Here is a 144,179-nt window from a genome sequence, read left to right on the forward strand (position 1 = left end):
TACTCTAAGATTCGATGAAAACTAAAATTTAGAGATAATGTTCTACCTGCACCCCTAAAATAACAAGGTATGTTAACAGAATATTTTTATCTTTATTAACTCTTGAAGGGAGATCTACAAATGCGATAAAAGGGTCTTAAGACCCTGAATAACGGTGGAGTTCCCATCACTGTAAATTATAAGCATCTCGAAGCAGCAATAGCAAAAAAGGAAATTCAATTCAGAGTTTACTACCAAAGTCTGATCCAGGTCAGCTGACAAGAACACTCACAATTACAATAAATCATCCTCCCAAATCCATTCTACCATTCCTGAATCCAAACAACCTCACACATCTTGTCCAATCCTCGCAAATTCACTCTCTTTTCTTCCCACAAATCCTCTTCTCAATCCAAACACATCATTAGAAAATCAAAGAGATTTCTTAAAGGGGAAGAGATAATGAAATATGTGAAAGAACTATTGAGAAAACAAACCAAATAGAAAGGTATATTTCCTTTAGTGGTATTAAAGGAAAGAGGACACACAATCTCTCAATGCCTAAATTAATAAACATCACTAAATGACCTAAAAGAGTTAAAAAGATAAAGATTCGAAAGAAAAAGATAAAACAAAAGTATAATACTCTTATTCTACTCTAACTCGTTATTTAAGTGTGATGATTTTCTTTTGAAGGAAATCAAAGTAGTTGTTCCTAAATAGGAATGCAAAATTATATATTTTTTAACCCTATATGTTCATAAGTGATTATTTTTTTATGAAGAGAATCGAAGAAGTGATTCCAAAGATTGAATGCAAATCATCAAATGAATTTGAATTTTCAAAGACACTTGATATTGTAACGAAGAAGCCTTTGCTTTTCCAAGTTGTTGAAAAGACTAGTGATAATGAGTATAAACTTTAGTTGATCAATGTTACATTTATTATGGTTGACTTAAACTTATTTTATACAAATAATTATCCAAAATGAGGACATTTATTTAACAGTGAAGTAATGAGATCTTGTCAATATCCAATTATTTTCAGTATCTTTTGTAATGGATAAAATATCCAATGATTAAAGCAAGATATGAATTAAAAAGGCTTTTTAAAGCTTAATCATATGATCAAACTAAGAACTATGTCATATTACATTGTGAAGAAATAATTTTGGGAGCAAAATGAGAGTCTAATGCTTTATACCTAAGATGCATGTGTGGCCTAGAGTTTATTTAATTTGGAGGGTATTTCTTTTTTCACACTACCCCACAAATATGAAAATTTCCACTTTAATTTTTTATTTATGAAAAAATGGTTTTTTAATTATATAATCAGAAAATTATTTTTATCATGAAAAAACTTTTAATTTGGAGTCTTTTAGATTGTGCAATCTCAACTTTTTTACTTATGGTTTTTTACTTATGGATTCACTTTCGAATTTCATAATCTAAAATAATTTTTTGCATTGAAAAAAAGATTTTAGATTATTCAATCTAAAAATTCTTTTTAAAAAAAAACTTTTGAGTTGTATAATCCTAAATTACACAATTTTGATAAAAAAACAATTTTTTTCTTGAATTCATTCATGACACAACTCGTATATAAGGGTAATGATAAAGACGACAATGGCGAGGAGGTGACAACAACAAAGGATGAGTGACGGTAACAAGGTGTAGTTTTGCCTTTTAACCATCCTATAGAAGTGCACATGGAAACTATCGGGTACAAAACGAAATGGCCTTGGGTGGATTGCTTAGTTTTAGGATGTAAAGAACCAACCGAAACTCATTTTCTATTTTTCATGAATTTTCATATTTAATTTTGATATAATAAGTTCATTTAACTCTACATAGTTTTAGATTAATTTTTTTATGTTTACTAATCTTCCCAAGTCATTATAATAGTTCGTGGAGTTTTAATTCTAGTGGAGATTTAATGCTTTCAAGAATTAACTCCTTGGTGGAATAGAATAAGCCTAGATTATTAGGAATAAAAGTATGTTGAATGAAATGAGTTTTTCTCCTCTTTGAAAGCTTCACGTATTTATTGGGAAAACACTTACCTGTTCGTGTAAACATTTGTATAATGAAAAGGAAAAACTACAAAAAGAAAGATAAGTTTTTGGTCAATAAAATTGTTTCAGCATGCCTACAAATTTTATATTTACTTAGAAATCTTGACTTGAGAGCAAATTATTTAATCCTCCCTTTTAACTTACTTAAACATCTCTCTTAACTTACTAAAACACCTTCTGAGGACAAAATTGTATGGAAATAATCATGCTTCAAAGGAAATGATACCTCAAATATAACAATTGAACATAGAAATAAGAGTTTATTTCAATTCGTTCAGAAATCTCATCACTTAGAAGTGGAGGTCCTTCAATGGAATGGGGGAGTTAAAAATGTGTATTGAAGAACAAAAACAAATGAGTCTTTTTTTCTGCAAGTAACCTCAGATAGATCTTTGAACACACAACAGGCAAAGGAAAGCCAGGCAGGCACCAACAACAAAATTGAAGCTGTAAATTGGCATAAAGAGAAAAATTATGTAAGAACAGATTTACATATGAAACTTGAGATAGAATCAGCCCCTTTCATTGAAAAGACAGGCTTTTTGGTGAAAGGGGGAGGGGTGAAACAATTTAAGGTACAAAATAAAACGCTTAAAAGCTGATCAACAAAGAACTTTACAAAAACCACTAAGACCCCAAACTAATCACCCGGTTGACATAAGCATAGTAAAAGGTTAACAGAATTGGGTCCATCCTCCTCTCATTTCTTGCACGATCCAATGACAAAACTCAGATATGGAATTTCCAGGTTGTTGGCTTCTTCTGCAGCTGTTGCAGAAGGCTGGTGAGATAAGGCCCAATTGATAAACCAATATACAGGACTAGTCTGCATGCATATCCATGGCAGAATCATTGGAGCTCACTACTACTGATTCCCTGCCTTCCTGGGGAAGAAAGCCAAGTTCAGTGTTCCGGTTTCCATTGCCCCCCATGGAGGGACCATTGCTGTAGCATCCTCCCTCACTGATTTGATAATGTTGAAGGCTTCGGCGTATTGGACTTGACAAGGCATTCGAAAACACAGAATTCTTTGGTTGATTTTCACCAGGTTCAGCACGGAGTCCTTGTGCAGCTATAGTTTGGACAAAAGATGCTGAAGTGACTGGAAAGCCCAAGCTGGGGACATGCATTGTTGGTTGTGACTGGTGGTGTTGCAGTGGTGCTCTAGGTGACATAGATGGCTCTTCACAATAATCCAGCTCACTCTGCAAGAGGAATGGACTTTCATTTACTTCACAACCAAAACCAATAAAATCAATAATTTTGAAAAAGTGAGCATCACAAATGGCAAAATCGACACTACATGTCTTTTACAATGTTATTATTACCCACTACAATTTTCAACGAAGCATCCCAGGTTCAAATCCTGTAAACAGCCTCTCTGATTGCAGATTGGGTACATCTACCCTCCCCCAAAATCAAGATATCTAAATTGCAACATGAACAAAAAGGTTGCATAATCTGACCATTTTATTGCCATGTGTGGCAAGTATAATCCTACAAATGTTCAATCAGGCAAAACAATAAAGGAACTTAACAATCATCAATCCCAAGGAAATTTGTATTTGCATAAAGCCTAGAATAACTACAAAAGTTTTATCCCAATAAGTGAGATCAGCTGTATAGATTGCATGACATCACCAGACTCAGTTAAAGGATAAAATACTAAAGGATATTGTTGACCATAAGATCAATCTTAACTCTTTTCTAGTGTCCTTATTGGTCAATATTCACAACCACGGAGTATATCTAGATGTATAGCACTATGATAAAACTCTCCTTTGAGTTTATAGGGTACTTTGTAATCACAAACATTGGAAAGCCCAAAGATGGATTAAAAGAATTCATACAATTGTGCTTGCATTGAAATAACACATGTATACTAATACAATTCACCTGTTATATAAGTACAGAAAGTGAAACATGGAGGGAGCAAAACAGCTTTTATCCATCGGAGAAATCAAGATGGGTTTTCCCACTTGGAATTTTAAACAAACTTTTACACAATTAACTGACCAGAACTTTCCTAGATGAGTTATGATCCTGCCGGCAACTCGAACGTGGAGGAATCGCTTCGTAGCACTCTCTGCCCTGTCCACGCGACTGCGTCTCCTGCAGAATCACCCTCAGAACCTTCTCTTGGATCTCCAAATGTGACCTGCAAAATACACAGACGGCGCCTCTAGCGGCCGTTTGCACTCCGACGATCAAGTTAGTTCAACAGAACCACCAGAAACTGGAAACTTAGTAAAAATGTGTATCTGAGAAAAACTTGCACTCTGTTTTTCTTCTCCTCCCCCTCACTCTCCCTCTGGTTCCTCCTTTTATCTCTCTTTCCCTGTTTCTGGGCATAACAGAATTCTGTTATGCTTTTCTGGCATGTGTCAGAACCCTGTCGTGCTTTTCAGAGACAGCGTACCTTCAGAATCAGCAATGGGGAGCGTGAGAGTCTGCGCATGCCTGTGCTTGGCTGCGCCTGTCTGTACCTTTAGCGGTACGGAGTGCTCTTTTATCTGGACCGCGCCCCTCTCAGATGGTGACATGTGGAGGCCTGCAACTCACATCTAACCACACACGCGTCACTTACTGGAAGGGCTCTAGCGCCTCTCTTTGTCTGCCTAAGTTACGCCCTTGCGGAGTAACTTAGGATGCTTCTCTTATCTGGGTAAATTGCATACTCTTAGCAGAGCGTCGGGTGTGGCTGGTCTAGGCGCACTCACCAAACGTCACTCTCTGCGTAGGCGACTTACCCTTCGGGATGACACGCACGTAATGGGTTGAGGGAATCACCAATCACCGACTGGCTTACTAGTTCCCTCAGGCCACTCTCGTGCATGATTCCTTGAGGGGTGCTCATGCGAGGTCCATGCGTAACGCTCTCGCTGGGAACCTTAGTTCCAGTTTAACTGCGTGTAACACGAGACCCCGATGACAATACACCCGATGACTGATCAGTGTTTATTCGCTACTCGCGCTCTGCCCTCAGGCGCGAGTCTGGGAACTGGTCTGCTGGTGGTCACTTGGCTACTGACCACCGATCACCATTCTGGGTGATCTATCCCCCGACCCCTCTGCCGTCTGATCTGTCGTTCGTAACTTGGCTACTAACCACCGATCACCTCTCTTGGCGATCGTCCCCCTACCTCTCTGCCACCTGGTCCACGTGTCACCCTGCGAGTGGTCCACGTGGTTCTCTGATGCTGACGTCATCGACTACCGATGACCGATCGGATCACAAGCCCCCCAGTCTCGAGTCGAGAACTCGTTCTCAGCGAAGAGACTAAGTGGTCGTGCCCTCAGTCCACGTGGCAAGTGGGGCCGCCTCACGTGCCACCTCACGTGCTGCTTCTTTAACGTTTGGGCTTCCTTCCTTAATCTCGCGACACGTGGCACCATCAACGGCCAGCGTTGTGCGTCGCTAGCGCTTCTCTTATTCAAAATGGCGCGCCCTCCCACTGTTCCTCCATCTTCTTCATTTGACTCCCAAACTCTCCGCGAACTTTTCTTCTGCGCACCCATCTTTCTTCGAATTCTCTGTGATCCTATACTCCTACGATCATTCAAAGGTATGGTTTTTCTTTTCCCTGGCCCCCTTTTGGTCATCTTTACTGATTGCATTTACCATTCTAGTTATCATGCATTCACCGTCCCTGTTTTTCTTCTTCTCAACCCGCGCTAGGGTTTTTCTCATGTTTCCGTTTTGACTTCTGCCTCCCCTTCTTTCTCCTTTACCTGGGCATTTCTTCCTCATTCCCCCTCTATGTTTTTCACCGAACCATCCATCACTCTCTCCCTTTCTATTTCTGACCCTTCGTTTTCCTCCATTGCAGCTATCTCTCGATGGCTCGCTTGAAGCAGACCGCTCGCGTCCTTGCCTCTTCTTCTGGTGCACAGCCCTCCGCGAGTGCACCAGCTTCGCCACCGCCTGTTGTCACCTCATTCCATGACAACGCCAAAGTCTATGACTGGGCCCCTCTGGCGTTGCTATCTGAAACGTCCATCTTGCTACCTGAGGACCATCTTAACTCGCTTCTGAGCCAAGACCCGGATGAACCCTCGTGTTCCATAGACAGGGAAAACGACTTCCACATCCGAGTCCGCATCCCTCCCCGAGGGATGCCCATTTGCGCCGACGACAGGGCCACCAATGGGGTGCCCTTCGTTTTTGTTTACTCCGCAATCTTCAAAAGGTTGAGGCTGCGACTCCCCTTCACCTTCTTCGAGAAAGAGCTGATGATGGAGTTGAACGTCGCGCCCTGCCAACTCCACCCCAATGCCTGGGCCTTCATCCGGGCGTTTCAGATTCTGTGCAACCACTTTGGGCACAACGCCTCGGTGGAGGTGTTCCTCTACTTCTTTGAGGCGAAGAAACCAGGGGACAGGTTCTGGGTCAGCCTGAACGGGGTTGCTGGACGGGTGCTTCTGGGCCTGTACCAACAGTCCTTCAAAGACTGGAAGGGCAGATTTTATATGATATCCGCCACCCCACAAAGCCCTCATCTGCTCGAGGGGTACCCCCTCTACTGGGTTCCCCAGGTTCAATTTAAAAAACCCAAGGACCTCGAGACCATGGCCCCTTACGAGCGCGAGCTGTGTGGGCTGCTCCTGGGGGCTAAGTATGACTCCGCTCGCCTCATCAAGGATGAGTTTGATGTGGTTTCCCTGAAGAAATATATAGGTAGTTCCTTCTCTGCCGCCCCTTAGGACATTTATACCTCCTCATGCATGCTCTCATACTTTTCACCTTGCTTGCGTCTTTTAGCTGTCTAAATTTCCTCTTTCTTGCCTATGCAGATTCAATGTCAGGGAAAGATAGGAGGTTGGCGGTGTTGGAGCTCGCTAAACGCCGAGTGGCCAAAGGGACTGGCTCTTCCTCTTCCACCACCGAGCCAATCGAAGCCCCTCCGCTCTCGGTCGCGCCAGCCGAAGGCCCCGAGCAAGGGAAGAAAAGGAAAAGGCTGGTGAAGGCTTCTTCGCTGGTACCTGCTGCTGCCGCTGCCTCAGTGGAAGAGGAAAGCTCAGGCTCCCCCCTCATTCACCGCCAGAGAAAGAAAGCAGTGGCTGAGGGGGTCTCGTCTCTCCAGCCTGGAGGGATAGAGGTGGTAGAGGTAGAGGAAGGTTCACCACCTCACTCTCCCCCTACCCGACCGACCCCAGAGCCCGCATGCCCACCTTCTCCTGGCCAAAAATCGCCCCCAACCTCTCAACCGCCAACTTCCTCCCCAGCAGGCCAATCACCTGGTCCATCCGCTCACCCTGCTGGGGGTGTTTCTGCTCAAAAAGAGTGTGCCCCGCCTCCAACGACAATCTCCACCGCCAATGCTGAACATGGTGGGTCTGGCTCGCGCCCAAGCAACACTGGAGCCAACCATGAGAACTTCAGTAGAGTTATCTCCATGGTGCGACAGCACATCAGCAATGGGGAGCTCGTCGACTGGAGCGGGGAGGAGATAGACGCACACCTTGCCAAGCAGGTGGTGCTCTCGCTGGAGTTCTCCACCCAGCATCGCAAGCAGAAAGCCCTGGAGAAAAGGGTGAAGGAACTTGAGCACGACAACGAGTCGCTGCACAGTGACCTTGAAGCCGCTCAGGGGTCTGTCGAGCTGTTGCGAGGCATGGTGGAGAAGGCCAGGAGGGAGTACTTGCTGCAGGTCCAGGAGACCATCAAGATGGAGATCTTGATGGGGCAGACTGTTGGTCCTCTGGACTGGAAGGTGGCAGAGTTACAGGCTGAGAATTCCTCTTTGCTCGAACGGAGTCAGATGGTGGAGGAGTTACAGGCTGAGAACTCCTCCCTACGCCAACAGGATTCTCAGCGGGTGGAGATGCTCAAGGCCGCCAAGGAGGCAATTGCTGCCGCCGAAAAGAAGCTTGAGGAGGCAGTGGGCAAGCTGTCTGAAGCTGCCTCCTCCCTTGCTACCCTTACCACGCAGAGGGATGCTGCAGAGGCTTCGAGGCGAAGTCTGGAGGCGGAGAAAGAGGACTTGATGAACGTGGGCGTCGATTCCCTCATTGATGGATTCGAGCTGGCGCTCGAGCAAGTCCGCTGCGTCCTTCCAGAACTGGACCTTGCGCAATTCAGCATTCATCACTCGGTAGTAGATGGGAAACTTAGGCCTCCTACTCCCTGAATCTCTTCCTTTTGTAATTTTGACTTCTTCTTGGTTTCAATTGCTCGATTTTCCTTTGTACTTTCTTTGGACTCCACTTACCTTTATGTGCGCGACTAACTGTTAGCTAGTTTAGGTTCAGCGCGATCTTGGGCTTTACCTTTCCTTTCGCACACGACTAAGTGTCAACAACTCAGGCTTAGCGCGATCTGCTTCTCTTACTCTTTGCGCGCGACTAAGTGTTAACCAACTCAGGCTTAGCGCGATCTGCTTCTCTTACTCTTTGCGCGCGACTAAGTGTTAACCAACTCAGGCTTAGCGCGATCTGCTTGATCTCGAATGGCTGTTCCCTCAGCTTGGTGTTTGACAGTTCTCGTGCGCTGCTTTGTACTACTAGCCAATTACTGACGACTCATCGGTGATCGCTCTTTAGTCCTTACTTAGCTTTCTCTGTCGCTCTAGCGCTAAGTGCATAAAGGACCTTGACATCGATTGCTCAAAGTGAGGCCTCATCTTGGGGAAGAGGAAGTGTTTCTCGCTAACCCCTTTCCCTTTCCCCGAGGTCATCACCCTTTGGCGGGTTGAGTCGCTCACTCCCTGTCTCACTCCTGGGGTGAGAAAGGTTTTCTGACTGAGAGTTTTACTGGGCCAATATTGGTGCATGCCAAGTGGGTAAAGGACGTTTTGTCAAAACCTTTCCTTTCCTTCTCTTGGTCTTACTAGCATCCCTGGCCTTTCAAACCTTTCTGCTTGCGCTCACACCTGGGGTGAGGAAGACTCAGATCGGTGCCAGCAGTTGCGCCTAGGGCAAGTAGGGCCTAACCAATCACCTGCACTTGCACCTGGGGCAAGGAGGATTTTAACCTTAATACTTGAGAACACTTTATATGCTGGAAATTTTTCTCTAATTGGGTGGCCTCGTTAAAAACCCTCTTTAGGGAAAAGAGTGCCACCCTTGTCTGTTCAACTGTTTCCACCACAAACAAAGCATGTGCTTTTTAGCGTGAGAACGCCATTACCGTACAATTTTAACTGAAATAAAATTTTAAATGGGTGGCGTTCCACGTTCTGGGGATTGCTCCTCCCTCCAAAGTCTCTAGGCGATAGGCTCCGTTCTCTAATGTCTCCACCACTCTGTACGGGCCTGTCCACTTCGGGGATAACTTATTCTGCATGTCATTCTGATGCGCCTTTCTCATCACCAGATCACCTTCCCAGAAGCGCCTGGGCCTCACTTTAGAGTTGTGCCTCCGCTCTACTCTTCTCTTCATGGCTTCAGCACTGACTCTGGCCTCCTCTCGCACTTCGTCTAGCAAATCCAGATTCACCTTACGCTCTTCATTGGACTTTTCAGCAATGAAGTTCAAAAATCTGGGGGAGCTCTCCTGTATCTCTACAGGAATCATGGCGTCTGTCCCATAGACAAGGCTGAAGGGTGTCTCATGGGTGCTGGACTGTGGGGTGGTGTGGTAAGACCACACAATTCTGGGGACCTCCTCTGCCCAGCCTCCTTTGGCCTTGTCTAGCCTCCGCTTCAGCCCCCTGAGCAGCACTCGATTTGCTGACTCCACCTGCCCATTTGTTTGTGGGTGCTCCACTGATGCGAAAACCTGTTGTATCTTTAGCTCTTCACACATCTTTCTCAACTGATGACTGGTGAACTGGGTGCCATTGTCAGAAACCAGCCTCTTGGGTATTCCGAAGCGGCAGACAATGTTCTTCCAGACGAAGTGTTCGACTTTCTGTGCAGTGATGTGTGCAACTGGCTCTGCCTCCACCCACTTAGTGAAATATTCGATGGCCACAATGAGGAACTTCATCTGCCTTGTCGCCAGGGGAAAAGGTCCTAGGATGTCAATCCCCCATGTATGGAATGGCCACGGGCTATGGATGGACCTCAACTCCTCAGGGGGCGCCTTGTGCCAATCTGCATGCAGCTGACATTGTTTGCATCGCTGAGCAAACCTTATGCAATCCTCCTTCAGCTTCGGCCAGTAGTACCCCGCGCGGAGTACTCTACTTGCCAAAGCGCGACCACCCACATGGCTTCCGCACACCCCCTCGTGCAGCTCAGACATGAGTCTGGTGCACTGCTCGCCGTGTACACAGATCTGCGCAGGGTGAGAAAATCCGAATCTAAATAGGCTTCCATCTATGAGAGTAAACTTACTTGAACCCCTCTTTATTCTTTTGGCCTCTGCCAGATCGAGCGGGAGCACACCATCTTCTAAGTATAGCCGGTATGGCGTCATCCAGGTATGGGGTTCCTTCTCCGCGTGGACCTCCATCAACTCACCGATCTTTGAGGGTCGCGATCTCACCCTCGGCGCTCTCAGCGTCTCTTGAGTCAACGACCGATGACCGATCGTTAGACGCTCCATTGACTTGTATACATGAAGCACCTGGTTGTCTGATACGAACGCGCGCGGCACCTTCAGGGTCTCCTGAATGACAGTCCTCTGCTTCCCCCCTTTGCCTGAGCTGGCCAGCTTGGCAAGCAGGTCTGCTCGGGCGTTCTGCTCTCTAGGTACATGCACTAACTCAAACTCGGCGAAAGACGTCTTCAGGAGCTGCACATACTCCAGGTAGGCTGCCATCTGGGGGTCCTTTGCTTGGAACTCCCCGGTAACCTGCCCGGTGACCAGTAACGAATCGCTCTTGGCCAGCAGATTTCTTGCTCCCATTTCCCTTGCTAGCAACATTCCCGCGATCAGGGCCTCGTACTCCGCCTGATTGTTGCTAGCTTTGAAGGCGAAACGGAGGGACTGCTCAATCAGTACCCCGTTTGGCCCTTCCAGGATGACCCCAGCACCGCTTCCCTGCTGATTAGAGGAGCCATCCACCGATAACACCCATCGAAAATCTAGCCCTTCTGCAGGTGTCGCGATGGATGATAGCTCGACTACGAAGTCCGCGAACACCTGCCCTTTGATCGGTCCTCGGGGCTCGTACTGAATATCGAATTCCGATAATTCCACTGCCCACTTGACCATCCTTCCTGCCACATCAGGTTTCTTCAATACATTCTGGATAGGCAGATCAGTCATAACCACCACTGTGAAGCTGTGGAAATAATGCCTGAGTCTTCTGGCTGAGAATACCACCGCTAGAGCAGCCTTCTCGAGGGCCTGGTACCTGGTTTCAGGGCCTTGCAGCACCTTGCTGACGAAATAAACAGGCCTCTGGGCCTGGTCCAGCTCTTGCACCAGGACTGAACTGACTGCCCTCTCCGTAACAGCAAAGTATAGACGGAGAGGGATGCCTACCTGGGGCTTTCGCAAGACTGGTGGGCTTGCCAGATATCCCTTCAACTTAATGAAGGCCTCCTCGCACTCCTGCGTCCAGAGAAATCTGCTGTTGCGCTTGAGACACTGGAAGTATGGGTGACCTTTCTCCCCACCAGCAGACATAAACCGGGACAGTGCTGCCAAGCGGCCGGTGAGCTGCTGCACCTCCTTCACCGTCGTTGGGCTCCTCATCGCCACGATCGCCGCACACTTCTCCGGGTTAGCTTCGATTCCTCGCTCTGTTAAGAGGGTGCCCAAAAACTTCCCAGCCTCTACACCGAATATGCATTTCTCAGGGTTGAGCTTCAGCCCATACTTGGCAATGGTGGTGAATAGCTCTTCCAGATCAGCTGCATGATGCTTCTTCTCTTGGGACGTAACCACCATGTCATCTACATAGGCGTGCACGTTCCTTCCCAGCATGGGCGAGAGCACCCTATCCATGAGCCGCTGGTAGGTAGCCCCCGCATTCTTCAACCCGAATGGCATGACCTTGTAGCAGTAGCAAGACCGTTCCGTCATATACGCGGTCTTGCATTCGTCCATTGGGTGCATCCTGATCTGATTATACCCTGAGAAAGCGTCCAAGAAGCTGAGTAGCTTTCCCCCCGAGGCGCTATCGACTAGAGCATCTATACTGGGTAAGGGGTAAGAATCCTTGGGGCAGGCCTTATTGAGGTCAGTGAAGTCCACGCACATTCTCCATTTGCCGCTTGCCTTCCGCACCAGTACCACATTCGCTAGCCACTCGGGGTACTGGATTTCTCTGATATGCCCTGCGACAAGGAGCTTCTGCGCTTCGTCGTGGATCACCTTCCTCTTCTCCTCGTTGAATTTCCTTCTTCTCTGCCGTACCGGTCGAACCATGGGGTCCATTGATAGACGATGGCAGAGGAAATCGGGGTCGATTCCTGGCATGTCGGATGATGACCATGCAAAGGCATTCATGTGCTCCCCGATCACACCCATGATCAGCCTTCGGTCTTCTTCAACGAGGGATCCCCCCAGCTTGAATTTTCTTCCCCTGATGTCCACCTCGACCCATCCTTCAACTGGGTGGGGCCTCCTCTCACTGGCAATGACCGCTCTCGCGATCCCTGACTCGCGAGGAGTGATCGTGCCTTGTGTCTCCCTGTCCGCCAATCGCTCTCCGCGCACGCCTGGTGGTGGTTTTGTGGTGACGTGGCACACACTTCTTTTTTGCTTCAAACTGTTCTCATAACAGCGTCTTGCCTCAGCCTGATCCGATTTGATGGTTATCACGGCCCCTTCCATCGACGGCAGCTTCAACTTCATATGCCTTGTCGATGGTATTGCGCCCAGTCTATTGAGCGTTGGCCTCCCCAACAGGACATTGTACGCGGAAGGGGCGTTCACCACCAGGTACTTTATCCTTTCCGTGCGGGCTGCCGTTCCGTCGGTGAACGTTGTCCTCAGCTCGATGTATCCCCGCACTTCTACCTGGTCCCCTGCGAAACCGTAGAGACAACCAGTATACGGTCTCAACTGATCAGGGGACAACTGTAGCTTGTTGAACGTTGGCCAGAACATGACATCCGCCGAGCTTCCTTGATCCACGAGTACTCTATGCACTCGTCTTCCTGCTGTGATGAGAGAAATGACCACAGGGTCGTTGTCGTGTGGGACAACGTCTCGTAGGTCAGCCTTCCTGAAGACGATGTCCACCTCAGGGTAATGACTCTCATCCACTGCATCTACCGCCATCACAGATCGAGTGTATCTCCTTCTTTGTGAAGCTGTGCATCCCCCACCAGAGAAGCCTCCAGCGATCGTCTGCACTTCCCCATGCACAGGGACTTCATGCTGTTGCTCTCCAGTTTGGGATCCTGACGCGCGATCACCCTGTGGCTCACGCAGGTAATCTGCTAGAAACCCAGACTTCACCAACTCTGCCAGTTGGTGTCCCAGCGCCAAACAGGAATGAAGTGTATGTCCAAAGGCCTGATGAAACTCACACCATTCATTCTTTTTCCTTCCGAGTACCTTGTCTGTCTTCTCTGGTACTCGTAGTCTTGCTGCTACGGCAGGAAGGGCGATGAGGTCCGCCAACCCCACCATGAAGTTGTATCTTGGGGGCGCGTTATTCTCCCTTGCACGCCCCTTACTCTGGTCTTTGCCTGGTGCGTAGGGACGAGGTTTTTCCCGCACCTTCTTCCCCTCTTTGGCCTCATGCACCCTCGCTTGCTGCGGTTTTCCTTGCCCTCCACGCGGTCTGGGTGGTGCAGCACTTCCCCTCTTCTCAGAAACTTCTGTTTCTGCCGCTATGTGCGCCACCGCACGCCGTCGGATCTCTGCAAAGGTGCTGGGATGGCTCCTGATGAGAGACTCACTGAAAGGGCCTGGCAGCACTCCCTTCTTAAACGCGTGCACAAGCATGTCTTCATCTTTGCTGGGTAGTCTAACCACTTGAGCTCCAAAACGGTTGAGGTAGTCTTTCAGCGACTCCCCCTGGTATTGGCGTACGTCGAACAGGTCGTAGGACACCACTGCAGGCGCCTTGTTGACGATGTATTGTTCAATGAAGAGCTTCGAGAACTGAGAGAACGACGTGATATGCCCTTCCGGTAAACTCACGAACCACTCCATGGCGATTCCGCTCAGTGTGCTCATGAACATCTTGCAGTATACAGCGTCTGAGCCCCCAGACAACATCATCTGGGTGTGGAATGCCGTCAGATGCGCCTCCGGGTCTTCTACCCCTTTGAACGACGCTTTTACCCCCACCAGGTTGGAAGGCACCATGGTTCCCATAATCTCAGGGGAGAATGGCATGGGAAATGCCCTTGGAGGTGAAGGATGCCCAGACACCCTTTCGTCAACAACGTGCTCCCTCCGCGCCTGCAGCGTTCTTCTCAACTCTTCGTTGACACGATTCAGTTCGTCGTTCCTGCTTTGCGACGCGGCCAACTCCGTCTGCATCCTTTCTTGTTCGACTTTCGACGCTGCTGCGTTATCCTGCAGCGTGCGCACCATTTCCAGGACCTGCGCCATTGTCACAGCTCCTTCATCAGCGGATGGCGCGGGTGATGGTTGTCTGTTTCTAGGCATCTTCTCTATCAGAGGAACTGATAAAACTCTGGTGAGCTTTAAAACTGTGGTATATATGGGACAACGATTCACTCGTGCCCCACGGTGGGCGCCAAATGATCCTGCCGGCAACTCGAACGTGGAGGAATCGCTTCGTAGCACTCTCTGCCCTGTCCACGCGACTGCGTCTCCTGCAGAATCACCCTCAGAACCTTCTCTTGGATCTCCAAATGTGACCTGCAAAATACACAGACGGCGCCTCTAGCGGCCGTTTGCACTCCGACGATCAAGTTAGTTCAACAGAACCACCAGAAACTGGAAACTTAGTAAAAATGTGTATCTGAGAAAAACTTGCACTCTGTTTTTCTTCTCCTCCCCCCTCACTCTCCCTCTGGTTCCTCCTTTTATCTCTCTTTCCCTGTTTCTGGGCATAACAGAATTCTGTTATGCTTTTCTGGCATGTGTCAGAACCCTGTCGTGCTTTTCAGAGACAGCGTACCTTCAGAATCAGCAATGGGGAGCGTGAGAGTCTGCGCATGCCTGTGCTTGGCTGCGCCTGTCTGTACCTTTAGCGGTACGGAGTGCTCTTTTATCTGGACCGCGCCCCTCTCAGATGGTGACATGTGGAGGCCTGCAACTCACATCTAACCACACACGCGTCACTTACTGGAAGGGCTCTAGCGCCTCTCTTTGTCTGCCTAAGTTACGCCCTTGCGGAGTAACTTAGGATGCTTCTCTTATCTGGGTAAATTGCATACTCTTAGCAGAGCGTCGGGTGTGGCTGGTCTAGGCGCACTCACCAAACGTCACTCTCTGCGTAGGCGACTTACCCTTCGGGATGACACGCACGTAATGGGTTGAGGGAATCACCAATCACCGACTGGCTTACTAGTTCCCTCAGGCCACTCTCGTGCATGATTCCTTGAGGGGTGCTCATGCGAGGTCCATGCGTAACGCTCTCGCTGGGAACCTTAGTTCCAGTTTAACTGCGTGTAACACGAGACCCCGATGACAATACACCCGATGACTGATCAGTGTTTATTCGCTACTCGCGCTCTGCCCTCAGGCGCGAGTCTGGGAACTGGTCTGCTGGTGGTCACTTGGCTACTGACCACCGATCACCATTCTGGGTGATCTATCCCCCGACCCCTCTGCCGTCTGATCTGTCGTTCGTAACTTGGCTACTAACCACCGATCACCTCTCTTGGCGATCGTCCCCCTACCTCTCTGCCACCTGGTCCACGTGTCACCCTGCGAGTGGTCCACGTGGTTCTCTGATGCTGACGTCATCGACTACCGATGACCGATCGGATCAAGTTATTTTTCATAGAAAATAATAATAATTATAACTATTAATAGTGAGTTTATGCCAATTTCAACCTCATAAAACCAGTTTGTAAGATGAGGTTTACAGCTCACTTATATATTATAATATGGTCTTATTTCTAGCCAATGTGGAATTTCCAACATAACCCCCTTACGCTAACTCAAGTATGTAAATATCTTTAGATAGTCTACTAGGAGACTAATATCAATAGCATAATAGCTCCAAAGAACTTGGCTAGAGTAGGACCTAAATAACTCAGATACCATCTTAGTGAGTTTGTCTAACTCAACCTCACAAAAGCAGTTTATAAGATGAGAATTGCATCCCATGTATATATTATAATATGACTTTATTCTTAGACAGTGTGGGATATCCAACAATAATATACATCATAATAAGTAACATTTTAAACAATGCATAAACTACACTATTTCATATTATGAAAAACATTAATGATTAAATTAATCTCAATAATTTAACAAAATAACTATTAACATTCATTCAACGGTCAAACTTGACATCTCAAACCAGAGAGAGAAATAATTGCAACACCAAAAGAAATAAAGGACAACAAATGAAAAAGGCAAAAGGCTTGTTTGTTAGACCAAAGAAAGTGGCCAAAGAGAGGTCAACGATGTTGACCTTGGTTATGGAGACTAAATTGAATAATTAAGCAAGCATCCCTACAAGTTTCTTTGTTATGTAACTCTTTTAAAAAAAAAGAGTTGGTAGTTAGGTTTGGTTCTGTTTTCAAACAGAACAATCGTGTTGTAATTGAAAGTGTGTTTATAAGCCCTTCAAGGGTGCGCCAAAGTTGAGCAATTCTTCGAATTAGAAGACACCTCAATACGACAAAGAGCAAGATTACTGTTGTTTTCAATGGAGGGCAAGGCTTTTGTGTGGCAGCGTCATTACATTAAGACTTTTGATTTCCAACGACAATCTTGGACACAAATCTTGAAGGATGCGGCTCAAAGATTTGATGATGGCGCATTTGATGACTGATCCTGCCTGTTGACCGAAACGCTGGAGCCTTGCCTCGTCAAACCTGGATCGACTTCTACGCCGTGTTAGCCTCCGTCCTTCACCGCGATCCACCTCAAGAACCTGCAAAAGAAAGAACGGCGCCGCTGCGGCCGATCACGCTCCAACGCCCAAGTCAGCGACTGAACCACCAAATACTAAGAGAAAACTCAAGAACTCTAAGGAACCGTGCACAAATTCTCTCTCAGCGTACTCTCATTCTCGCAGTTGTAAAGAAGTAATCTAAACGCGTGCATACCTCAGAAGTTCATTAGAAACTCTTATATACCTGGGCACTTTCTCTCTCCTGGCAGTTACACATCTGGACACGTGGCTCGCATCCAGCTGTACACGTGCCATCATCTGGAGCATCCTTGACTTAGGCGCTACTTCTTACTCTTCAGGTTTTTTGGCTAAGTTACTTATGCATGATACAACTCAGTGCATAGCTGCCTTTGAGCGTGATCTCTTCTGGGTGGCGAGTTCGGGTGCCTTCGTACACACCTTCCCTGTGGTCTCGCCGGCCGCCTTCATGATCTGCCCTACCTGCTTCACCGTATATGTTCAAGTAAGCTGTCTCCCGACCTCATCCTCTGGCCAGCTAGGAAATGACTATCTGCCTTTACCTTCGGCGGTGTCCTTATTTAGGCAATCTCTAATCACTTGGTCGCCCGGGTTCACATCTGGCGACTTCATCTTCAACCCGGTGACCGCCGGTTTAGGTATGCTGGAGATCGGAGCACGCCAACTTAATAACTGGCGACTACACGAACCCCCCGACTTCCTTCCCTTCTGCCAGCCAGGTGTCCCATCCAACACGTCTATATAATAGCTCGATGCCACGTCATCACTTCCGACTACCAGGGCGGTACACAAGCCCCCCAGTCTTAAGCGAAGACTTGTCCAGCGAAAAGACTAAAGAAGTCACATCACTACCGATCTACGTGGCGCTGGCGCAGAATTCCAAACGTTCGTACTTTCTGCTTTCCTGACGCTCCACCAAACATTCTCCCAATCGCTCGACACGTGGCTTCATCAACGGTCATCTTTAGTTGTCGTTTACGGTTCCAAAAACCATTTGAAAAACCCTTAAACCCATTTCACTTCTACTGTTCCATCACCTCTTTGCCTTCTCAAACGCTCTGAGTTTCTTCTGCAAAAACCCACGACGCTTCTCAACCTTCTGAATCCTCAACTTCCTTCAGCGTTCTTCTGATTATCGAAAGGTACTCCCTTTGCTTCTTCTGTTGAGTTTTCCTGCATTTTAACCGATTCACATCATCCATTAACTGCCTGGTGCATACGCTGTGGGTTGTTTCTTCTGCTTCTCCCTACTCGTAACTTAGGGCTTCGTCTCCACTACAACGAACTTTCGTTCGTTCGTTTTTCACCCTTCCTTCACAATCGAGTCAACCTCTGCAACCTTCGCTCACCTTTCCCTTTCTTTTTCCTTTGCAGTTTCCGCGATGGCTCGTTCAAAGATCACCCCGAATCCTCCTCCCTCGTCACGAAACCCTCCATCTCAAGCTCATAACCCACCGCGAGCACCTGGTGCTTCCTCCTCCCAGGCTGAGAGGCCTGCAACCTCTCATCCCAACCTTGCTCAGGCAACTCCACCCATCGCCGGAGGTGCCTCCATTCCTTCCCCCGACTACAAGAAGCTATACCCATGGGCCACCTTGACTTTGCTGAAGGAGACTTCTTCAGTAAACTCTCCCCTGGCGGTGCTTCGATTGAAGAAAGGGGACGAGCCCAACCTTTCATTCCACAAAGAGCATGACGACAAGCTGATGGTGCTACCTTGCCCCCCCGACGTGCCAGTTTGTGCAGACGACAAAGGGAACAACGACGAGTTGTTCTGCTTTGTGTACACCACTTTATTCAAGAAGGTGAAACTTAGGTTTCCCTTTACTCGTTTCGAAAGGGAGCTACTAACCGAGCTCGACATCGCCGCCGCCCAGCTCCATCCCAACAGCTGGGCATTCGTGCGGGCGTTTCAGATCATATGCGCGCACTTGGGACTACCGGCCTCGGTAGACGTGTACCTTTTTCTCTGTTCGAGGCCAAGAACCCTGGGGATCGCATTTGGGTGAGCCTGAACGGGATTGCTGGGAGGTCGATCCTCTCTATCTTCCAGCAATCCTACAAGGATTGGAAAGGCAAATTTGTCCAAGTGCGCCAAAACGACCAGGACGCTTCGCTGCTCGACGGCTTTCCCTTGTACTGGGTGAACAAGGGAAACAAAGACTCCAAGGGAAGCTTCAGGAAGCCAAGAAGCCCTGACCACATGGGCGCCTTGGACAAGGACCTGTGCCTCTTCTAGAAGAGCGTGGCAGCCGCGAACATTACCTTTCTTACCTCCGCAATCATCTCCTTTGAGTTCTTCGAGGGCCAACTCGAGGCTCGCATAGGTTAGAGCTTACCTTAACATCTAAGTCATTGCCCTGTGCTGTACCTCTGTTAACTGTTGCTGGGCGTCTTGTCTGTTGTGCACAAGACTTGGTTTTTATTTTCTGCATCACTTGTTTTCCTCATTTGCATATCTACTCATGTGTTTATCTTTCTCTTTGAGCTGACCTGTATACCTTTGTATTATGCAGATCTCATGTTGGGCAAAGGAAAACTGTCTGAATTGAGGGCGCTCGCCCGAGCCCATGGGTTGGCGTCGGGCTCCCAGACTGTGCCCAACTCGGTGGTGGAGATCGCCGCTGCCCAGGGCAGATCGCCCCCTAAAGGCCCAGCTCCTTCAGAGGCCCTGCCCGCCCCACAACGTAAAAAACTCATCCTTAGGAAGCCAAAGAGGAAAACCCCTCAGGTGGTCCATGAGGATGAAGAAGAAGACGATGAGGCGACTGAGGACGGCCTCATTACCAAGAGAAGAAGGGTGGCGCCTTCTTCACCACCTGCTCCACCTCCTCCTCCAACATCAACACCGTCCCCACCACCAGCTCCCACTCCGATACCGACTTCTCCCCCAGCTGCAACACCGCCGGTTCAAGCAGTTCCCTTGGCGGCTGCACTCCCCGTGATTGAGGCTACTGAGCCTAACTTCATGGAGAACCCCCCAAGCACCTCCACGCCATTTGTATCTACTGGAGGGGGTCCTCCTTCAACAGCCTCAACTGCGGAAGCTGCACCAGGCGGGGATGAAGGGGCTCACAACTCACCCATCATCATCACCGAGTCCCCCTCGTCACCACCACGCCAAGAAGCTCCAACTCACCAACCAATTCAAGAAGGTGGTGGCGAGAACCAGCAACAAGCTCCCCAGTGCTTCCACGAGCAAACCTTTCCCTCGCGGTCAAAAGGGTGTGGGAACCCTTCTCAGCAAAACTCAAGATGATGGCAGAGGATTTCCCCTCCATCATATCAAAAGCTGTGGAGAGTTCCAGCAAGAAACCCCAAGAGGAGAATCGCCTAATAAGGATCGAGGCGGAGAAGTTGTCCTGCAACCTTATGCTGGCGGAGATCGATCATTCGCGAGTGGAGGATGCTATGAGCACCGAGCTGCGGGTGGCACGCAAGGAAGCCACCGATCTACGCCATAGGGTGCACCTCTTAGCTCAAGAGAAGATCGAGCTGGAGGGCAAGTTGGTCCCCTATCGTCTCAAGGTGGCTGGCCTGGAGGCGTCGATTAAAGCAGATGCCGCCAAGGTAGAAAACCTTGAGAAGAGGTTTGTAGATCGGGAGGTCCTCTTGGGGAAAACTGAAAAAGAGAGAGATGACACCATGGCTAAGCTCGCCGAGGCCAAAAAGGAAAACGAAGGGATCGCCGCAGAGCTGGCCCAAGCGCAGGTGGAGAACAAGAGGGTTACTGAAGACCTTCTTCAAGCTCGGGAGAGGGCTGAAGAACTAAAACAGCAGAACGAGGGGCTCAAGAAGCAGATTGAAGAACTCGAGCTGAGCTCTGGCCAAATCCTCGCTGCTGGGTTTGACGCCGCGCTGGAGCAGTTCGCCTGCCAATACCCTGATCTGGACCTCTCCATGGTGTCTTTAAACAACGAAGTGGTGGATGGGAAGATCGTTCCTTCTGAAGACTAGCTGATTCCCTCCATTCACTTATTCATCTGTTTTCTCTTTGCGCAAACTTCTTGTAATAACTTTCCTCTTTTGTATATGTATTTTGAACTGATACCACTTTATTATAGTTTTTTTATGCCTCTTCCTACAATTTCTCCGTTTGCCTTATCTCTCCTTGTACAATTCGCTTCAAACGAAATTAACTTAGCAATTCTGCGGGCACAACTTGTTTACTTGCTGCTCAAACTATCAACTTTCGAATAACAGCATTCTAATAACTCATAAACTTTTAAAAGCAGCGAACTTCGTCGTAAAAGTACTCACTAAACAGCAAGTTTCACTTCAACTGACGGCTTAAGGCATAGCTTACCTCATCTGCTCCATCAAATGGGCCTTTGCTCGTGCCACCGCCCGAATCCGAGCGCCAGAGGGTCTTGGCAATGTAGGCTTCCTCTTGCCCTCACAACTTGGCCATTGTTCCCTCATCTGGGGGTAGAGGCGCCTTTTGGATCCTTCTCTACCTCCCTGAGCTTCAGAACAAAGAACCGGGTGGCTGGGCGTTCTCTTCGAACCTACCTTAGCCACCCTCTGAACTTCTTCCACCCTTTACACCATACCTGAACTCGTTCAAGACGAAAAGGATTTTATCTTGCCTGAACTCGCTCATCGGCGAGAAGGTCTTTAACTCGCCTGAACTCGCTCATCAACGAGAAGGTCTTTAACTCGCCTGAACTCGCTCATCGGCGAGAAGGTCTTTAACTCGTGCCTCTACATTGCCCCAGGGGCTACATCTTCTCTCCCCTAGAAACACTGAGGACTTTTCACTGATGCCTCTACATTGCCCCAGAGGTTACATCTTCTCTCCCCTGGAAGCACTGAGGACTTTTTGCTGGTGCCTCTACATTGCCCCAGAGGTTACATCTTCTCTCCCCTGGAAGCACTGAGGACTTTTTACTCTAACTCGCCTACACTCGCTCGGCGGCGAGGAGGTCTTTATCTCTTTCTCGCCTCAAGACGCACGAGGGCGTTGAGGTCTTTTAACTGGTGCCTCCGATCGCCTAAAGACGATGAGGACTTTAAACTTTAACTGATGCCGCCAATCGCCGAAAAACGATGGGGACTTAGAAACTTTTTAGAAAGCATGCAACATAACTTCAAAACTTGCCCTAAATCACGTTCGAGTGACAAGGTTTTTTTTCTCTTCAAAACTTTCGCAATAACAACAAGCATGCAATCTAAGCAACTTTAAACTTCGAAAACTCTTCTTTTATTGGGTGGCCTCATTAAAAACCCTCCTTAGGGAAAAAAGAGTGCCCCCTTCAAACTGTTTTAACAGAAAGCTTGCAAACTCTACGTGTTTGTTTTTACTTACAAAGCTTTTAACTGTAATATAACTTGAGGTGCGTGGCGTTCCAAGTGCGAGGAATCGCCCCTCCTCCCAACGTTTCTAAGCGGTAGGCGCCGTTCCCGAGCGCCTCGGTTATCCTGAACGGTCCCGTCCAGTTAGGCGACAGCTTGTTCTCCATTTCGTACTGGTGGGCCTTCCTCATCACCAGGTCGCCTTCTCTGAACTGCCTTGGCATCACCTTCGAGTTATACCTTCGTTCAATCCTTCTCTTCACCGCCTCAGCCTTCACTCTCGCCTCCTCCCTGACTTCATCCAGCAAATCCAGATTCAGCCTTCTTTCCTCATTCGAGTCTTCCGCTACAAAGTTCTGGAATCTCGGCGAGCTCTCCTGGATTTCTACTGGAATCATTGCGTCGCATCCATAGACCAGGCTGAATGGGGTCTCATGGGTTCCTGACTGCTCGGTGGTGTGGTACGCCCAGACTATACGGGGTACCTCCTCAGCCCAACTTCCTTTGGCTTTCTCTAGCCTTTTCTTCAAACCTCTCAGCAATACCCGATTGGCCAACTCTACTTGGCCATTCGTTTGAGGGTGCTCGACAGATGCAAATACTTATTGAATTCCCACCCCTTCGCACAGCTTCTTCAACCGGTGACTTGCAAACTGAGTCCCATTATCTGACACCAGGCGCTTGGGCACACCAAACCGGCACAAGATGTTCTTCCACACAAAGCTTTCGATCTTGTGCGCGGTGATCTGGGCCACTGGTTCTGCTTCGATCCACTTGGTAAAATATTCAATCGCCACTTCCAAGTACTTCATCTGCCTGGTCGCCAGTGGAAAGGGTCCCAGAATGTCGATCCCCCATGTATGAAACGGCCAAGGGCTGTAAATCGACTTCAACTCCTCGGGAGGTGCCTTGTGCCAATCAGCGTGCTGCTGACATTGCTTGCAACACTATGCGTACTTCTTGCAGTCTTCCCTCATTGTTGACCAGTAGTAACCTGCACGGAGAGTCCTTGCAGCCAGAGCTCGACCCCCGACGTGGCTTCCGCAAATCCCTTCATGGAGCTCGGCCATGATTCTTGTACATTTTTCTCCGTGCACACATTCCAGGAGTGGGTGTGTGAACCCAAACCTATACAGCTCGCCATCAATCATCGTGAACTTGCTGGAGTTCTCCTTTATCTTCCTGGCCTCCGTCGGATCCAGCGGGAGAAGGCCATCCGCCAGGCATCGCTTGTACTGTGTTACCCAGGTGTCTGGCTCATGGGTCGTGCAGACCTGCGTCATGTTCACCTTCTCTCCCCGACATGCTCTTATTCTTGGCGACCTCAAGGTCTCTTGAGTCAAAGACCGGTGACTCCTCGCCGCTTTCTCCGTCGATTTGCTTACCTGAAGAACCAGGTGATCTGCCGCAAATGCTCTGGGTGTCTTCAGAGTTTCTTGGATCACCGTCCTCTGCCTACCCCCCTTGCCTGAACTGGCGAGCTTGGCTAGCAAGTCAGCTCGGGCATTCTGTTCTCGGGGTACATGCACCACTTCAAAGGAGACAAAGGAACTCTTCAACTCCTGGACATACTCTAGGTAAGCCGCCATTTGTGGATCTTTAGCCTGGAACTCGCCTGTTACTTGTCCCGTGACCAACAGCGAGTCACTCTTAGCCATCAACACCCTAGCTCCCATCTCCTTGGCCAGCAAGATTCCGGCGATCAGCGCCTCATACTCTGCTTGGTTGTTGTTGGCTTTGAAGGCAAACCTTAGGGACTGTTCAATCAGCACTCCGTTGGGCCCTTCCAAGATGACTCCAGCACTGCTACCCTGCTGGTTCGATGATCCGTCCACTGAAAGCACCCAACGAAAGTCATCCCCTTCAACTCGTGTTGCTTCTGACGAGAGCTCGACCACGAAATCTGCGAAAATCTGCCCTTTAATCGGACCTCGGGGCTCGTACTTAATATCGAACTCCGACAGCTCCACCGCCCACTTCACCATCCTCCCAGCGACGTCGGGCTTCTTCAAGACCTTCTGGATGGGAAAGTCGGTCATCACCAGTATTGTGAAGCTGTGGAAATAGTGGCGTAACCTTCTCGCCGAAAAAACCACTGCCAGTGCAGCTTTCTCCAAGGCCTGATATCTTACTTCGGGGCCTTGCAGCACCTTGCTGACAAAATAAATAGGCTTTTGAGCCTGATCTTGGTCTTGGGCGAGCACCGCACTCACCGCCCTATCAGTCACAGCGAAATACAACCTGAGAGGGGTCCCCATCAGCGGTTTGCACAAAACCGGCGGGCTCGCCAGGTACTCCTTAAGCTTGATGAAGGCTTCTTCACACTCCTTCGTCCAGGCAAATTTGTTATTCCGCCTTAAACACTGAAAATACGGATGGCCCTTCTCTCTGCTGGCCGACACGAAACGAGACAGGGCGGCCATCCGACCTGTAAGCTGTTGCACTTCCTTCACGGTAGTCGGGCTTCTCATCGCCAAGATGGCAGCACACTTATCAAGATTGGCTTCTATTCCTCTCTCAGTTAAGAGGAACCCCAAGAACTTCCCAGCCTCCACGCCAAAGATGCACTTCTCGGGATTCAGCTTTAACCTGAACTTGGCGATCGTAGTAAACAATTCCTCCAAGTCCGCAACGTGCTTGCTCTTCTCTGGCGAGGTCATGACCATGTCATCTACGTAGGCTTGCACATTCCTTCCCAGCATTGGTGCAAGTACCCGATCCATCAACCTTTGGTACATGGCCCCCGCGTTCTTCAGCCCAAATGGCATCACCTTGTAGCAGTAGCACGATCTCTCGGTCATGAAGGCGGTCTTCTCTTCATCCCTGGGATGCATCTTTATCTGGTTGTACCCCGAGAAGGCATCCAGGAAGCTCAACAACTTACACCCCGCAGCATTGTCGACCAGGGCATCTATACTTGGCAAAGGATATGAATCCTTTGGGCAGGCCTTGTTCAGATCAGTGAAGTCGACGCACATGCGCCACTTCCCATTGCTCTTCTTTACCAGCACGACGTTGGCCAGCGACTCAGGGTACTGCACCTCCCTGATATGGCCTGTAGCGAGGAGCTTCTGGGTTTCGTCTCTAATCGCCTGCCTCCTCTCCTCGTTGAACTTCCTTCTCCTCTGTCGTACCGGTCTGACCTGGTTGTCCATCGCCAAACGATGGCACAAGAAGTCGGGATCGATCCCGGGCATGTCCGAAGTGGACCATGCGAACGCATCCAGATGCCGCTCTATCACCTTGGCGATCTGGTCCTGGAGCTCAGCCTCTAGAGATCTTCCCAGCTTGAAGATTTTTCCCCCGATCTCCCTTTCGAGCCACTGCTCGACGGGTTTTGGTCTGGTTTCTCTGACGATTACCGCTCTGGCGATTCCCAGCTCCCTCGCTTCCTCAGGGCGATTCCTCACCTCTTCTTCCTCTAGACCGGCGTTCTCCTTCCCCAACTCAGCATCCACCATCACCACGTCGCTTCCGGCGGTCTCCTCGATTACCGTCGGCCTGGGCTTCACACCGGGAGGCGGGGTGGTTGTCACGTAACTCACGGACCTCTTGTTCTTCAGGCTATTCTCATAGCACTTCTTTGCTTCTTTCTGGTCGAATTTGATGGTGATCACCACCCCCTCCATAGATGGCAGCTTCACCTTCATGTGCCGGGTCGAAGGTATAGCGCCTATTCTGTTGAGCGTGGGTCTTCCCAACAGAATGTTGTATGCTGAAGGAGCGTTTACGACAAGGTACTTGATTTTCTCTGTTCTCGAGCCCGCCTCATCCGTAAACGTAGTCCTCAACTCAATGTACCCCCTGACCTCCACCTGGTCGCCAGCGAAACCATACAAACACCCTCCATAGGGCCTCAGCTGGTCAAGGGGTAGCTCCAACTGCGTGAAAGTCGGCCAGAACATCACGTCTGCTGAGCTTCCTTGGTCCACCAGAACCCTGTGGACCTTCCTTCCTGCCGTGATCAGCGAGATGACTATGGGGTCGTTGTCATGAGGCACAACGTCCCGAAGATCTTGCTTAGTGAACGTAATGTCCACATCCGGCGAGTGGTCTTCGAACATGTCCACCGTCATCACAGACCTCGCATACTTCTTCCTCTGTGACGCGGTGCATCCACCACCTGAGAAACCTCCTGCAATGGTGTGGATCTCCCCGTGAGTGGGCATCTCGTGCTGCTGAGCCTCACCACCTGTGGGCTGGGAGCTCGACGCGTTTAGGAACCCGCTCTTGACCAGGTCGTCGAGCTGGTATCCTAAAGCCAAACACGAGTCCACAGTGTGGCCAAAGCCCTGGTGGAACTCATACCAGGCGTCTGGCTTTGGTCCCAACACCTTGTCGCCCACCTTCTCGGGCGCCTTCAGCCTAGCTGATATATTGGGAATGGCGATCAGATCTGCCAACCCCATGACAAACTTATGCTTTGGTGGGCGATTATACTCCCGACGTGCTGGCTGAGGGCGCCCTAGGCCCCTGCCCTTATTCTTCCTTGGATCATAAGGATGGCGAGTCCTCTGATCCCTCTTGGCCGCCGCTGTCTCCAGCACCCTCTGTGGCTGGATCCTGGTCTGGGCACGTGGCCTAGCGGGAGCCACACTTCCCCTCTTCTCAGCGACCTCACTTTCATCGGCGATGTGGGCCACCGCAAGTCGCCGAACCTCTGCAAACGTGGCGGGGTGAGCCCTAATCAACGCCTCACAGAAGGGTCCCGGCAGCACGCCCTTCTTGAACGCATAGACCAGCATCTCTTCGTCTTTGGCCGGCGAGCAGACCATCTGCGCCCCAAAACGATTCAAGTAGTCCCTGAGGGACTCTCCCTGGTACTGCCTTATGTCGAACAGATCATAAGACACCCTAGGCGGCGCCTTGTTCACTATATACTGCTCGACGAAGATCTTCGAAAACTGTTGGAAGTTGGTTATGTGACCTGTAGGCAGGCTCACAAACCATTCCAGCGCCGTTCCCTGGAGTGTGCTCACAAACATCTTGCAGTACACGGCATCCGATCCCCCTGATAGCATCATCTGTGTGTGGAACGTGGTGAGATGTGCCTCAGGATCCTCCACACCGGTAAAAACAGCCTTCACGGGTGCCACACTCGTAGGGATTGGCGTGTCTGTAATCGCCTGAGCGAAAGGCATAGGGAAAACGCGGGGCGACGTTGACGGCGCAACCTCTTCAGCGACTGGACGCCCTCGCTGCTCCTGAAGAGCTTGACGCAATTCCTCAGTCACTCTGCTAAGCTCTTCATTCCTGGCCCAAGAGGCGACCAGGTCCTCGTGCATTCTTGCCTGCTCTATACGCGAGGCTTCCACATTCGCCTGTAGCGAACGCATGATTTCCACCATCTGTGCCATAGTCATGGCGCCTTCAGCAGCAACGGGCGCAACTGGACTTGAACGGTTGCTTCTCATCTTTCTCATGAAAACTTGACAAATCACAAAGAGCGACGAACAACACCTTTCTCAGCGACGATCGATTCAACGAACAATCGGTCAGAACTTCGCTGAACTCCGAAGAACTTCAAGAACACAACTTCGACAGCAAAACCTTCATAGAAACTCGCGACTCCACCACAAACCACCGCTTCCTCCGCGAAAATCGAAACAAGCGGCGAAACTCAGATCTTCACCGATTGAAATTCGCGTAAGCAGCGAAAAACCTCACCTCACCGAACAAGAAGTCACACGAACGGTGGAAAACGCGAAGCTACCGAACAAAACAAAACTTAGATGAACAGCGGAAAATGGTTGCACCAGCACACAACCATACAGAAACCGCAGAAACATCCAAGAACTCACGTTGTGGATGGGAACAGGTTTTACACGGCCTCACGGTGGGCGCCTGATGATCCTGCCTGTTGACCGAAACGCTGGAGCCTTGCCTCGTCAAACCTGGATCGACTTCTGCGCCGTGTTAGCCTCCGTCCTTCACCGCGATCCACCTCAAGAACCTGCAAAAGACAGAACGGCGCCGCTGCGGCCGATCACACTCCAACGCCCAAGTCAGCGACTGAACCACCAAATACTAAGAGAAAACTCAAGAACTCTAAGGAACCGTGCACAAATTCTCTCTCAGCGTACTCTCGTTCTCGCAGTTGTAAAGAAGTAATCTAAACGCATGCGTACCTCAGAAGTTCCTTAGAAACTCTTATATACCTGGGCACTTTCTCTCTCCTGGCAGTTACACATCTGGACACGTGGCTCGCATCCGCTACTTCTTACTCTTCAGGTTTTTTGGCTAAGTTACTTATGCATGATACAACTCAGTGCATAGCTGCCTTGGAGCGTGATCTCTTCTGGGTGGCGAGTTCGGGTGCCTTCGTACACACCTTCCCTGTGGTCTCGCCGGCCGCCTTCATGATCTGCCCTACCTGCTTCACCGTATATGTTCAAGTAAGCTGTCTCCCGACCTCATCCTCTGGCCAGCTGGGAAATGACTATCTGCCTTTATCTTCGGCGGTGTCCTTGTTTCGGCGATCTCTAATCACTTGGTCGCCCGGGTTCACATCTGGCGACTTCATCTTCAACCCGGTGACCGCCGGTTTAGGTATGCTGGAGATCGGAGCACGCCAACTTAATAACTGGCGACTACACGAACCCCCGACTTCCTTCCCTTCTGCCAGCCAGGTGTCCCATCCAACACGCCTATATAATAGCTCGATGCCACGTCATCACTTCCGACTACCAGGGCGGTACAATGATCTAGTGGCTGAATTGGCTCGTTTAAAATAGGGAAGTTATTTAGTTGATTATTTGGAAAATTTTGATACTCTTGTTGGTCAGAGTTATGGTTTTTGAAGAAATTGCTTTGAGTGTTTTCTTGTCAGGTTTAGCCGTGAGATTGGAGAAATCAGTTTGTTTACACAAACCTTCTACACTTCAAGAAGCGATGCAATTAGCCAGTCTCTAGGAAGATGTATTACACAAATTGACCATGGGGTTTCAATGGGCAGTTCAAATGAGCAACATTGGAATTTTAAGATAGGGAACCAGTCCCAATTTTACAATAAATCTGCACCTATTATTACTTTGCAATCTCATTCTGTACCAAGTTCCTTTAAGTCGGTGTTAAGATTGGAGAGCAAGACTAATACTACAGGTTCTATTTCAATGAAAGAGGTTAACGAACGTTCTAAGGGGATATTCAAGTTTTGTGGTGAAGAATGGGATAAGAACCATCTAACTAAATGTAAGGTTTGGGGCAAATTAAATGCTATTTTTGTTTCCCAAGATCAGATGGGGGAGGAGGATGAATCAAATAAAGATGTTGAGATGGATTTAATAACACAAGTCTGGATTTGCCGCCGGATTCGCAAGTACATGTTTCTTTACATGCAATTCAAAGAGTGGTTGGTGGAAGTACGTACAGTTAACTGGTATGATTAAAAAACAAAGGGTTCCATCTTTGATGGATACAGGTAGCACCCATAACTTTACTAGTCAGAAGTGGATGAAATCATTGGTTTAAAGACAGTTTTCATCAATGATTTTTCAGTAATTATGCGTCGGATAGACAACTCAAAATCACTAAACAGTGTCTTGGTGTTGAATGGCAGTTTCATAATCAGACTTTTTAGGCTGTTTTTTGGTATTACCTAGCATGGTAGTAAGTATCATGCGATACAAGATATGATTCATACGGAACGATACGTTTTTGCTCTTCCACGATACAAATCGTGTAAATAATCATTTTTGCTCCCGTATCGCACGATACAAGTGTGAATCGTTCCAAAAAATCGCATAATCGCTTATGTATCGTTCCTTGAATCGTTCGATGTATTTGGGTTTGCTAAAAACCTTAACTTTTTTAACCACGAACTTGCTTCTCCTTCAACTATGATTTCCCTCTTCTCTTCCAACGGCCCAAACATAGTGACGCATGGAGAACGACAACGAGAGCAAATGACGAGGAAGCAAACTGCAGGAGGAGCGGGAGGTGCGGTAGGAGCTGGCGGCGTCTGAGGCACGGGAGACGCATACCAACTTGTGCTCTTCCTTATTCCGATTGTCAAGCAACACCATACGAAAAGGAAGAGACAACTGCAGCAGCAGTAACAAGCCCATGGAAAATGAAGAGGCACTTGTGCAGCAGACAACCCTAATGTTGTCTCTCCTTGGGCCACCAACCCAAATATATTTTTTTCATTTAACAAAGGAGTTGGGCCATATAATCCAGCCCAATTCAACCATTATAATATTAATCTAAAATGGTACAACCACTCTTTTTAAATTTGGTTGTGAGTATTAATTATATTTTTACATATTTATATGTTTTATGTTATATTTTTTAAATGTTTATGAATCATACAATTCGCAGTACGAAACAATTCACGATTCGAAATATAAGCTCTCCGATTCACAATTCAACTACCATGTTACCTAGTACTAATTTTGGAGTTATTTTGGTCATGCAATGGTTTCAAACATTAGGGGAGATTGTATGGAATTGTACGCAGCTAACTATGACCTTCAATCATAATGAAGATAAGGTGTCTTTAGTAGGAGAAAAAGAGCAAAATGATAATGTTCAGATTTCCATTAAACTTAAGCCTGCCGAGGGTCAACCAATTTTATTGGCCATACAAGGTGTAGCTACTCTTCAGATTGCATCACATTCTCATATTTGGAGTTTGAGTGCAGAGCAACAACAAACATCAACTGGACAATTTATTAAATCAGTTTGAAGATGCTTTTCAAGAACCTACCCAACTTCCACCACCTAGAAGGTATGACCATAGAATCATTTTAAATAGTTATCGACTGAAACTGAAAGACAAAACAATTGTTATCGACTGGATTTATTAGGGAGAGTTCTAGTTATGAGAGCAATGAGAGTTAGAGTGGTCCAGAAGAGAGGTGAGATTAGGGTTGGAATCAACTTTAACATTTTTCCCCACGTGCAAAAGTAACACTTTCCTAATCCTAACTGGTTTATAGACCGACTATAAGAAGCCTTTTGTAAGGCTTGGTTCAGAAAGCTTATATATTGACAACCTCAAGCGAAAAATTTAGCCCATGATCCGATCAATAGTCCACTACAAGGTTTTAAGACGCAGTCTATCCACAATCCCAGATGTAATTGCATTAGCCATATATTCCTGCAATTTTCTATTATTGTACATGTAATTGCAATGCCACCAGAACCACAACTTTAAAAACATTGATATAAGAAATAATATCTCAACTAAACCAGTTTTGCTAATCTTTTGACCTTTTGTGAGTCAGTAATACGTAACTCATTTGCAAGAACCTATAGTCCAAGACAATACTCCATACTTGTGTGTTATATCTCTGTTTGCTACAGAACAATCCCCCAATTCCAACAGTCCAAACATGCAAAATGACACTATATTATATGCTAGAGGAAGAAATGCCAAACCAACCTGAATGTAGTTGAGCACATCAACTGTTCCAACCCTTGATCCTCCTTCTTGTTGTCTCCAAATCCACTGATAAACTTTTTCCTAAATAAGAACATCCCGCAACAAAAATATAAACACATGGTCAAGACCCCAAACACAAGAGCAAAGCACGTGAATAATTATGCTGCAGATACAACTCGAAAAGTGGAACCTGCAAAAGTTTTGATTCACAACACCAAAGAAAATACGTATATATAACGATACCTACTTGCAACTACACAACCAATAAGCATACATGAAAGATGAAAGAAACAGCACGATGAATACCACTAAAAATGAGGTCAATAAGGAAGTCAAAACAAATCCAACAATCAATAAGAAAACATTAGTTAAAAAAAAAAGAGAAGCAGCTACAACTTGTTCAAATAATGTAGACTCAAACTGTCTAGCAAATGTAGACTCAAAATGAATAAACTCTGATTCAAGCAAGACAGAACAGGAAAAAACAAAACATTCCACATTTTCAAATTCCCCACAATAGCACAGACAATATACAAACAAACAACAAAAAGCATAGATTTTTCATCCAAATCTAATCTACCCGAATTCAAAATTAAACACAAAAGCACATTTCAATTTTAAAAAACTTCAAAAAAATATCATGTTCTCTATTTAACCAACCAAAACAACAACACAACAATCCAAACTCCCAAAAACCGATCAAAAGAAAACCCAAATAAAAGAAAAAGAATCAAATCCAAATTACACTTTTCCAAAAAAAAAAAAAAACTCTTTTTCTTAGCAAAATGGATAACGACAAGAAACAGCGAAAAAGGGGCGAGCTTTATTACGAGAGATTGGCGTTCGCCGGCGTTGAAAGAGAACTTCTGGTGGTTCATGGTGTGCGTGTAGAGCTGGGAGAGGGAATTGGCGGCGGTGCAGAAGGAGGCATAGAGGGTCCGATCGACCTCGTCGAGGCTGGTGGTGATGGACTTGCGCTTCTTGGCCATGGCAGAATCGTGGAGAGAGGGTTCGAGGTGGTTCCTTGAGATTTGGATCACAAGGGTAGGTGTTAGCGGTGGCAGAGGAATGGGGTGTTTGGGTGCACTTTTACAGAGGAAGAAAATAAAAGGTTATGAAGAGACAGAATAAAAGCTACATGCATTGCTCCCATTGTTGGAAAATGTTTATAAACTTGTTTATCTCATCTTTTTCATTTCTATATTATAGTAAATACTTATATTTTAATTTCTTAAAAATTAAATTAAAGATAAAACATATAAATAATAGAAAATATTTCTTAAATTTTAAAATAAAAATTGAATTGAATGATGGTACATTTTGAATTTGGTTTGAAACATGTATCGGTCGGTACCGAAGGACTAGTTTTGGTTTTGGTGACCAATTGAATAAAAAGAAATACCTCTAAGTCAGGTAATAAATGACGATATTGAGTTACAATAACATTTAATATTTTGAAATGTGCGGAAAATATCTCGACAAATTCGTTAAAGGATGGTACAAATATTCTTCAAATACTCTAGTATACCAATATATCTTCTTATAAATAAAGGATAGTGTTATAAATCAGTTAGCAATTGATATTTGATTGATTCATCCCATCACAACAAGGGCCTGTAACTAAACACTTTAAATAAACTCTTTACAGAGGTGTAAGATACGCATTAATCAACTTAACAATATACATTCTTTACATAGAGTACTTACTTGAGCGTTGGAGTGCCTTTTTTAGGTCCACCCCGATCGAGCACCATTAATAAGAGGAAGAGACCTAAAGGAAGGAGAAAAAAGACTACCGACACATCAACAATTGTACAACCAGATTCAGGTACTATCTAGGACCTTATTTGTCTATACAGGTACAATTGTCGCCTACCGTACGACTGAGATAGTTGTCAATTTCAACATCAAGCCCAGATTAGCAACGATGGTGTCAACAAGGAACAATACCAACAATGATCAAGTCGCAGATGAGCAGATCACACTAATCTAAACCCTCCAAGCACAAATGGAGGAGATACGACTAAAAGGCATTGAAGATCAACAACGGAATGAAGAGGATTGACATCAGAATGAAGAGGAGGTACGCCTTCTTAAGGAGCAGAATAATCACTTCAAACAACAACTTGATGGGACCGAACGAGAAAAGCAATCTCGAACATAGACTCATTAGAGTTCCACGCATACCACTCAGTATGCAACGAGTCGACCGCATCATACGTCATTTATGGCCCTCCTTAACGTAAAGCAGGAAAAGGGGGAATCCCTACGGGCATTCATGGAAAGTTTACGCAAGGTTTGCTTGAGCATCCAAAGTCTCATGCCCAAAATAGTCATGCATCACTTGGTTTCGGCAATCCGATTAGGTCGGTTCACCGAAAGTTTGATCAGGAGGCTCGCTAAGGATCTTGACGAATTGAGGAATCAAACAACCAAATTCATGCAGATAGAGAAATTGACCGTTTATCATATAAGCACCCGATTAGAGAATGGGGGACATAAGGGAAGGGAGAAAGATGGAGGAAACCAACCCATCTCTGGTCGGTCGAGTAGGAACAGAGATCGAAGGCCTCAGTTTTTTAATTACACCCCATTAAATGTTTCACGGGGTAAAATTCTTAAAAAAACACTACAAGATTATCTAATCTCGGTACCAAAGCAGTCGCATTAGCCAAGGATTGTTGACATGACTAAACAATGCCAATACCACTACAACTTCGACCATTCGACCGAATCATGTCAGGTGTTGAGGGATAGAATAAAAGAACTCATTCAAGCTGACCATCTACACAAGTTTGTACGGACCGATACTAAGTCATACCGATCCCCACAAAGGGAGAGGAACCTACCAAGGAATCGAGAAGGGCAATATGATCGACGTGGACGGAAGGGCTCACGACGCTTTGACGATAACTCCCACTCGGCTAAACACAAACGAAGAAGTGAAAGTCCAGTGTGAAAGACTCGGCCACAAAGCAAGAGGCCGCATAAACAGGCAAAACACGACGTTCGGGAGGTCATTAACTCCATAGCCCTCTCTAGAAGGTCGAGGCCTAAAACATATACCAGCACAAGTAAACACGATCGCTAGGGGATTTGCTGGAGGTGGATGTTCAAGTTCCGCTTGGAAATAGCATCTTCAGGCTATTACGTCAGTTCATTCAATATCTATCAGGAATCGATCGAGGATACCGTCAATCACCTTCACAGATGACGACTTCACTATTATCGACCCATCCCAGGATGACCCTATGGTGATCACCGTGGAAATAGATAAATTCGTCATCACTGAGGTTCTAGTGGATCAGGGAAGCCCGATCGATATCCTATACTGAAAGACTTTCAAGAAAATGAGAATTTCAGACTCAGAAATCCAACCCTATGACAAACAAATTGTCAAATTACTTGGCGAGTGGTGGATACATGGGGTCTCATCAATCTGTACACCATATTTGGGGAAAAGTGGTATCTTTGCAAGACAATAAAAATCAGGTATCTTTTGCTAAATGCAAATAAATCGGCTACAGGCAATAGTATCCGCCCTGCATCTTGCAATGAAATTCCCATTGGCCGTCGGTGACATCGTAACGGTCCATGTCGATCAGAAGACAGCTCGTGAATGCTATGTTGCAAGTTTAAAGATAGAACCGACCAGTCGACTATATAAAACCTCACCATGCTAACGGTCAATGGGAAGAAGAGGACGTTCTCCAAGGCATAGAGAGACCATTAGGGAACGAGCCTGAGACAGCAAAACCAAAGAGCATATGGTCATTTTTGTCGATCTTGACCCTCGGCTCGATGAAGCACGCATTGGGCCTAGCGAAGACCTTCCCTCTCTTTCCCTCCGATAGATGATCACATAACACATATCGAAACATCCTTAAAGTCGGACGACAAGGAATTGGTAAGTCAAACTTTGATTAATAACGCTGATTTGTTTGCTTGGACAACTACTGACATGCTCGGGATTGGCCCGGATATTATTACACACCGCCTTTCCATTTACAAAGAAACCAAACTAGTAGCCTAGAAAAAATGAAAGATGGGTGAAGAAAAGCGTGAGGCTGTGGGACATGTAGTCGAGATGTTGGTAACGTCCGACTTCATAAAAAAGGCACACTACACTACATGGTTGGCCAATGTGGCCATGGTCCAAAAACAAATGGTAAGTGGAGAATATGTACTGATTATACTGACCTAAAGAAAGCTTGTCCCAAAGATTCTTATCCCCAACCAAGAATTGATCGCCTCGTTGATGGAGCGACTGGTTGATAAGTGCCAAATTTAAGTAATATTTCATATTAAAATATAGACACTTATGAGTATTAATTGATAAAATAAGTAAAAAATGAAATTATACATTTTTACATATTTTATTATTTTAATTTAAATAAGAACAATTTATTCCTAAATTTGTGTTAATTTCAGGTTTCTATGGAAGAATGGAGATAATTGAACGAAAGGAAAATATACAAAGCTAAAAAGAGAAAGTAGGAACACATAAACACTCACCAAAGCTGGCCAAACTCACAAAAAGTCAAGATGCCGCAGTGGATCTTGCTCAAGAGAGCTCAATCTAGGAATGTTGGACCTTTTTACGTTTTACTCGCCCAATAGCGCCCAAACGAGAAGTCACTTAAGCCTAAGCAAAATAGGTTAAATAGAAGGGTTGAGGTAAACCCTAGTATGCAAGATTGAGAGGAAAAAACCATTGAGTGAATTGTAACCCAATTGGGAGAATAAGAGGTGTGAGAAACATTAGAAGAGGCATTCGTCAAGGAGAAATATCTTGGATCTTCTTTTCATGCTTTCCCTGCATGTAATAGTCATCATGTGTGGCTAATTCAACCCTTTGGGATTGGGAGTAATCTGTTCAAACTCTTATGTATTGAGGTGATATCTAAACATAATATTTTGTTCTTGATTGATGATTGGTATTATTGTTTTGCTTCTAAATGATTGGTTTACATAATCTAGAATCTTAAATTTGACTGAAAAGTATTTTTAGGGTTCTGACCTAAATGATAATACTTAACATATTTGAGTGTTAGGTATAGACTTGAAATGTTAATTGCTATAAATGTATAACCTTAATGAGAAGTTATTTTTATAAATATGCGAGAAATCTATATTTAGGAAACATCTTAATAATTTTATATGCGAGAAATCAATATAAATGATTTTTATACGGGCATCAATATCAATCAAAGGACACAATATTGTCATGCTAATCAAAATACAAAAAAGTGAGAAAGATGAAACCCAATCCCTATTTTTCCAACTGAAACAACAAACTCTTTGACTTGTTTTCATATTAACCATTGCCGTCATAACAACTTTCAACAAAATTTTATTATTTTGTTTTATATTTAGTGAATCTTTTACTTGATTATTCAACTGTTCTTTGTGGGTTCAATATTCGTCCTTAGGGACACATTATTGCTTCTGACAACGCGGTGCACTTGCCTTAAAAAGTCATCACCGATCACACCATCTAGAGTTTCTTAGATGTATATTCCGGATACAACCAAATTCAGATGCATTTAAGAGACAAAGAAAAGACAACATTCGTGACTGACTGCAACAACTTCTATTATGAAGTCATGTCATTCGACCTAAAAAATGCAGGTGCCACCTACCAACGATTATTGGACTGCATTTTCAAGGGGATGCTTGGCCGAAATGTTGAAGTCTACGTGGATGATATTGTCGTTAAGTTTGACTCATGCCAACAGCTTACAGGAAGTGTTTCAAGCCCTTCGCGACCACGACATGAGACTTAACCCCAACAAGTGCGCATTCAGAGTGTAAGGAGGAAAGTTCTTGGGTTTTATGCTCACTCATCGTGGCATATAAGCAATCCTCGAGAAATGTCAGGCGATCATCGAGATGCGCAACCTCAAGAATGTCAAGGAAATTCAAAGACTGATCGGGTGGTTTACAACGCTCTTCAGGTTCGTTCCAAAACTAGTGGAAAAAACCAAGCCTATTGTGCACCTACCCACTCTGTGCCACTCTTAACCAAGAATAATGGCTATATAAAGCAATGCAATTAGGTGTTGTTTTCACACAAACAACCTGTTGTTTTTTCCTCTCCTTCGTTCTAAACTTTTCTACAATGTGTCAAAGATACTCTTTGATTTGAGCTATGGCTGGAACTCCTCCATCTACTAAAAGGATGAAGTCCAAGGCTGTTAGAAGTGGTGGAAAGCTTGAAGGGTGGTTCTCAGGAGATGAATAACTCATAAACAAATACCTACATGAAACTAGTAGGAAAAGTGTGAATACACCAAAGCTTGTGTCCTTCACATGGATGAAGCAGCAAAATCTATTCATAGTGAAAAGCCTCCTCAAGGAACAAAGATTGAAGAGATTTCTTGAGCTAACTAGAAACACATATCTAGATTTAGTAAAGGTATTCTACACTAACCTCGAGTTTGATGGTAACTCACTTGTTTCTCATGTGAAAGGTGTATACATGGAGATTACAAATGTTGTGTGGTATGCTGTGACCGGATTAAAGTACTCTAGGCTAAGGATCAACAGAGGAAACCTAGGAATTGTTGAAGAATTCAACAAAATGTAGTTCTACAAAGGTTTTCTCAAGAATCCTCTCTCCAAAGTGAAAAACTTTTCAGTAAAGTTAAAGCTTGAAGAAAGGTTTATAGCCTTCATAGTGTCATGTATCATCACACCAAGGGGGAGCAATCACTCCACTCTCTCTGAGGAAGATCTCCTTCTGATCTATTGCATCATGAATAAAGTGAAAATCAATTGGATTCACACCATCAAAGAGCATATGCAAAAGTCCATGAGGTTATGTGATTTCCACTATCCCTATGCTATTTTAATCTCTAAGTTTCTTCATTATTTTGAAGTGGATATAGAAGGGGAGCTAGCTGAAGTAATCAAGCCCTCTAGTGAGATTAATAGTGGATCCCTAAGTAAAATGGGATTTACTAAAATTGGTGGAAGATGGGTGAGCAAGGATCATGATCAAGCTGGCCCAAGTGGAACAAATGAGGGAGATGAATCTGAAGATGCAGCAACACAAGATGGACCTACTACTGAGGCTCAAGAGGTTGATCATAATGATGCTTACATGGGAGAAAGGATGACCACAATGTCACCTTTTGAAAGATTGATGATGAACCGCATGGACACCATTGCTGAGAATCAAGATTCAATAATATGGAGTCACGTTTCTCAACTCTGGATGAACAAATTGAAGAAGTTTAGAATCAGATTATGGAACTCCAATTTGAAAGGAAGGACAATCCTTCTTTTTAGTTTATTGCTTTAATATTCGGGTTTATTTTTTTTCCTTCATGCTGTTTTTAATCCTTCCTCTTGTTTATTTGAGAAGACAAATAGGGGGAGAGATATGTTGGGATTTGTAAGGATTTGTAATGTTCTTTTGTGTGCTTTTACTGCTTTTGAACATTGCTTAGTCACTGAAATTTTAAAACTGTTAAAAACTCTTATACAAAATTTCAACCGGTTATTCCTGCGAAATAACCTATCTGTTTTTGCACCTTGTATGTTTGTTAGTTTCACATCTGATTTGGCTGATGTTCCTTATAGAAATCACCTAGTGAGGACTGGTTTCTGGTGCTTATTTGATTGGAGTAGATTACCCTGTGTTTGTATGTTTGCTCATGAATGCAAGTTGAACAAATTCTAAACAAAGAACATTCGTAAAAGCATCCCAAGGATTTGTCTCCATCAAATAAGGGGAGATTGTTAAACATAAGAGCTTTGATGTGTCAAATCCACATGAAGCTTGAAGTTGTGCTGCTTTTGGTTTGGGTTTAGATTAGATTGTTTAGAATCTTTGTAAAAGATCAGTTCTTAATCCTTGCACAAAGCTTGACCAATCACTTTTAAAGAAACAAAGTGTTTTTCCATGCAAAGGGAAAACAACCGATTGAATTATCGATATAATCGGTTGTTTGTCACTTAACTGGCTTAAAGGTTTTGAAATTGTTTTTTGAATTGGCTATGCAACTTCCTGATCCATTCAACCGGTTAAATCGTGGTTTCAACCAGTTAAATGTGTGTTTTCATAACAATTTTTTGAAAACCTGTTTTAACTGTTTTAGCTGATTAAAACTGCCTTAAACAACTAGATTTCAAGTGCTATAAATAAAGCCCTTCTTTCAAAGCAAAAAACAACAAAAAAATACAACAAGTTTTGATACAAATTTGAGATCAAAGAGAGATATTAGTCTTTTGAAAGAAGTTTTTCAAAGTTGCAAGATTACTGTTTAAGCTTTGCTCTGGTAATAAGATATGATCATAGGGCTTCCTGTTTTGTGCAAATTCAGGTGTTTTCTATTCTTGTCTAGATACTTGTAATAGTACTTCCTTTATCTGTAATTGTGTTTAAAATCCTGTAAAGACAGCGAGTGTTCTGTCTTGAAGTGTTTGGTGTTGCAAAGAGGGTGAGTGGATCTTGTAGGTTTTCAAGGTCACCTCTTCGTGGTGTGGTGTTGTAATCTGGATTTGATTACTAGTGGAACTCAAAGGTTGTTCTGAGAACTGGATGTAGCTCAAGAGTGAGTGAACCAGTATAAACCTTGTTGTGTAAATCTCTCTATCTCTATCACCTAACAACTGTTTGATTTTATTCTATTTCTGTTGCTGATATAAACAACCGGTTAAATCGTGATTTTAACCGATTAAAATTCTGAAAACAATTTCTGTATCATTTATTTTATTGCTTTCCTGAATTTCTTATCTGTGTTTGTTTGCTAAAGGTTCATTCTTAATCAAATCTTTGCGAAAATCTTTCATAAACAACTCACCCCCTCTTGTTTAAGCCATCAATTCTTACAAAAATGGTTTGGAAAAGTTTTGTCTTTGCCTTTGTTGTCAAACAAATTTTAACAGGTTGAAATTTCGAAACAACAGGTTGTTTGACACTTAGTGGATTTTAAAATGATTTGGGAAAACTTTGTCTCTGCCTTTGCTGTCAAACAAATTTCAACAAGTTAAAATTTCGAACCAACAGGGTTTTTGAAACTTAGTGGATTTTAATGCTGTCAAATAAAAATCATCCGATTGTTTTGCTGAAAACCTTAACCAAATTCTGTTAAGTGGTTTTTCTATTTTAAATGATTCCAACAACTTTTGGGCTTTTGTTGTAACTGTTTTAACCATTTGATTGAAAGATAAAAATGTGGTTTTACGCTCCTATGCATTAACTAAGTAAGAGAGATGAATAAAAAATAGTTTTCAAGTTTTCAAAGAGCTTTTGGATAATCTTAAATGTGGAATAGGATTGGGTCTTGTATTCTGAACTTTGATCTTGTGATTTACCCAGGTGTATTCTATTCCCTTCCTTCTTAATAATTGTATTTTTGTGCTGGTGTTGCCAAGAAGTGCTGTGTGTTCTTGAGGGGATCAAGATCAACGTTCTTGGAGTAGTGTGGTGTTTGCCAAGGAGATGTGTGTGTTCTTGAGTGGTTCAAGATCATCACCCTTGGTGTGTGAGAAATCCTGTAAAGTCAGAAGGTGTTCTGACTAGAGGTGTGTGTTTGGCAAAAAGGGTGAGTGTGTCTTGTGGTTTCAAGATCACCTATTTGTGGTTGTGTTGTTGTAATCAGTGATTGATTACATAGTGAATTCTCAGTGGTTTTTGAAGACTGGATGTAGCCTAGGTGTTAAGTGAACCAGTATAAAATTTTTGTGTGAATCTCTCTACCCTTACACTCTTTAAATTGATTTAAATTTTCTTTTACAAACTGCTGATAAAAACAACCGATAGTTTCGTAAAAACAACCGGTTGATTTTCTCCATCAAGCTTAAAACCAGTTTTGTATTTGGCTGGACAGATTTTCCATTGATTAATTATTCATAGCCTTTCACTTAACCTTCAATTTGGCAAAAATCATTCAAAAAGAATTCACCCCTCTCTTGTTTTAGCCTTTTAATTCTAACAAAGTTCTCCATCCCAATTAACTAAAAACTACTTAGTTTTCTCATGGTTGCCTGCCTTCTTAATTGTTTGAGATAACTCGTCGACTCAAGATCTACGTGCGACATGATGGTTGTAAAACACAAACGAATTAAGCACCTCATCAAAGTGATGAATACAACCGTTTACAAGAAGTTCACTTACCAGTAAAGTTCGTCCACCTCTTGACGTCTCGTACAAAGTTACCAACTCCTGAGTAGGTAACTTCTTCACACTCTTCTTCACGATTTTCTTCACACTCTTCTTCACATTCTTCTTCCAATTTTTATTCACATTCTCTTTTCACACTCTTGTTCAAATTCTTCTTCACATTTTTCTTCACATTTCTCTTCACATTCTTCTTCACATTCTTCTTCACATTCTTCTTCACAATCTTCTTCACATTCTTCTTCACATTTTTCTAAACATTTTTTTTCACACTTGTACCGCCCTGGTAGTCGGAAGTGATGACGTGGCATCAAGCTACAGTGTAGGCGTGTTGACAAGACGCCAGATTTACAGAAGGCAAAGAAGTCGGGGGGCTCGTGTAGTCGCCAGTTATTAAGTTGGCGTGCTCCGATCTCCAGTATACCAGAACCGGCGATCACCCAGTTGAAGATGAAGTCGCCAGATGTAAACCAGGCGACCAAGTAATCAGAGATCGCCGGAGCAAGCACATCGCCGAAGATGAAGGTGGTGCAGATTATGAAGGCGGCCGGCGAGACCACAGGGAAGGTGTACGAAGGCACCCTAACTCGCCAATTCCAGTAGAGATCGCGCTCCCAAGTTAGCTATGCACTGGGCAGCACTATGCATAAGTAACTTAGCCAAAAGAGAGTCAGAAGCAGCGCCCAAGTCAAGGAGGCTCCAGATGATGGCACGTGTACGACTGGATGCGAGCCACGTGTCCAGGTCTGTAACTGCCAGGAGAGAGAAAGTGACCAGGTATTTAAGGGTTCCCCAACGAACTTTTGAGGTACGCACGTTCAGATTGTATTCTTTACGCTTGCGAGTTCTTGAGCATACTGTGAGAGAGAACATTGCACGGTTCCTTGAGAGTTCTTGAGTGTTTGCTCTTGAAGTATTTGGTGGTTCAGTCACTGACTTGGGCGTTGGAGTGCGATCGGCCGCAGCGGCGCCGCTCTGTTCTTTTGCAGGTTCTTGAGGTGGATCGTGACGAAGGACGGAGGTTGAAGCGGTGCGCACGTCGATCCAAGTTTGACGAGGCAAGTTCCAACGTTCTGGTCAACAGGCAGGATCATCACTCTTATTCACATTCTTCTTCACATTTTTCTTCACATTTTTCTTCACATTTATATTCACATTCTTCATTACATTGTTCTTCACACCCTTCTTCACATTCTTCTTCACATTCTTCTTCACATTTTTCTTCACATTCTTTTTCACACTCTTATTCACATTTTTCTTCACATTCGTTTTCAGACTCTTCAACACATTCTTCATCATATTCTTCTTCACACTATTCTTCACATTCTTCTTCACATTCCTTTTCAAATTCGTCTTCACATTCTTCTGCACATTCTTCTTTACACTTCTCTTCACATTCTTCTTCACCCTCTTCTTTACACTTTTCTTCACATTTTTCTGCACACTCTTCTTCACATTTGTCTTCACATTCTTCTTCACATTCTTCTCCACACTCTTCTTCACATTCTTCATCACATTCTTCTTCACATTTTTCTTCCCATTCTTCTTCACACTCGTCTTCACATTCTTCTTCATATTCTTCTTCACAATCATCTTCACATTCTTTTTTACATTCCTCTTGACACTCCTCTTCACATTCTTCTTCACACTCTTCTTTACACTCTTCTTCACGTTATTCTTCACACTCTTATTCACATTCTTCTTCACATTCTTCATCACCTTCTTCTTCATATTCTTTTTCACATTTTTCTTCACATTTCTCTTCACATTATTCTTCACATTCTTCTTCACATTCTTTTTCACACTCTTCTTTATATTATTTTCACATTCACTACAAAAAAAGTGTATATTGTGGCGCTTATTTTTGTATAAAGTGACGTTTATAACCGCCACAATATACGCTTGTGGCGGTTTCTCAAACCGCCATAGAACTGGCTGCCACAAAGTTTAATGTGACGGTTTTACGCTACCCGCCGCAACACCCGCCACTTTAAACATAGTGTAAGTAGTTACAGTTTTTATATGTAAGTAGTGTCAGTTATAACTGTCACAATTTACATTCATTGAAGAAGATTTTGGCGCCATAATATACGTAAGTAGTGGCGTTTTTAACTGACATAAATTTAATTCTAAACAAATAAAATTTAACCACCACTTTTTTATAATTTTTTTTATAATCTGTTTTATACGATTAACCTAAACATAATATATTTTCATAATAAAATAAAATAATGTATAAGGTTATAATCATTCATTCATTTCATTGAAAATTAAAGTACACATAATAATGCTCAAAATTTTATATGTAATTGAAAATTAAAACACATAAAAAGTTCATATATCCCTAATCAAGTTTAAAATTACAACACATAATTGTTCAAAAGTTCATACATCCCTAATCAAGTTTAAAATTAAAACACACATCCCTAATTAGTTTTGCTTCCAGCACTTGATCCTATTATTTGATTAGGTGATGGAACACCACTTCCATTATTTGATACCTGAAATAAATAATTTTAAGTTAATGAATTTGTATGTTTATAATTATAAAATAAAAGACACCAATAAATATTTAAATATATTAATATTTCATTGGTGAATGCATGAATGAAATGAAAGATTCCCTTTTAAGGACAAAACTCATCTTTATCCTTACCTTTATATTTATTATTTAATAGGTATAAAACTTTTATCAAATCCTGTATTCATAGAAGATATCTATTCTCCTATGGTTACAAAAATATTAATTAAATAAAATTTTATAAAACTAAAAATTATATAAAAAAATAATATTATAAAGGATTCAATATTAAAAAAATAATAAAGACAACCTTTTGTTTCAATCCTTTATTTTTCAGTTTTGGCTTTTATAAATGATTAAGACCAGTCTCTAACATTACCTAACAATAGCGTGACACGGGTGTTAATGCATAACTTGTAATACAGTATGTCATCAGAAATCATTTTTCAAATTTAAAAACATCAAAATCATCAACTTATTTTTTATACATTAATTATATTATTGAAGTTAAAAAATAATTAATCAAAGTGGAAATTTGGCCTTCCCTTGATTGCAATCAAGGTGTTTGTTCCTGATCGAGGGGATGGACTTAAACGATTCAGACTTGTACTGCCCCTACTGCTTCTGTGACTCTTATCCATCTAAAACAGGAAGGCATTGAACATATGATGGATGATCAGTATAAGCACAATTACATTTTTTTATACGAAAAAAAAATCAAAGAACTTTTCCCTATAAAGATATAACAATGCACGAATATAACAATATAAATGCATTCAAGCTCACCGTAGAAGATCTCGATATGGCAATGGGTTTACTTTGAGGCCTTCCTCTGCTTCCAAAACTAGTCATTGATGGCTCATCATCTAACGAAGGAAACATTGGTGTGTCTCGGGGCGCTAATAACCTTTAAAACGAATGGTACATACATCAGTGAGGTAATCAGTGATGAGCATAAATAAATTGATTCATATCAAAGTCTCAAGCTTTGCGAGCAAGAAACTTGAATAACTATCAGCATGAAATACAGATAATTGGATACACGAATTTTATATTTTGAACACATTAAACAATGTAATCTAATAGGAAACTCAAAACATGAAAAATAACTCACCAGTCGTAATCACTCTTGTCACCATCATTAAGCAACTCACTACTTTCTCCTTGACCAGGAATGGAGATTCCAGGGTTTACATCAGAAATATGTTTCAACTTTGTAGCTGTATAATAACACCCCATGCAAAAGAAATGCAAGAATGTTAACCAAAAACAACAACCAAAAAAAGAAACATTCTCTTCGTATGATGTAAGTAAAGAGAATTACAGAATGAGTCTTCCAAATCATCTGTCAACTAAAGCAAAAAGCTCTCCTTCTCTCAGGATTGCATTTCATTGAACAAAGAGAGATCATCGTTGATGGAGATCAAGCCCAAGAGAACATGGAGGCCACTCATCAAGCTCAAGAAGAGGTGGAGGCACAAATGGAGGATGCCCATGGAGGTCAAAGTCCACCTCAAAGGATTACAAGAAGCATGTTCAAAGCCTTGGGAGCAAGAGGACATTTATTTTCTCTTTTTGTAGTGTCTTTAGTTGAAGGTGCTTAGAGGGAAACCTTAGAAACCTCTTTTGTTATAGCATCTTTTAGGTTTTAAATAGGACCTTTAGGGGGGTGTATTAGTAGATAGGTGTAGGTGTAGTTTTTGGGAGGTGTCATAGTAGAAAAAGGTCACACCTCCCATGTGACTTGTTTTTGGTGGGAATTTCAAATGAGTTTATTTGAAATTTCCCACCTATTTTTCAGCACCTTAGGCTATAAATAGAGGTGCTTCCTTTGTAAAATGGAGATTTGAATTCATCTAAAGAAACTATACTCAAAATTGGAGTGAGCATTTGGAGAGCTTTTGAGCTTCTACTCTAGTCTTATCTTGAAGGACCATGGTTTCCTCAAGTGGCGGCTTCCACACTCATCTAGGAGCATCCATACTTCTAGTGGCGTGATCATCCAACCTATCTTCCATCTTCATGAGCATTCTCTTCTCCTTCCTTTCTTCTCTTTCAATTACTCTTGTTGTCTTGTGTTCTTGAGCATTTTTTGGTTCGGCTGTCCTTAATTTTCCAGCACCTATGTTTTGGTTTTCTAAATTCTGTTCGGTACATTTGTTTGTGTTTTAATTCTGTTCGGTCTTCTCTTTTATATAATTCCTTTGTTGATTCAATTTGACAATATTTGGTTCATCCAAATGAGTTTGGGAATTGGTACTTGTTTTGGTGAGTTCTTGACTTAGAACCATGATCCAACTTCTAAGAAAGTGCCTCTTTATTTTCCAGCTCAAGGTGATTCCTCAAAGTGTCAAGAATCTTGTTCTATGTGGCTATTGGAATCACATCATGTGGTATCAGATGGACTTGGGGTGGAGGTCTCCTTCTCCTATGCTCATCTTCACGACCAACATCATTTGAAGAAGCTCTTGAAGATGGTCTATGAGAATGATGTCCATCATGGATAGAAGGAGATGGTCTAGTTTGTTTGACCTCCATCTTTTGCAATTTCTCTTCCAACCTTCTAATTGTTCTTTGAGCTTCATGTAATTCACCAAGAATTGAAGCTTTGGAAGGAGAATTCTGCTTGGAGGATGCATCACTTGAAGATCCAGCCATTTGTAATTAAAAAACAGCAAACACACAAAACAGCAAACAAGTTAAAAATTAGCAAAAACAGTGAGCTTTCCAATTGAAACTGCCGAAGTGAATTTAAGGCTGAAAAGATATCACTCTCAAAGAAATAATGTTCTTGCACCAATCTGATCTTGAGGCCTTGGAATCCTCAAATGAAATATGTCAAAGCAAGCACACCAATCTTAAGAGCAAACCACCACAAAACCAATGAAACAATAAAGACAAACAAGAAAAGGTATAAGCAAGGAAAGGTAATTGCAAAAGGAAAACTATGTGTAAGACAAACTCAAAGAGTAAGAATGAAAGACAATCAAGAAAATAAAGAACTCAATGAGAAAAGTAGGCACACAAAAGAATACCTAAGGAAAAGCACTAGAGTAGATGAAGAAAACAAAAAAAAATTTAGCTACTGGAAATTTTTTTTTAATGCAAACTGTGTTTGATATTCACTGATTTAACTGGAACGTTGTAGAGCGAACTGGATTATGAAATTTATACCACAGAAACTTCAAGATGTTAACTCAAAAATGGCACTGGAATCAATTAAAAACAGTAAGCCAATTGAGAGAAATAAATTTTTTAAAATCACTGCCAGAATACCGTATTTTTTTCGGCAGGAATGTACACTTTTTTTATTTTATTTATCATTTTTTGTGTACTTCATATTTTTGAATGATTCTTTTTTCTATTCTTTTCTAACACTTTCAATATCTCAAATCCAGAATTTCAGAATTTTACAGTACGTAAATCAATTGCAATAAGGAAAAACAGTAAGCACTTTTTTCAGAAACAGAGGAATCCTAATAGGAATAAAAAAACAGGATGATGAACTAGCAAAGACATAATAGAAAATGATGTATTGGAACTTGTATAGGTCTAGAATACAAGTATGAACTCAATGCTAAAAAGAAAATGCTCAAAGGATCAACATCAATTCAGAAAAAATATATGACACCAAAGCAAGAAACAATCAAAACAATAAAAGTACTACTAGAAGTAATGACATATATGGAATAACATGACTAAGACAAAACTTAACAAGATTCAAAAATTAAAAGACACAACACAAATTGTAACAAGTGGAAGGAAGCTTAAGGTAAACTCTAGGAAGGATAATGCCATTCCAAAAGAGCAACCATACTCATAAGAATTATGAGTGCCATAAACCTTTCCACAAACACTTGGAGCAAAAGAAAAACAGCAAGAATACTCAATTAAAATTCTAAAACAGAAACTTAAATTGCAAGAAAAATTAAAGAGCTCTTGAAATAAAGTGCACACAACTCAACAATTAAACAAGAATGAACCTAAGACTCATGATACCACATGATGTGATTCCAATAGCCACATAGAACAAGATTCTTGACACTTTGAGGAATCACCTTGAGCTGGAAAATAAAGAGGCACTTTCTTAGAAGTTGGATCATGGTTCTAAGTCAAGAACTCACCAAAACAAGTACCAATTCCCAAACTCATTTGGATGAACCAAATATTGTCAAATTGAATCAACAAAGGAATTATATAAAAGAGAAGACCGAACAGAATTAAAACACAAACAAATGTACCGAACAGAATTTAGAAAACCAAAACATAGGTGCTGGAAAATTAAGGACAGCCGAACCAAAAAATGCTCAAGAACACAAGACAACAAGAGTAATTGAAAGAGAAGAAAGGAAGGAGAAGAGAATGCTCATGAAGATGGAAGATAGGTTGGATGATCACGCCACTAGAAGTATGGATGCTCCTAGATGAGTGTGGAAGCCGCCACTTGAGGAAACCATGGTCCTTCAAGATAAGACTAGAGTAGAAGCTCAAAAGCTCTCCAAATGCTCACTCCAAGTTTGAGTATAGTTTCTTTAGATAAAATTCAAATCTCAATTTTACAAAGGAAGCACCTCTATTTATAGCCTAAGGTGCTGAAAAATAGGTGGGAAATTTCAAATAAACTCATTTGAAATTCCCACCAAAAACAAGTCACATGGGAGGTGTGACCTTTTTCTACTATGACACCTCCCAAAAACTACACCTACACCTATCTACTAATACACCCCCCTAAAGGTCTTATTTAAAACCTAAAAGATGCTATAACAAAAGAGGTTTCTAAGGTTTCCCTCTAAGCACCTTCAACTAAAGACACTACAAAAAGAGAAAATAAATGTCCTCTTGCTCCCAAGGCTTTGAACATGCTTCTTGCAATCCTTTGAGGTGGACTTTGACCTCCATGGGCATCCTCCATTTGTGCCTCCACCTCTTCTTGAGCTTGATGAGTGGCCTCCATGTTCTCTTGGGCTTGATCTCCATCAATCGTCCTTCTCCCGGATGATGAATCCACTCTCAAGACTGTGCCCACGCTTGTGACTATCAGCTCTAGGCTTTTTCCCAGGAGAGAATCTCAATGCCGGGGAAGGTGGCATCTCCACTACCAAATACAGTGTCACACAACTGTCACCCCAAGCTCTCCACACAAGCCAAAACAATAAACCTAATAAACCTTCTACACCCCCAACGAGCCACCCATAATTAAGCTCAAGCCTAAAACAAATTTAAGCACCAACAATCAATTCAGTGAGAAAAGAATTACCCACTTGTTATATTCTCTTGGTTCATTAGATTAGATTAACAACACCCCTGAATGAAGACAAATTCAACATATTAAAATAATGACTCGTGGCAACAATTGTTCCATTAAAATGCAATGCAACCTCGACATTCATTCAAATCATATGCAACAAATATCCAAAATCAATTTGACTCAGAAACCCCAAAACATTTCCCAGTTACAGATCCCAATTGTAAGGTTGACAGTTAAATGAGAACCTAATTCAAACCCATAATTTAAGCTTGGGACCCACCAAACCGTCGTTGAAGTTGAAAGCAATGTAGTAAAATTGAGCACTGGGAATAAGTAACAGTAGTTGTAGCAGTTGGGCTTGACTTACCAAATTTCCAAGTCAAAATTGCTTGCAAAAGAGTGTGGAATGTGGAAGAGTGCGCTTAAGATCCCAAGTTCGAAGATAAAACAGAGCTTAAATACCAATTACAATGCCACAAATTTTTTATTAAACACTCGGATCTATAGCATTCATGGCTCTGTCCGAGCAACCAAAGTACATATCGAAAACTAGAATGATCCAAAGTAATTTCCATTCTCAAAATTTGCACTTTATTAATAGTGAAAAAAATGCTTTGCACAATAATTCCAGATTTAAGAACTCACTAATTTTAACAGAAAATTATTAGACCTCTCTTTCAAACAATTTACCGCATCCTCCCTGTGCACGAGCTTATCTACATCGTGAATGTCCTACAAATTTTAGCATCCTTGGAGTATAGCATCGCAATGTTCTTGCTCAACAACCTTGCATTCTCTCGCACCTCTGTCATCAAGAACACCGCCTTCTCCTTGGAGTCCAGATCTCACCGCTTTATCGTCGTCACGAACTCTGACACGAAATCCTCTACCACAACGATGCACGAGGCGACGCAAGCCACCGCACTGGAGATCATGAGTCGCTTCTCCTTGCGATTATTCTTCACGCTCCTTGCGAAAAATTGCACAACTATGTTAATCGAGACATAGCATGAAGAAAAATGGGGGTTAGGAATGAATTTTCAACACAAATATATATTAGGGTTGAACGGAAAAACGTTGATTGTTAGAAAGAGAAAGGGAAATGCAGAAGAAGGAAACTATAGGTTAGAAGTGAAAAAAAGACAAGTGACAGTTGCTACCGAAAATGTGAAAAGGAGTAATACTCGTGCGAATGGAAAAGAACGGAGGGAAACAATGTGAATGAGAAAGAGACCCTTAAAGATTTACTATGACAATTTTAATTACAATTGACATAATAACTATTTTTTATCTAATTTAAAATAATTACAGTCATATAAGTCAAATCAGATTTTTAAAAATAATTAGGAATAAATTAATTTCGGTAACCAAAAATATTTTAAAAAATAATTGGAAATAATGAGGGAAGGAAAACTTGTTTTTATTCTAAAGGATAATTATGACAGTTGAAAATGACGTATTTTGAAAGATAATTGTGACAGTTAATCAAATGACGTATTATACTATAATTTGTGGTGGTTATTAATAACCGCCATATTAAAACTGTCACTTTTTACACGATTTTTTGTAGAGATTCCTCTTCACAATCTTCTTCACACTCTTCTACTCGTTCTTCTTCACATTCTTCATCACAATCTTCTTCACACTCTTCTTCACATTCTTCTTCACATTCTTGTTCAAATTTTCTTCACATTCTTTTTCACACTCTTCTTCGGATTCTTCTTCACATTTTTCTTCACATTCTTCTTCACATTCTTCTTCACACTCTGGTTCACATTCTCCTTCACACTCTTCTTCACATTCTTTTTCACATTCTTCTTCACATTTTTCTTAACATTCTTTTTCACACTCTTCTTCACATTCTTTTTCACCTTTTTCTTCACATTTCTATTCACATTCTGGTTCACATTCTTCTTCACACTCTTTTTGACATACTTCTTCACATTCTTTTTCACATGTTTCTTCACATTTATATTCACATTCTTCTTCACACTCTTCTTCACATTTTTCTTCACATTCTTCTTCACATTTTTCTTTACTTTATTTTTCACACTCTTCTTCACATTTTTCTTCACATTTGTTTTCATACTCTTCTTCACATTATTCTTCACACTATTCTTCACATTCTTCTTCACATTCCTCTTCACATTCGTCTTCACAATCTTCTATACATTATTCTTTACATTATTCTTCACATTCTTCTTTACATTTTTCTTTACATTCTTTTTCACACTCTTCTTCACATTCTTCCTCACATTTTTCTTCACATTTCTATTCACATTCTTGTTCACACTCTTCTTCACACTCTTCTTTAAAGTCTTCTTCACATCTTCTTCACATTCTTTTTCACACTCTTATTCATATTTTTCTTCACATTTTTCTTCACAATTTATGTTCACATTCTTCTTCACATCCCTAATCAAGTTTAAAATTAAAACACACATCCCTAATCAGTTTTGCATCCAACACTTTTCTTCACATTTATATTCACATTCTTTTTCACATTCTTCTTCACACGCTTCTTCACATTTTTCTTCACATTCTTCTTCACAATTTTCTTTATTTTATTTTTCACACTCTTCTTCACATTTTTCTTCACATTCGTTTTCATACTCTTCTTCACATTCTTCTTCACACTATTCTTCACATTCTTCTTAACATTCCTTTTCACATTCGTCTTCACATTTTTCTTTACATTTTTATTCACATTTTTCTTTACATTTTTCTTTACATTCTTTTCCACACTCTTCTTCACATTCTTGCTCACATTTTTCTTCACATTTCTATTCACATTCTTGTTCACACTCTTCTTCAAAGTCTTCTTCACATTCTTCTTCCCAATTTTTCTTCACATTCTTTTTCACACTCTTATTCATAATTTTCTTCACATTTATATTCACATTCTTCTTCACAATTTATACACATTCTTCTTCACATCCCTAATCAAGTTTAAAATTAAAACATACATCCCTAATTAGTTTTGCTTCCAGCACTTGATCCTATTACTTGATTAGGTGATGGAGCACCACTTCCATAATCTGATGCCTGATATAAATAATTTTAATTTAATGAATTTGTATGTTTATAATTATAAAATAAAAGACACCAATAAATATTTAAATATATTAATACCTCATTGGTGGATGCATGAACTAAATTAGCTGCCACTGCAACAAAATGTTCTGGAACATCTTTTCTTGAAGCAATATATGCAAGCAAAGTGTTCATTTGATTTTTCACAGTTGCAAGGTTTTTTTCCATTTGAGTTACCTTGTCTTCCACATTTGACGAAGTTGAACTAGAGGAAGCACGGTTCATACCACTTAGCCTTGTTGTGGATCCTTTGAAAGCAAGGCTGGGACAAGCTCCATATGATAGCCCTCTAACTCGACCCGAATGCTCCTTACCAAATATGACACCAATTAGATCTTCTGGAGATATATCTGAACCACCTTTTGGATTTGTCAACATTAGTTCATCATTTTTTTCTTGGATAAAATTTAAAATAATCAAAAGAACAACATATACTTGTTAGAATATATTATGCAAGTAGTCTAGTATATCATCATGATCAATACATCATCATCAAAGCAGTCCAATATATCATCATGATCAATACATCATCATCAAAGCAGTCCAATATATTTCTGTGATCAATACATCATTGATCCTGCCTGTTGATCAGGACGCTGGAGCCTTGCCTCGTCAAACCTGGATCGACTTCTGCGCCGTGTTAGCCTCCGTCCTTCACCGCGATCCACCTCAAGAACCTGCAAAAGACGGAACGGCGCCGCTGCGGCCGATCACGCTCCGACGCCCAAGTCAGCGACTGAACCACCAATTACTAAGAGAAAAACTCAAGAACTCTAGGGAACCGTGCCAAGTTCTCTCTCAACGTACTCTCGTTCTCACAGTTGTAAAGAAGTAATCTAAACGCGTGCGTACCTCAAAGTTCGTTGGAAACTCTTATATACCTGGGCACTTTCTCTCTCCTAACAGTTATACATTTGGACACGTGGCTCGCATCCAGCTGTACACATGTCACCATCTGGAGCATCCTTGACTTGGGCGCCACTTCTTACTCTTCAGGCTTTTGGCTAAGTTACTTACGCATGGAGCGCAAAGCTGCCTTGGAGCGTGATCTCTTCTGCATGGCGAGATCGGGTGCCTTTCTATACGCCTTCCCTGTGGTCTCGCCGGCCGCCTTCATGATCTACTCTACCTGCCTCACCGTGTATGTTCAAGTAAGCTGCCTCCCGACCTCATCCTCTGGCTAGCTAGGAAATGACTATCTGACTTCATCTTCGGCGATGTCCTTGTTTCGGCGATCTCTAACCACGAGGTCGTCTGGGTTCGCATCCGGCGAGCTCATCTCAATACGAGCCCGGAGCACGCCAACTCAATACCTGGCGACCACTCGAGCCCCCCCGACTTCCTTCCCTTCTGCCAGCCATGGGTCCCGCTCAACACGCCTTCATAATAGCTTACTGCCACGTCATCACTCCCGACTACCAGGACGGTACAAGGATAAAACCCCAAACCAGATTTTCCAAAAACACATTTTTGGGATGCAAAGACAATTTCAAAGTTGGATTTACCCTTTGAAAGTTTATCCACAGTTCTTATAAGATAGTGGATCTTACTCTCAAGAGTTTTACAATTTTTACAAATCTTGGACTCACTCAAGTGAGAAGAATTTTTGCAATGCATTTCAAGTTTTTCAAAATCAATTTTTGACTTTGAAAGTATAATTGTTAGAATTGAAATCTCTAGTTTTCTTGTTTCCATACCTTTCTTTGTTGGATTCTTTGTTGTGATTTCTCTTCAAGAATTTGCTGAACTTTTTGGACAGCAAGCTAAGGTTTTCTTCCTAATTTTCATCACTTGAATCTTGCTTATTCTTGTGCTTGGCAGCTTTCAAGGCAATGTTCCTTACATGCTTGTCCTCACTTTCTTGAACATTGAGTCTATTCATCTCCAACTCATGTTCTCTAAGCTTTCCAAACAAGGAGGCCATAGTCAAGGATGTCAAGTCCTTTGATTCAGAAATTGTCGTGACTTTAGGTTTCCAAGATCTATCAAGACACTTGAGAATCTTGATGTTTATCTCCTCTTTGTCAAAGGTATTTCCAAGACTCATTAGATGGTTGATGATATGAGTGAATCTCTTTTGTACTTCAACAATTGGTTCTCCCTTGAGCATTCTAAACATCTCATACTCTTGTATTAGAGTATGTTTCCTAGCTCTCTTCACATCATTTGTTCCTTCATGGGTGACTTCTAGAGTATCCCACATTTCCTTAGCCGATGCACATTGTGAGACCTAAAAAATTCATCCGAATTCAAAGCAGAGGTTATGATATTCTTGGTAATACAATCAAACTTGGCCTTTTTATTTTCAGCATCAGTCCATTGGGACCAAGATTTTTCAATAGAAGATCCATCCTTTTCAAATTTAGGAATAAAAGGGCCATTTTCAATTGCATCCCAAATTCCTTTATCAAGAGATTCAACAAAGATTTTCATTCTAACTTTGCAAAACTGATAATTCAAACTACAAAACAAAGGTGGCCTGCTTTTCAGCCTCCCCAAAAGGTAGTTTTTCAGCCATAGAAAAAGATTTTAGGATCAAACTTGAATATATTTCAAGTACCAAGCTCTTGATGCCAATTGTTAGAATATATGGCCTTAAACAAGAGAGGGGGGTGAATTGTTTAAGAGAGGTTTTTGAAAAAATTTCAATGTTTAACAAAATTCTTTGTGTGAATCCAGAACAGAAATCAGGTTAGCCAAGAATATAAGCACTAAAGCAGCAAAGAAATAGAAAAACAATCGGTTGTTTCTTCGAAACAATCGGTTGTTTATACCATAAAAGCTTAAAGAAGAATTTAAATAAGTTTAGGGTAAGAAAGAGATACACCAACAGTTTATACTGGTTCATTCTTAAACTAAGAGCTACATCCAATCCCTAGAAAACCACTAGGTAAAACACTAAGTAATCAAACAAGATTACAACACACAAACCACCAAAGTAGTGACCTTGAACCCTTCATGAAACACACTCCCTTTCGCAAAACACACCAAGAGTATTGATCTTGACCACCTCAAGAGCACACAACACTCCTTGGCAACACAACACCAGAAATACAGTAGGTTGATAAGGGATTACACTTGTTTACAGTACAAACTGAAATCAATACAATTGCAGTCCTATTCCACTCTCTTTGAAAACCCAAAGCTTGATGTGAATGTGCAAATCTTGAAATCAACTTTGTCACAGCTGAAAAACTCAAATCTGTTTCTCTTTCTTGTTTGAAAACATAAACAAACCATTTATATTTTCCAAAGATTGGTCAAAGTAATTAATGAAGGAGTGTATTCAGTTTGGAATCATTTAAAGCACATTCAACAACCAAAACAGAATTCTCTTAGGATTTTCAAAGAAACAATCGGTTGAAACCACGAAACAACTGATTGTTTGGTTTGGCAGTTAAGTCAACCAAACTAAAACAGTTTTCAACCTTTTCAAAAACTCCTAAGAGTAAAACAACAGGTTGATTGGACAAAACAACAGGTTGTTTTTCACTTAGTTGGAAAAACACTTTATTTTCTAAAAGGTTTTAAATCACATCAGTTTTAGATTCAACAAAGGAGTGAATCACATTCTATTCTACCCAGATCCCTCCCAAAACACAACAACAACACCAGTCTTGCATCAAACACATAGGATTTGGATTCTCCAAAGCACTTGATCACTCTTGATCAACAATGTTCCAACTGGATTAAACATGGAACAATGGGCTGTTTATGTTGATTATCGTTTGAGGCCTTCTACAGTGGTATGGTAAACTCTGTTTTTTTATATTATTTATAAGCTTACTTTAAGTTTACACAAAACTGATTTCATTTTCACTTTGTAGAACATGTGTAATAGAAATAGAGATATAAGGAAGAAACAAATTATTTCGCACACTGGTGGTGCTATGTGTTTGTCAAGAAGAAGATATAATTTGGTATTTGTTTGCTTATATTGTGCTCTCTATTTAATATATTACAATTTCCACCACATTATACTTATATTATTATTGTTGAACATATAGAAAATTAAGACTGGTAAAAATATTGGACGAGCTTAAATGTGGAAGATCACACATAAGAGGAAAAATGGCACATATGTGAATGATGAGGCGCTGGAAATTGGGGTAAGTGTTTGGACTGCTTTGATGATGATGTATTAATAATGATGATATATTTGACTGCTTTGATGATGATGTTTTGATCAGCATGATATACTGGACTGCTTTGATGATGATGTGTTGATCAAGATGATATATTGGACTACTTTGATGATGATGTATTGATCATAGAAATATATTGGATTGCTTTGATGATGATGTATTGATCATGATGATATATTGGACTGCTTTGATGATGATGTATTGATTACAGAAATATATTGGACTGCTTTGATGATGATGTATTGATCATGATGATATATTGGACTACTTTGATGATGATGATATACTGGACTGCTTTGATGATGATGTATTGATCATGATGATATATTGGACTGCTTTAATGATGATGTATTGATCATGATGATATATTGGACTGCTTTGATGATGATTGTACCGTCCTGGTAGTCGGGAGTGATGACGTGGCAGTAAGCTATTATGAAGGCGTGTTGAGCGGGACCCATGGCTGGCAGAAGGGAAGGAAGTCGGGGGGCTCGAGTGGTCGCCAGGTATTGAGTTGGCGTGCTCCGGGCTCGTATTGAGATGAGCTCGCCAGATGCGAACCCAGACGACCTCGTGGTTAGAGATCGCCGAAACAAGGACATCGCCGAAGATGAAGTCAGATAGTCATTTCCTAGCTAGCCAGAGGATGAGGTCGGGAGGCAGCTTACTTGAACATACACGGTGAGGCAGGTAGAGTAGATCATGAAGGCGGCCGGCGAGACCACAGGGAAGGCGTATAGAAAGGCACCCGATCTCGCCATGCAGAAGAGATCACGCTCCAAGGCAGCTTTGCGCTCCATGCGTAAGTAACTTAGCCAAAAGCCTGAAGAGTAAGAAGTGGCGCCCAAGTCAAGGATGCTCCAGATGGTGACACGTGTACAGCTGGATGCGAGCCACGTGTCCAGATGTATAACTGTTAGGAGAGAGAAAGTGCCCAGGTATATAAGAGTTTCCAACGAACTTTGAGGTACGCACGCGTTTAGATTACTTCTTTACAACTGTGAGAACGAGAGTACGTTGAGAGAGAACTTGGCACGGTTCCCTAGAGTTCTTGAGTTTTTCTCTTAGTAATTGGTGGTTCAGTCGCTGACTTGGGCGTCGGAGCGTGATCGGCCGCAGCGGCGCCGTTCCGTCTTTTGCAGGTTCTTGAGGTGGATCGCGGTGAAGGACGGAGGCTAACACGGCGCAGAAGTCGATCCAGGTTTGACGAGGCAAGGCTTCAGCGTCTTGGTCAACAGACAGGATCATCAGGCGCCCACCGTAGGGCCGTGTAAAACCTGTTCCCATCCACAGCGTGAGTTCTTGGAAATTTCTGCAGTTTCTGTGTGGTTGTGTGCTGGTGCAACCATTCTCCGCTGTTCGTTCGAGTTTTGTTTGGCGTTTTCGAAGTTTCTACCGTTCGTTTGGGTTTGTTCAGTGCCGGGAGGTTTTCCACTGTTCGTTTGAGCTTTCGGTCGGTTTTCTTGGAGTTTCTTGCTGTTCGCGCGGTTTATAATCGGTTGTTCGGTGCTTTTCCTGTTCGTTTGCATTTCTGGCTAGTGCATCGGGAGCTTGTTGAGAAGCGGTGGTTTTGTGGTGAAGTCGCGAGTTTCTGTGGAGGTTTTCTGCTGTTTGAGTCCACGTTCTTGAAGTTCTTCGGAGTCCACGAGGTTCTGACCGATTGATTGCTGCATCAGTCGTTCCTGAAGGTGTTGTTCATCGCTCTTTGTGATCTGTTAAGTTTTCATGAGAAAAATGAGAAGGAACCGTTCAAGTCCAGTTGCGCCTGTTGCTGCTGAAGGCACCATGATTATGGCGCAAATGGTGGAAATCATGCGTTCGCTATAGGCGAATGTGGAAGCCTCGCGTATAGAGCAGGCAAGAATGCACGAGGACCTGGTCGCCTCTCGGGCCAGGAATGAAGAGCTTAGCAGAGTGACAGAGGAACTGCGTCAGGCTCTTCAGGAGCAGCGAGGGCGTCCAGTCGCTGAAGAGGTCGCGCCGTCAACGCCGCCTCGCGTTTTCCCTATGCCTTTCGCTCAGGCGATTACGGACACGCCTATCCCTGCGAGTGTAGTACCCGTGAAAGCTGTTTTTACCGGCGTGGAGGATCCTGAGGCACATCTCACCACCTTCCACACGCAGATGATGCTGTCAGGAGGATCGGATGCTGTGTACTGCAAGATGTTCATAAGCACACTCCAAGGAACAACACTGGAATGGTTTGTGAGCCTGCCTACAGGCCACATAACCAACTTCCAACAGTTTTCGAAGATCTTCGTCGAGCAGTACATAGTGAACAAGGCACCGCCTAGGGTGTCTTATGATCTGTTCGACATCAGGCAGTACCATGGAGAGTCCCTCAGGGACTACTTGAATCGTTTTGGGGCGCAGATGGTCCGCTCGCCGGCCAAGGACGAAGAGATGTTGGTCTACGCGTTCAAGAAGGGCGTGCTGCCGGGACCCTTGTGCGAGGCGTTGATTAGAGCCCACCCCGCCACGTTTGCTGAGGTTCGGCGACTTGCGGTGGCCCACATCGCCGATGAAAGTGAGGTCGCCGAGAAGAGGGGAAGCGTGGCCCCCGCTAGGCCACGTGCCCAGACCAGGATCCAGCCACAGAGGGTGCTGGAGACAGCGGTGGCTAAGAGGGATCAGAGGACTCGCCATCCTTATGACCCAAGGAAGAATAAGGGCAGGGGCCCAGGGCGCCCTCAACTAGCACGACGGGAGTACAATCGCCCACCAAAACATAAGTTTGTGATGGGATTGGCAGATCTGATTGCCATCCCCAATATAGCAGCCAGGCTGAAGGCGCCGGAGAAGGTGGGCGACAAGGTGTTGGGACCAAAGCCAGACGCCTGGTGCGAATTCCACCAGGGCTTTGGTCACACCGTTGACTCATGTTTGGCTTTAGGATACCAGCTCGACGACCTGGTCAAGAGCGGGTTCCTAAATGATTACTTGCTAGACAGAAGGACAGGGGGCGCGTCGAGCTCCCAGCCCGCAAGTGGCGAGGCTCAGCAGCACGAGATGCCCACTCACGGAGAGATCCACACCATTGCAGGAGGTTTCTCGGGTGGTGCATGCACCGCGTCACAGAGGAAGAAGTATGCGAGGTCTGTGATGACGGTGGACATGTTCGAGGACCACTCGCCGGATGTGGACATTACGTTCACAAAGCGAGATCTTCGGGACGTTGTGCCTCATGACAACGACCCTATAGTCATCTCGCTGATTACGGCGGGAAGGAAGGTCCATAGGGTTCTGGTGGACCAAGGAAGCTCGGCAGACGTGATGTTCTGGCCGACTTTCACACAGTTGGAGTTTCCCCTTGACTAGTTGAGGCCCTATGGAGGGTGCTTGTATGGTTTCGCTGGCGACCAGGTGGAGGTCAGGGGGTACATTGAGCTGAGAACTACGTTCGCGGATGAGGCGGGCTCGAGAACAGAGAGAATCAAGTACCTCGTCGTGAACGCTCCTTCGGCATACAACATTCTGTTGGGAAAACCCACGCTCAACAGAATAGGCGCTATACCCTCGACCCAGCACATGAAGGTGAAGCTGCCATCTATGGAGGGGGTGGTGATCACCATCAAATCCGACCAGAAAGAAGCAAAGAAGTGCTATGAGAATAGCCTGAAGAACAAGAGGTCCGTGAGTTACGTGACAACCACCCCGCCTCCCGGTGTGAAGCCCAGGCCGACGGTAATAGAGGAGACCGCCGGAAACGACGTGGTGATGGTGGATGCTGAGTTGGGGGAGAAGAACGCCGGTCGAGAGGAAGAGCTGAGGAACCGCCCCGAGGAAGCAAGGGAGCTGGGGATCGCCAGGGCGGTGATCGCCAGAGAAACCAAACCAAAACCCGTCGAGTAGTGGCTCGAAAGGGAGATCGGGGGAAAGATCTTCAAGCTGGGAAGATCTCTGGAGGCTGAGTTCTAGGACCAGATCACCAAGGTGATAGAGCGGCATCTGGATGCGTTCGCATGGTCCGCTTCGGACATGCCCGGGATCGACCCCGACTTCTTGTGCCATCATTTGGCGATGGACAACCAGGTCAGACCGGTACGACAGAGGAGAAGGAAGTTCAACGAGGAGAGGAGGCAGGCGATTAGAGACGAAACCCAGAAGCTCCTCGCTGCAGGCCATATCAAGGAGGTGCAGTACCCTGAGTGGATGGCCAACGTCGTGCTAGTAAAGAAGAGCAATGGGAAGTGGCGCATGTGCGTCGACTTCACTGATCTGAACAAGGCCTGCCCAAAGGATTCATATCCTTTGCCAAGTATAGATGCCCTGGTCGACAATGCTGCAGGGTGTAAGTTGCTGAGCTTCCTGGATGCCTTCTCGGGGTACAACCTGATAAAGATGCATCCGAGGGACGAAGAGAAGACCGCCTTCATGACCGAGAGGTCGTGCTACTGCTATAAGGTGATGCCCTTCGGGCTGAAGAACGCGGGGGCCACATACCAGAGGTTGATGGATCGGGTACTTGCACCAATGCTGGGAAGGAATGTGCAAGCATACGTAGATGACATGGTCGTGACCTCGCCGGAGAAGAGCTAGCACGTGGCGGACCTGGAGGAATTGTTCGCCACAATCGCCAAATTCAGGTTAAAGCTGAACCCCGAGAAATGCATCTTTGGTGTGGAAGCTGGGAAGTTCTTGGGATTCCTCTTAACTGAGAGAGGAATAGAAGCCAACCCTGATAAGTGTGTTGCAATCTTGGCGATGAGGAGCCCGGCTACCGTGAAGGAGGTGCAGCAGCTTACAGGTCGGATGGCCGCTCTGTCTCGTTTCGTGTCGGCTAGTGGAGAGAAGGGCCATCCGTACTTTCAGTGCTTAAGGCGGAACAACAAGTTTGCCTGGACGAAGGAGTGCGAAGAGGCTTTCGTCAAGCTTAAAGAATACCTGGCGAGCCCACCGGTTCTGTGCAAACCGTTGGTGGGAACCCCTCTCAGGTTGTATTTTGCTGTAACTGAGAGGGCGGTGAGTGCGGTGCTCGCCCAAGACCAAGATCAGGCTCAAAAGCCTATTTATTTTGTCAGCAAGGTGCTGCAGGGTCCGGAGGTGAGATATCAGGCCCTGGAGAAAGCTGCACTGGCAGTGGTTTTCTCGGCGAGAAGGTTACGCCACTATTTCCACAGTTTCACGATCCTGGTGATGACCGACTTGCCCATCCAGAAGGTTCTGAAGAAGCCCGATGTAGCTGGGAGGATGGTGAAGTGGGCTGTAGAGCTGTCAGAGTTCGACATCAAGTATGAGCCCCGAGGTCCGATTAAGGGACAGATTTTCGCAGATTTCGTGGTCGAGCTCTCGTCAGAGGCCACGCGAGTTGAGGGGGATGACTTTCGTTGGGTGCTTTCGATGGATGGATCGTCGAACCAGTAGGGCAGTGGTGCTGGAGTCATCTTGGAAGGGCCCAACGGCGTGCTGATTGAGCAATCCCTGAGGTTCGCCTTCAATGCCAGCAACAACCAAGCAGAATATGAGGCGCTGATCGCCGGAATCTTGCTGGCTAAGGAAATGGGAGCTAGGGTGCTAATGCCTAAGAGTGATTCGCTGTTGGTCACAGGACAAGTAACGGGCGAGTTCCAGGCCAAAGATCCACAAATGGCGGCTTACCTGGAGTATGTGCAGGAGTTGAGGAGTTCCTTTGTCTCCTTTGAAGTGGTGCATGTGCCCAGAGAGCAGAATGCCCGAGCAGACTTGCTAGCTAAGCTCGCCAGTTCGGGCAAGGGGAGTAGGTAGAGGACGGTGATCCAAGAAACTCTGAAGACGCCCAGAGCATTTGTGGCAGATCACCTGGTTCTTCAAATAAGCAAGTCGACGGAGAGAGCGGCGAGGAGTCACAGGTCTTTGACTCAGGAGACCTTGAGATCGCCAAGAATAAGGGCACGTCGGGGAGAGAAGGTGAACGTGGCACAGGTCTGCGCTACCCATGAGCCAGACACCTGGGTGACCCAGTACAAGCGATGCCTGGCGGATGGCCTTCTCCCGCTGGATCCGACGGAGGCCAGGAAGATAAAGAAGAACTCCAGCAAGTTCACGATGATTGATGGCGAGTTGTACAGGTTTGGGTTCACTCACCCACTCCTGGAATGTGTGCACGGAGAGAAATGTACAAGAATTATGGCAGAGCTCCATGAAGGGATATGCGGGAGTCACGTCGGGGGTCGAGCTCTCGCTACAAGAACCCTCCGTGCAGGTTATTATTGGCCTACAATGAGAGAAGACTGCAAGAAGTATGCGCAGTGTTGCAAGCAATGTCAGCAGCACGCCGATTGGCACAAGGCGCCTCCCGAGGAGTTGAGGTCGATTTACAACCCTTGGCCGTTTCATACATGGGGAATCGACATCCTGGGACCATTCCCGCTGGCGATCAGGCAGATGAAGTACTTGGTGGTGGCGATTGAATATTTCACCAAGTGGATCGAAGCAGAACCAGTGGCTCAGATCACCGCACACAAGATCGAGAGTTTTGTGTGGAAGAACATCGTGTGCCGGTTTGGTGTGCCCAAGCGCCCGGTGTCAGATACGGAACTGGTGTGCCCATCCTCTGCCATCATCTTGAGTTTTGCTGAGAAGGGTTCCCACACCCCTTTGACCACAAGGGAAAGGTTTGCTCGTGGAAGCACTGGGGGAGCCTGGTGCTGGTTCTCGCCACCACCTTCTTGAATTGGTTGGGGAGTTGGAGCTTCTTGGCGTGGTGGTGACGAGGGGGACTCGGTGATGATGATGGGGGAGTTGTGAGCACCTTCATCCCCACCTGCTGCAGTTTCGGCGATTGAAGGAGGATCCCCTCCAGCAGATACAAATGGCGTGGAGGTGCTCGGGGGGTTCTCCATGAAGTTAGGCTCAGTAGCCTCAACCACGGGAAGTGCAGCTGCCAAGGGAACTGCTTGAACCGGCGGTGTTGCAGCTGGGGGAGAAGGCGGTGTTGGAGTGGGAGCTGGTGGTGAGGACGGTGTTGATGTTGGAAGAGGAGGTGGAGCAGGTGGTGAAGAAGGCGCCACCCTTCTTCTTTTGGTGATGAGACCGTCCTCAGTCGCCTCATCGTCTTCTTTTTCATCCTCATGGACCACCTGAGGAGTTTTCCTCTTTGGCTTCCTGAGGATGAGCTTCTTGCGCTGTTGGGCGGGCAAGGCTTCTGAAGGAGCTGGGCCTTTAGGGGGCGATCTGCCCTGAGCAGCGGCGATCTCTGCCGCCGAGTTGGGCACAATTTGGGAGCCCGACGCCAACCCATGGGCTCGGACGAGCGCCCTCAACTCGGCTAGTTTGCCTTTACCCAACATGAGATCTGCATAATGAGAGGGCATACAGGTCAACTCAAGGACAAAGATAAACACATGGGTAAGTATGCAAGTTAGACAGACAAGTGGTGCAGAAAATAAAGACCAAGTCCAGTGAGCAACAGACAAGACGCCCAGGGATGGATAACAAAGGTGCAACACGGGGCAAAGACTTAAGCATTGAGATAAGCACTAACCTATGCGGGCCTCGAGTTGGTCTTCGAAGAACTCGAAGGAGATGAGCGCAGTGGTGAGGAAGGTGATGTTAGCGTCTGCCACGCTTTTCCAGAAGAGGCACAAGTCCTTATCCAAATCATCCATGTTGTCGGGGCTTCTTGGCTTTCTAAAGCTTCCTTTGGAGTCTTTAGTTCCCTTGTCTACCCAGTACAAGGGAAAGCCGTCGAGCAGCGAAGTGTCCCGATCGTTCTGGCGCCCTTGGACGATTTTGCCTTTCCAGTCCTTGTAAGATTGCTGGAAGATAGAGAAGATCGACCTCCCAGCAATTCCGTTCAGGCTCACCCAAAGGTGATCTCCAGGGTTCTTGGCCTCGAACAAGAAGAGGAACACGTCTACTGAGGCCGGTAGTCCCAGATGTGCGCACACAATTTGAAACGCCCGCACGAAGTCCCAGCTGTTGGGATGGAGCTGGGCGGCGGCGATGTCGAGCTCGGTTAGTAGTTCCCGCTCGAAACGAGTGAGGGGGAACCTGAGTTTCACCTTCTTGAATAAGGTGGTGTAGACAAAGCAGAACAACTCGCCGTTGTTCCCTTTGTCATCTGCGCAGACCGGCACATCGGGGTGACAAGGCAGCACAGTCAGTTTATCATCGTGCTCCTTGTGGAACGACAGGTTGGGCTCGTCCCCTTTCTTCAATCGAAGCACTGCCCCGACAGAATTTACTGAGGAAGTTTCCCTCAGCAAAGTTGAGGTGGCCCAGGGGTACAGTTTCTTGTAGTCTGGAGAAGCGTTGGAGGCTCCTCCAGCGTCTGGTGGAGCAGCCTGAGCGGGGTTGGGGCGAGAGGTTGCAGGCCTCTCAGCCTGGGAAGAGAGAGCACCAGGTGCTCGTGGTGGGTTATGAGTCTGAGATGGAGGGTCTCGCGACGAGGGAGGGGGATTTGCGGTTATCTTTGTACGAACCATCGTGGGAACTGCAAAGGAAAAAGTAAAAGAGAGGTGAGCGAAGGTTGCAGAGGTTGATCTGATTGTGAATGAAGGACGAAAAACGAACGAAAGTTCGTTGTGACGAAAGAAGTGGAAGGTGAAGCCCTAAGTTGCGAAAAAGGGGAAGAAGAAGGAACAACCCACAGTGATGGCATTTCATGTGTTCTTCTTGAATCAAAGTAGTGAAAAATGATGCGGAAGCAATGGGTGAGTGAAACAAAGCCCTCCTAGGAGTTGTGTTGGCTTTGAAGGTGCATGATGAGTATGGGTTTGAGAGGTTTGGCCAGCTCAAGGGAGAAAGGTGAAGGATTGAAGTTTATAGCCTAGATTTCTAGGAGAAGTAAAGCTAGTGCACAAAATTGGCAGCATAACAATACTCAATTAAACTTGAAAAATACAATGAGATAGCCTTCCTATTTATAGGCCATCTTGGACGTAAAAGGTAAGCTACTTTCTAATGAAAAGAAAACAAAAATTAAATGTAAAACCTAAGCCATGTGCCATGTGCAATGACCGGCCACACTAACCTAGTTTCTAGAATGTTTCCTTCACAAAGTGCTTTCTACACTATCCTATCTACTAAGTACCCCTAATGGGCCTTTATGCAACAAAGCCTTCTTTTCCCAAACCGTAGCTTGGCTCATGTGTGTGTGAAGCTAGACGGTCTAGGACTCTTCATAGATGCTCCTTATGTAGCCATGGCTAGACGCTCCCTTGTGAAGCTAGACGCTCCATTTGGAAGACTAGACGCTCCTTTGAGAGGCTAGACGCTCCTTTGTGAAGCTAGTCTTAGTCTTTTGGCTTTCATAGTGTGGTGAGCTTGGGCCCTCTTCCATCATCCCCTCCCTCTTGAAAAGGATTTGTCCTCAAATCCAATGCTTTTGCTTAGGGGAATGGTTGTGGCTGGATGGTGTCCATCATCTCCTCCTTCTTTTGAGAATATCTATCCTTAGATCTTCAGGCTTGATCTCGGATAGCAGCATCTTGTTTCTTCAAAGCTTGTCCTCCTGGATCAAACGTCCACCTATAGAAATAATCAAATAAAGCATAGGTGTTAGTTTGCAAATTAATTTTACTAGGTTGCCATTGTTGTTTGTCTTTTGGTGTTGGCAACCTTGGACAAGATTTCTCTTTTAAGGGTTGTGTGTGGCCTCTAATCATCTTTTGTATTTTAAAATGGTCATTTGTGGTTACCTTCTCTTGAGGCATAAATCCTATAGGAGATGGTAACAACTTAAAAGAAGAAAGATGATTGAGCACACACATAACTTTAAAAGTAGAAGTAGTTTTGTGAACTACTTGATGGTATGTTTGCTCATCTCTAAAATTGTGTGTGCACTTCATGATTATTCTAGGCATAATAGAAAGAGCTATATTTTCAAAAGTATTTTGACCATGCGTTTGAGGATGTTAAGCATTTAAAGTGTGCAACTTAGTTGCAAGTTTTCCAAAGGAAATCCTCAAATCATGGTTTGCGAAAGTTGGAGCTCTATTCAATACTATGCTTGAAAATAAACCATGAAGATGTATCACTTCTCTAGAGAAGAGTTTATCCATAACCATGAAGATTGAATTAAAACCTTTTGTTGTCCTAAGGAGTTTTAAAATGAAATTTGTATCTTCCCAAGGATCATTTGCAAAAGGTGAAGGAGTATAGAGTTCATGAGACTTTACTTTAGGTGTAGTTTGAAAACATGAGTTGTACTTAAAGTAATGTCTTTGAACCTCTTTTCTCATGGGTGACAAAAGTTTTCCTCTTAAAAGCTCTAGCGTGCGATCAACTTTCTTTTGTCCCATGAGTTCTCCTTCTTGATCTATGCAAGCTTCTTGTAAGGACTTTTCTTTTGTGCTCATGCTTGCAAGTGTTCCTTTACAAAAGGAAAGGCTAGGTTGTTCAACAAGAAGCATGTTTGTAAAGGTATTTTCAATACGCTTGACTTGTTGAATGACCTTGTGGGAAGGAACACTATTCTCCCACGCCTTTTGTTTCCCAAAATTTTTTTCTTTTTCTATTTTTTCTTCATCCCTTTTGTGTTTCATTTGTATTTGGTCTTTTACCACTTGGGCATGTGGTAAAGGGCTAAGTACAAACCTTTTATGCTTGTGGATAAAAGAAATCTCGTTAGTTAGACCATTATGTGAGGTTTTCTTATCAAATTGCCATGGTCTACCTAATAAGATGTGGCAAGCTTCCATAGGTACTACATCACATAAAACATTGTCTTTGTAGTTGCCTATAGAAAACTCGATTTCCACTTGTTTGTCTACATGTAGTTCTCCATCCTCATTGATCCATTGTAAATTGTAAGGTTGTGGATGAGGAACTACTTGTAGTTGTAATTTTTCAATCAATCTAGTGCTACAACAATTGCAGCATGACCCACCATCCACAATAAGAGAGCATATATTTTCTAAAACATTGCATCTAGTATGAAAAATGTTCTCTCGTTGTGTCTCAATGGGTGCACTAGGTTGATTGTGGAGGAGTCTTTGAATCATCAATAAGTCCCCCTCCAAAGGATCAATCCTTTCTCCTTCCCCTTTTTCTTGGGTACTAGGTTCATCTTCACCACTTGTGTATTCATCTTTTCCTTTTAAAAACAAAATTCTTTGGTTTGGACATTGTGCTTGCACATGCCCTCTTCCAAAACATTTAAAACATTTGGTGTCCCTAGCATGGATGTATGGGGTGGAGGCATCTTTCACTAAGGGTTTGGTAGTCTCTTTGGGTTCGTCTCTAGGTGTACTACCCTCCCTTTTAAAGTCTTTCTTGGGATAAGAGTTGGAGTAAGAACCTACCCTTTGACTTGAAGTTTTGCGCAAATTTTGTTGTTCGACTTTAATGCAAAGTTGAACCAAATCATTCAAGTCTTGATAGGGTAATAGTTCTACTCTATCCCTTATCTCAAGGTTGAGCCCACTTAGAAACCTAGATATGGTGGTGGTTTCTTCCTCTCTAATGGATGCTCTCATCATGTAGAGCTCCATTTTCTGCCTATACTCTTCCACACTTAAGTTCTTTTGTTGGAGTCTTTGGAGCTTGTCCATCAACTCCCTATGGTAGTAGGAAGGTATGTGGCGACGTCTTAGGGCTCCCCTAAGGTCATTCCAATATTCTATGGAAGGCTCCCTATGAAGACGTCGGTCTCTCTCTAAAGAGGTCCACCAATACATGGCATTGCTTTGGAAACTAAGGGTTGCTAAGGGTACCTTCCTTTCTTCACTCACCCTATGGCAAGCAAAGAGTTGCTCTACTTTCATCTCCCAATCTAGGTAGGCCTCTACATCTTCCTTACCATAGAAATGGGGTAGGTCTACCCTTACTTCCTTTGGGCTTTCTTGTTCCCTTTGTCTAGTTCTTCTAGGGGGTGGTTGGTAATAATCATTGATTCTACGGCTGCCCTCCCCTAGAGACTCAATACTTTGAGATGCATGAGTAAGCGTTTTTTTGGATTTTTGAGATTTTTGGGATTTCTCTTATTGAGCTTTAGCCAACTCATTGATTTTGTTTTCATTCTCCAATTGTCTAAAAGAGATTAATTGTACCGCTTGGGATACCTCTTTTAAAAGGGTTTTCAAAGATTTTACTTCACTTTCCATAGACTTTGGAGAATGAGAAGAAGAAGACATGGCTAAAACTTTGTGTATATAGGTGTTTTACTTGGAGAAAGTTTAGGAAAGTTAGAGAAGGGAGTTTTCCAGGTAAGGGAGGTGAGTCACAATGGACTACTTAAGTACCAAGCCTTTTCCTTGCCAAAAACTTTCCTCCAATGACTTCACACAAAATTTTCTCTTAGTAGAACACTTAGAACACAAGAAGTTGAGAAATCAAAAAGCAAGAAAAACTATGTAAGCTAGATATGCGGCAAAACTAGTCGGTATAGCACAAAATTAAACAATACTAAACATGCAAAACGTTTCTACCAAAACAAAAGAAATACAAGTTCAAACAAGCAACAATTTACTAAGCAAAATTACTATGCTATTCGGCCCTAGGTGAGGCTTTTTGGACACTTTGAGCCCTTGAAGACACACTCACCGTCTAAAACGTAATTTAAAAGAGGTAATTAACAATAAACCAAGTTGTAAAGGAGATAAGAAAACCCCCTTTGTTGTTCCTTTTTTTGGTTAGTGCACTTTCTTTGTTGTCTTGATTGTTGATCTTCTAGGTGTTTGTAGTGTTTGTTTCAAGAAGCTTGTTTCGGCCTTAGCTTGACTCCTCCTTAGAAAGTTGGCTTTAATTCTCCAATTTCCAGCACCTATTCACAAGGTTTTAACCTTAAACCAAGTCAATTTCCATGCACATAAGCACCAAGAGAGAATTAAATTCCAGCACCCAAAATGAGAGGTCAAGAAACAAAAGCAAGAAACAAATTTAGTTGAAAGAAAACAGTACCACCAAAAGGATTTATAATATGACAACTTAGAAAGAGATTGAAGAAATTAAAGCAAACAATTAAAGGTACTCAATAAAAGTTGGCACACAAAAGGAATTCCTAAAGAAAAGCACTAGATTAGATGACCAAATAAAAAAACAGCACCACTGGAAAAATGTTGTGGGCCAGAAAACGTGTTTGTTCCCCGATTTATGCTGAGCTGTAATTGTAAAATTTGTTTCTGAAATTTGGATGCAAGAAAATTCAGGATCTTATCTAAATTTTGGCTTTGGAATCACCTAAAACGCATGCACCATTTTTTTTAATAATTTTTGCAAATTTGGTGTGCAGTTAGGCCAGCTGGAGCGCTCAAGATTTGCACTCTGATTTTGTAAGATTTATCATTTTTTTTCTGTTGCTTCTTTTGACCTCATTCTTCTTTTGTCTTTTCTATAACACCTTAAACTTGCATTTTCCAGAAAATTAGAATTTTCCTATGGGTGGAAAATTTTTTTTTAAACAAAACAGCCCAGAACAGAGAGATGATACAGGGGAAATCTGGAAAACTGGAAGAAAACAGCAAGATAACCAAAATTAACACAATGGAAATGTAAGAATGGAAATTGTGTAAGAACTAAGACACAATTATGAACTCAAACTAAAAATAAAAGGCACCAAAGGATCAAAATAACAGCAGATTAAAGCAATATAAAGAGACCCAAAAACAAGAAACAATCAAGCCAATAATAGGACTACTAAGAATTGATGACAATTATGGATTCACATGACTTGACACAACATTTATAGATTCAGAAAAATAAAGACTCAAAGCATAAAATGAAGCAATTATAAGAAAGCAATAAGGACTCAATTTCCTAAAAGAAAAACAGCCACACAATGGTGTAAGGAATCCTATCACAAGCTGCACAGAATTTGATGTGATTCCAATAGCCACATAGAACAAGATTCTTGACACTTTGAGGAATCACCTTGAGCTGGAAAATGTAGAGGCACTTTCTTAGAAGTTGGATCATAGTTCTAAGATCAAGAACTCACCAAAACAAGTACCAAATCCCAAACTCATTTGGATGAACCAAATATTGTCAAATTGAATCAACAAAGGAGAAGGAAAAGAACAAACCGAACAGAATTGAACTTCAAAACAAAAGAACCGAACAGAATTTAAAAACTAAACAGAAAATAGGTGCTGGAAAATTAAAGGAACCGAAACAAAAACAACTCAAAACTCAAGGCAATAAGAACAAATTGAAGAAGAAGAAAGGAAGGAGAAGAGAATGCTCATGAAGATGGAAGGAGGATGGATGATCTCGCCACTAGAAGTGTGGAATGCTCCTAGATGAGAGTGATGCCGCCACTTGAGGACTCCATTGATCCATCAAGATAAGACTAGAGAAGAAGGCTCCAAAAGCTCTCCAAAAGGTCACTCAAAATTTGAGTAGAGTTTTCTTAGATTAATTCCAATCTGAATTTTACAAAGAGAGCACCTCTATTTATAGCCTAAGGTGCTGAAATGTAAGCTACACAAATTCAAAAAAACTCCCTCCCAAAAAGCTTCTAGAATTTGCGCCTAAAACAAGGCATGAGGAAGGTGTGATCCTTTCTCTCACTTTGGCACCTCCTTATTTACTCCTACACCTATCTACTAACACACCCCCCCTAAGACTCTTAACTAAAGACTAAAAGATGCTTTAACAATAGAGGTTTCTAATGTTTCCCTCTAAGCACCTTTCTAAACAATATTTATTTAAAACTTGGCCTTGCCCTTCATGGGATGGTCTTTGGGCTTTTGTGGGCTTTGGCCTTCTTGGGCTTGGGCTTGGGCTTGGGCTTTATCTTTTGCAAAGATTAACAAGAAAAACATTAAATGTGAAGGCGAATGATCTTGTTCTTCATTATAAAAAGCCACCTTTAGTTGATTCTCATCAGAATTTGTTCAAGATCAATTGAACAATTGTGCTTTGGTTGGATCTTCCATAAGCACACCAAGAACAATTTAAAATATAAAAACAACAAGACAAGTAAGGAATTGAAATGACAAAGATGAAATAAAGAAGAACTGAAATTAAAAGACCAAGCTACTCATCTTGAAGAACCAAAAGCTCTGATACCAAATGATGGCATTTCATGTGTTCTTCTTGAATCAAAGTAGTGAAAAATGATGCGGAAGCAATGGGTGAGTGAAACAAAGCCCTCCTAGGAGTTGTGTTGGCTTTGAAGGTGCATGATGAGTATGGGTTTGAGAGGTTTGGCCAGCTCAAGGGAGAAAGGTGAAGGATTGAAGTTTATAGCCTAGATTTCTAGGAGAAGTAAAGCTAGTGCACAAAATTGGCAGCATAACAATACTCAATTAAACTTGAAAAATACAATGAGATAGCCTTCCTATTTATAGGCCATCTTGGACGTAAAAGGTAAGCTACTTTCTAATGAAAAGAAAACAAAAATTAAATGTAAAACCTAAGCCATGTGCCATGTGCAATGACCGGCCACACTAACCTAGTTTCTAGAATGTTTCCTTCACAAAGTGCTTTCTACACTATCCTATCTACTAAGTACCCCTAATGGGCCTTTATGCAACAAAGCCTTCTTTTCCCAAACCGTAGCTTGGCTCATGTGTGTGTGAAGCTAGACGGTCTAGGACTCTTCATAGATGCTCCTTATGTAGCCATGGCTAGACGCTCCCTTGTGAAGCTAGACGCTCCATTTGGAAGACTAGACGCTCCTTTGAGAGGCTAGACGCTCCTTTGTGAAGCTAGTCTTAGTCTTTTGGCTTTCATAGTGTGGTGAGCTTGGGTCCTCTTCCATCACACAGCATATGCACCAGACAGTTAATGGATGATGCGAATCGGTTAAAATGCAGCAAACATCAACAGAGGAAGTAAAGGAGGTACCTTTCGATGATCAGACGAACGTTGTAGGAAGTTGGGGATTGAGAGGAGTTGAAGAGCGTCGAAGGTTGCAGAGGGAGTTCAGAACGTTTGAGAAGACAAAGAGGTGATGGAACAGTAGAAAGGAAATGGGTTTAAGGGTTTTTCAAATGATTTTTGGAAGCGTAAACGACAACTGAAGATAACCGTTGATGAGGCCACTTGTCGGGCGATGGGAAGGTGTTTTGTGGAGCGTCAGAAAAGCAGAAAGTACGAACGTTTGGAATTCTGCGCCAGCGCCACATAGATCAGCAGTGACGTGACTCCTTTAGTCTTTTCACTGGACAAGTCTTCGCTCAAGACTGGGGGGCTTGTGTACCGTCCTGGTAGTCGGGAGTGATGACGTGGCAGTAAGCTATTATGAAGGCGTGTTGAGCGGGGCCCATGGCTGGCAGAAGGGAAGGAAGTCGGGGGGCTCGAGTGGTCGCCAGGTATTGAGTTGGCGTGCTCCGGGCTCGTATTGAGATGAGCTTGCCGGATGCGAACCCAGACGACCTCGTGGTTAGAGATTGCCGAAACAAGGACATCGCCGAAGATGAAGTCAGATAGTCATTTCCTAGCTAGCCAGAGGATGAGGTCGGGAGGCAGCTTACTTGAACATACACGGTGAGGCAGGTAGAGTAGATCATGAAGGCGGCCGGCGAGACCACAGGGAAGGCGTATAGAAAGGCACCCGATCTCGCCATGCAGAAGAGATCACGCTCCAAGGCAGCTTTGCGCTCCATGCGTAAGTAACTTAGCCAAAAGCCTGAAGAGTAAGAAGTGGCGCCCAAGTCAAGGATGCTCCAGATGGTGACACGTGTACAGCTGGATGCGAGCCACGTGTCCAGATGTATAACTGTCAGGAGAGAGAAAGTGCTCAGGTATATAAGAGTTTCCAACGAACTTTGAGGTACGCACTCGTTTAGATTACTTCTTTACAACTGTGAGAACAAGAGTATGTTGAGAGAGAACTCGGCACGGTTCCCTAGAGTTCTTGAGTTTTTCTCTTAGTAATTGGTGGTTGAGTCGCTGACTTGGGCGTCGGAGCGTGATCGGCCGCAGCGGCGCCGTTCTGTCTTTTGCAGGTTCTTGAGGTGGATCGCGGTGAAGGACGGAGGCTAACACGGCGCAGAAGTCGATCCAGGTTTGACGAGGCAAGGCTCCAGCGTCCTGGTCAACAGGCAGGATCAATCCTCAAAACAAGAAAAATGTGATTTCAAAGCCTTTTCAAAAGTGCCAGAAAAATAGTTGATTGAAAGATTGAAACAACTGGTTGTTACATGCTTTTACTGCATGAAGAGAGGCCACTTAGTTAGATTCTGTAAAATTCGGAAATATTCTGTTCCTAAAGGTATTTTGAAATGGATTCCCAAAGGTTGTGAAGTTTCAAATGATAAAGATGAATCAAAAGGACCCACATTTGTAAGGGGACGAAATCTTGTTGCTTGAATTCATTATGGTGCAGGGATACTAAAAGAAGCATGAAGTCTTGAGTTATTTGATCAAGCTTTTGGAAGAAAAGAAGTGTATTTGTAACTGAACTAAGAGTATATATCAACTCAAGATGTCCTGAAAGCCAAAAGAAGCATTCTTGATCACAAACAATGACTCATTGAAGGAACTTCATGACAAAAAGGATAAAACCTTCCTTGTCTCTACTTTTCAATTATATATTCATATTAAATTTTTTCCTGCCAGTTGACCAAATACTTCTTTGGGCGCCTACGTCACTCTCACATCTAGAATCCCTGCGCTTCACACGTGCTTTATGCCTGAAAACACAAAGACAAGGGGTGCCCTAGAGGCCGTTTGCACTCCGACGCTCAAGTCAATCTTAGGGCTAGGAAACACCAAAATTGTATAACTGTCACTGTGTGTGTTAAGCGGCGCAAATGAATAGTGTACCTTGCTAAGTTTGTTGCTTTCCTTTATATAGACTGAAACTAGGGTTTCCTCTTTACCCAAAATGGGCTTTTTGAGGGGGTGGGCCCAACACTGTTGTTACCCACGCTTAGAAAAACCTAGCGCGTGGGTTCCCTAACTGGAGTGCAACCTCTAACGGGTTGACCATCGGGGTGCCTCCCCATGCACCTGATCTCTAGGGTCACTCACCTTGGGAGTGCCCTAGCTGTTCACGTGCATGCATGCAACTCATCCTTGGAATGCGACCCTCACAAGTCATATCTTTCCAGTGGCTCTATACTTGTGTTACGCCTAAATGCGTCATCCACTCTACAAGCATGGACTCTCGTGACTTAGGCTTCTCCCTTTCGATAACTGGTGTGTGGTCTGGGATCAACCTCTCGTGACCCAACTCTACTGTTCGGGTCTTGATGTCCAACCTCTCCACACTGTCTAGTGGCACGTCGGTACATCATGACGACCGATGTTTAACCACTCTTTGGCTCCTTGGTGCACGTGCTTCGCGAGATACTGACCCTCGCCGCTCGTGGGACCCTACTTACGTGGCACCAATATTACCAGTGGTCAACGACGCCCGAAGACTGGTCGGTACATAAGCCCCCCAGTCTCGAGTTGTAACTTGTTCAGCGAAGAGACTAAGTTCTTGCCTTTGGTGACCTACGTTGCTCTGTATGACAGGACTTGAATACTGCACCAAAGTGACGTCTTTTTTAGCCTGTTTTAACTACGCACACGTGTTTTGATCAATGACTAGGACTTAACGTTGCTTACGCTTCTTTGTTTACTTTTAAATGTTCGAAAACGCGCGCGTCCAATCACTGTTCCATCATTCTCTGAAACACTCTTGATTGCTTCGTGTTCTTCCTCGAGCACTCGCGTTTTCTCTACAAACTCCAGAGTCTTCATTCTATCTGATCAAAAGGTATGAACTTTGATCGTTGATCGCACTTATCTATTAATTATGATGCTTGATAACTGCGTGGGGCGGTTTAACTTTTTGCATTTCAATCATCCTCTGTTCCTTTTTTTCTAGGTTTCCTTCGAGTTAGGGTTCAAGAAACCCAAGACTCTCGAGGAGCTGATTCCTGTTATCGTACTGTTATGTTTGCGCACTCTGCCCCTGTGCATTCGCATGTTTTATCCATGTGTTTCCCAACCTCTTGTATTCTGAAATTTGCACGCAGGGATGGTTCTGAATGAGGAGAAACGAGCCAAGCTGACCGGTATCTTGACTCGCCGTCAAGGGATGTCTAGGGGTGCGGGCACCTCTAGCCCCCACGCCCTCGCTTCTGCCACTGTCGCGCCCTCTCCTACTCCCTCCACTCCTGGAGTCCCATTTCCTCTCAATGCTGCCCAAGCGTCTCCCACTCCATGTTCTTGCGAAAGGATAGTGGAGATCAAATCTTATGAGGACTCCGCTGAGGGGCCAATCTCTAAGTGGCTTAGGCCTACGACGGCGAAGACCTCCCATTCCTCTACTGCCAGTCGCTCGGCAACGTCCCGTGACAGAACGCCAAACGCTCCCTCGTTCCCTGACCTCTTCGATGGGGGGACGAGTGCTTCTGTGACTCCACCTGCCCTCAAACTGCCCACTGTCCTACAGCATGCCCTCAGAGGCTTCCAACTAGAGGTGACAGTGGACTCGAATGAGGCCGCTGCGAGGGAAAGGATGGGCTTCAACTTTGGGGCTCTTCTTGCTCAGTCCAATGCCCTCATAACTAGGCCTTTAGCGAGGGTGGCACTGGTAGAGGCCAAGACTAAGGAAGAAACGGCCCTGCTGGCTCGTTCGTTGGCTGCCCGCGAGGCCGCACTGAAGCAAGAGTTGGCTTGCCTCCGCTGTTTTGAAAAGGATCTCTCTAAACAACTTCATTACAAGTGCTAAGAGGTTGTCAAGCGGGAGGCAAGAATCCTGCCCCAACGAATCCGAGTCTTTGAGTTGGAAGAGGCCGCTGAGGCATCCAAAGCCAAGACGTTCGAAGAAGCCGAGGCTGAGCAGATCGGAGATGTTGTTGATGCTTACGACGCGGGGTTCGAGGACGCCCTCGCTCATGTTGCCTGCGTGCACCCCGAGATGGACGCTTCACCTTTCGCGGTATCAAACCGTGTTGTAAACGGGAAGATCGTTCCAAGAATTCTTCCTTAGCTTGTATTTGTTTGTCAGACGAACAGTTTATTATCCGCCTGTAACTTTACTTTCTCGGACATCTAGCTGCTTTTATTTCCTTAAACTGAAACCTGCTATTTAACTCACCCAACTGCTAACTCGTGGTGCCTGGCACAATGATGTTTCTTCTAGCGTTCTTTACTACCTTGCCCTTACTGTATAAATCTAGAAAGGAGGGGGTTTAACTGTGAACTAGGTTGTTCCTCCTTGGCGCTCTCATTCAAAAGGGGAGGTGTTGTCTTCGAACCTACCTCTCCACTCACGAGGCCTCTAACGCAAGGGAAACAGACCCTCAACTGACCTCGGCTTCGCTCAAGGGCGAGGAGGATTTTTCTTGCGAATTATTTCGTTCAACCTTGGCATTTTCACTCGAGAGGGGAGGTGTTCTCTACGAACCTGCCTCTTTGCTCACAAGACTTCTAATGCAAGGAAAACAAGTCCCCAACTGACCTCGGCTTCGCTCAAGGACGAGGAGGATTTATCTAGCGAACTATTTCGTTCAACCTTGGTGCTTTCACTCGAGAGGGGAGGTGTTCTCTACGAACCTGCCTCTTCGCTCATAAGACTTCTAACGCTTGGAAAACAAGTCCCCAACTGACCTCGGCTTCGCTCAAGGGCGAGGAGGATTTATCTGGTGAACTATTTCATTCAACCTTGGCGCTTTCACTCCAGAGGGGAGGTGTTCTCTACGAACCTGCCTCTGCGCTCACAAGACTTCTAACGCAAGGAAAACAAGTCCCCAACTGACCTCGGCTTTGCTGAAGGGCGAGGAGGATTTATCTGGCGAACTATTTCGTTCAACTTTGGCGCTTTCACTCGAGAGGGGAGGTGTTCTCTATGAACTTGCCTCTCCGCTCACAAGACTTCTAACGCAAGGAAAATAAGTCCCCAACTTACCTCGGCTTCGCTCAAGGGCGAGGAGGATTTATCTGGCGAACTATTTTGTTCAACCTTGGCGCTTTCACTCGAGAGGGGAGGTGTTCTATACGAACCTACCTCTCCGCTCACAAGACTTCTAACGCAAGGAAAACAAGTTCTTAACTTAATTGTACATAACTCGAGGAAATATTTCAATCCAATTTTATTTGGTGACCTCATTAAAAAACACGTATAAGGGAAAACGAGTGTCCCGTAGTACCATGTACAACGTTACTGCTTAACTGAAATAAAACTTGAAGCCAGCCGCATTCCATGTGTGAGGAATCGGGCCTCATTTCAGCGTCTCAAGTCTGCATGCTTTGTTCCCGAGGACCTCCGTTACTCTGAAAGAACCAGTCCATACAGGGGAGTCCTGACGTGAAAACAATGGGGCTGCCTTCTCCGGTACCTGGTGTCTTTCCTTAGGTCCTTGTCGTACTCTGCCCATTACGCATATGAGTTTTTGAAACTGGTCCTGTCTCTGAACAAGGACTGAACTGATCGCCTGATCGATCACCACTAGATACAAACTAAATGACGTACTTGGTAGTGGTTTGCACAGGACTTGAGGGCTGTCTAAGTACTCCTTTAACCTGATGAACGCCTCTTTACACTCTTGGTAAGGAAGGTCGCCCCTTCCTCCAACTGGTGCAAATCCTGACAAGACAGACATGTGCCTCGCCAGTGCGCGCCTTTCTGGGTTTGTCTTTGTACCATGCTCAGTGAGCAAGGAACCCAGAAACTTCCCTGGTTCTATTCCAAACACACACTTCTCAGGGTCCAATTTCAACTTGTACTCAGCTATCTTTACGAACAGACCTTCTAAGTTAATTAGGTGTTGTTCCTTCGCCCTCTAGTGGACAGGTCAAACCTTGGCATTTAGATCCTGCACCGTTTGATCGGGGGTGTCGCTAAGCTTGGAGACCTTCCCTTCAATCTCTCTTTACCCTGGGTCGCCAAACGGATCATGGATGCTCTCCTGGGCTATCTTCCCGCAGACAATTTCTTCTTTGGTCCAGGCGGTATTGGTGCAACTGACCTCGGGCTAGGGGACCTCCTCTGTGTACGGTGGTCTAGTAGTGACCATGAATACCCCTCTCTTTGTTTTGAGGTTATTCTCATAACATCGCTTGGCCTCCTTCTGATCTGACTTGATGGTAATTACCTTTTCTGCCAAGTCAGAAAGCTTCATCTTCATGTGCCTCGTCAACGACACCGCCCCCAATCTATTCAGCGTAGGTCTACCCAACAGCATGTTATAAGTAGAGGAGGCGTTGACGACAAGGTACCTGATGCTCTCCGTACGGGACGCGGTACCATTTGTGAAGGTGGTCCTCAGATCTAAGTGTCCTCGCACCTCTACCCGGTCTCCCGCGAAACCGTACAGACAGCCACCATAGGACCTCAGCATGTCAGGGGACAGTTGCAGTTTGTTGAAAGTCATCCAGAACATTACGTCTGCCGAGCTTCCCTGATTCACTAGCACACGGTGCACCTCCTTCCTGCGGTTAACACTGAGATCACCATCGGGTCGTTGTCATGGGGAACAACATCCTGAAGGTCGGCCTTGGTAAAGACAAGGTCGACATCGAATGCATTGTCGGTCCTTTATGCTTCTACCGACATCATCGCCCGTGCGTATCTCCTCCGCTGAGAAGCGGTACAACCTTATCCCGAGAAACCTCCCACGATGGTGTGAATCTCACCATGCACGGGGACTTCGTGCCCCGGGCCACCCCTGTCACCGCCAAGTCCTCGGTTCCCTGCTTTTCTTGCAAGTAATCCCTCAGGAGACCGTTCTTCACCAACTCATCTAGCTTGCGTATGGGATGGTTGAATGCTTGGTGGAACTCTCACCAGGCGTTTCTTGTTGGGCCCAAGCCTCTTGTCGGTCTTGGGGGCTACCTTCAGTCTCTCTGCTACATTTGGGATAGCGATGATGTCCTTTAATTCTACCATGAAGTCGTGTCTTGGCGGCACATTCTCCCTCTCACTTCCCTTGGTTTGAGGCTTCTTCAGTTGATACGGTTGCTGCTTCACAGGGGTCTTCTTATCTGTCGTTGCCTCATACACTTTTAGGGTTTGAGGGCGACCTGTCGCACGCGGGTGCGTGGGAACCACGCACGTGCGCTTCTCGTTAACTTCTTCCCCCGTCACAATATGAGCCACCGCGCGACACCTTATCCCGACGAAGGTCTTAGGGTTGTTTCGGATAAGTGACTCGCTGAAGGGGCTTGGCACAATGCACTTCCAGAACGCGTGCACCATCATCCTTTCATCCTTAAGGTTCAACCTCACTACCTGTGCTCCAAAGCGGTGGAGGAACTCCTTCAAAAACTCTCCCTGATATTGTCTTATGTCAAAGAGATCATAAGAGATAGACGGGGGAGCCCGATTCGCGATGTACTGTGCACTGAACAGCTTTGTAAGTTGTGGGAATGACGTCACATGGCCATCAGGGAGGCTGATGAACCAATCCATCACCGTTTCCGCCAGAGTGCACATGAACAACTTGCATCTCACCGCATCGGAGCCCCCAACCAGCATCATCTGCGTGTGGAAATTTGTGAGATGGGCTTCCTGATCCCCTGTACCAGTGAAGGTTACCTTGGGCCCTACAAGCGTGGCTGGTTGATATGATTCCAATAACATGATAGAGATGTTTCATGGACATGTTATGGATTCAACTTGAGTTGGAGATGATTAAGAACTTTTTAAGAATTGGATCAATGTTCTTAACATTCAAGAACTCACCAAAACACAAGTAACCAAGCCAAACTCACATAGAAACCCATTTTGAACAACAACCCATGGATAGAAACTCAAGAACACAATATATAGCAATTATACCCATGGAGGACGTGACAAAAACAGCAAGAACAACCAATTTGCACCGATTAAAATTGAATATAAGTGCAGAAAATGAAAGAGGACATCATAAGGAAGAGATTGCACCGATTGAAAGTGAAAACAAACAAGTAGAACAAAAATGGGTAATTTGGAATGAAGGGAAAATGGATGAAGAAGATGAAATGAAATAGGGAACTTATGTGGTTGGAGTTCTTGAAGATGAACATGCCACTTGAAGGATGTAAGGCTCCAAGATGAGTGTAGATGCCGCCACTTGAGGTTCCAAGATGCACTCAAGATGAGACTAGAAGAAGAGAAGACACAAGTCTCTTAATCACTCACCAATTTGGGAGAATTTCTTTACTCAAAATATCAAATCTCTATTAGAAAGACTCAAGCCCTTCTTTTATAGGAGAAGGACCGGCCATGAGTGTACAAGAAGCTTACAAAGGAAGCAAACCAAGGTTACCTTTTAACTCTTCCACTTCTAGCGCCTAAAGTGGAGAAGGAAGGGATACCTTTCTAGATTTTTCTAAAGCTAATATCTAAAGATGCTTTACAAAAGAGGTATCTTTAGGTTTCCCTCTTAGCACCTATCTAAACACTATTCTATATTATTTACAAATTTATACAAAAGAAACTATAAAGAGAGATATTAATTGAAGCCCATTCTTGAAAGCTTGTAGTCTTCTTTTGGCTTTAGGCTTGATCCTCTCTTTATTTAAATTCTTTTTTAATTTTTGGGAAGACTAGAAGGAATAACTTCAAATGTTTTGGTGAATGACCTCTTCCTCCATTAGTAAAATCCTCTCTTATTTGATCTCTATCATACTGCTCGAGTTGGAGAGAATTCGACTACGAATTCTGAATCCCTGCATATAACAAAGTTAGTTTACTTTTACAATTAACAGTTGAATAAGAAAAAGGAAAACATGACTTTAGAATTTGTAAGCAGTGGGAGTTCAGAAAAGGAGGTCCTGTAAACAGACCAAGTTGGAAAAAATTGTTTGGGAATGATGATATTTTTTGGAAAAAGGCCTCTTAAATGGTGAAAACCATTAGGAGGTATGAAAAAATCATCCTTAACATTTTTTAGCAAGATGGTGGTGAAGTAAGAACCTTTGGTAATGAAAAAGATACGGAAGAAAACACCTTGGATGTGAAAGGATAAGACCCATGTCAACTTGGCCTTCTTTGTTTTTGTCATTTTTACTTGTGGTAGGTGGGTGAGTTAGGTCTTGTTTTTCCTTGTTTATCTTTAAGGTTTGTTTTTGTGGAAAATGAAGAGCTAGGTGCCCAAAACCTAAACATTTAAAACATTTTATTTTTGAAGTTTTGGTAGGTGACTTAGGAGATGTAGAAGAATTTGTAGAAACTTTTTTCGGAGAAGTGGTTTGTTTGGAAAAATTAGAAGGAGAAATTTGTGCATCCTTCCTAGAAGAGTTGTAGAAACCATGAGTATTTTTGAAAGTTGTTTTCAAAAGGTATGATTCCACCTTGATGGCTAGGTGAACCACTTTCTTTAAAGAAGAGTACTCATTTAATTCTACAAAATCTCTAATATTTCTTTTTAAACCACGTACAAACCATTTTATCTTTGAGTCTTCATTAGCATGCATATTCATTTTAGTCAAAGTTGTTTCAAAATCTTTAAAGTATGCATCTACCGTCCTTTGTCCTTGAGGAAGCCTTTGGAACTTCAACAAGTGTTCCTTCCTAGAAGGAGGAACAAACCTCGCGCGCATACACTCTTTCAAATCATTCCAAGAAACCACGGGAGGTCTCTTGCTATATAGAATGTCCATTACAATGTCATACCACCATTCTTAGGCATAGTCCAAAAAGGATAAAGAAACTATCCCAAGTTTATGGTCATCTTGGACCTTATACACATGAAAAATATGGTAAACCTTAGCTTCCCAATCTAAATACACATTAGGATCACTATCACCACTAAAGCTAGGTACTTTTACAAAAGAAAGTTGAGGCTTTGCTTCTTGGTGATGTCTTTGTTCACGGTTATAGCTCTCTCCATGAGAATGATGGTGATGCCTCCTTCTTCCATAATCTTCTCCATGGCCGTGAGCATTGGAAGAATCCTTGGAAGAACGTCTAGGAGAATGATGTCTTCCATGGATGGAATGTGAGGATCTTTCATGCTTCAATTCAAGTTTTGCTAATCTTTTCTCCATGTGTTTTACTTCTAAAATTTGAAGCCTTGCCTCCATTTGTCTCAATTCCTCATCTTGTTGTGCAGATATTGTTTTAACTTCTTGTAATTCATCAATGAAGTATGCTTTTGGAGGGGAATGACGTTTAGAAGGTGCTGAACTTGATAAGGTATCCATTGCAAAATCAAAACAGCAAACACAAAAAGAACAAACTATTGCAAGAAAAACAAGGTTAGAAATGGAACAAATATAGTGCTGGAACGAAAAATAAAAGACACTGAAATCACTCCAAGAAAGAATACTTCCCTCAACCAATATGCTCTTGAGGCCTTAATAACCTCAAATGAAAGATGTCAAAGCAAAATCACTCTATCTCAAAGCCAAAGCACCACAAAACTTAAAGAACAATAAAAGACAAACAAGAAAAGGTGTAAACAAGAAAGGCTATAACAAAAGGAATACAAGAGATATGACAAACACAAAGAAAAGTGAATAAAAGAAACACAAGAAAATAAGGTACTCAATGAAAAGGATGGCACACAAAAGAAACCTAGAGAAAAGCACTAGAATAGATGAAGAAAACAAAAACAGAACTACTGGAAAAATATTTTTGTGCAAACTGTGCCTGACTTCACAGATTTATCTTGAATTGTATAAAGCGAACTGGATTATGAAATTGGAACCAAAGAAAGTTCAAGATCTTATCTCAACATTGGCACTGGAATTACACAAAAACAGTAAGCCAATTATTTGCGATAAATTTTGCAAAATCACTGCCAGATTACCGTATTTTTTTGGCAGAATTACACACTGAACGTATTTCATTTATCATTTTTTTTGTACTTGGAATTTTGATGTACTTCTTTTTTCTACTTTTGTATAACACTTTGAAGAACTCAAATCCAGAATTTCAGAAATTTCCAGTAAGCAAATAAATTTCAATAAATCGAAACAGTCAGCATGTTTTGAAGAAAACAAGAATGAAAAAAAACAGAATTAAGAACTACAAAAGAGATAATAGAAATGATGTTTAGGAACTTGTATAGGTCTATTACACAAGTATGAAATCAATACTAAAAAAAAATGCACCAAAGGATCAAGAAACAAACACAAAAAACTGTACTGAACACAAAATCAAGAAACAAAAATTACAACAAAAGGACCACATAGAATTGATAACATTTTCTGAAGAAACATGACTTTGACAAAGCTTATAAGGATTCAAAAATGAAAATGACACAAACACAATGTAATAACAACAAGAAAACAGCAAGAAATACCCAAAATTAAACCTAAAACAGAAAGGTAACAACAAGAAAACAGCAAGAAATACCCAAAATTAAACCTAAAACAGAAAGGTAACAACAAGAATGTAAAGTTCTTGAATTAAAAGAGCCAAAACAAATCAAACACAAACAAGAACAAACCCAAGACTCATGATACCACATGATATGATTCCAATAACATGATAGAGATGTTTCATGGACATGTTATGGATTCAACTTGAGTTGGAGATGATTAGGCACTTTTTAAGAATTGGATCAATGTTCTTAACATTCAAGAACTCACCAAAACACAAGTAACCAAGCCAAACTCACATAGAAACCCATTTTGAACAACAACCCATGGATAGAAACTCAAGAACACAACATATAGCAATTATACCCATGGAGGACGTGACAAAAACAGCAAGAACAACCAATTTGCACCGATTAAAATTGAATATAAGTGCAGAAAATGAAAGAGGACATCATAAGGAAGAGATTGCACCGATTGAAAGTGAAAACAAACAAGTAGAACAAAAATGGGTAATTTGGAATGAAGGGAAAATGGATGAAGAAGATGAAATGAAATAGGGAACTTATGTGGTTGGAGTTCTTGAAGATGAACATGCCACTTGAAGGATGTAAGGCTCCAAGATGAGTGTAGATGCCGCCACTTGAGGTTCCAAGATGCACTCAAGATGAGACTAGAAGAAGAGAAGACACAAGTCTCTTAATCACTCACCAATTTGGGAGAATTTCTTTACTCAAAATATCAAATCTCTATTAGAAAGACTCAAGCCCTTCTTTTATAGGAGAAGGACCGGCCATGAGTGTACAAGAAGCTTACAAAGGAAGCTAACCAAGGTTACCTTGCAACTCTTCCACTTCTAGCGCCTAAAGTGGAGAAGGAAGGGATACCTTTCTAGATTTTTCTAAAGCGAATATCTAAAGATGCTTTACACAAGAGGTATCTTTAAGTTTCCCTCTTAGCACCTACCTAAACACTATTCTATATTATTTACAAATTTATACAAAATAAACTATAAAGAGAGATATTAATTGAAGCCCATTCTTGAAAGCTTGTAGTCTTCTTTTGGCTTTAGGCTTGGTCCTCTCTTTATTTAAATTCTTCTTTAATTTTTTAGAAGACTAGAAGGAAGAACTTCAAATGTTTGGGTGAATGACCTCTTCCTCCATTAGTAAAATCCTCTCTTATTTGATCTCTATCACAGGTATTACGGAATCCATGATTTCTTGCGAGAACGACGTCGGGAACTCCCTGGGCAGCGTCGCAGGTTCTTGATCCTCCTCCGCACGCTCGCCTGCGCGATTTTGTAGATCCCTGCGCAGTTTCTCATTCGAACGACGCAGTTCTTCGCTCGTTGACTGCGACGCTACCAAGTCAGCCTGGATGTGTTCTGTTAGAAAGGCTTTAAACTAGAGGGAAGGTGAATGGTTTAAAGAGGGTTTTCGCAAACTTTTTAGTCTAGAATGAAATTCCTTGGAGAAAACTTGATTCAAAATTCAGTTTGCCAAAAACACAAAGCAATTTAGCGTAGCACCAGAAAAACAATCGGTTGTTTCGCAGAAACAATCAGTTGTTTACACCAGTTAACAAATATACAAACTGAATTTAAAGAGTTTAAGGGATAGAGAGATTGCACACACAGGTTTATACTGGTTCACTCTTAAACCAAGAGCTACATCCAGTCTTCCCAGAAACCACTTGGGAATCCACTAAGTAACCAAACCTAGATTACTTACACACACCACCAAAGAAGTGACCTTGATCCCCTCAAGACACACACTTCCTTTGGCTCAGCACAAACACCACCAAGAATGTTGATCTTGACAACCTTAAGAGCACACAACACTTCTCGGCCTCACACACCAAAGTTTACACAAAGTACAGAAGGATTACACTTGTTACAGAATGATCTGAAATCAATACAAATGAAAATCCTATTCCACTCTCTCTTGATCAAAGTAATCTCAAAGCAATCTTTAACTCTTGAAAGCAAAAACAGTGAAAAACTCAAATCTGTTTTTCTATGATTAAAACTCAGCTCTTGTTTTTTACATAATCTGAACAAACTCTTTATTGCTTTCAAAGACTGGTCAAAGCATTTAAAACTGGAGCGCATTCAGTTATAAAATCATTTAAAGCTCAGTCAAAGCACAAAACCGTTTTCTGTTATGGTTTCAAAACAAACAATCGATTGAATGCTCGATTCAATCAGTTGTTTTGATTTGACAACAAGTCAACCACCAAAAACAGTTTTCTACTTTTCTCAAAACACCTAAGTATAAAACAATCGGTTGTTTCGACAAAACAACAGGTTGTTTTTTACTTAGTTTGAAAAACACTTTCAATTAAAAAGGTTTGAGAATACCTCAACAACAGCAAGCACATCCAGCCTTCCATCAAACTCAAAGGATTTGGATTCTTCAAAGCTTAAACACACTTGATTCAACATGTTCTTGGTTTGCTCTCAACGCGGCCATCTCTTCTTGAAGGGCTCGCATCGTCTCCATAACCTGTTGCAGGGTGAGGTCTTCACCCCCGTTTTGTGCAACAGGTCCCTGCCTCGTACTTCTCATCTTCTGGATCTGTCTGGTTCTTGCTGGTGGGGCAATGTTTTGTATCATGCCCCACGGTGGGCGCCAAATGTTCCTACCGGTTGACAAAATACGTCTTTGTGCGCCTACGTCACTCTCATGTCCAGAATCTCTGCGCTTCACACGTGCACTCCGACGCTCAAGTCAATCTTAGGGTTAGGAAACACCAAAACTGTATAACTGTCACTGTGTGTGTGTTAAGTGACGCAAATAAATAACGTACCTTGCTAAGTTTGTTGCTTTCCTTTATATAGACTGAAACTAGGGTTTCCTCTTTACCTAAAATGGGCTTTCTGAGGGGGTGGGCCCAGCACTGTTGTTACCCACTCTTAGGATAACCTAGCGCGTGGGTTCCCTAACTGGAGTGCAACCTCTGACGGGGTGACTTCTATTGAGGCACTTCAGCACTTTTATGTTAAGTTCCTCTTTGTCAAATACCTTTCCCAATCCAGTAAGATGATTCACAATGTGGATGAACCTTTTCTGAACATCAACAATGCTCTCTTCGGGTTGCATTCTGAAAAGTTCATACTCTTGGATGAAAGAATGTTTTCTTGATCTCTTCACATCCTCAGTGCCTTCATGAGTAACTTCCAAGACTTCCCATATCTCCTTAGCTGAACTGCATTGAGATATTCTGAAGAATTCATCCATTGTTAATGACGAAGTTATGATGTTCTTGGCTACAAGATCATATTGAGCCTTCTTCTTTTCACTCTCACTCCATTCAGATCTTGGTTTCACCACTTCTTCATCCTTGACAACCTGCATTGGCACATAAGGTTCATGGACCATAGCCTCCCAAATACACGAGTCAATAGATTCCATGAAAAATTTCATTCTAATTTTCCAAAAAGCATAATTCATCCCATTGAACATATGGGGTCTATTGATGGACGATCCCTCAGCAAAAAACACTTTAAACTCAGACATTATTGCAAACAAACTTGAGTAAAATACAAGTCCTAGCTCTTGATACCAATTGTTGGGTTCAATAGTGTCAAAGTTCAAGAGGGGGGATGAATGAGCGTTTAAAACTTTCACACATATTTGAATTTATCACAGAACAGAGACTAATAAATCGATTTATTTAGCAATGAACAGATTTATTTTTCTTACTCTCTTTAATGAAATAGTAACATAGTGCAGTGATTTCAAACATTGAGCAAGATGATCTGCAGGCAAAGTTCAAATTGATTTCCATAGGATAAAATCAGAGGGCTAAACAATTAATCACAACCCTAAAGACAAAAACCAATTCTCGTTTTTTAAGCCAATTAACAAATTGAGTTTACTTTTACAGAACACGAATTCCAATTATGTTCCACAACACATACAAATTTACACAGAAGTTCTTCAGAAGGTTTTCCAGAAAATCAAGAACGGTATAAACGTACCCAGAAAGAACAGATTCAAACACAATTGAATAGATTTATTTCTTGACAGATTAGTTTAATCAGCGATTATTGAGTGCAGGGATTAAGTGAGAATGAACACAAAACAATTATACTGGTTCACTCAAATGAGCTACATCCAGTCTTCACCTAATCCACTAAACCACAATTCAAAACAATTACAAAAACCACTGTTCTTGAACCCTACAAGAACATGTCACACCTTGCTGAAAAACACTATTCTAGCACACACAACTCTTCAACAAACCCTATCAAGAAAAGTTTACAAACGCACTTTACAAGGAATTGAAATATGAAACGAATACACCTGATAGAGAATACAGAAATCTGCCTTAGACTAGTAAAACAGATTGCTCACACAGTGACAACACCTCTAGCCAAGCTTTAGAACCAACAAAGAACAAACACACTTTGTAATTTGAAAAATCTTTCAAGAACCGTGCTAATCCTCTGAAATCTCTTATATCTTAGTTGTAAAACCAGTTTTCTCAATTATCTGAACAACATTCTAAAGCCAGAACAAACTCTCTTTTTATAGAAAACATTTTATAACAAACTTTCAAAAAATAGTTAAAGCTGTTACAAAAAGAACAAATTGAAAATAAAATGAACACATTTATTTTCAAAGGCAATGAGAGATTTTGTTAGATGTAGGAGACTTAGTCAAACACCCTGGTGCAAGGATAAAGCTGTAAAAAACCTTTCAAGAAAACGTGGCACCAGACTAAAAAGAATCTATTCATTTACAGAAGAACAAATTCATTTTCAAAACAATAACAAGAACTTTTTAATAAGTGAAACACAATCGTTTTGATGGAATGAAGACTTAGTCAAGATACTTGATGCATAAAACACGATTTTAAAAAGAACTTAATCAAAGAATCAGTTTAAGAAAATAATCTATTCATTTAGAGAAGAACATATTCATTTTTTATGCAGTAAAGGATATTTTTGCAAAACATGTGAAAAACATTTGCATAAAGCTTGTGCTTGCTCTTATCACATGGTTAGAGGTTAAGAGGTGAGTTACTCAGCAAAAAGCCTATTTTAAACAACTTCTAAGCTATACCTAAGACATCCTTAAAGCAAAAACAAACACTAAGGAAAAATACACATTTGGCTTCATCAAACACTTTGTCTTCAAGGGGCAACATCTATCTTCAACAAAAAGTTGGATCATGTGAGGAGGCTTCTCAAAGAACAGCTGTTGAAGAGGTTCTTGGAGATGAAAGGAAACATATATCCAGATCTTATTCAGGTTTTCTACACCAACTTGAAATTTGAAGGTAACAATCTTGTTTCTCATGTCAAGGGTGTGGATATGGAGATCACTCATGAGGTGTGGGCTGCTGTGGCTGGTCTAAAGTATGCTGGGTTGAGAATCAACACAGGAAACATTGGTGTGGTGGAAGACTTCAATAAGATTCAATATTACAAAAGTTGTTTGAAGAATCCTCATGCACAAGTAAGAACTTGTCGGTTGGAGGGCTGAAATTAAATGAAAGATCGTTGGCTCTCTTTGTCACTTGGATTCTAACACCAAGAGAAAGCAACCATTTTGTTCTAACTGAGGAAGATCTTGTCTACATCTACTGCATAATGAACAAAGTCTAGATTAATACGATACATATCATCAAGGAGCATATGCAAAAGTCTACGAGGTTAAGTGATTATCATTACCCTTATGCTATCTTGATTTCTAAATTCTTACATTATTTTGAAGTGAATCTTGAGGGTGAAACATATGAGTTGGTGAAGTCAACAATGGATATTTAAGCAAGATGAGTTTTACCAAGATCAATGGAAAATGGGCGAGTAAGAATGGTGGACAAGGTGGTTCCTCAAGTGGCCTTCATGATGAACATGGTGAAGAAGATCAAGAAGACGTTGAAGGTGCTGATATGGAATTTCCAGATACAGAACAACTTACTAATGATTTTGGTGCTGGGACAAGTGCTGGACATCAAGGAGATAAGACTCCTTCAATGTCATCCTTTGAAAGCTACATGGTGAATAGGCTAGATGGCTTTGCGGAAAATCAAAGGAATCTTCATGAATCTTTGTGTTTCAAACTTTCAGAACTTTGATAATAGATTTCAAAGCATGTATACATGGTTTCAAATGCTTGATGAACAGATTGAAGTTGTTCAGAATCAGATTTTTGAGTTGCAGTACGGAAAGGAAGATTAAAGAAAAACAACCGGTTGATTTCTCGAAACAACCGTTGTTAAGCTTGAATGTCAAGGATTTGTTGTTCTTTCTATCTCTGTATTGCTTTATTTTTGAACTATTCTGTTTAATCTCTTTCTAAAGTCTATTTGTAAAGACAAATAGGGGGAGAATATGGTGTTTGTGTTGTCTTACAAACTGTTATAACTCTGCTATTATTCTGTTTTTAATTTATGCGGCATTATTGGTTTGTATGAAGCTGTTTTTTGCTTTGTTTTTTGGCTGGTTTTTCTGCTTTTGTGTTTATGCAAAAAAACTAGTTGATATATGATCATAACCTGTTATGAGAGATGCTCTGGATTGCATAGTTTTTGTTTTGCAGGTACAGTTTCAGATTCAATCAAGATCAACACAAGCAACCAGGGATTTGTCTTCATCAAATAGGGGGAGATTGTTGATCAAGAGTGATCAAGTACTTTGAAGAATCCAAATCCCATGTGTTTGATGAAAGGTTGATGTTGCTGTTGTGTTTTGGAGGGATCTGGGTAGAATAGAATGTGATCCACTCCTTTGTTGAATCTAAAACTGATGTGATTTAAAATCTTTTAGATAATAAAGTGTTTTTCCAACTAAGTGAAAAACAACCTGTTATTTTGTCGAATCAACCAGTTGTTTTTCCAACTAAGTGAAAATGGTTTGTTTATGTTCAAACAAGCAAGAGAAACATATTTGAGTTTTTCAGTTGTGACAAAGTTGATTTCAAGATTTGAACATTCACATCAAGCTTTGAGTTTTCAAAGAGAGTGAAATAGGATTGCAATTGTATTGATTTTAGTTTGTACTGTAAACAAGTGTAATCCCTTCTCAACCTACTGTATTTCTGGTGTTGTGTTGCCAAGGAGTGTTGTGTGCTCTTGAGGTGGTCAAGATCAATACTCTTGGTGTGTTTTGCCAAAGGGAGTGTGTTTCTTGAAGGGTTCAAGGTCACACTACTTTGGTGGTTTGTGTGTTGTAATCTGGTTTACTTAGTGTTTTACCAGTGGTTTTCTGGGGACTGGATGTAGCTCTTGGTTTAAGAGTGAACTAGTATAAATTGTTGGTGTATCTCTCTCTTACCTTAAACTCATTTAAATTCTGCTTTAAGCTTTTTTGGTATAAACAACCGATTGTTTAGAAAAAACAACCGATTGTTTAGAAAAAACAACTGATTGTTTTTCTGTTGCTTTGTTGTTTTAGTGCTTATATTCTTGGCTAACCTGATTTCTGTTCTGGATTCACACAATTAAATTTTGTTAAACATTGAAAAGTTTTCAAAAACATCTCTTAAACAATTCACCCCCCCTCTCGTTTAAGGCCATATATTCTAACAAATCTGCTCATAAGTGGGTCATAAAATTCACTCCAAATCTTGCATCTGTATTCCCTCCACAGTTTCCCAATTTTAAACATAACATCTCTTTTAGCCAAGTCTTCATTTACTTTGAAAAAAAATTGAGACTTCAAAAAAAGAAAAGAAGTTAGTCCAAATGTAGTGAATAAATTAAAGTTATTTCAATGTAAGTTATATTACCTTTAGTGCACTCTCCCACACTGAATCCTTGTAAGTATCTGGCAAAGTTGACAACTTTCCAAAACTAATAGGGAACAATACATGATTTGTTGCTAGCTGTCCACAAACTCCAGCAAGTAGACCAGATGCTTCTACAATTGGTTGAAAATTGTCATCATAGTTCACCACCACACGTAATCCAGTAGGTAAGTTATGAGCATTCCTAACCTTCACCTTTAGTTTTTAACTAACTCCTTCCCCATCTATAAAAATCCAAATACATTATTTCATGTGCAGTGAAACTTATTACATGTAAAGAAAAAAAAAACAAAAGATTTTACCTATAGTGTTCTTGTCGGTTGACTTGAACGACAGCCTCAGGTCCCGATTGTCTCCTCCTTTAGTCGAACTTCCTTGGGTTGAAGAAGGCTTTCCTGCTAAGACAAAGGGCGCCCTTACGGCCATTTGCACTCCGACGCTCAAGTCAGTAAGGGCTAAAGAAACAGTAATGTGTGTAAAGTAGTTTCAGTCTTAGAAACGGCGTACCTTGCTAGGGTTCTTACCATTCTCTTTATAGGTTGTATCTAGGGTTACTTCTGTGATGTTGCCACGTCTCTTAGTGGGCTTAGGGTGATGTGAGTTGATTAGGAGATGAAACATCATATGACACTTTCAAGAATTGGATCAAGATTCTACAAGCAATTCAAAAACTCAAATCAAGAAACCAATGAGAAACCCATTTCAAGAACATGAACCGAATAGAACATCAACAAGTAATTCCAACCGATTAAAACAGGAACCAATGACAAACTATTGATGAGAAACATTCAATAGCAACATTTGACCAATTAAAAATCAAGAATAAGAAACAAAACATGTTTTTAGAGTTTTTGATATAGAATGGGTATGAAAGAAGAAGATGAAGATTTGAAGAAACTTATGTGGTTGAAGACAATGAGAGTGATCACGCCACTTGGATGGTGGAAGGCTCCAATATGAGTGAGAGTGCCACCACTTGAGGATTCCCAAGACCCACAAGATAAGACAAAGAGAAGGAGAGCAAGCCTCACAAAGAAACCACTCAAATTCAAGAGAGTAACTTCACTTTCAATTTCAATATTCAACTTATGTGTACAATGGCCAAGCACCTCTTTATATAATGTAGAGGGCTGGTCACATGAAAAGGAAAATGAAAATGAAAAGGCATAGGAAGGCAAAAATGAAAAGGCATATGCAAATGTCGTCCAACAAGTCACATGCTCCATGAAAAAAAATGACTTTTGGAACTACTCTTCATTAGTCATATGCTCATTTCCTTTATGTTCTATTTTAAAACTATTCTAAAGATATTGCAAAAAGATAAAGAAGACTAAAGATATTGCAACGCCTTCCCTTTTCAAGCTTCGAAAGGGAGCTTCTGACAGAGATAAACGTGGCCCCAGCCCAGCTACACCCCAACAGCTGGGCCTTCATCAGGGCCTTTAGCATTCTCTTCAGCCACTTCGGGTGCTACCCCTCAGTGGACGTCTTCCTCGACTTCTTTGAGGCGAAGAGCCCTGGGAAAAATCTCCAGGTTAGCTTCAGTGGGATTGCTAGGAGGATAATTTTGACTCTCTTCCAACAATCATACAAGGGGTTCAGAGGAAAATTCTTCAGAGTGTGTAGCTCTGAAGCTGACCCTACTGCCTTGGATGGTTTCCCCTTGTATTGGGTAGGGGAACTGAAGCTGAGGAAAGCCAAGACTTTGGACGAGCTAACCTCGGTTGATCACGAGGTATGCCAAGTCTTGGCTAGCTTGGGGGTAGTGTTTAACACCGTAGAGCTGATCAAACACGAGTACGACCCCGTTGTGCTGACTCGCTACATCAGTATGGGAGTAATCCCTTCTTTACTAACCTCAACTCTCTATCTCTGTTTATGTTGCTTCTTCTTGCGTACTTTACAAACTTATTCTCATACTTCTTTCATGGCATGCTTGACTCACAACTCTTTCTCTCTGGTGCAGACATGATGCTAGGTGCTGAGAAGCGGAAAAGGTTGGCCAAGGTTTTGTCCGTTCGTGGCAAGGCCACTTCTAGTGGGGCTGGTACCTCTACACAACCAGCCCCTGATGCTTCCACTACAACCTCTCTTATTTCCCGCGCCTAAACCGTACCAACACCTGCATCCCCACTGCCTCACCCTCACCTTCCATCTCCTCAAACCCTCAAGAACCCCCTTCTCCTCATGCTACACCAATCCCTACCTCACCACTCCCAATCGCGGCTATCCCATTGGCCGCGGTTAGGACTTCTCCCTCCCCAGCCCCCCTAGTCAAAGGCAAAGGGGTGGTGATAGTTCCCTTAGATGTTGAGGAGGACTCTGCTGAAGGACCTGTCTTCAAGAGAAGAAGGATCACCATCGTGGCTGCTTCCCACTCTACCTCGAATGCAAATCCTGAGTCTCTAAGGGAGCATTCTCCAAGTGCCTCCACACCCCCAAACTATATGGCTCTTGGGGAGGGAGCTGAAACTGCCCCAGAGCTCATTCCTGCACCTGCTCCAGAGCTTCCTCAGGTCGTCCAACACATGCTAAAGGGTTTCCAGCAAGTGCCCCCGGAAAGCCCAGCTGACGAGGCTGTAGTGGAGAGTGTTGCTTATTGCCTTGGGGAATTCTTTTCTCGTGCCAGCTCTTGGCGACATCAAACTGAGACTAGGGCCAGGGATTACGAGGCTCTTGCTGAGGAGCTGGCACTGGTAAAGGAACAAAAGAACGACCAAGCCCGCCGTTGGCTCAACCAAGAGGCTGCTCTGCAGGAGGCCCTGAAAGTGGTGCGAAAGGCTGAGGAAGCAGCTAACAAGAAGCTTCATGAAGTGGGCCAGACACACACTGAGCTTCTAACCAAGGTGGTGCCCCTTCATGAGGAAATTGTTGAACTGAAGGCCGCCGTTGCTACCTCCAAAACCAAGATGGCCACCCTTGAGGAACGCTGTGTTACTCAAGAGGTGAATTTGGGCAAGGTTGAGGCTGATCTTGCCGTCAAGAATGAAGCCTTTGACACAATGAAGGCTGAACTTATCAAGCAGCTTGCAGAGAAGGCTGGGGCCTTGGCAAACATGGAGAAAGAACTGGCTTCCCAAGCTGAACGCTCCCAAAAGGTCGAAAAGGAGCTCCTTGGCGATGTCGCGGATGCCTTTGCTGCAGGGTTTGAGGAAGCTTTATCTCAGGTAGTCTGCGAACACCCTGAGATGGACGTCTCAAACTATGCCCCTACCAACCACGTCGTCGAGGGGAAAGTCGTGCCAAGGGACTTCTCAGTAGACAACTAGCTTTACCCTTTCTGTAACTTTACAACTCTGTTACTAATTTTGTACATTCTGGCGGTCAACCTGTACTCTTTAACTTTAAACGTTTACTTTTGTTTGCGCTTATTCCTTGCTTCGACGATGTTTCTGTTATTTACCCTCGTTTCTCTTCGCTTAGCTTACTTTTCTTTCTCGAACTATAGGTAGCATGTGCTTTTCCTTCTTATCTTTTCTACTAAGACAAACGTGCATACCTTTCGCTTGTTCCCGATTCCTTCTTCTTCCTAACTCGTAGGAATTTCTTAACTTGATCTTCGCTTGACCTTCATGGCCCTGAGGCGCCTACCCCCGAAGGCGTTACTGGCCTCGACATCGCTCAAAGGCGAAGGAGAACTTATCTTGACCGAAGCCTACTTACTCATACTTGGTGGCCACACTCGAGGAGAGGCCTGCTGACAGCAGGGCCATTTCGTCCTCAGTGTGTCTAAACAACGGGACAAGAGTTGCACTTGGTGCCCACGCCCGAGGAGAGGCCTGCTGGAAGCAGTGCCGTTTCGTCCTCGGTGTGTCTAAACACTAAGGCAACCAGTCCTTATCTCTTACACTTGGTGCCCACGCCCGAGGAGAGGCCTCCTAGGAAGCAGTGCCGTTTTGTCCTCAGTGTGTCTAAACACCAAGGCGGTCAGTGTACTTGGTGCCCACGCCCGAGGAGAGGCCTGCCTGGAAGTAGTGTCGTTTTGTCCTCGGTGTGTCTAAACACCAAGATGACCAGGGACTTGGTGCTTACACCCAAGGAGAGGGTGTCCCGAAGGATAGCTCTACTCCTATCCAGCGTGTATCTGCACCAAGGCATATGGCTCTCCACTGCTCTGAACTTCCTTTCTGTCCTTAGCGCCCACACTCGAGGGAGGCGCTCCCGCGTCTCCCCTCCAGATGTCTAAACGCCAAGGTGGTGGGTTCGTTTCTTACTGAACCGCGTTATCTCTTTTTAGCGTTTCTTTACATCGTAATAAGGAAAACCTAAGACAATGTATGCTCAAAATGGTTTTTACTTGGGTGACCTCATTAAAAAACCCCGAAAGGGAAAAGAATGTCCCCTTAAATTGTACACTGCATAGAGTTTTTAACTGAAATAGAACTTCAAGTTTGTCGCGTTCAAAGTGCGCGGGATGGGGCCTCCCTCCAGAGTCTCAAGCTTATACGACCCGTTCCCTCGAGCTTCAGTTACTCTAAAGGGCCCGGTCCACTTGGGGGACAACTTGTTTTCCAACTCATATGAATGAGCCTTCCGCATGACCAAGTTGGCCACTTGGAACTGGCGGGGCTTCACCTTGGAGCTGTACTAGTGCTCTACTCTTCTCTTTCCAGCCTCAGCCTTTATTCTTGCTTCTTCTTTGGCTTCGTCCAATAGACCTAGATTCACCCTCCTCTCCTCGTTGGACTCTTCAGCCACAAAGCTCTGGAAAGCGACGAGCTCTCGTGAATTTCTACTGGGATCATCGCGTCCTATCCGTATACTAAGCTGAATGGCGTCTCCATGGTGGAAGATTGGGGCGTGGTGTGATAAGCCCACACTATCATGGGCACCTCCTCCGCCCAAGTTCCTTTGGCTCTCTCAAGCCTCCTCTTCAACCCCCTTAGTAGAATTCTGTTGGCAGACTCCACCTGCCCATTTGTCTGAGGGTGCTCGACAGATGTGAATACCTGCTTGATGCCTACCTCTGTACACAACTTACCCAGCTGCTGGCTTGGAAACTGAGTACCGTTATCTGAGACAAGGCGCCTCGGTACATCGAAGCGACACACAATGTTCCTCCAGACAAAGTGTTGTACCCTGTGTGCGGTAATCTGCGCCACCAGCTCTGCTTCTATCCACTTCGTGAAGTACAAATAGCAACTATCAAGTACTTCATCTGCCTTATTCCTAACGGGAAGGGCCCCAGAATGTCAATTCCCCACGTGTGGAAGGGCCATGGGTTGTAAATTGACCTCAGCTCTTCTGGGGGTGCCTTGTGCCAGTCGGCATGCAGTTGGTACTGCTTGCACTGCTGGGCATACCTTACACAGTCCTCTCTCACCGTTGGCCAGTAGAAACCTGCGTGCACTACCTTGGATGCTAAAGACCTTCCTCCCACGTGGCTCCCGCAGATTCCTTCGTGGAGCTCAAAGATTATCCTCGTTCACTCATCCCCACTCACGCATGTCAAAATCGGGTGCATGAACCCGTGTCTGAACAGGGCCCCATCCACGAGGGTGTACCTCGCAGAATTTCCTTTTATCTTCTTGCCCTCCTCGGGCTCTGCAGGAAGTATCCCATCAGCGATGTAGCAGCTATAGGGCGTCATCCACGTGTCCCCTTCCTCCAGGGCACACACCTGCATGGGGTCCTTCTCTTCTAGCTAGGTCAGGTAGACGCTTAAACTAGGAGCTCTCGCCGTGTCCTGAGTCAAGGACCGATGACTCCTCGGCCTTCCTTTGAACGCACTGATTTGAAGGACGAACACCCTGTTATCCGCCACAAACGTTCGCGACGTTTTGAGGGTGTCTTGGATGACCGTCCTCTGCCTTCCCCCTTTGCCTGAGCTGGCCAGCTTGGCGAGTAGGTCAGCACGGGACCAATTCGAACGCCATGAACGCCCCTTTCAGCACTTGGACATACTTCAAATATGCAGCCATCTGCGGATCCTTGGCTTGGTACTCCCCGGTCACCTGCCCCGTGACCAGCTGTGAATCACTCTTCGCTAGCAGTCTCAGCGCACCCATCTCTTTGGCTAAGAGCATCCCAGCTATTAGGGCCTCGTACTCTGCTTGATTATTACTTGCCTTGAACGCAAACTTCAGGGCCTACTCGATCAACACCACCGGTAGAGTCGCCTTCTCCAAAGACTGATACCTCGCCTCTGGCCCTTGTAGGACCTTGCTTACAAAGTATATAGGTTTATGGGTCTAGTCCTGCTCCTGAACCAGCACAACACTGATCGCACACTCTGTTACCGCAGAGTATAACCGGAGGGGCACGCCTGTCCATGGCTTACAAAGCACGGGAGAAGCAGCCAGATACTCCTTGAGCTTGAGGAATGTCGTCTTGCACTCCTCGGTCCATACGAACCTGTTGTTTATCTTCAAGCACTGGAAATAAGGGTGCCCCTTTTCTCCTCCAGCGGACACGAACCAGGACAGCGCGACCATCCGCCCCGTCAACTGCTGTACCTCCTTCACCGAGGCGGGACTCCTCATTTCCAGGATCGCTGCGCACTTGTCGGGGTTCGCCCCTATCCCCCGTTCGGTGAGCAGAAACCCCAAAAACTTACCCGCCTCAACCCTGAAGACAAACTTCTCAGGGTTCAGCTTGAGGCGGTATTTAGCTATTGTGGCAAACAGCTCTTCCAGATCAGCTGTGTGTCGCCCCCTCTCTTGGGAGGTCACCACCATATTGTCTACGTAGGCCTGCACGTTCCTACCCAACATGGGTGCAAGGACCTTATCCATCAATCTTTGATAGGTGGCGCCTGCATTCTTCAACCCAAACGACATCACCTTGTAGCAAAAACAACAAGTCTCGATCATGAACGTTATTTTGCACTCGTCATGAGGATGCATCTTGATCTGGTTATACCCCAAAAACGCATTCAGAAAGCTCAACATCTTGTAGCCCGAGGCGCTGTCCACTAATGCGTCGATGCTGGGCAGGGGATACGAATCCTTGGGGCACACCTTAATAAGGTCAGTCAAGTCCACGCACATCCTCCACTTTCCATTCGCCTTCTTTACAAAAACCACGCTGGCTAGCCACTCAAGGTACTAGATCTCCCTGACGTGGCCAGCACTCAACAACTTTTTGGTTTCTTTCTGCACGACGAGGCGCCTTTCCTCGTTGAACTTCCTCCTCCTCTATCGCACAGGTCGGACCTTGGGGTCCATGGTGAGACGATGTCATAAAAAATTTGGGTCGATGCCGGGCATGTCCGAGGCGGACCATGCAAAGGCGTCCAGGTGATGTGAGATTACTTTTGCCACTTGGTCCTGCTCTTCTCGGGTCAGCAGTCATCCCAGTTTAAAGGTCTTACCACCGATCTGCCTCTCCACCACGTTCTCGACCGGCTCAGGATGCCTATCCCGAGTGCTCTCCGCGCGAGCTACGCCCTCGTGGCCTTGCTTTCCAGATGCTGCCTTGGTAGGCGCTTCCCCCCATGGGCAATGCCCCTGCGGGCGTCTCCTCCATGGGTATTGCTTCCGCGGGCGCCTCCTCCACGGGTACTGCCTCCACGGGCGCCTCCTCCACAGGTTCTACCTCCATGGGCGTCTCTGCCATGGGTGGGCATTCCACCACCATGAACACTTCCCTCTTTTGTTTTCAGGCTATTTTCATAGCACTTCTTGGCTTCCTTCTGATCGGATTTAATCACAATCACTCTTCCACTAAGATTGGGCAGTTTCACCTTCACGTGTTGTGTAGAAGACACCCCCCTCAGTCTGTTCAAAGCCGTTCTCCCCAACAAAATATTGTACGTAGAATTGTCGTTCACAACCAGATACCTTATACTCTCGGTGCGCGACGTGGTTCCATCCGTGAAAGTCGTCCTCAACTCTAGATAGTCGCGCACCTCCATTTGGTTCCTTGTGAAACCATACAAGCACCCTGTATACGGCCTCAGCAGATCAGGGGACAACTGCAACTTGTTGAACGTGGACCAGAGCATCACGTCCGCCGAGCTGCCCTAGTCCACGAGCACTTGGTGTTCCCTCCTTCCCACGCTCACGACCAAAATTACCAGAGGGTCGTTGTCGTGAGGGACAACATCGCAGGGAGCCCTCGTGAATGCAAGGTCGATGTCCAGCGGGTCATCCTCTTCCTGTGTAACCACGCGTCCTTGTGTGGTCCCAACACCTTATCTGTCTTTGCAGGGACGGTGCTCTAGGGCGTGCGGGCGCGAAACTCGCACACTTCTCCCTCCGTGGCGATGTGCTCCACCGCGCGACGCCTGATTTCTGCGATGGTTCTAGGGCGGTTTCTGATGAGCGACTCGTAGAATGGCCCAGGGCAGATTCCCTTCCTGAATGCACACAATCATCGGCTCTTCAGTGGTGCCAACCTTCACCACCTGCGCCCCAAAATGGTTGATGTATTCCTTCAACGTCTCCTCCTGGTACTGCTTCACGTCGAAGAGGTCATACAACACCGGCGGGGGAGCTTGGTTCGCGATATACTACTCCCTGAACAACTGTGAGAGCTGCGCAAAGGAGGTCACGTGGCCATCTGGAAGGCTAATGAACCAGTCCATTGCCATTCCTGCCAGCGTGCTCATGAATAACTTGCACCTTATGGCGTCAGAATCGCCGACAAGCATCATCTGCATGTGGAACGCAGTGAGGTGCGCCTCTGGATCTTCCATTCCCGTGAACGTAACCTTCGGGCCTACGAACGTGGGTGGAATCACTGCCTCCATGATGAACTACAAGAAAGACATAGGGAACTCCCTGGGTGGTGTGAAACACTCGCGATCCTCTGCTTCGCGATTCCCAGGGTGGTTGCGCATCTCGCGACGCAACTCTTCGTTCGCTTGGCACAACTCTTCGTTTCTTGTCTGCAATGCCGCAAAATCCAACTGAATGCGTTCTTGCTCCGCCCTCGATGCCGCCATCGCCTCCTGAAGACCTTGCATCACCTCCATGACCTGCTGCAAGGTCATGCTATCACTCTCTGCGCACTGTTGAACTCTGCCTAGTAGTCCTCATTCTTCACTGTTTCTTGGAGAATCTTGAACTGTTTTTGCAAATCTTCGAACTTCCTTCGGCGAAACTAGACGAATCTTGAGGATTTCCGATGAATCTTTCAAGAATCTTGGAAAACCTCCACGAACTTCACTGTCACTACTGAAACTCGAACTTCTTGCGGTGGGACTGCTGTTTTAGATCGGCCCCACGGTGGGCGCCAAATGTTCCCGTCGGTTGACTAGATTGCCTTCGTGCGTAGCTACGAGCTGCGTATCAAGGACTCCTTTGTCTTCGTTCCAATCTTCACCCTTCGCCGCCGTGAATACCTGAAACAGAGAGACAAATGGGTGCCCCCGCGGCCGTTTGCACTCCGACGCTTAGGTCAGTAAGGGTAGAAAACACCGTTGCACCTCCGTAACAGAACACTACAAACACCGTGTTCAGGAAGCGCGTAACTGAATTGTAACTGAATTCTCTCCCTCGTTCTCAGATCACTTGTGTGTAAAGTGTGGAAAACGTACCTTAGTCTGTTAGCGGCGAAACCTTATATACCTTTCCGGTGCTTCTGCCACGTGTCTTCTTTTGACTTAAGCGTAACTCTGTGTGGGTGGCCTTACGACACTGTAACCCAACTTAGGGAAATCCCAGTGTGTAAGTCTCCCTTCTGGAAGTGCATCCTCCGCGGGGGGTGACTACGTGGGTGCCAACTCATGCGCCCAACCTCTAGTCACTCGCCTTGAGAGTGTTTCTGCCCTCCTCACGTGCCATGCATGCAGATTACCCCCTGGGACGTTGCCGTCTCATGGGTCGTCTCTGTCCCAGTGGTTTCCTGACGGTGGCGCGTACTGCCGCGTCTCCACGCCTCATGCACAGATACTTCGTGAGTTGGGTCTCTCCTTACTGGTACTAGGAATGTGGCTTGGAAACCACCTTTCTCACCTATTATCATTTTTCGAGGTACCGAGGCCCGAAGCCTCCACGCCCCTAACGTGCCACCTCCTACTGTGCCGCCCCCTCCACGGTCACTCCTACCCGTGGGTATCGGGGGGTGGCACCACCCAGCTACGAGCACTTCTTGGTCCGAACCCAGTCAACGCCCAAGGCCGGTTGACGCCCGAGGTCGGTCAACGCCCGAGGCCTGGTCGATCCCCTTTCTTACTTCATTGCACCCCTGATGGGTCCTACCAAGTGTTGACTTCGGTCAACGCCCGAGGACGGGTCGATACAGCTCTCATGTTCAACATCATGTTCAACAAATGAGACCATCAAATCTATCAGTGAAATTGACCGCTCAACCCTAATAAAAATGGGTTTTCAAAAGCACAATGATGCATGGATAAACAAACCTAGGGAAGTTCCTTGTTTTGAGTATGAAGAATCAAGCCATGCAGCTGAAGCAACAGAAGTTGATGCAGTAGAAGAAGTTCCTGCTCATGAGATGAATGAAGAATCTCCTGCTCATGAGATGAATGAAAAACCTCCTTCTAATTAGGTGGATGAAGTTGTACAAGAAAATGCAATGAATGCTTTAATTGCTTATAAAGTTCCACTAGACATAGGTGAATCTTTCACAGGTTTTGAAAGACTTATGCTCAATAGGCTGGTCACAATCTCTGCAACAAAGAGCCTATCGTGACATGAATGAATCCAAATTTCACCATCTTGACCATCAAATTGAAGGGGTCCAAGAGCATCTAACTGAGCTTTATTATCGGGAGAAGTAAAATGGTTATTTCAATCTGTTTTTCAGCTTGTATTTGGTTTATTTTCCGGCACTATTTTATTTTTCCTGAACTGTTTTATTTCCTAACTTTTCTGGATTGTATTAAGTTTTGGTTTTACACTTAAACTTTTTCTATCCTTTTAAAGCATGCTTGATCTTATTTATAATTTATATTTTCTATGCTTGTAAATTGTTTGATGGAACTGGTATATCCATTAAAACAACTTTGATTAATTATTTTTGTTTGAATGGTTGTGTTGTCATGATCAGATCACTGAATTTCTAATTACAAAAGTTCAAGAACCCAGCACTAGACCCTGATATGTAGACATGTACAGAACTTCCAGTCCTAGCTGAACATTTCAAAAGAAATCAGAAATATGCAAAACAGAACTTTGTCAAATATTAAGATTTGATCCCTTGAAGAATTTGGGACCTTCGGTGTTAGATTTATCTTTATATTGACAATACATCTTGGAATCCACTTATAGATGCCTTTAGGTACAAGAGATTTATGAAACCTGTAATACCTGACAGAATGGCCTTTCTTCATGAAATAGAAGCATGTTAACAGATTGTTTTTCTGAAAAAAATGAAAAAGGTTTTGCAATGTCTTTTTTCCTTTGCTTTGAGGATAAAATCCCAAACCTGCTTTTCCAAATACATATTTTTATGAGGCTAAAACATCTTCGAAGTTGGACTTTCCAGTTGTAAGCTTGTCCAAAATTTTCAAAAGAAAACAAATCTTCTTTTCAAGAAGTTCACAATTTTCACAACTCATTTTCTCACACCTGCAAGAAGAATTCTTGTAGATTAAACCCAGATGTTCTAAATCTTCATTTGTTTTGTACAACTCTTCCTCTAGATCCTTAACTTTATTTTCTAACCAGTTATTTAATCCTTTCAACCGGTTGAGAGAAAGGGCCAATCGGTTGGCTTCATCATAAGTGTCATAAAAAGCATTAAGTAATTGATCATAGGTGGTGTTCCTGCCGGTTGACCAATGAGATCTTCGTGCGTGGCTTTGACTCGTGATCGAGGACTCCTTCGTCACCAACTCAGATCTCCACCCTGCTCCGCCATGAATACCTGAAACAAGGAAGAACAATGGGGCACCCTCCCGGCCGTTTTCACTCCGACGGTTAAGTCAGCAAGCAAGAACACTAACCACCTCCGTATCGGAGCACCGTAACTGAATGCCCTAAAGGTGGTAACTAACTTGTAACTAACTTTCTTCTCTCTCTATCACTAATCACTTGTGCGCAAAGTGAGTAAGCGAGCAAGTAACTAGAGTGTGTGTGAAATGAGTAAAACGTACCTTACTAAACTTTCAGAGAAGCTTATATACCTTGGGTTTCAGTGCTTACTGCCACGTGTGCTTCTGATTTAACCACAATTTCACGTGGAAGATCCTACAGCGCTACATCCCAACTTAGGGAAATTCCAGCGTGTAAGTCTTCCTTCCTCGAAGTGCATCTGGCGCGAGGGGTGACTATCTGGGTGCCAACTCATGCGCCCCACCTTCTAGTCACTCGCCCTGGGAGTGTATCTGCCTTCCTCTCGTACTACGCATTATTTCACCTTCGGTACTTAACCATTGTAATTTATAAGGCTTGGTATGAGAGATAGTGGGTAAGGCTAACTTCTCCACTACTCTTGTACTAGCCACGTTAGTGCAACTTCCTCCATCAATAATCAAAGAACATAACTTGTTGTTGATAAGACATCGGGTATGAAAAATGTTTTCTCTTTGAGTATCGTCCAAAGATTTTGGAATTGTTCCCAACATACGCCTTATCATCAACAAGTCACCTTCACAAGGACTTACACTCTCATTTGCACTGGATGGTTTAGAAGGTGAAGCATGCCTAGGTGAGTCGGAATCATGCTCACTAACTACAATGCCATCATGCATATACATATTTCCTTTAGAAGGGCAATTTGCAGCTATGTGACCATATCCTAAACATTTAAAGCATTTTTGATTAGACGTTTTTGTTGGAGATTTAGGCCTAAAAGTAGATGGCTTAGATTCCTTGGATTTGAAAGAAGAATCTTGGGAAGGAAATTTCGAAAAAGAATTTTTGTTTTTCCAAGATTTGGAGTAGTAACCATCATTTGGGGAGTTTTTAAAAGAGTTTTTCTTAGCAAGTTGGGCTTCCACCTTCATTGCTAGATGAATTAAAGACCCAAATGATGAATACTCTTGTAATTCCACAATATCTTGGATTTCCTTCCTTAACCCACTAACAAACCTAGCAATCAAAGCTTCGTCATCCTCACGTATTTCTAACTTACACAAAAGCGTTTCCAATTCTTTATAATAAGCGTCCACACTTAGCGTGCCTTGTTGAAACCGTTGGAGTTTCAACATAAGGTCTTTCCTAAAGTGGAGCGGCACAAATCTAGCGCGCATTTGAAACTTAAGAGAGTTCCAAGAGTCCACGGGAGGACCCTTGTGAAACATAATGTCCTTTACTAGTCCATGCCACCATTGCATGGCATAATCACAAAATTCTAAAGTAGCTAACTTATACTTATGCTCATCTTGGACCCCATGTAGATCAAAAATCTGCTCACACTTGGCCTCCCAATCTAGATAGATGTTAGGATCACTATCTCCATTGAAGCTTGGAAGCTTGACCAAGGGAAGTCTAGCTTTAGCCTCTCGGTAATAGCCATTGTCACGGTGGTCTCTCCCTCTAGGATCATAGCCATGAAAGGAATGATTTGGCTCTCTTCTTCTTCGCACTTCTTCACGGCCAAAGGCATTGGATGATCCCCTAGACGAATGTCTATGTGAATGGTGCGCTGCTTGGTGAGCATTAGACGGTCCAGCTTGTTGCATGTCCAGTTTTTGCAACCTTTCCTCCAATCTTCTAATATGGCGTTGAGCTTCCAGTAATTCACCATGAAGAGAAGCTTTAGAAGGTGAATTCTGCTTGCAAGATTCCTCACTAGAATATGGAGCCATTTTATCAAAGAAAACAGAAAACACAAAAGAGCAAACAAATGTTAGGAAACACAGTCAGATAAAAGAAATTGGAACCAAAACCGCAGTGAAGTGGTCACTGAAATTCACTCTCAAAGAAAGAATGCTCTCTGCACCAAGATTATCTTAAGGCCTTAGTAATCCTCAAGTGAAAAATGCGAAAGCAACAACACAAAATCTTGAAAGTACTTCACCACAAAACCAAAGAAGAAAGAATGACAAACAAGCAAAGGTATAAGCAAGGAAAGGTAATTGCAAAAGGAATACTATATGTAAGACAAACTCAAAGATTAATGAATGAAAGACAAACAAGAAAATAAAGAACTCAATGAAGAAAGAAGGCACACCAAAAGAGTCCTAGAGAAAAGTACTAGAGTAGATTTAAGAAACAAAAAAACAAGCTACTGGAAATTTTGTTTTTATGCAAACTGTGCTATGTTTACAGATTTAACTGTACTGATTGAAAGCGAACTGGAATGTGAAAAATTAACCACAGAAACTTCAATGTCTCAACTCAATAATGGCACTGGAATGAGGTAAAAACAGTAAGCCAATTGAGAGAAATAAATTTTTCAAAATCGCTGCCAGATTACCGTATTTTTTTCGGCAGAATTGTACACTTTCCGTATTTTATTTATCATTTTTTGTGTACTTGGAATTTTTGAGTACTTCTTTTTGCTATGGTTTTGTAACACTTTGAAGAATTTAAATCCAAATTTTCACAAATTTTCAGTGAGCCAATTAATTGCTGTAAATTGAAAACAGTAGCACGTTTGTAAGAAAACAGAGTATCCTATTTAGGAATAAAAAACACAGTATGATGAACTAGCAAAGACATAATGGAATTTGTGTATAGGAACTTGTATAGGTCTAGAATACAAGCATGAACTCAAATCTAAAAATGAAAATGCACAAAGGATCAAGCAAACAACTCAGAAACAGAAAGTAAACCAAAGCAAGAAAAAATCAAAGCAATAAAAGTACTACAAGAAGTGATGACAATTATGGAATAACATGACTAAGACAAAACTTGAAATGATTACAAAATTAAAAGACATATCACAAGATATAACAAGTGAAAGGAAGCTTAAGGTTGCCCAAGGAAGGAGAATGCCATTCCAAAAGACCAGCCAAACTCATATGAATAATGAGTGTCATAATCCTTTTCACAAACACTTGGTGTAACAAAAGAAAAACAGCAAGGAAACTCAAAAATAAAGCCTAAAACAGAATGGTAAACAACTTGAATTAAAGAGCTCTTGAAAATAAAGTGCAACACAACTAAAAAATTAAGCAAAACAAACCTAAACTCTAGATACCACATGATGTGAATGCAATAGCAAGAATACATGATTCAGGAACAACTTGAGTTGGTCATGAATTGGCACTTTAATTAGAATTGGATCAATGTTCTAATTCAAGAACTCACCAAGACTTTGCACCGAACCAAAGCTCACATGGAAGTCCATGTATTGCCAAATTGAATCAAACAACAAGAATGGAAGAAAACACAATTAAACTCAGCCAAAGAAAAGGAATTACCGAACAGAATTGAAAAATACAGCTAAGGTACCGAACAGAATTGAGAAACAAGTAAGCTAGAATATGAATATGAAAAGGAAACAAAGCTTGAGAATAGAAAACTTATGGAGATGGAAGAATAGGTGAGTGATCACGCCACTTAGAGTGTGGATACTCCAAGATTAGTGTGTTGTCGCCACTTGAGGTTCACCATAGACACCCAAGATAAGACTTGATGAAGGCACCAAAGCTCTTCCAATTTCTCTCTCAAAATGAGTAGAGTTTTCTTACTTCAAAATCCAAATCTGATTTGTACAAGGGCAGCACCTATATTTATAGTCTATAAGGTGCTGAAATGCAAAGTTAACCAAATGAAAATGTGCCCCTAAATGACATTCAAATTCGGCGACAACTAGTGCATGAAGGAAGTGTGACTTTCCTTCCTAGTTTGGCACCTCCTAACTCATATCTACACTCCCCCTAGCATCCCTTACTAAGTTCACACCCCCTAAGCTTCTACTATTTCTAAACTAAAAACTAAAGATGCTTTTACAAAAGAGGTTTCTTATGCTTCCCTCTAAGCACCTTCCTAAAGACTATTCTATATATTTTCTACTAAAGAGAGATATTCAAAATGAAGCCTATTATTTGAGAGTTTGTAGACTTCTTTATCTTTAGGCTTGATCTTCTCTTTGACTTCTTTTAATTTGTGAGAAGACTAGAAGGAAGAATTTCAAATGTGTAGGTGAAAATCCACTTCCTTCATCAATAAAATCCTCTCCTATTGGATATCCATCACCCAAAGTGGTCAACCTGTTGACTTTCTCCCTTGGGGCCCCTTGGTGGGTCCCACATATGTTTGACTCTGGCTTTGACTTTGGTCAACGCCTGAGGACGGGACGGTACGCAAGCCCCCTAGTCTTGAGCTGATACTTGCTTTCAGCGAAAAGACTAAGGCCTCGCCCTACCATCCAGGTGGCACTTCTGCTGACGTGACATTCTCTGCACAGTTTGACATGACACTTCCTGCGCTGGTGACGTGACACTTTCTGCGCTGGTGACGCGACACCTTAAATCATACCTTAATCTCCCAACACGTGGCCCAATCGCACAACCACAACTCAGCGCCTCTTGCGCTCCTTGAGTTAACGTTTATACTTTTCGAAAACGTGCGCTTCAAATCACTGTTTCATTCGCTCTTCGCATTCCCTCTACTGTTCATCTTCTCAAGCTTTCAAAGCAACCTTTGCTTTCTTCTTCACATTTCCAATCTCCACCAAACCAGATACTCAAAGGTATGATCTTTCTCCTTCGATGGCTCTTCCCTTTAACTTTCGCACCAATATAACTTCCTGGGCCTTACTTAAGTACGAGAACCACCTCCTTTAATCCTTTATTCTTTGCTTCTGCTTGTTTTTTGTTTTGTGCATGATTTATAGGCTTTCTCATGTCATAATTTAGCTTGTGCTTAACTCTCACTGTGTTTGCCCTCTTGATACAGACTTAAAAATGGACAAGCAAAGGAGATGGAGACTTGCCTAAGCCATGAAGTCTGCTTCATCGAAAGGGAGTGGGGTTTCCGTTCCTCCAACCTTTGAAAACGCTCCTACCTCCCCCACCCTTCGCCCCCAAAGTCCACCTCCAACACCCACTCCCCAAACTCTTCCATCTCCAACCCAACCCCCACACTCGTCGCCTCCCATAGCAGCCATGCCTCTCGCCCTGGCCGCATCTACTGCTGCATCAGCCCCCCTTGATAAAGGCAAAGGTGATGAGAATCAAATAAAGGAGGCTTTTATTAATGAAGGAAGAGGTCATTCACCTACACATTTGAAGTTCTTCCTTCTAGTCTTTTCAAAATTAAAAGAAGACATAAAATAAAGAGAGGATCAAGCCTAAAGCCAAAGAAGTCTACAAGCTTTCAAGAATAGGCTTCTTTTAAATATCTCTCTTTATAGTTTCTTTTGTATAAAATTGTAAATAATATAAAATAGTGTTTAGGAAGGTGCTTAGAGGGAAATCATAGAAACCTCTTTTGTAAAGCATCTTTAGGCTTTAGTTTAGAATTTTCTAGAAGGTGACTCTTCATGAGTCACTATAGGCGTTAGCTTAGGAGTCTTTTGGTTAACTTGTGGTACAAGCTTTGTAAGCCATGAACGACCCTTACTCCTATAAAAGGAGGGCTTAGGTCCTTCATAAATCAGATTTGATGTTTGATGTAGCAAAACTCTCCCAAATTGGTGATTGAGTGTGTGAGAACTTGTCTTCTCCTCTCCCTTGTCTCATCTTGAGTGCCTTGGTTCTCTCAAGTGGCGGCACTTTTTGACTTATAAGAATCTTCAACTTGCTCTTTTGCTTACTTTCCTTGAGCCCTAAGGCGCTTACTGCCAAAGGCGCCACTGGTCTCCTCTCTTCTATGGCCTCGACAGCGCTCAAGGGTGAGGGAGGACTTTATCTCTTCTTTTGCGGCCTCGACATCGCTCGAGGGCGAGGAGGGCTTATCTTACCTGCACTAGGTGTCCACACTCGAGGAGAGACCCGCTGAACGCGAGGTCGTATCGTCCTCAGCGTGTCTAAACACTTGGGACAAAGTCATGCTTTGGTGCCTACGCCCGTGGAGAGGCCTACTACAGCAGCGTCGTATCGTCCACGGGGTGTCTAAAGACCAAGGCAACTCAGCCCTGATCTCTGCACGTTTGGTGCCCACGCCTGAGGAGAGGCCTGCCCGGGGGTAGTGCTGTTTCGTCCTCAGGGTGTCTGTAAACACCAAGGCGATCAGTGTTCTTGGTGCCCACGCCCAGGGAGAGGCGTGTCGGAAACATCGTCGTATCGTCCCTGGTGTGTCTAAACACCAAGATGACCAGGGATTTTGGTGAAAACATCGTCGTATCGTCCTTGGTGTGTCTAAACACCAAGATGACCAGGGATTTTGGTGATTACGCCTAAGGAGAAGGTTTCCCGAAGGATGGCGCTTCTTCTTAATTGCGTGTATCTGCACCTAGTGACCTGGTTCTCCACTGCTCCGAAACTTCTTACTGTATGATGCCCATGCTCGAAGGAAGCGCCCCTCGCCACTTCCTTGCGAGGTGTCTAAACATCAAACACCGGGGCTAGTCGTTCTCACCTGAGGAGGGGGCGTCCCGAAGGAATCCCTTAAGCCCTGCTCAGGGACTAGACGCCCGAATTTTAACTTATACTATGCGTACCTTTCAACTTGACGCCCGCGCCTGAGAGTGTGCTCCCGTCACTCGCTTTGGGGTGTCGACTCGTTCAAACTGGTTTGCGCACTCAACGACCCCTTCCTTACCTGGCGATGCCTACGCCTGGTGACGCCTCAAACCTGGCGACGCCTACCCCTGGCGACGCCTCAAGCCTTTGCTTTTGTTTCTTAATCTTTGCTTTTAAGTTGCGAGAGAAGAAAAACTGAGATAAAGTTTTCTTGAACTTCTTTTTTACTTGGGTGACCTCATTAAATAACCCTCGAAAGGGAAAAAGAGTGTCCCCTTTTAAACTGTGTACTACATGATGTTTTTAGCTGAAATATAACTTTAAATTGGTTGTGTTCCAGCTACGTGGGATGGGACCTCCTTCCAGAGTCTCGAGCTTGTAAGAACCATTCCCCTTGGCTTCGGTTACTCTGAAGGGTCCAGTCCACTTGGGAGACAACTTGTTCTCCAAATCATAGGGATGAGCCTTTCGCATCACCAGGTCAGCCACTTGGAACTGCCGTGGCTTCACCTTGGAGTTGTACTGATGTTCCACTCTTCTCTTCACAGCTTTAGCCTTTATCCTCGCCTCTTCTCTGGCCTCTTCCAACAGGTCTAGATTTACCCTTCTTTCCTCGTTGGACTCCTCTGCCACAAAGCTCAAAAAGCGGGGTGAGCTCTCGTGAATCTCTACTGGGATCATGGCGTCTGACCCGTATACTAGGCTGAACGGCGTCTCCATGGTGGAAGATTGAGACGTGGTGTGGTAAGCCCACACAATCCTTGGTACTTCTTCTGCCCACGCCCCTTTAGCTTTCTCTAGTCTTCGCTTCAGCCCCCTCAGTAAAATTCTATTCGCAGACTCTACCTGCCCATTCGTCTGGGGGTGTTCGACTGACGCAAACACTTGCTTGATTCCTACCTCTGCACACAACTTCCCCAACTGTTGGCCTGCGAACTGAGTGCCATTGTCTGAGATGAGACGTCTCGGCACCCCGAAACGACATTCAATGTTCTTCCAAACAAAGTGTTGTACCTTGTGTGCAATGATCGATGCCACTAGCTCTGCCTCTATCCACTTCGTGAAGAACTCAATGGTGACTATCAAGTACTTCATCTGCCTTATTGCCAAAGGGAAAGGCCCCAGGATGTCGATTCCCCATGTGTGGAAGGGCCACGGGCTATAAATCGACCTCAGCTCTTCTGGAGGCGCCTTATGCCAATTAGCGTGCATCTGACACTGCTTGCATCGCTGGGCGTACCTCACACAATCTTCCCTCACCGATGACAATTAAAACCCATGTGCGGATCACCTTGGAAGCTAATGATCTTCCCCCCACATGGCTTCCACAAATCCCCTCGTGGAGCTCCGACATGATCCTTGTACACTCGTCGTCGCTCACACATGTCAGAATTGGGTTCGTGAACCCATGCCTGAATAGCACTCCATCAACGAGAGTGTATCTTGCGGAGTTCTTCTTTATCCTCTTTCTCTCTCCCGACTCCGCTGGGAGCATCCCATCTGCAATGTATCGCCTATAAGGCGTCATCCACGTATCCTCTTCTTGCAAGGCACATACCTGCATACAATTCTCTTCTTCGGGCGAGGCTGCGTAAGCGCTGACGCGGGGTACCCTCGCCGTGTCTTGAATCAAAGAGCGATGGCTCCTTGGCTTTCCTCTCGTTGCGCTGATGTGAAGAACATCCATCCTATTGTCTGCCACAAACTTTCGCGGCGTCTTGAGCGTTTCCTGGATGACTGTCCTCTGCCTTCCCCCCTTGCCTGAGCTAGCCAGCTTGGCGAGTAGGTCGGCTCTGGCATTCTGTTCTCTAGGGACATGCACCACCTCAAATGCAGCGAAAGCTCCCTTCAAGGCTTGGACATACCTCAGATATGCAGCCATCTGCGGGTCCTTCGCTTGATACTCCCCCTTCACCTGCCCCGTGACCAACTGTGAGTCGCTCTTCGCTATGAGGCTTTGAGCACCCATCTCCTTGGCCAAGAGCATTCCAGCAATCAGAGCTTCATACTCAGCTTGGTTATTACTCGCCTTGAAGGAGAAACGTAAGGCCTGCTCGATCAACACCCCGTTTGGCCCCTCCAAGATTATCCTCGCGCCACTCCCCTGTTGGTTTGAGGACCCATCCACTGACAGCATCCACGGTGCCCCCAAATCCATTTCCTGGGGGACGCCTCCCGGTGATAACTCTGCAACAAAATCTGCATAGACCTGCCCTTTGATGGATCCTCTGGGCTCGTACTAAATGTCGAAATCTAACAATTCCACTGCCCAACGAACCATCCTCCCAACGACATCTGGCTTCTGTGGTACCTTCTGAATGGGGAGGTCCGTCATCACCACCACTGTGAAGCTGTGAAAATAGTGAGGGAGCCTCCTGGCTGAGAATACCACTGCCAACACCGCCTTCTCCAGCGACTGGTATCTCGTCTCTGGGCCCTGCAAATCCTTGCTTACGAAGTAGACAGAGCTGATAGCCTACTCAGTTACAACGAAATACAAACGTAAGGGGACGCCTGCCCGTGGCTTGCATAGCGCCGAAGGCGTCGCTAAGTACTCCTTCAGCTTGAGGAATGTTGCTTCACACTCGTCTGTCCACGCAAAGTGACTGTTCCTCTTGAGGCACTGAAAAGAGGGGTGGCCTTTCTAACCTCCAGCAGACACGAACCTTTCTGTAAGCATAAAGCCCAAGAATTTTCCCGCCTCAACCCCGAAGACGCACTTCTCGGGGTTCAGCTTGAGGCAATACTTTGATAAACAGCTCTTCCAGATCCGCTGTGTGCCGCCCCCTCTCCTGCGAGGTCACCACCATGTCATCTACGTACGCATGCACGTTCCTTCCCAGCATGGGTGCAAGGAACTTATCCATTAGCCTCTGGTAGGTAGCGCCCGCGTTCTTCAGCCCAAACGGCATCACCTTATAGCAGTAACTACACGTCTTCGTCATGAACGTCGTTTTGCTCTCATCCCTTGGATGCATCTTTATCTGATTGTACCCTAAGAATGCATCCAAGAAACTCAGTATCTTACACCCTGAAGCGCTATCCACCTATGCGTCGATGCTGGGTAAAGGGTACGAATCTTTAGGGCACGCCTTATTCAAGTCCGTGAAGTCAACTTACATTTTCCACTTTCCATTCGCCTTCTTAACTACGACGACATTGGCCAGCCTCTCAGGGTATTGGATCTCCCTGATGTGCCCAGCACTTAGCAATTTCTGCGTCTCCTCCTGCACGACGAGGCGCCTCTCCTCGTTGAACTTCCTACTCGTTGGGATCCATGGTGAGGTGGTGGCATAGGAAATCTGGGTCGATGCCTGGCATGTCTGAGGCGGACCATGCGAAAGCATCTAGGTGGCGGGAGATCACTGCCGCCACTTCATCGTGCTCCTCCTGGCTCAACAAGCGTCCCAACTTAAATACCTTACCACCAATCTGCCTCTCCACCATGTTGTCTACTGGTTGGGGTCGCCTGTCTCGCACACTCTCCGCACGAGACTCGCTTCTGCGACCATCTCTTATGGGCGTCGCCCCATCGGGTGCTTCAGGCGAGGCCTCCTCTGATACCTCTTCCATGGGCGAGACCCCCTCGGAGGCTTCTTCCATGGGCGATGCCTCCCCATGTGTTTCTTCTAACCGCGCATCTTCCATTGGCGTCGCCTTCGCGGGTGAGGCCTCGACAGGCGTCGACTCCGCAGGCGTTGCCTCTTCCAAGGGCTCTACCTCCATCGGCGTGTCTGAAACGGGTGGGCGTTCCATCACCATGACCACGCCCCTCATCGTTTTTAAGCTATTCTCATAGCATTTTCGGGCCTCCTCTTGATCAGACTTGATTATGATCACCCTACCACTAAGGTCTGGCAGTTTCATCTTCATGTGGCGCGTGGAGGCCACTGCTCTTAGCCTATTCAGCGCAGGCCTACCCAACAGAATGTTGTAAGCTGAATTGGCATTCACTACCAAGTATCGAATGCTTTCGGTACGGGACGCCGTTCCATCCGTACACGTCGTCCTTAAGTCTAAGTAGCCGCGCACCTCCACTTGGTCCCCTGCAAACCCATACAAGCATCTAGTGTAGGGCCTCAGCAGGTCAGGGGACAATTGCAGCTTGTTAAAGGTTGACCAGGACATGACATTTGCAGAACTGCCCTGGTCGACGAGAACTCTATGCACCTTTCTCCCAGCTGTGACAACCGAAATGACCACGGGGTCATTATCATGTGGGACTACATCACGTAGATCAGCCTTCGTGAACACGAGATCTGTTTCCCACGGGTCGTCTAAACCCTCTCCAGCAACTGAGTTTACTGACCTCACATACCTCTTGCGCTGAGAGGCAGTGGGCCCTCCACCTGAGAAGCTACCAGAGATGGTGTCGACTTCCCCATGGATTGGCATCTCGTGTGCCTGATCCTCCTCTGGTACTGCCAAGGCCGCAGCCGTAGCAGACCCGGCCAGGTAATCTTCCAGAAAACCATTCTTCACCAGTTCATCTAACTGATGGCCCAGCGCCAAGCAGTTGTTGATGTGGTGCCCAAACGCCTTGTGGAACTCGCACCACGAGTCTTTGTGAGGTCCCAGAACCTTATCAGTCTTCACCACGAGTCTTTGTGAGGTCCCAGATCCTTATCTGCAATATTAGGCACAACGATGAGATCCTTCAGCTCTACCACGAAGTTGTGCCTCAGCAGCCTATTTCCTTCCCTCGCTGGCCTGTTTCCCTCTGCTCGCCCCCTAGCCTGGGCCTTCTCGCCTCGTATGGGCACCTCCTATCCTGATTCTTCCTCCCTGTCGTGGCCTCGTTGACCCTAGCGGGTTGTGCACGCGACAGTGCTCTTGGGCGCGCGGGTGCAACACTTGTGCGCTTCTCGCACACCTCGCCCTCAGTGGCGATGTGCTCCAGAGCGCGTCGCCTTATCTCAGCAAAGGTTCGGGGACGGTTGCGGGTGATGGACTCGCAGAAAGGCCCAAGGCACAACCCCTTTCTGAACGCGTAGACTATCATGGGCTCCTTTGTGGTGCCAACCTTCACCACCTGAGCTACGAAGCGATTGATATACTCCTTCAAGGTTTCGCCTTGATACTGCTTCACGTCAAACAAGTCGTACGAGACTGGTGGTGGAGCCCTGTTTGCTAGGTACTGCTCCCTGAATAGCTGTGAAAATTGTGAAAAAGATGTGATATGGCCATCTGGAAGGCTGATGGTCTTCATCTTTGCCTGGTGGTCTTCATCTTCAGCAATTTCTTGAAACTCTTCTAACTGTTACGGTGGTTCTGACAAACTCTCCGGTGGAAACGAACGAGATTGAGAACGAACAGTGAAAACTTGGTGAAACTAAAGAAACGAACGGTTAAAACTTCCAGAAGAAGAAGAAAACGATGGGAACTCGAACTGGACTGACGAACAACCGGTGAAAACTGAATTGAATCGGGAAACGATCGGTGGAAACCACGAGCAACAACATATCTTCAGCAAACTTCAAACAAACCCTAACAAATGGTGAACTGAACTGATCTTCACGGTAAACTGTGGATCTTGGACGATTATTGAAAATTAAACTTTGAAAACTGTGACTAAAAAAACCTCTACACTTGCGGTGGGAGCTGATGTTTTAAATCGGCCCCACGGTGGGCGCCAAATGTTCCTGTCGGTTGACCGATGAGATCTTCGTGCGTGGCTTTGACTCGCGATCAAGGACTCCTTCGTCACCAACTCAGATCTCCACCCTGTTCCGCCGTGAATACCTGAAACAAGGAAGAACAAAGGGGCACCCTCGCGGCCGTTTGCACTCCGACGATCGAGTCAGCAAGCAAGAACAGTAACCACCTCCGTATTGGAGCACCGTAACTGAATGCTCTAAAGGTGGTAACTAACTTGTAACTAACTTTCTTCTCTCTCTATCTCTAGTCACTTGTGCGCAAAGTGAGTAAGCGAGCAAGTAACTAGAGTGTGTGTGAAATGAGTAAAACGTACCTTACTAAACTTTTAGAGAAGCTTATATACCTTGGTTTCAGTGCTTACTGCCACGTGTCCTTCTGACTTAACCGCAATTCCACGTGGAAGATCATACAGCGCTACATCCCAACTTAAGGAATTTCCGGCGTGTAAGTCTTCCTTTCTCGAAGTGCATCTGGCGCGAGGGGTGACTATTTGGGTGCAAACTCATGCGCCCCAGCTTCTAGTCACTCGCCCTGGGAGTGTATCTTGCTTCCTCTCGTACTACGCACATGGTTCGCCCTTGGGCGTGGCCCTTTCCTGGGTCGTATCTGTCCCAGGGACTCTCTAGAGGTGGTGTGGGTACTTCACGAGTCAGGTTACCTCCTACTGGTATTGGGACTATGGCCTTGGATCCACCTTTCTCTTCTATTTATTACTGTTCTGAGGTACCGGGGCCCGAGGCCTCCTCGTCCGTACCACTGCCTCTTACTGTGTCGCCCCCTCCACGGTCTTCCCTACCCGTGTGTATCGGGGGGTGACATCATCGACATCATCGATGCCTCAACCTGGCGATGCCCCATTCTAGCGACGCCCAACCTGGCGATGCCCACACTTGGCGACGCCCACACCTGGCGACGCCCACACCTGGCGACGCATACATCTGGCGACGCCCACACCTGGTGACACCCACATTTGGCGACACCCAAAGTGGTCAACCTGTTGACATTCTCCCTTGGGGCCCCTTGGTGGGTCCCACCATATGTTTGGCTCTAACTTTGACTTTGACTTTGGTCAACGCCCGGGGACGGGACGGTAGAGGTGGTACCTTTACTTGTTGAAGTAGAATACACACTGCTTGTTACTTATGCTAGAAGGTAAAGATTAGCTTCCTCATCATCTAAAGAACTTGAGGATGAGACATCATTGCCATCCCATGCTATATATGCTTTCTTAGCTTTTCCCTTTTTCTCCCTTTTGAAGTCTCCCTTTCTTTGACTTCATTGTTTTGGCATTCAGACTTAATATGTCCCTATTCACCACAGCCATAACAGGTATTGATCCGTTCGGTCATCGGTTTAGGGTGACGTCAGCGACTGATGGCCACGTGGGCCGTTCTTAGTGGGACATGTGGGCCAGGGAAGCTGATGTGTCTTGAAGAGGGTGATCAAGCGGAGATCAGTGATCAGTGGGGATGCGCGATCATCGTCTAGATGAGCTACGAGGCTGATCGGTCGTCGTGTCACACGCAGTTGAGCCAGGAACGAGAGGGGATTCCCGGTGAGAGCGTTGTATGCGATCCTCGTGTGGAAGAGTATTAGAGATCAGGGAGTGTACCGTCCCGTATCCGGGCGTTGACAAAGTCAACACAAGGCGTCGCCTAGATGAAGAGACGCCAAGTACCAGCGTCGCCAAGAGGAAGCGTCGCCTAGGTGGAGGCGTCGCCCAACCAGGGCGTCGCCAAGATCAAATGTCATTAAGTCTAGGCAGTCACAGCGCGGTTCCCCGATACCCATGGGTAGGAAAGACCATGGAGGGAGCGACGCCGTGGGAAGGCCTCAGGTCCCGATAATCCGGGGTAGTGATAAAGAGAAGGGAAAGGTGACTTCAAGGCCATAGTGATAGCACCAGTGTAGGGCAGCCTAACTCGTGAAGTACCCCTGCCGCCCCAGAGACGCATTTGGGACAGATACGACTCAAGGGGAGGGTCACGCCCGGGGTAGCCAGGTGCAGGGTACGAGAGGAAGGCAGATACGCTCTCAAAGTGAGTGACTAGATGATTGGGGGCATGAGTTGGCACCCAAAAAGTCACACCTTGCGCAGTAGCACTCCCAAGCAGGAGGACTCACACATAGAAACGTCCCCAGATGGGGTCATGGCGCTGTGAGGCCCTCCACGTGTACGACAACCAGGTCAGAATAGAAACACCATTTAGTCAGGTACCAGGTAATTAAAGTCATTTAATACAGTTTCTGTTTCGAGCGTTTAAGGTACCATAAAGGCTCCCAAGCGTTTCAACGTCTTAAATGCGCTACGTTTTTTAATTAGACGCGTTAATTAAGTGCGTTACGTTTTATGATTAAAAGCGCTTTAAGGCGCTTTAAATGCTTGGGTAGTTTAAATGGCGCCGAGAATGTTGGGAACGGGGTTCGAACTTTTGGCTAATTTTCTAGAAACACTCTAGTTGCTTGCTCGAGCCTTGACCTTACGCACAAGGGTCTAGGGAAGGATTTGGCCAGAACGAGAAAATATACACTAGACACAGTTTCTTTTTTACCACCTTCAGAGTGCCATACGCGGTGCTCCGATACGGAGGTGCATAGTTTTTGGTGTTTCTTGCTGGCTGACTTGAGCGTCGGAGTGCAAACGGCCGCTAGGGCGCCCTTTTGTCCTTCTTTGCAGGAATCCACAGGTAATCAGTAGGAAGGAGTCCCTAGCTGACGGTTGAGGTTGCGCACGAGGACGTCCCAGGTCAACCGGACGGAACATTTGGCGCCCACCGTGGGGCCGATATAAAACATCAGTCCCATCACAAGTTTGAGAAGATCTACCAAGTTATAGTAACGTTGGAGGAGGTTTGAAGAGACCGTGACAATGGCCACCACGAGACGAGGTACTGCACGCGCGGCCCCAGCAGAACTTTCCATGCAACAGGTCCAGGAGATAATGCGGGGGCTGCAGGAGGATATGGCGGAGTCGAAACTGGAACAGGAACGCATGCAAGCAGATCTCGAAGCCTTGCATGAGAGGAATGAAGAGCTCGGTCGTGTAAATGAGGAGTTGCGCCGGGGTCTGCAAAATAATCGGGGGCAACGTGAACATGACGAGATGGAGAACCACTCCCCGCCAAGGGAGTTTTCCACTCCCTTCTCGCAGGAGATTCTGGATGCAGTGATCCCAAACACGTTCGCGGGGCCCAAGGTGATCTTCACCGTGATGGAGGACCCTGAGACGCACCTCGCTGCGTTTCACACACAGATGGTCCTAGTAGGCGGCTCTGACGCTGCCAAGTGCAAGCTCTTTATGAGCACCTTGACTGGGATGGCTATGGATTGGTTTATCAGCCTACCGGACGGCCATATCACCTCTTTCCGACAACTGTCACGATTGTTCAGGGAACAATACCTAGCAAACAAGGCCCCGCCGCCGGTTTCCTACAATTTGTTTGATGTAAAACAGTACCAAGGGGAGACCCTAAAGGAATACATCAATCGCTTCGGGGCCCAGGTAGTAAAGGTTGGTACGACAGAGGAACCTATGATTGTATACGCGTTCGTGAAAGGCGTGTGCCCCGACCCTTTTGGTGAATCCATCATTCGCAACCGCCCTAGGACTTTTGCTGAACTACGGCGTCGGGCGGTAGAACATATCGCTTCTGAGGGAGAGGTGTGCATGAAGCGCACCAGCGTCGTACCCTCGCGCCCGAGAGGACCGTCGCGAGCTCAACCCACCAGGGTCAATGAGACCACGACGGGAAGGAAGAAACCAGATGGGAGACGCCCCTATGAGGCCAGAAAGCCCCAGCCCCGGGGTCCAGCGGGAGGTGATAGCTCGGCTAGAGAAAGAACGAGGCCGGCGAGATACAATTTTGTGGTGGAACTGAAGGACCTGATCGCCGTGCCTAATATAGCTGAGAGATTGAGGCGACCGGCGAAGTCTGATAAGGTGTTGGGGCCTCGGAAAGACTCTTGGTGTGAGTTCCACGAGGCTTTCGGTCACCACATTGATAACTGCCTGTCACTGGGTTACCAGCTGGATGAGCTGGTGAGAACCAAGTTTTTGAAGGATTATGTCGCGGAACCCGCCACGACCGCCACCCTGCTGCCGCCAGCGGAAGAACAAGCACACGAGACGCCGATTCTCGGTGAGGTCCATACCATAGCTGGAGATTTTTCCGGCGGAGGACCCACCGCCTCCCAGCGAAAGAAATACGCGAGGGGGGTTAACTCGATCGAAGAAAGGATCTCGGGTGAGCCGTGGGAGTCGGACCTCGTATTCACGAGAGGGGATCTCCGAGACGTGGTGCCGCACGACAATGACCCCGTGGTCATTTCGGTTGTCACAGCTGGAAGAAAGGTGCACAGAGTTCTTGTCGACCAGGGAAGTTCAGCAGACGTCATGTTCTGGTCGACATTCAATAAGTTACGGTTATCCCCCGACCTTTTGAGGCCCTACACAGGGTGCCAGTATGGGTTTGCGGATAACCAGGTGGAAGTCCGAGGCTACCTGGAGTTGAGGACTACGTTCACGGATGGAGAGGCCTCGCGTACCGAATGCATCCGGTACTTGGTCGTGAACGCCAGCTTCGCTTACAATATTTTGTTTGGCAGACCGGCGTTGAACCGGCTGAACGCAGTAGCCTCCACGCGCCATATGAAGATGAAGCTGCCAGACCTCAGTGGCAAGGTGATAGTCATCAAGTCAGACCAGGAGGAGGCAAGGAAATGCTATGAGAACAGCCTGAAAACGAAGAGAGGCGTGTTCATGGTGTATGAGCGTCCGCCGAGTGCAGACACGACGATGCTTGAGGCGACGCCCGCTAGGTCGACGCCTAACGAGGCCATACCCGCGAGGGCGACGCCCGAAGCGGATGCACCCATGGAAGAAGGCCCTGACGACGCGGTACCCGTGGACGAGGCGACGCCCGTCGAGGATGATAGCAGGGAACAACCAGCGGCTAAGACCGTGGAGAGGGAGATTGGCGGCAAGACGTTTAAGTTAGGAAGTTTGCTGAGCCTAGAAGAACAGGAAGGGGTGACAGAGGTGATTTCACGCCACTTGGATGCTTTCGCATGGTCCGCCTCGGATATGCCCGGCATCGACCCTGATTTCCTGTGTCATCACCTTAGCATGGACGCCACGGTCCGCCCCGTGCGCCAAAGAAGGAGAAAGTTTAACGAAGAGAGGCAGCTGGTGGTAAAGGATGAAACGCAGAAGTTGTTGAGTGCTGGCCACATCAGGGAGATTCAATACCCTGAGTGGCTAGCCAACGTCGTCTTGGTGAAGAAGGCGAATGGGAAGTGGATGATATGCGTGGACTTCACGGACTTGAATAAGGCGTGCCCGAAGGACTCGTACCCACTGCCCAACATCGACGCGTTGGTGGATAGTGCATCCGGCAGCAAGGTGCTGAGCTTCCTGGACGCATTCTCGGGGTACAACCAGATCAAGATGCACCTGAGAGATGAGAGTAAAACTGCATTCATGACTGAGACTTGCAGTTACTGTTATAAGGTGATGCCTTTTGGGCTGAAAAACGCGGGCGCCACATACCAAAGGCTAATGGAAAAGGTCCTGGCGCCCATGCTAGGAAGCAATGTGTATGCCTACGTGGATGACATGGTGGTGGCGTCGCAGGATAGGGCACAACACATGGCAGACCTGGAGGAGTTGTTCGTCACAATATCCAAGTACCGCCTCAAGCTAAACCCTGAAAAGTGTGTCTTCGGGGTAGAGGCCGGTAAGTTCTTGGGTTTTATGCTCACAGAGAGGGGGATAGAAGCGAACCCCGACAAATGCGCAGCGATTATCGCCATGCGAAGCCCGACGTCGGTAAAGGAAGTGCAGCAGCTGACAGGGCGGATGGCGGCACTCTCAAGGTTTGTTTCCGCCGGGGGAGAGAAGGGGCACCCATATTTCCAGTGCCTCAAGAGAAATAGTCGCTTTGCATGGACTGACGAATGCGAAGCGGCTTTCATTAAGTTAAAGGAGTACCTGGCGACGCCACCGGTCCTATGCAAACCGGTAACAGGCGTGCCCCTCCGGCTATATTTCACGGTAACGGAGCGGGCTATCAGCTCTGTGTTAGTCCAGGAGCAGGACCAGAGTCAAAAGCCCATCTATTTCGTGAGCAAGGCATTACAAGGCGCTGAGATGAGATACCAGGCACTGGAGAAGGCAGCGTTAGCAGTGGTGTTTTCAGCTAGGAGGCTGCGTCATTACTTCCACAGCTTTACGGTGGTGGTGATGACAAACCTCCCTATACAGAAGGTGCTGCAGAAGCCTGACGTGGCGGGAAGAATGGTGCGCTGGGCGGTGGAGCTGTCAGAATTCGACATTCAGTATGAGCCTAGAGAATCCATCAAAGGGCAAGTGTACGCAAATTTTATAGCGGAACTCTCGCCCGGAGGTGGGCAAGAGGTGGAGGTGGGCTCGCAGTGGTTGCTGTCGGTTGATGGCTCTTCCAACCAACAAGGGAGTGGTGCGGGAATAGTCTTGGAGGGACCCAATGGCGTACTAATTGAGCAAGCTCTGCGCTTCGCCTTTAAGGCAAGTAATAATCAGGCGGAATACGAAGCCCTGATAGCAGGAATGCTCCTGGCCAAGGTGATGTGATTCCAATTTGTGGGGCAAGCTTGGAACTAAGCTTTTATTTTCTACCACTTGCCACCCACAAACTGATGGTCAAACCGAGGTGGTAAATAGAACTTTGGGACAACTATTGAGATGCTTTATTTCGGGGAATCCTAGAGTGTGGGAGAATTTACTACCCCATGTTGAGTTTGCATATGATCCTGCCTGTTGACCGGAGCGCTGGAGAATGCCTCGTCAAAGGATCGACGTGCGCGCCGCTTCTCACCTCTGTTCCTCCTCTGGATCTATCTCAAGAACCTGCAAAGAAACGATACGGCGCCGCTGCGGCCGATCGCACTCCGACGCTCAAGTCAGTGACGGTATCACCAAATACTAAGAACTGGAACCGTGCAAATCTCTCTCACCAACAGCTCTATCACTCGCAAGCGTAAAGTGTATGAACTGAACGTGCGTACCTTAGAAAATCTGTTAGGAACTCTTATATACCTGGTGGTTTTCTCTCTCCTGGCAGTTACAGGCTTGGACACGTGGCCTGTATCCAACTGTACACGTGCCATCATCCGGAGGCTCCCTGACTTGGCGCTACTTCTATTCTCATTTTGGCTAAGTTACCCATGCATGGTACTGCCCAGCGCATAGCTAACTCAGGAGTGCGATCTCTACTGAAACTGGCGAGTTTGGGCTTTCATACACCTTCCCTGTGGTCTCGCCGGCCGCCTTCATAATCTGCTCCTCCTTCGTCTTCGGCGATGTGCTTATTCTTGGCGATCTCCGACTGCCTAGTCGCCTGAGTCTGCATCTGGCGACTTTATCCCCAACCTGGCGATCGCCTATTCTGGTAAGCTGGAGATCGGAACACGCCAACTTAACAATCGGCGACTACACGTGCCTCCCGACTTCCTTCCTAACTGCCAACCTGGCGCCTTGTCAACGCGCCTATACTGTAGCAGGATGCCACGTCGTCGCACCCGACCACCAGGGCGGTACACAAGCCCCCCAGTCTTAAGCGAAGACTTGTCTAGCGAAAAGACTGAAAAAGCCTTCGTTAACACCGGTCTACGTGGCATGGACGCAGAATTCCAAGCGATAGTACTTTCTGCTGCTCTGACGCTCCACCAAACCCTTCGCGCATCGTTCGACACGTGGCTTCATCAACGGCTCTCTCCATCTGTCGTTAGCGCTTCCAAACTTATTTCGAAAACCCTTAAACCCCTTACACTCCTACTGTTCCATCACCTTCCTCACACTTGCGTACGCTCTTATTTCCTTCTGCGAAAACTCTCGACATTCCTCGACGCTCCAGATCACCACCTCCTTTCAACGTTCTCCTGATTATCGAAAGGTAACTACTTTCCTTCATCTGGTGGGTTTCCTTGCATTTCACCGATTGGCATCATCCTGTAACTGTCTGATGCATACGCTGTGGGCTGTTTTCCATTTCTCCTTCTGCGTAACTTAGGGCTTTGTCGATCGTCGCAACGAACTCACATTCGTTCGTCTTTCACCTTCCCTCCCTGATTGAGTCAGCCTCTGTAACCCTCCTGATTATTTTTCCTTTCTTCTTCGTTTGCAGTTTGCTATCATGACTCGCACGAAGATCACCCCGAACCCCCCTCCATCAGCGCGAAACCCTCCTCCACAAGCACACGACTCAATGCAAGTTCGTGGTGCTCCCTCTTCGCAGGCTGTGTGGCCTGCGTCTTCTCAAACCGCTCTGGCCCAGGCGACTCCACCAAACGCTGGAGGAGCCCCCATCCCTCTACCAGACTTCAAGGTTTTATACTCATGGGCTAGCTCGACCCTCTTAAAGGAAACGTCGTCGGTGAACACTGCGGGAGCGGTTCTGCGATTGACCAATGGGGACGAGGCCCACCAATCGTTCCACAAAGAGCACGATGAGAGAATGATGGTGCTGCCTTGCCCCGCCACTCTGCCAGTGTGCGCCGATGATAAAGTGAGCGCCGACGGGCCCTTCTGCTTCGTCTACACCACTTTCTTCAAGAAGGTCAAACTCAGGTTCCCTCTCACTCGATTTGAGAGGGAACTCTTAACCGAGCTCAATATCGCTGCCGCCCAGCTTCACCCCAACAGCTGGGCGTTTGTCCGAGCCTTCGAGATAACATGTGCCCACCTGGGGCTGCCCGCGTCAGTGGACGTATTTTTATTTCTGTTTGAGGCCAAACACCCAGGAGATCGCCTGTGGGTCAGCCTGAACGCCATTGCTGGGAGATCCATCTTCACCATCTTCCAGCAGTCGTACAAGGATTGGAAGGGGAAGTTCATCCAGGTTCGCGCAAATGACAAAGACACTTCCCTTCTCGACGGTTTCCCCTTGTACTGGGTGGACAAGGGGAAAAAGGAGTCCAAGAGCTGCTTCAGGAGGCCCAGAAGTCCTTATAGCATGGGAGCTTTGGATCGAGACCTTTGCCTATTCTGGAAGAGGGTGGCAGATGCCCACATAACATTCTTGACCCCCACCCTGATTTCCTTCGAGTTCTTTGAGGACCAGTTGGAATTCCAAATAGGTTAGGACGCTATACCCTTGTCTTAACATTGCTTCTGATATTGTTTATGGGCGTCTTGTGCGACACACACAAGACTTTGGTTTTATCTTTTCTGCATATGCCTGCTTTTGCTGTTTTATTGCCTTGTACACTTACTCCATTCTCCTTTGAGCTAACTTATGCACTTTCATTTTACGCAGACACCATGTTGGGTAAGAATATGCTCGCTGACTTGAAGGCGCTCGCCCGCAACCACGGGTTGGCGAGCGGTTCCCAGACTGTGCCCAACTCGGCGGTCGAGAAGGCCATCATCCATGGGCGATCACCGCCTAAGGAGCCCGCCCAACGAAAGAAACTGGTCCTGAAGAGGCCAAAACGAAAAGCCCCCCAAGTTGTCCAAGAGGATGAGGAAGAGGACGACGAGGTCACTGAGGATGGCCTCGTTGCAAAGAGGAAAAGGGTGGCACCACCTTCTCCACCTGCCCCACCCCCTCTTCCAGCTTCAACACCACCGTCAACACCCGCCCCTCCTCCCTCATCGCCAACACCACGAGCTCCTTCACCACCAGTCCAAGCAGTTCCATTGGCCACTGCGCCACCTGCAACTGAGGCCCCGGAGCCAAACTTCTTAGAGGACCCCCCGAGCGCCTCTACACCACATATATCAGCAGGAGGGGGCCCTCCTTCCAACACTTCAGCCGCAGGAATCGTTCCAATCGGGGATGAGGTCGCTCACCCCTCTCCAATCCTAATCACCGAGTCCCCGATTGCGTCGCCACGCCAAGAAGCAACCACCGCAAATATTGTTAAGGAAGGCGGCGACGAGAACCCTCAACAAGCCCCCCTGGCGCCTCTCCAAGCTGCAAATCTTTCCCTCGAGGTCACGAGGATGTGGGAACCTCTGACTGCTAAACTCAAAACCATTGCAGAGGATATCCCATCAATCATAACGAGAGCTGTGGAGAGCTCCACCAGGCGGCTACAGGATGATATCTACAACCTCAAGACCGAGAACAGCACAATGAAGGTCGAGGTGGAGAAGGTGTCATTCAGCCTGACGCTCGCGGAAATGGAACATTCTCGAGTGGAGGATGCCCTAAACACCGAGCATAGGCTTGCGCGCAAGGAAGCTGTCGACCTTCGCCGCAAAGTCCATGAACTTGCCCAAGAAAAAGTTGAACTTGAAAGCAGAATCGTGCCTCTACGTACCAAGGCGAGCGACCTGGAGGCTCAAATTCAAGCCAATGCCGATAAGGTACAAAAGCTGGAGCAAAGGTCGATCGACCGCGAAAAGCTACTTGGGCAAGTAGAGAAAGCAAGAGACGACGCCATGGCTGATCTCTCCGAGGCAAACAAAGAGAAGGTGAAGATGGCTGCCGAGTTGGCCCAGGCTCAAACAGAATCCAAGAAGGTGGCCGACGACCTTCTTCAAGCTCAAGAGACCAACAAACAACTCCGAAAACAGGTCGAAGAGCTGGAGCAGCAGAACAAGGAGCTTAAGCAGCAGGTTGAAGGATTTCAACAGCAAATCGAAGGATTTCAGAAGCAAATTGAAGAACTTAAGCTAAGCTCCGCTCAGATTCTGGTTGCTGGGTTTGATGCCGCTCGAGAACAATTCGCATGCCTATTCCCTGATCTTGACCTTAGCATGGTGTCGTTAGACAACGAAGTAGTAGATGGGAAGGTCGTTCCCGCCGAAGGCTCAACCAATTCTACCCCATCTGCTTCTTTATGAATTCACTAGTATTTACCTTGTAAAAACTCTTGCACATGTGTTTTGAACAGTTATTCATTTCAATAGCGAGACTTGGATATTTCTTCTGACTTCCTTTGAGCGCTTTACTTTCTTTGTATGTCTAACTCTGCTACGTTTAACTTAGCGATTTTGCAAACATGACCTTTGGCGTAACTGCTTCGAGCCGATTCAAACTTAAGCAATAAACTGATCATAAAAAAGTTCCAAGCAACGAACGGTGATTCAATCATCAGTTCAAACAACGTCCCACTTGACCCGCTTCATCAAACAAGTCTTTCAACCTTCTTGCCGTGTTTGAACTTTTCGCGATCACCTGGACCTCTTGGTAACACCAGCTTTTCTTAGCCTCAGGCTTTGGCAGTCATTTCTTTAACTGAGGCAGAAATGCCCTTTGGGATCTTCCTTTACCTCCCTGAACTTCAGAGCTGAAGACCGGCTGGCTAGGCGTTCTCTTCGAACCTACCTTAGCCACCTTTCAAGCTTCTTCCGCCCTCTTCGCCATACCTGAACTCGTTCAAGACGAGAAGGATTTTATCTTGCCTTATACCCGCATACAAGCGAGAAGGTCTTTTAACTCGCCTGAACTCGCTCGTCGGCGAGGAGGACTTTTACTTGCCTGAACTCGCTCATCGGCGAGAAGGGCTTTTAATGGCCTTAACTCGCTCGACGGCGAGAAGGACTTTGTCTGGTGCCTCAACTTGCCCAGGGTGTACATCTCCCCCCTCCTGGATGCACTGAGGACCTTTTCTTTCTCGCCTGCACTCGCTCAACAGCGAGGAGGTCTTTTAACTTGCCTCAAAACGCGCGAGGGCGTTGAGGTCTTCCATCTGGTGCCTCCGATCGCCGAAAGACGATGAGGACTTAAAAACTTAACTGGTGCCTCCAATCGCCGAAAGACGATGAGGACTTTAAAACTTCACTGGCGCCTCCAATCGCCGAAAGACGATGAGGACTTTGTACTTTTTAGAAAGCATGCGATATACCTTTTCTTGCCTCAAATCATGTACAAATGACAAGGTCTTTTTCCAAAACTTTCTAAAATAGCACACATGCAATCTGGAAACACCTTATACTTCGAAAACTCTTCTTTTATTGGGTGGCCTCATTAAAAAACCCTCCTTAGGGAAAAAGAGTGCCCCCTTGAAACTGTTTTAACAGAGACATTGCAATATAACATTTGTGTTTGTCTTTACTTACAAAGCTCTTAACTATAGTACAACTTCAGGTGTGTGGCGTTCCAGGTACGAGGGATCGCCCCTCCTTCCAGCGTCTCTAAGCGGTAGGCTCCGTTCCCGAGTGCCTCGGTTATTCTGAACGGTCCAGTCCACTTGGGTGAGAGTTTATTCTCCATCTCGTACTGGTGGGCCTTCCTCATCACCAGATCGCCTTCTCTAAACTTGGCATCACCTTAGAATTGTACCTTCGCTCGACCCTTCTCTTCACCGCCTCAGCCTTCAGTCTTGCCTCCTCCCTGACTTCATCCAGCAGATCCAGGTTTAGCCTTCTCTCTTCATTCGAGTCTTCCTCTACAAAGTTCTGGAATCTCGGCGAGCTCTCCTGGATCTCTACTGGAATCATGGCATCACACCCGTAGACCAAACTGAACGGGGTCTCGTGGGTCCCTGACTGCTCGGTGGTGTGGTACGCCCAAACTATACGGGGTACCTCCTCAGCCCAACCTCCCTTGGCTTTCTCGAGCCTTCTTTTCAAACCTCTCAGCAACACCCGATTAGCTGATTCCACCTGGCCATTTGTTTGAGGATGCTCGACGGATGCAAACACTTGCTGAATTCCCACCCCTTCGCAGAGCTTCTTCAACAGGTGGCTTGCAAACTGCGTCCCATTATCTGATACCAGGCGCTTAGGCACTCCAAACCGGCACACGATGTTCTTCCATACAAAACCTTCGATCTTGTGCGTGGTGATCTGGGCCACTGGTTCTGCTTCAATCCACTTGGTGAAATACTCGATCGCCACCACCAAGTACTTCATCTGCCTGATCGCCAGTGGAAAAGGTCCCAGGATGTCGATTCCCCAAGTATGAAACGGCCAAGGGCTATAGATCGACTTCAACTCCTCGGGAGGTGCCTTATGCCAATCGGCGTGCTGCTGGCATTGTTTGCAGCACTGGGCATACTTCTTGCAATCTTCTCTCATGGATGGGCAATAGTAGCCTGCACGGAGAGTCCTAGCGGCCAGAGCTCGACCCCCGACGTGACTTCCACATATTCCTTCGTGGAGCTCTGCCATAATTCTCGTGCACTTCTCGCCGTGTATGCACTCCAGGAGTGGGTGAGTGAACCCAAATCTGTACAGATCGCCATCAATCAGTGTATACTTGCTGGAATTTTTCTTTACCTTCCTAGCTTCTGTTGGATCCAACGGGAGGAGACCATCTGCCAAGCACCGCTTGTACTGTGTTATCCAAGTGTCTGGCACATGGGTGGCGCAGACCTGCATCACATCCACCTTCTCTCCTCGGCATGCTCTAATTCTTGGCGATCTCAGAGTTTCTTGCGTCAAAGACTTATGGCTCCTCGCTGCCCTCTCCGTCGACTTGCTTATCTGAAGGACCAGGTGATCTGCTACGAATGCCCTCGGCGTCTTCAGAGTTTCTTGGATCACTGTCCTCTGCCTACCCCCCTTGCCTGAGCTGGCGAGCTTAGCAAGCAAGTCAGCTCGGGCATTCTGTTCTCGGGGCACATGCACCACTTCAAAAGAGGCAAAGGAACTCTTCAATTCCTGCACATACGCCAAGTAAGCCGCCATTTGTGGATCTTTGGCCTGGAACTCGCCTGTTACTTGCCCTGTGACCAGCAGCGAGTCACTCTTAGCCATCAGCACTCTGGCTCCCATTTCCTTAGCCAGCAGAATCCCGGCGATCAGCGCCTCATACTCTGCTTGATTGTTGCTGGCTTTGAAGGCGAATCTCAACGATTGTTCGATCAGCACGCCGTTGGGTCCTTCCAATATGACTCCAGCACCGCTACCCTGCTGGTTTGACGATCCATCCACCGAGAGCACCCAACGGAAATCGTCTCCTTCAACCCGCGTCGCCTTTGAAGAGAGCTCAACTATGAAATCAGCGAAGACTTGCCCCTTGATCGGGCCTCGGGGCTCATATTTAATGTCAAATTCTGACAATTCGACTGCCCACTTCACCATTCTTCCTGCAACGTCAGGTTTCTTCAAGACCTTCTGGATGGGCAGGTCAGTCATCACCAGTATTGTGAAACTGTGGAAATAGTGGCGCAACCTCCTCGCCGAAAACACCACAGCCAATGCAGCCTTCTCCAGGGCCTGATATCTCGTTTCTGGGCCCTGCAACACTTTACTCACGAAATAAATAGGCTTCTGAGCCTGATCCTGGTCCTGGGCGAGCACCGCACTCACCGCCCTCTCAGTCACAGCGAAATACAACCTGAGAGGGATTCCCGCCAGTGGTTTGCACAGAACCGGCGGGCTCGCCAAATATTCCTTCAGCTCGACGAAAGCTTCCTCGCACTCTTTCGTCCAAACGAACTTGTTATTGCGCCGCAGACACTGGAAATAGGGATGTCCCTTTTCTCCGTTCGCTGACACGAAGCGGGATAGGGCCGCCATCCGACCCGTCAGCTGCTGGACTTCTTTCACTGTAGCCGGGCTTCTCATTGCCAAGATGGCGGCACACTTGTCCGGGTTGGCCTCTACTCCTCTTTCAGTTAAAAGAAAACCCAAGAACTTCCCGGCCTCCACGCCGAAAATGCACTTCTCCGGGTTGAGCTTCAACTTAAATTTGGCGATCGTCGCGAACAATTCTTCCAAGTCTGCTACGTGCCTGCTCTTCTCCTGCGAGGTCACGACCATGTCATCAACGTAGGCTTGCACGTTCCTTCCCAGCATCAGTGCAAGTACTCGATCCATCAGCCTCTGGTACGTGGCCCCCGCATTCTTCAGCCCGAACGGCATCACCTTATAGCAGTAGCACGACCTCTCCGTCATGAAGGCTGTTTTTTCTTCATCCATGGGATGCATCTTGATCTGATTGTAGCCCGAGAAGGCATCCAGGAAACTCAGCAGCTTGCACCCTGCAGCACTATCAACCAGGGCATCAATGCTTGGTAAAGGATACGAATCCTTTGGGCAAGCCTTATTCAGATCGGTGAAATCGACGCACATGCGCCATTTCCCGTTGCTCTTCTTCACCAGCACGACATTTGCCAACCACTCAGGGTACTGGACTTCCCTGATGTGGCCTGCAGCGAGGAGTTTCTGGGTCTCATCCTTGATCGCCTTCCTCCTCTCTTCATTAAATTTCCTCCTTCTTTGCCGCACCGGTCTCACCATGTTGTCCATCGCCAGATGATGGCACAAGAAGTCGGGATCGATTCCGGGCATGTCCGAAGCGGACCAGGCAAACGCGTCCAGATGCCGTTCAATCACCTTGGCGATCTGGTCCTGGAGATCGACCTCCAGAGATCTTCCGAGCTTGAAAACCTTCCCCCCGATCTCCTTCTCGAGCCACTGCTCGACGGGTTTGGGCCTGGATTCTCTGGCGGCCACCGCCTTGGCGATTCCCAGCTCCCTCGCTTCCTCCGGGCGATTCCGCGCCTCTTCTTCCTCCAGGCCAGCATTCCTCTCCCCCATCTCAGCATCTACCATCTCTACGTCCCTTCCGGCGGCCTCCTCCATCACCGGCGGTCTGGCCTTCACACCGGGAGGTGGGGTGGTTGTAACATAGCTAACTGATCTTTTATTTTTCAGGCTATTTTCATAGCACTTTTTCGCTTCCTTCTGATCAGACTTTATCGTGATCACCACCCCTTCCATGGACGGCAGCTTCACCTTCATGTGCCGAGTCGATGGAATTGCGCCTATCCTGTTGAGAGTGGGCCTTCCCAGCAGGATGTTATATGCTGAAGGGGCGTTTACGATGAGGTACTTGATTTTCTCCGTCCTCGACCCAGCCTCATCGGTAAACGTGGTTCTCAGCTCAATGTACCCCCTGACCTCCACCTGGTCGCCAGCGAACCCATACAAGCACCCCCCATAGGGCCTCAGCTGGTCAAGGGGCAATTCCAACTGCGTGAAAGTCGGTCAGAACATCACGTCTGCCGAACTTCCTTGGTCCACCAGAACTCGGTGGACCTTCCTCCCCGCCGTGATCAACGAAATAACAATGGGATCGTTGTCATGAGGCACAACGTCCCGAAGATCCTGCTTGGTGAACGTAATGTCCACTTCGGGCGAGTGATCTTCAAACATGTCTACTGACATCACCGATCGTGCGTACTTTTTCCTCTGCGACGCGGTGCATCCACCACCTGAGAAACCCCCTGCAATGGTGTGGATCTCCCCATGGATAGGCATCTCGTGTTGCTGGGCTTCTCCACCTGCCGGCTGGGAACTCGACGCTCCTCCGGTCCTTCTGTCCAGCAGATAGTCGTTTAGGAACCCGCTCTTAACCAGATCGTCGAGCTGGTATCCTAAAGACAAACACGAGTCCAGGTTGTGGCCAAAGCACTGGTGAAACTCGCACCAGACGTCCGGCCTCGACCCTAGCACCTTGTCGCCCACCTTCTCGGGCGCCTTCAACCTAGCAGATATGTTAGGGATAGCGATCAGGTCCGCTAGTCCCATGACGAATTTGTGCTTAGGTGGGCGATTGTATTCCCGGTGTGCTGGTTGTTGGCGTGCTGGCGGTTGGCGCGCTTGGCTTCTTCCCTTATTTCTCCTATCGTAAGGATAGCGAGTCCTTTGGTCCTTTCTGGCCGCCGCTGCCGTTTCCAGCACCCTCTACGGCTGGATCCTGGTCTGGGCGCGCGGCCTGGCGGGAGCCACGCTGCCTCTCTTCTCGGCGACTTCACTCTCGTCGGCGATATGGGCCACCGCAAGTCGCCTAACTTCAGCAAACGTCGTTGGATGAGCCCTGATCAAGGCCTCGCAGAATGGCCCTGGCTGCACGCCCTTCTTGAAGGCATAGACCAGCATCTCTTCATCCTTGGCCGGCGATCTGACCATCTGCGCTCCGAAGCGATTGAGGTAGTCTCTGAGGGACTCCCCATGGTACTGCCTTATGTCAAACAGATCATAGGACACCCTGGGCGGTGCCTTGTTCACAATATACTGCTCGACAAAGATTTTCGAGAATTGTTGAAAGTTAGCTATGTGGCCGTTGGGCAGGCTCACAAACCACTCCATCGCCGTTCCCTGGAGCGTGCTCACGAACATCTTACAGTAGACGGCGTCCGACCCTCCCGACAGCATCATCTGCGTGTGGAACGTGGTCAGATGAGCCTCTGGATCCTCCACGCCAGTAAACACAGCTTTAACCGGAACCACGCTCGTGGGAATTGGCGTGTCGGTGATCGCCTGAATGAAAGGCATTGGGAACACACGAGGTGGCGTCGACGGTGCCACCTCTTCAGCTGAGGAACGACCCTGCTGCTCCTGAAGAGCTCGACGTAGCTCCTCAGCTACCTTGCTGAGCTCCTCGTTCCTGGCGCGGGAGGCGACCAGGTCTTCATGTATCCTTGCCTGCTCGACGCGCGAGGCCTCCACAGTCGCCTGCAACGAGCGCATCATTTCTGCCATCTGCGCCATGGTCATGGCGGCGTCGCCTTCAGCTGCGACGGGAGCCACGGGACTGGAACGATTGCTCCTCATCTTTCTCATCAACTTCAGCGAACCACAGAAATACAGCAAATAACACTTCAACCACGAACGAACCAGCGATCAATCGGGGAAAACTCAAGAAACCGCGCAAGAACCCAAAAACACCGCAAACCTTCGCAGAAAACCACCAAAGAACTCGAACCTCCACCAGACAGATTGCGCGCAAGCAACAAAAGACCTCACTCCACCGATTGAAAGACAAACAAACGGCACAAACACAAACTCACCGAACGAAACTCAAAGAGACTGCCAACGACGGTTGCACCAGGACACAACCGCGCAGAAAACCTCGAAAAACTCCACGAACTCACGCTGTGGATGGGAGCACGTTTTACACGGCCCCACGGTGGGCGCCTGATGATCCTGCCTGTTGACCGGAGCGCTGGAGAATGCCTCGTCAAAGGATCGACGTGCGCGCCGCTTCTCACCTCTGTTCCTCCTCTGGATCTATCTCAAGAACCTGCAAAGAAACAATACGGCGCCGCTGCTGCCGATCGCACTCCGACGCTCAAGTCAGTGACGGTATCACCAAATACTAAGAACTGGAACCGTGCAAATCTCTCTCACCAACAGCTCTATCACTCGCAAGCGTAAAGTGTATGAACTGAACGTGCGTACCTTAGAAAATCTGTTAGGAACTCTTATATACCTGGTGGTTTTCTCTCTCCTGGCAGTTACAGGCTTGGACACGTGGCCTGTATCCAACTGTACACGTGCCATCATCCGGAGGCTCCCTGACTTGGCGCTACTTCTATTCTCATTTTGGCTAAGTTACCCATGCATGGTACTGCCCAGCGCATAGCTAACTCAGGAGTGCGATCTCTACTGAAACTAGCGAGTTTGGGCTTTCATACACCTTCCCTGTGGTCTCGCCGGCCGCCTTCATAATCTGCTCCTCCTTCGTCTTCGGCGATGTGCTTATTCTTGGCGATCTCCGACTGCCTAGTCGCCTGAGTCTGCATCTGGCGACTTCATCCCCAACCTGGCGATCGCCTATTCTGGTAAGCTGGAGATCGGAACACGCCAACTTAACAATCGGCGACTACACGTGCCTCCCGACTTCCTTCCTAACTGCCAACCTGGCGCCTTGTCAACGCGCCTATACTGTAGCAGGATGCCACGTCGTCGCACCCGACCACCAGGGCGGTACAGCATATAACCGAGTAGTAAATTCTACCACCTCCCATTCTCCTTTTGAGGTGGTTTATGGGTTTAATCCCCTAACACCTCTTGATCTTCTTCCTATTCCCCTTCTTGGAGATGTCTTGTGCAAAGATAGGGATGAAAAGGCTTCTTTTGTGAAAACTTTGCATAAAGACATCAAGAAGAGAATTGAGAAGAAGGTTGGCAAGTATGCTGAACTTGCCAATAAAAGGAGAAAAGCATTGTTGTTTGATGAGGGCGATTGGGTTTGGCTTCATTTGAGGAAGGATCGTTTTCCTACTCAAAGGAAGTCCAAACTAATGCCTCGAGGGGATGGACCTTTCCAAGTCCTCAAGAGGATTAATGACAATGCTTATGAGTTAGATATGCCTGATACATTCTTAGGTAGTCATACTTTTAATGTCAGCGATCTAACTCCTTTTTCTGTAGGTCTCCAGAATTCGTGGTCGAATTCTCTCCAACTCGGGGAGTGTGATGGAGATCAAGCTCAAGAGAACATGGAGGCCACTCATCAAGCTCAAGAAGAGGTGGAGGCACAAATGGAGGACGCCCATGGAGGTCAAAGTCCACCTCAAAGGATTACAAGAAGCATGTTCAAAGCTTTGGGAGCTAGAGGACATTTATTTTCTCTTTTTGTAGTTTCTTTAGTTGAAGGTGCTTAGAGGGAAACTTTAGAAACCTCTTTTGTTATAGCATCTTTTAGGCTTTAGTTAGGAGCTTTAGGGGGGTGTATTAGTAGATAGGTGTAGGAGTAGAATAGGGGGTGCCAAAGTGAAGGAAAGGATCACACCTTCCTTGCTTTGCAAATAGGCGCCGGTTCTAGAATGATTTGGGAGGGAATTTTGATTTGTTTTAGCTTTCATTTTCAGCACCTTAGGCTATAAATAGAGGTGCCTTCCTTGTAAAATTCAGATTTGAATTTATCTAAAGAAACTATACTCAAAATTGGAGTGAGCATTTGGAGAGCTTTTGAGCCTTCTACTCCAGTCTTATCTTGAAGGACCATGGTTTCCTCAAGTGGCGGCTTGCACACTCATCTAGGAGCATCCATACTTCTAGTGGCGTGATCATCCAACCATTCTTCCATCTTCATGAGCATTCTCTTCTCCTTCCTTTCTTCTTTTTCAATTGTTCATGTTGCCTTGTGTTTTTGATTTGTTTTGGTTAGGCTATTCCATTTTCCAGCACCTATGTTCTGTTTTTGTTTTTAATTTCTATTATGTTCGGTTCATATGATGTCTTGCCTAATTTCTGTTCGGTCAATCCATTTTATAATTCCTTTGTTGATTCAATTTGACAATATTTGGTTCATCCAAATGAGTTTGGGATTTGGTACTTGTTATTGGTGAGTTCTTGAAATTAAAGTGCACACATGGATCTACTAGACGAAGCCAGGGAGGAGGCCAGAATAAAAGCCCAAGCGGTGAAGAGGAGAGTAGAGCGGCAATATAGCTCTAAGGTAAAGCCACGACAGTTTCAGATTGGCGACCTAGTGATGAGGAAAGCCCACCCATACGAGCTGGAGAATAAGCTGTCTCCCAAGTGGACCGGACCCTTCAGAGTTACCGAGGCTAAGGGCAACGGCTCGTACAACCTAGAGACCTTAGAAGGGGGTCCCATCCCGCGCAGTTGGAATGCAGCCAACCTGAAGTTTTATTTTAGTTGACTTATGTAAAGCAGCTATGTAACAGTCTTGTTAAAGGGGACGCTCTTTTTCCCTTTCCGGGGTTTTTTCATGAGGTCACCCAAATAAAAGAAAAAAACAAGTTTGAGAAAAAACCGTGACTTGGTTTTCAGTCTTTATCTTTCTCCGTTTGAAGTAGCGTGAGGCGTTGCTAGTAAAGAGGGCGCCGCGAAGAAGATAGGTGTCGCCAAGAAAGAAGGCGTTGCCAAGAAAGAAGGCGTCGCCAAGGAGAAAGGCGTCGCCAAGAAGAAAGGTGTCGCCTGAGTGCAAGCGCCGCTAAGAAGACAAGACGGAGGAAAAACGCACAATATATGAGACGTATGCAAAGTAAAGTGGCGTTACAGAAACCAAGTCTGGTATAGTAAAGTTGATTTTACAAGAAGTTTTCGATACAGACGGGAGAAACGCGAGTAGGGCAAACATTACAACTCATACAAAAACACAAACGAACCACTTCTCAGTGGCCATTGGAGTCAGCACGGGAAGAAGACGAAGCCCCGCTCTCAGTCCACAGAGCTCGGGTAAGTCGTGTCCTCCGCTCTTGGTTTATTTTCGAACCTGCACCAAGGGAGATGAATGTGTCAGAGACACCATGAAGCAAAACACACACAGATAGAACGCAATAACGGCGGAAGCTTCTAGGGCAGGGACTCATACCTATATACTTTTCGAGAGTTCCTGATGTGAATGTAACTACAAGAACACATGATTCTTGACATTCTTAGGAACAACTTGAGCTGGATTTAAAAGGCACTCTACTTTAGAATTGGATCAATGTTCTAAATTCAAGAACTCACCAAAACTAAGCACCAACCAAGACTCATATTGAAGTCCATGTATTGTCAAATTGAATCAAAACAAAAGGAAAGAAGAACAAGAATTAAAACTGGACAGAATTTAAATGATAGCTACTGAACCAAAATAGAATTAAGAACACAATGCTGGAAACACAAAATAAACGGTAGAAAAAGAAGTAAACTCTAGGAATCAAAACTACCGAATGGAAAATTGAAGAAAAGGGAAGAAGAACACTTATAGAATAAGATGCTTGCTGGATTTTGAGAATTGGAAGAAGCCATTCACGCCACTTGGAACCTTGAACCAAGATAAGTGATGGAGTGCCACCACTTGAAGCTCACCATAGCTCACAAGATAAGGCAAAGAAGAGGAAGACTCAAAACTCACAGATTCTCTCCAAAATTGAGTATAGTCTCTCTACTATAAAATTCCAATATGCATTGTGAAGGACCTAAGCCCTCCTTATATAGGAGTAAGGGCTGGTCATTTACATAGCTTATTCCCTAAGCTACCCAAAAAACTCCTAAGATCACACCCCCTTTACTAAGCTCACTCCCCAAGCTTCTAGAATTTGCTAAACTAAAGCCTAAAGATGCTTTTACAAAAGAGGTGTCTCATGTTTCCCTCTAAGCACCTTTCTAAACATTATTCTATATTATTTACAATTTAAAAGAAACTATAAAGAGAGATATTTAATATGAAGCCTATTATTTGAGAGTTTGTAGACTTCTTTATCTTTAGGCTTGATCTTCTCTTTGACTTCTTTTAATTTGTGAGAAGACTAGAAGGAAGAACTTCAAATGTGTAGGTGAAAATCCTCTTCCTTCATTAATAAAATCCTCTCCTAGTGGATATCCATCAGTTCCAGCGTTGAACTCCAAACTGATCAAGGTGGCGGAGTCAAAACCTCCCGCCTCAGCAAGAATCCGGCAAACCACCTGGTCATTTGGGGCTAGCTTCTTGAAGGGTTTGGATTTGAGGGCCCTCGTCTCCCTCACCCAGTACAATGGAAAACCATCCAGGGCGGAGGGAACGAGGTCAGAGCAGCAGATCTTGAAGAACCGGCCTTTCCACCCAGTGAATGAGTTTTGGAAGGGGGTCAGGAGAACCCTGCCAGGAACGTTACTGAGGGTTACCCAGAGGTTGCTCCTTTGCCTCTTCACCTCAAAGAAGTGAAGAAAGATGTCAACCGAGGGTGCACAACCCATAAACCGGAAAAGGATGTCAAAGGCCTTGACAAAAGCCCAGCTGTTGGGATATAACTGGGCCGGAGCGGCATTGATCTCCGTCAGCAGTTCCTTCTCAAACCTGGAGAAGGGCAGGCGCACGCCGATGGTTTTGAAAACCACCTGATAGAAGTAAAAGAAGGGGACCCCGTCGTTGGCCCGTTCGTCTCCACATACTGGCTCCCCTAGAGTGCAAGGGAGCACAACAATGTCGTCGTCATGCCTCCTCACGAAGGCACGGTGATTATAGGAGCATGAATCCCCTTTGTGTTCCCTTATGGCCCTAGTGGAGAATAAGCAGGAGCATTCGTCAAGAAGCTCGCTCCAAGCCCAAGTATACAGGTCCTTGGGGACCCTGGGGGGAGTGGCACGAGAAGACATTCTTGAACAAGAATCAGGGATGTTTGAAGGCGTGTGGCCCACTGGTAACGCAAGGTTAAAACGCTGGTGGGAACAAACACTGGAAGAACCCTTCGCGAAGAGAGAAAGGGTGCAGGTAGAGAGGGTGCAAGTAGGTTACGAAAAGCGCAGCAATGATGAGGGCAGTTTCAAAGTTTTGAAGAATTAAATATTGCGGTTAGAGCGCCAAACACGCAAATGGAAGTATTGCAGTTATAGGGCTAACCGACGCGAATGGATGCACTGCACGATCGAGCCACGTGGCGGGGGATGGAAGGATGGCCCTGGCACCCCTGGTTAAACTCAGAAAACGTCGTATCGACAGAATGCCCAAGGGTACGATGCGCCGTCGAGAGCGGGTCTGGGGCACAGTAGGAGTCAGAACCAAGTCGAGTGACTGAACGTCCCATCAGCCATGCAAGAAGCGCCACGTGGATGGCATAGGCGAAACCTTGGGCTCTTCGCCATCCTCAGGCGTCGACCAGGGCCAAGGTCAAAGTCAATGCCAAGGTAAAGATAACGCCCAAGGCGACGCCAGCATGAGACGCTCGAGGCGTCGCCAGGAAAGGCGCGAAAGGCGACGCCAGCATAAGACGTTGCGGGCGTTGCCAACCCATGTATCAGCAGTGCCGCCTCCCCGTTACCCACAGGTAGGAAAGACTGTGGAGGGAGACGAAATCGAAGAGGTCAAAGCTAGTTTAGTGGCGTCGCCTCCCCGATACCCACAGGTGGGAAAGACTGTGGAGGGAGACGAGATCGCCAAACGCCAGCGGATCGCTGGCAGGGTTATTCCCCGATACCCATGGGAAGGAAAGACCATGGAGGGAACGACCCCCCCCGGAGCACTCGGCGTTTTTAGACACCCTGGGACGATACGGCGCTGCTGTAGCAGGCCTCTCCTTAGACGTGGGCGCCGGGCACCAGGAATCAAGGGATGGATCGCTTTGGTATTTGAGACACCCCGTGGACGATACGGCCCCATTAGACAAGCCTCTCCATGGGCGTGAGCATCGACGCGTGATCTTTCCCGGGCATACAGGGTTACCCAACGCAGTGAAAGAAACGGGTAGAGTACAGGCAAAACAACCGAAGCTCGTGAAGGAAAAAAACGAAAGTAAAATCGCACAGGCGGAATTCTATATCTCAATGGCACGAAAGTAGTCATGCAAGTACCCAAAGTTGTAACGAAAGTGCAAACAATTCAAAGAATTACAAGTTTATCAAAGAGGGCCAAAAACAAGCGTAAAGTGTAAAGGAATAAAGTAATGGTCGAGGGTGGCGGTTCAATTGTCCAGCTCCAAGGGCACGACTTTTCGATCAATGATGTGGTGTGTGGAATCGCAGTTGGAAATGTCGATCCCCGGATTCATGCAGACAGCTTGGGCCAGAGCCTCCTGGAATCCTTCCTCGAAGGTGCCCGCCATGTCATGGATGAGGGTCTTTTTTTCCTTCTCTAACTCCTCAATGGTAGCTTCCCCAGAAGCTACCTACTTCTCCAAAGCCTCCTTCTCCACTCGGAGTCGGCTGACCTCGACCTGCAGTTTGTCGTAGTCAACCTGGAGAAGGCCCATAGCTTTGGCCTGGGTAGCCATTTCCCCCTCCATCCGCTCCATTTCGTCAGCCTGCTCACAGCAGCGGTCCTTCAAGTCCTTTTGAACTTCTTCGTAAGCTTCGACTATGTCTTGGAGGCTCGTTACCTGAACTTTGAGGGCGACTTTCCGAGCGTAGAAGTCGGCCTGGAGCTCCACCGCCACTGCCAGTTGTTTTTCAGCCTCTGCTTTGGACTCTTGCGCCTGCTTCAGGGTTGATCCTGCCGACAACTGGAACATGGAGGAATCGCTTCGTAGCACTCTCTGCCCCGTCTACGCGACTGTGTTCCCTACAAAATCACCCTCAGAACCTTCTCTAGGATCTCCAAACGCGACCTGCAAAACACACAGACGGCGCCTCTAGCGGCCGTTTGCACTCTGAAGATCAAGTTAGATCACAGAACCACCAAATGAGAAAACTAGTAGTGTGTGTGAAAACTCTTGCTCTGTCTGTTCTATCTCCTCCTTTGACTTTCACCCCGATTCTCTCTTTTATGTCTCTGCCTGTATCTGGGCCTAACAGAATTCTGTTATGCCTCTCTGACATGTGCCAGAACCCTGTTATGCTTTTCTGCGACAACGTACCTCTAGAATCAGTAGAGTGAGAGCGTGAGTGTCTGTGCGTGTCTGCGCGTCTCTGCGCTTGGTTGCGCCTCTCTGTACCCTTAGCGGTATGGAGTGCACCTTTATCTGGACCGCACCCTTCTCAGGTGATGACACGTGGAGGCATGCAACTCACATCTAACCACACACGTGTCACTTACTTGAAGGGCTCTAGCCCTTCTCTTTGTTCGCCTAAGTTATTCCCTTGCGGAGTAACTTAGGATATTTCTTCCACCTGGGTAAACCGCATACTCTCAGGGGAGCACCAGGTGTGGTTGGTCTAGGCACACTCACCAAGCGTTTCTCTCTGCGTAAACGGCTTACCCTTCACGGAATCGCGCACGTGATGGGTTGAGGGAATCACCAATCACTGACCGGTTTACTAGCCCCCTCAGGGCACTCTCGTGCATGATTCCCTGAGATGTGCTCATGCGGGGTCCATGCGTAACGCTCTCGCTGGGAACCTCAGTCCCAGTTTAACTGCATGTAACACGAGACCCCGATGACCACGCACCCAATGACTGATCGGTGCTCTATTGCTTCCCGCGTTCTGCCCCCAGGCGTTCGTTTGGGAACTGGTCTGTTGGTGGCCACTTGATTACTGACCACCGATCACCGTTCTGGGTCTACGTATCCCCTGACTTCGCTGCCGCCTGATCTGTCAGTGGTCATTTGGTTAGTGACAACCGATCACGTTCACCCCGATCCATCTGTCACCTGGTCCGCGTGTCACCCCGCGAGCGGTCCACGTGGTTCTCTGCTGCTGACGTCATCCACTACCAATGACCGATCGGATCACAAGCCCCCCAGTCTCGAGCCGTGAACTCGTTCTCGGCGAAGAGACTAAGTGGTCGTGCCCTGAGTCCACGTGGCAAGTGGGACCGGATCACGTGCCACCTCACATGCTGCTTCTTTAACGTTTGGACTTCCTTCCTTAATCTCGCGACACGTGGCCCCATCGACGGCCAGCGTGGTGTGTCGCTAGCGCTTCTCTTATTCAAATAGGCGCGCGCCTTCACTGTTCCTTCATCTTCTTCAATCAACTCTTAGACTTCCTGCGAACTCTCTCTCTGCGCACCCATCCTTCTTCAAGTTTTCTGCTTCCAAACCTCTCGCGATCACCCAAAGGTATGGTTTTTCTTCTTCCTGGGTCTATTTAGGTCATCTTTACCGATTGCATTTATGTTTCTCGTTATCATGCATTCATCTTCTCTATTTTCCCTCTCTCGACCCGCGCTAGGGTTTTTTCGCGTTCTTGCTCTGATTTCTGCTTCTCCTTCTTCCTCTTTTCACCTGGGCATCTCTTTCTCCTTCCCTTCTCTATTTTTACCGAACCATTCATCATTCCCTCTTCTTCCATTCATTCTGACTTTTCGTTTTTCCTCCATTGCAGCTATCTCGCGATGGCTCGCTTGAAACAAACCGCACGCATTATTGCCTCATCTTCTGGTGCACCGCCTTCCGCAAGTGCGCCAGCTCCACCACCGCCCGTTGCAACCTCCTACCATGACAACTCTAGGGTTTACGACTGGGCCCCCTTGGCGTTGCTGGCCGAAACATCCACCCTACTACCGCAGGGTCATCTCACCTCTCTTCTGAGCCATGACCTGGATGAACCTTCGTGCGCCATAGACAGGGAAAACGATTTCAACATCCAAATCCGCATTCCTCCTGAGGGGATGCCCATCTGCGCGGACGATAGGGCCACCAATGGGGTGCCCTTCGTCTTCATCTACTCCGCCATCTTCAAAAGGTTGAAGCTACGCCTGCCATTCACCTTTTACGAGAAGGAGCTGATGATGGAGTTGAACGTCGCGCCCTGCCAACTCCATCCAAATGCCTGGGCTTTCATCCGGGCATTTCAGATTCTCTGCAATTACTTCGGACTCAATGCCTCCGTGGACGTGTTCCTTTACTTCTTCGAGGCGAAGAACCCCGGGCCTGGGTGAGTTTGAATGGGGTTGCTGGACGGGTGCTCTTGGGCCTGTACCAGCAATCCTTCAAAGACTGGAAAGGCAGGTTCTACATGATATCTGCCACCCCACAAAGTCCAACCCTGCTCGAGGGGTACCCCCTCTACTGGGTTCCTGGGGTTGAGTTCAAGAAACCCCGGGACCTCGAAGCCATGGCACCCTACGAGCGCGAGCTATGTGGGCTGTTCCTGGGGGCCAAGTACAACTCTGCTCGCCTCATCAAAGATGAGTTCGATGTGTTGGCCCTGAAAAAGTACATAGGTAGCTCTTCTTCTTCCACCTTTTAGGATACTTGCACATTCTCATGCATGCTTGCATACATTTTGACTTACTTGCGTAACTAGGCCATCTAACTTTTCTTTTTCCTATCGATGTAGATTCAATGTCAGGGAAAGACAGGAGGAAAGCTTTGCTGGAGCGTGCCAAGCTTCGGGGACCAAGGAACTGGCTCCTCTTCTTCCACCACCGAGCCCATTGCAGCCCCTCCTCTCTCAGTCGCGCCAGCTGAAGGCCCCGAACAAGGAAGGAAGAGAAAAAGATTGGTGAAGGCCTCTACTTCACTTGCCGCTGCTGCTGCTGCTCCCTCAACTGAAGAGGAAAGCTCTGGCTCTCCTCTTATACACCGCAAGAGGAAACTGTCAGCGGTTGAGGGGCCTCATCTCTTCAGCCTGGGGAGATCGAGGTGGTGGAGGTAGAGGAAGGTTCACCCCCTCCTCCCTCTACTCAACCTGCCCCAGAGCCCACGTGCCTTCCCTCTCCCTGCCAACAGCCGCCTCCAGCTTCTCAACCGTCATCTCCCCCCCAGCAGGCCAATCTCTTGGTCCATCTGCTCCTCCTGTTGGGGGCGCTTCTGCTCATCCGGGGGGTCTCCCGCCACCACTGCCAACCTCCACTGCTACTGCTGAATGTGGTGGGTCCAGCTCGTGACCAAGCGTCTCGGGGGCTAGCCACGAGAACTTCAGCCGGGTCATCACCTTGGTTCAACAACTCATCAGCAACCGAGAGCTCGTCGAATGGAACGGTGATGAGGTGGACATGCACCTGGCTAGGCAGATGGTGCTCTCTTTGGAGTTTTCCACCCAGCACCGCAACCAAATAGCTCTGGAGAAGAGGGTAAAGGAGCTTGAGCATGACAAGGAGTCACTGCGAAGTGACTTCGAAGCTGCCCAAGGGTCCGTAGATCTGATGCGGGGCATGGTGGAAAAAGCTAGGAGGGAGTACCTAGCGCAGGTCCAAGAGACCATCAAGACTGAGATCTTGATGGGGCAAACTGTTAGCTCTCTAGACTGCGAGGTGGTGCAGCTGCGGGCCGAGACCTCCTCCCTACGCCAACTGAACTCTCAACTAGTGGGGGAGCTCGAGTCCACCAAGGAAGCGGCCGCTGCTGGAGAGAAGAAGCTTTAGGAGGTGGTGGGCAAACTATCTAAAGCCAAGGGCCAATTGGAAGAAGCTTCCTCTTCCCTTGCTGCCCTTACCACCGAGAAGAATGCTGCGGAGGCCTCAAGGCAAAAGCTGGAGGCGGAGAAAGCCGATCTGATGAACGTGGGTGCTGACGCCCTTACTGACGGATTCGAGCACTCGAGCAAATCCGATGCGTTC

General features: G+C 45.5%; 6 protein-coding genes across 7 annotated transcripts; all 6 read right to left on the reverse strand.

The window, feature by feature from the left end:
• Nucleotides 1–2,491: 2,491 nt before the first annotated feature.
• LOC137837518 (uncharacterized) lies at nt 2,492–32,797 on the reverse strand. Of its 2 annotated transcripts, XM_068646533.1 has the most exons (3): nt 32,443–32,797; nt 31,613–31,693; nt 2,492–3,258 (listed from the first exon to the last, which is right to left on the reverse strand). In XM_068646533.1, the coding sequence occupies exons 1-3, from the start codon at nt 32,599–32,601 to the stop codon at nt 2,875–2,877; spliced, it is 624 nt and encodes a 207-aa protein (XP_068502634.1). In that variant the 5' UTR covers nt 32,602–32,797; the 3' UTR covers nt 2,492–2,874. The 2 variants fall into 2 exon arrangements, with proteins under 2 accessions (XP_068502634.1, XP_068502633.1); XM_068646532.1 differs by lacking the exons at nt 31,613–31,693; nt 32,443–32,797 and adding an exon at nt 4,070–14,519 and having other exon boundaries at nt 3,119–3,258.
• Nucleotides 32,798–42,818: 10,021 nt separating this feature from the next.
• On the reverse strand, nt 42,819–45,501 carry LOC137838615 (uncharacterized). Its single transcript, XM_068647857.1, has 3 exons — nt 45,377–45,501; nt 45,049–45,169; nt 42,819–43,550 (listed from the first exon to the last, which is right to left on the reverse strand). Exons 1-3 carry the CDS (start codon nt 45,499–45,501, stop codon nt 42,819–42,821), a joined length of 978 nt encoding a protein of 325 aa, XP_068503958.1.
• A 5,685-nt stretch (nt 45,502–51,186) lies between these two features.
• Nucleotides 51,187–51,597, reverse strand: LOC137838616 (uncharacterized). The gene has a single exon (XM_068647858.1). The coding sequence runs from the start codon at nt 51,595–51,597 to the stop codon at nt 51,187–51,189; it is 411 nt and encodes a 136-aa protein (XP_068503959.1).
• A 27,694-nt stretch (nt 51,598–79,291) lies between these two features.
• LOC137838617 (uncharacterized) lies at nt 79,292–80,134 on the reverse strand. The gene has a single exon (XM_068647859.1). It carries the CDS (start codon nt 80,132–80,134, stop codon nt 79,292–79,294), a length of 843 nt encoding a protein of 280 aa, XP_068503960.1.
• A 6,592-nt stretch (nt 80,135–86,726) lies between these two features.
• Nucleotides 86,727–87,320, reverse strand: LOC137838618 (uncharacterized). The gene has a single exon (XM_068647860.1). It carries the CDS (start codon nt 87,318–87,320, stop codon nt 86,727–86,729), a length of 594 nt encoding a protein of 197 aa, XP_068503961.1.
• A 23,864-nt stretch (nt 87,321–111,184) lies between these two features.
• Nucleotides 111,185–112,141, reverse strand: LOC137838619 (uncharacterized). Its single transcript, XM_068647861.1, has one exon. The coding sequence runs from the start codon at nt 112,139–112,141 to the stop codon at nt 111,185–111,187; it is 957 nt and encodes a 318-aa protein (XP_068503962.1).
• Nucleotides 112,142–144,179: the final 32,038 nt, after the last annotated feature.

This window comes from Phaseolus vulgaris, chromosome 4 (genome assembly GCF_000499845.2).
Source record: "Phaseolus vulgaris cultivar G19833 chromosome 4, P. vulgaris v2.0, whole genome shotgun sequence".
Lineage (NCBI taxonomy): Eukaryota > Viridiplantae > Streptophyta > Magnoliopsida > Fabales > Fabaceae > Phaseolus > Phaseolus vulgaris.

What these genes read in the sequence shown, in the direction of transcription:
- LOC137837518 (XM_068646532.1), bottom strand. Translation starts at nt 14,519, where the DNA reads ATGCCTAGAAACAGACAACCATCACCCGCGCCATCCGCTGATGAAGGA.
- LOC137838615 (XM_068647857.1), bottom strand. Translation starts at nt 45,501, where the DNA reads ATGGGGTGTTATTATACAGCTACAAAGTTGAAACATATTTCTGATGTA. An exon ending in GACAAGAGTGATTACGACTG is followed by an intron (nt 45,170 to 45,376) that starts GTGAGTTATTTT and finishes TTCGTTTTAAAG; the next exon opens with GTTATTAGCGCCCCGAGACA. An exon ending in CCATATCGAGATCTTCTACG is followed by an intron (nt 43,551 to 45,048) that starts GTGAGCTTGAAT and finishes AATAATATAAAG; the next exon opens with AAGAGTGTGAAAAAGAATGT.
- LOC137838616 (XM_068647858.1), bottom strand. Translation starts at nt 51,597, where the DNA reads ATGAAAACAAATGTGAAGAAAAATGTGAAGAAGAGTGTGAAAAATAAA.
- LOC137838617 (XM_068647859.1), bottom strand. Translation starts at nt 80,134, where the DNA reads ATGTTATTGGAATCATATCAACCAGCCACGCTTGTAGGGCCCAAGGTA.
- LOC137838618 (XM_068647860.1), bottom strand. Translation starts at nt 87,320, where the DNA reads ATGTCTGAGTTTAAAGTGTTTTTTGCTGAGGGATCGTCCATCAATAGA.
- LOC137838619 (XM_068647861.1), bottom strand. Translation starts at nt 112,141, where the DNA reads ATGGATTTGGGGGCACCGTGGATGCTGTCAGTGGATGGGTCCTCAAAC.